Genomic DNA, 144,179 nt, shown 5'->3' with positions numbered 1-144,179 from the left:
TTTTAAATAAGTCTATTGCGGCGTGCAATCCGATCCTCCAATATTGACTTTTAAATAAGTCTATTGCGGCGTGCAATCCGATCCCCCAATAATAAAACTTACTCCAATAGATACCACGTCCAATGAGAAATTATTAAGCATCAAGGCACACAATAATTATAATTTATTTATGAACCAAACAATGACAAATAATAATTTATTATGAAAATCATAGAGAAATTAGGTAGTTTAATATTTAATATATTAAATGTTAAATAACAATTAAAACACATAATTCAAATAGCATGTAACAATTAATGCAGGAATTCAAGAATTAATATTTGACAAAGAATAGGAGAGAAATAATTATTATACTAATTAATTTATGATTTAAAATAATTTATGATTTTCTTCAAGTAAGCAGGCAAATAATTAATTTGACGACGTATAGACACTCGTCACCTCGCCTATACGCCGTTCACATGCAATTCACATAACAAGTAATTTAAGGGTTATATTCTCTCAAGTCAAGGTTAACCACGACACTTACCTCACTTTGCAAATTCCAATCAATTATTCAACCACAACTTTTCCTTTTAAATTTCTCTGAAAGCTTCAAATCTATTCACCAACAATTCGATATATTCAATACTAATCATATGAATTAATTCCATATGAATTTATAAATTTTTCGGATAAAAATCTGAAATTCATTTAAATATTCGAAATCCCAAATCCCAGAAAAACTCGCGAAATCCGAACACCCGTTCCGATACGAGTTCAACCATACAAGAATTGTCCAATTCCGATATCAAATGGACCTTCAAATCTTAACTTTTCTTTTTTGAAAGATTTTATAAAAATCTCAATTTCTTCCATCTAAATCCGAAATAAATGATTAATATAGACATGGATTTGTGAAATATAATCATTTTTGGTTAAAGAACACTTACCCAATTCAAAGTCGTGAAAACCCCCCTTGAAATCGCCCAAATCTGAGACTTGAAACTCAAAAATGAGTAAAAATGGCGACTTCTGAATTTATGGGCTCTGCCCAGTCATTTTCGAATCTGGGGATAAAAGTTCCGCATTTGCGGACTCGCATTTGTGAGACAAAGCTCGCATTTGCGATGCCAGGCTGCCAGGTGAAGTTCTGTATCTGCGGACACTCCTATTGCACCTGCGACATCCACTTCTGCGCAAAATGGCCCCATCTGCGATGACCCCATTACCGCATCTGCGCAATTCCGCCGAACATGCGGCATCGCACCTGCCGCCAAGACCCTCGCAGGTGCGATTACATCAGGGGCAGAAATTTCCAGAATTAGCTTAAGTCTAATTTTTGTTCCGATTTCGATTCGAATCACACTCGGGGTACTAGGGACCCCATCCGAAAATACCAACAAGTCCATAAACATAATATGGACTTACTCGAGGTTTCAATTCACGCCAAACAACATCAAAATTGCAATTCACACCTCGATTCGATCTTTTAAGTTTTAAACTTTTTAATTTGCAAAGTTTGTTCCAAAACATATTAAATGAATCCGGAATGACATCAAATTTGGCACACAAGTCATAAATGACATAACGGAGCTATTCAAATTTCCAGAATCGGATTCCGACTCCGATATCAAAAGGTCAACCCCGTGTTCAAACTTAGAAGTCTTTAGCCTTTAAATTGCTGTTCCGTTAAATGGTCATAACTTGAGTTAGGGACCTCCAAATTAAATTCCGGGCATACGCCCAAGTCCCAAATCACGATACGGAGCTACCAGAATTGTCAAAACACTGATCTGGGTCCGTTTAATGAAAATGTTGACCAAAGTCAACTCACTTGTGTTTTAAAGCTCTATTTCTCATTTTAATCCATTTTTCACATGAAATCTTTTCGGAAAATTTTACGGACTACGCACGCAAGTCGAGAAATGATAAATGGTACTTTTTGAGGTCTTAGAACACATAATTACTTATTAAATTTAAAGATGACATTTTGGGTCATCACATTCTCCACCTCTAAAACAAACGTTCGTCCTAGAACGGAGTTAAAAAAACAAAGTACCTGGGCTGGTGAATAAGTGTGGATATTTAATCCGCATGTCCTACTCGGACTCCCAGGTAGATGCCTCTACCGGCTGACCTCTCCATTGCACCCGAACTGAAGGATAACTCTTAGACCTCAACTGTCGGACCTGCCGGGCTAGAATAGCCACCGGCTCTTCCTCATAAGTCAAATCTTTGTCCAATTGGACTGAGCTGAAATCTAAACACATGGGACGGATCACCATGATATTTCCGGAGCATAGACACATGGAACACCGGATGAACCGCTGATAGACTAGGTGATAATGCAAGCCTGTAGGCTACTTCACCCACCCTTTCAAGAATTTCAAACCAACCAACTGAGCCACTCTCGGTTCAAACCAACCAACTGGCGATCGGCATCGGCTTCCGTATAATGCCTCATATGGAGCCATCTGAATGCTCGACTGGTAGCTATTATTATAAGCAAACTCCACAAGTGGCAAGAAATGATCCAAAGAACCTCCAAAGTCTATAACACAAGTGCGGAGCATATCTTCCAATATCTGAATAGTGCGCTATGATTGTCCGTCTGTCTGTGGATGAAAGGTCGTGCTCAACTCCACCCGTGTGCCTAACTCACGCTGTACAACCCTGCAGCAATGTGAGGTAAATTGCGTACCTCGATCTGAAATAATAGACACAGGCATACCATGAAGGCGGACAATCTCACGAATGTAAATTTTAGCTAACCTCTCTAAAGAATAGGTAACTGCCACTGGAATAAAATGTGCTGACTTGGTCAACCTGTCCATATTGACCCAAACTGCGTCAAATTTTCTCTGAGTCTATGTGAGCCCAACAACAAAATCCATAGTGATAAACTCCCATTTCCACTCAGGAATTTCTAACTTCTAAAGCAAACCACCAGGTCTCTGATGCTCGTACTTAACTTGCTGACAATTCAGACACCGAGCTACATATGCTACTATATCCTTTTTTACTCTCCTCCTCCAATAATGTTTCCGCAAATCTTGATACATTTTAGCGGTACCTGGATGAATAGAATACCTGGAACTGTGTGCCTCTTAAAGAATTAATTCACGAAGCCCATCCACATTAGGAACACAAATACAGCCCTGCATTCGCAAAACTCCATCTTTCCCTACAGTAACCTGTTTGGCATCATCGTGCCGCATCGTGTCCTTAAGGACAAGTAAATTAGGATCATCATACTGCCTCTCTCTGATGCGTTCATATAAATATGATAGAGCGGCTGTGCAAGCTAGAACCCGACTGGGTTCTGAAACATCTAACCTCACGAACTGATTAGCCAAAGTCTGAACATCTGCAGCTAATGGCCTCTCACCAACCGGAATATACGCAAGACTGCCCATACTCACAACCTTTCTATTCAAAGCATCAGCCACCACATTGGCCTTTCTAGGGTGATACAAAATGGTGATATCATAATCTTTCAACAACTCCAACCATCTTCTCTGCCTCAAATTAAGATCCTTTTTTTTTGAACAGATACTGAAGGCTACGATGATCAGTAAATACCTCACACGAGACACCATAGAGGTAATGCCTCTAAATCTTCAGCACATGAATAATGGCTGCCAATTCTAAGTCATGAACAGGATAATTCTTCTCGTGAACTTTCAACTGCCGCGACGCATATGCAATTACCCTGCCATCTTGCATTAATACTGCACCAAGCCCAATGTGAGATGCGTCACAATATACCATATACGATCCTGAACTTGTGGGTAATACCAACACTGGCGTCGTAGTCAAAGCGGTCTTGAGCTTCTGAAAGCTCATCTCACACTCATCTGACCATCTGAATGGGATACCTTTCTGGGTCAATCTGGTCAATGGGCTTGCTATAGATGAAAACCCTTCTACGAACCGACGATAATAATCTGCTAAACCCAGGAAACTCCGGATCTCTGTAACTGAAGTAGGTCTAGGCCAATTCTGAACAGCCTCAATCTTCTTAGGATCCACCTTTATGCCTTCTGCCGATAAAACATGCCCCAAAAAGGCAACTGAGTCTAACCAAAACTCATATTTTGAAAACTTGGCATATAACTAATTATTCTTCAAGGTGTGAAGCACGCTTCGAAGATGTTGCTTATGTTTCACTCACCTACTGGAGTAAATCAAGATATCATCAATGAATACAACCATAAATGAATCCAAATAAGGCTTGAACACCCGATTCATCAAATCCATAAATGTTGCTGGGGCATTTGTCAACCCAAATGACATCACTAGGAATTCGTAATGCCCATACCGAGTTCGAAAAGCTATTTTAGGGATATCAGAGGCCCTAATCTTCAACAGATAGTAACCAGACCTCAAATCGATCTTCGAAAATACCTTGGCACCCTAAAACTGATCAAATAAGTCATCAATTCTTGGCAGCGGATATTTGTTTTTGATAGTGGCCTTGTTCAACAGCCGGTAGTCTATACACATCCGCATAGAGCCATCTTTCTTCTTTACAAATAATACTGGTGCACCCCAGGGCGAGACACTGGGTCTAATGAATCCCTGGTCAAGGAAGTCTTGTTACTTCTCTTTCAATTCTTTCAACTCTGGCAGGGCCATACGGTATGGTGGAATAGAAATGGACTGAGTGCCCGGAGCCAAATCAATACAGAAATCAATATCTCTATTGGGTGGTATCCCCGGCAGATCTGCAGGAAATACTTCTGGAAATTCACGAACAACTGTTACTAAGTCCATAGAAGGAACATCCGCACTGGGATCGCGAATATAAGCCAAATAGGCTAGACACCCTTTCTACCATACACCGAGCTTTCATATAAGAAATAACCCTGCTAGCAGAATGTCCAGGGTCACTGTTTTGGCATGACAATCCAATATAGCATGATAAGGGGATAGCCAATCCATACCTAAGATGACATCAAATCTACCATATCAAGAAGTAGAAGATCCACACTAGTCTCAAGATTACCAATAGTAACCACACACGAATGATAGGCGTGATCTACTACAACATAGTCTCCCACCGGTGTAGATACACACACAGAAGCACTCAGAGAATCACAAGGCACAACCAAATATGAAGAAAAATAGGAGGACACATAGAAATAAGTAGATCCTGGATCAAATAGAACCGAAGCATCTCTATGGCAAACTGGAATAATACCTGTGATCACAGCATTAGATGACTCGGCCTCAGGCCTAGCTGGAAAAGCATAAAATTGGGCCTGGGCCCTACCACTCTGTACTGCATCCCTGGGACAGCCTCTGACTGGATGGCCTCCACCTCTAACGGTCTGACCTCCACCTCTAATGGCCTGACCTCCACCTCTAATAGCCTGACCTTCACCTCTAGCTGCCTGACCCTCACCTCTAGCTGGCTGAGCAGGCGATGAAGCAACCGGTGCCAGTATGATGGCATGAGAATCTTGCCGAGATCTATTACTCGCCATTCTAGGGAAATATCTCCTGATGTGACCAATGTTCCCACACTCATAACAACCATCCTAATGCCGTGGCTGCTGAAGCTGAAGATGACCCAGATGGGCCGGATAACCACTGTAGTAACTCTGGAGTGGTGGTGCACTTATAGGAGCTGAATATGCACTAAATGCTAGCTGTCGAGAGTAATGCATAATAGGACTGTGACACCCTATAGCAGTGGGAGATATATGAAGTGCTGAATGAAACAGTTTGGGAGGATGACCCATACAAAAATTACCTCTGCCTCCAGACGAGGCATCACTGAAACCACCGAACTGACGAGGCCTATTATCGAACCTCTGCCCTCTCTCCTGTGCAAGAACTATCTCGATCCTCCTTGCGACATTAGCAGTCGCTTGAAAATAAATCTAACTTCTGGTCTCCTTAGCCATCTGAAGTCTGATTGGGTGAGTGAGTCCCTCAATAAACCTCCTCACTCTCTCTCCGTCTGTAGGTAGTAAAAGGAGAGCATGAAGGGCCAAATCCACAAAACGGAACTCATACTGAGTAACAGTCATACCGCCCTGCTGTATACACTCAAATTGCTTGCGGAATTCCTCTCTCAGTGTGCTAGGGAGGAACTTCTCCATAAATAGCTGAGAGAACTGCTCCTAGGTAAGTGCAGGCGATCTGACTGGTCAGGTCAACGTATAATCTCTCCACCACCTCTTGGCGGAACCCGTCATCTGAAATACAGCAAAATCAACCCCATTGGTCTCAACTATACCCATGTTCCGCAGCATCTCATGGCAGTGTTCAAGATAATCATGTGGGTCCTCAGAAGATGTACCACTAAAGTGAACTGGAAAGAGCTTGGTAAACTTATCCAGTCTCAATAAGGCCTCAAAAGACATGGCGGGCCTATCACCGGTCTGTGCCGTAACAACTGGCTGAACTACACCAGCTGGCGGGGCTACTGGAGCTTGATTCTGAGGAGCCATCTACTCTGGAGCGGGAGTAGTGGGAGTTTGTGCTCCTCCCACAACCTGTGAGACGGCTGGTGCCACTAGAAATGTACCATTCTGAGCCACACCCTCCATAAGACTCACCAATCGGACTAGAGCGTCCTGAAGCACTGGAGTGGCTATGAATCCTTCCGGGATCTGAACTAGTCCAACTGGTTTGAAATATAGTGAATAATCCATAAAAATAATGGTGTCTAAATACCATCCCAGAATTGGTGTCACAAGTGCACGAGCTTCTAGAATAATACAAATAAAGGTCTGAATAAAATAAAGTTGTCTGGAAATAAACACACAGCTAAAGTAAAATAGACGGGGACTTCAAAACTGCGGACGCCATGCAGTTATACCTCAAGTCTCCTCCGAGTAGCTGAAATCCGAGAAAGTCTATGGCAAGCCACTAGGACCAACTCTGAAATCTGCACAAGAAGTGCAAAGTGTAGTATCAGTACAACCGACCCCATGTACTGGTAAGTGCTGAGCCTAACCTCAACAAAGTAGTGACGAGGCTAAGGCAGTTCACTTACATTAACCTGTACACAATATTAATTGTCACACCTCCTTTATGCCCCCCAAAACGATAATGTATATTATGGATAGTGGGTTAAAGAGTTTCTCCAATTGAAGTGACAAACTTGAATAGGGATTATTTTATTTACAGAGTCGCCACTTGGAATTTATTTTTTGGGTGTTCCAAGTCACCTTTTGTTTGAATACCTAGTCAAAGGAAGATTTGACTCTTTTATTATTGGTCTACAAAACAAAGTCCGGGTAAAGAATTCTGTTGACCGGGGAGAAGGTGTAAGGTATTCCCCGAGTTCTGTGATTTTAGCATAGTCGCTTTATTGACTACATTTAGCTTATATTATTTTTGGATAAACTGTGTTTTATTGGTTTTTATGTTTTATCTATCCGCTTTTAATTATTAAAATATGAAATTATCTTCGAAACAAATCATGTGTGTGAATCCGTTTTGTTTATTGTGCCAAAATTATGTCACGCGTACATATACAAAATTAATAGTATTTTATTAATATTAAGATGTTGCGCGAACGCATACTTCAGTTTTAATTTTGAAAATCACAATTATGTCACGCGAACGTATACATAATAGCGATAGATTAATTAAAAGCACTCTTACGGTATTCATTATTCTTCCTAAACTTTGAGATTATTGTAAGCCCATGATTTATGTAATTATTGTGGGGGAGATGGTATGAATTGATAAGTACGGAAGACATAAAAAATGGGCTAGCTACGTGTATATTACTAAGAGCCTTGGGTGGCGTTAAATTATTTGGCTCATTAATTATTAAAACCAACTTAACACCAAAAGCATCTCACAATTTCAAAATCGTGATTCAATTGTCGGGTATCTTAATAACGTAATTATGACCCATTTCAATACCTTTCTCAATACCAAACCTTATAGCCCTTTAACAATTTGAATCCTATAACTTGCCGAAAGTTTTTTTTTTTTTTAAAAAAAATGCATCTAAAGATCTTCTGTAGTACTGGGATTATCAGTACAACCAAACTTATCTTTTAACACTACTAGTTCATTATAATGGCTATAAACCCATGAAAAAAGAAATTACAACTAGCTATTCATGCTCATCAAAAAGAGAAGATTTACTAAACTTTCATATATGTAAACATAACTAAAACTTAAACAAACAAAGCAGTTTAAAGCTTTTAAAGGGTCAATCAAAGTACAATATTGACTAACAATAAAATGAAAAGAAAAATGACCTTTGTATTGATGAATTTGAGCTCAAACTACAACAACTGGACAATTTTTTAAATGGAATGTTCGCCGGCGACCTCAACCGAAACCGACCATCGGAGGCGAACTCGAGCTCGATCAAAATTTGTATGTTCGGGTGTTGTTTTGGACTGATTTCCAGAACTATTTTGCTGGTGATTGGGTGGTATTTTCAGCTTGTTTTCATGGTTGTTTTGGGTGTTTTGATGCTGGAGATTGGGGTTAAAAGGCTATGGAGGAAGGTGCTTTTTTGGGCGAAGAAATAGTGGGTTTCAAGGTGTTTCAAGGATGGTTTCGGCTGCTTCTTGTAACTGATTCTAGAGGGGTTAGTGGTTAGTTTTGTCATAAGAAGGAGCTGGTCTTACATGTCTATGGAAATTTTTTGTAAAAAGAGAATGAAGTCTCCTCCAGAAGAAAAAAGCAAAGAGTGGCGACTGCCCCTATTTCATGAAATTGTTCGCCCTTTTGGCTCTCTAGTTCTCTGTTCTTTTTTTTTCCTTCCCCGGTCCCCCTTTTTTTTGTTATGTGTGTGTACGTGAAGGGAATGTGACATAGGGGGTTGTGAGTGGGGGGTAGAAGCATGGGAGACAAGGGAAAGTGGAGATGGGACAAAGTGTGGGGGGACAAGCATGGGGGCAAGCATGGAGGACAAGAGAAAGTGGAGTGGGGACAAAGCGTGGGGGACAAAGAGTGGGGCCACGCGTGGGAAGATGAGAGCGGAAAATATTCAAGCACGGTAAAAATTTAGGTGCTCACAGCATGCCCCTCTTTGCTTGGAAACATTAAAAGTTTTCAGGAAAAGATAAAGTGAGCCGTGTGACTAAGTTTTGACCATATCGTTATTCAAAAGAGGAAGAAAATAAAAGAAAAAGGTGCAACCGAGTCCTGGTTTTGGACAGCCTACATATCCTGGGTTATAAGGGAATCAGGTCGCGTGTAGTTCAAGAAGAATGATAGAGTGATGAGTTTGAAAGTCGAGCTAGGTTCCGTCGAGGCACCGGTCCGTGGCCCTTTTATTACATCAAAATCTAAAGGAACTAAACAAGCCTATCAACTATAAGTTACAAGATTCCTATCTATAAGTCTTTTGAAGCTTGATCTTGAGTCTTGAATGGTTCTTCATGCAGACTTTTGATTGGAGCCTTGATGCTTGCTAGCTACAGGTGCTAGTTCATTCTTCTTCAGCTTTTCGAATCAGGAGGGGACATGCAGAGCTTGTGACTTCAGCCACGTCTTGAGCAGTTTACATCTTTCATCTGCATTTTGGATTCACTTCTTTTTTTAGCAGTTCACATCTTTCATCTGCATTTTGGATTCACTTCATTTTTCTTTTCTTTTCTTTATTCTGGATTGAGACTCCTTCTTTTAATCATCTCGAACCCTGTGCCTCGAGGTAAAACCTGCTCAGACACCAAAACAAAACAAACGAACGAAATTTATCTGCCCCAGTTTTCACTAGGAAAATTTCGTGAGTTATTGTTACAAAATTCTAAACTACTTTTTTTATTAAAAGCAATAAAAGATCGGGAATGGTGTACCCTGAAAAGGACATGATGAATAATTTTTTTTTGGATAGTGTTCCTTTATTGTTCAAAAGGATGTCTCAACTAAGGATTGGTGTACCTTATGTTAGGAGAATGTATCCAAGGAATGGATACCCTATATAGGCAATGATATCGGGCAGTGAGATATCCTGCATTTAATATCAAATCAACTAGGCAGTGGTGTACCCTATGTTGGAGAACACAACTAGGGATTGATGTACCCTAGACTGGTAAGGAAATATAATCAGGGGATTGGTGTACCCTGTATTACTGAGAAGAAAATGTAAACAGGGGTTGGCGCCCTCTATTACTGAAAAGGAAATGTAATCAGGGGTTGGCGTCCGGTATTACTGAAAAAGAAATGTAATCAGGGGTTGGCGCTCTGTATTACTGAAAAGGAAAATGTAACCAGGGGTTGGCGCCCTGTATTACTGAAAAGAAAACGTAACCAGGGGTTAGCTCCCTGTATTATTGAAAAGGAAATGTAACCAGGGGTTGGTACCCTGTATTACTGAAAAAGAAATGTAACCAGGGTTGGCGCTCTGTATTAATGAAAAGGAAAATATAACCAGGGGTTGGCGCCCTGTATTACTGAAAAAAAATGTAACCAGGGGTTGGCGCCCTGTATTACTGAAAAGGAAACGTAACAAGGGGTTGGCGCCCTGTATTACTAAAAAAGAAATGTAACCAGGGGTTGGCACCCTGTATTACTGAAAAGGAAACGTAACAAGGGGTTGGCGCCCTGTATTACTGAAAAGGAAATGTAACCAGGGGTTGTCGCCCTATATTACTGAAAAGGAAATGTAACTAGGGGCTGGCACCCTGTATTATAACCAGGGGTTGGTGCCCTGTATTACTGAAAAAATGTTGAATCCCCTGGGCAAAAAGGTTCTATCTAGGTTAAACTACAAAAAGCAAACCTGGGCGAAGAGTACTTCTACTTGGAATATGAGCTGGATCCCCTTAGGCGAAAAAGGTTCTACCTGGGTTAAGCTACGTAAAACAATCTCGGCGAAAAGTACTTCTATCCGGAAACTATGAGCTGGACCTCCCTAGGCAAAAAGGTTATACCTGGGTTAAGCTACGTAAAATAAACTAAGTGAAGAGTATTTCTACCCGGAACTATAAGCTGGATCCCCCTTGGCTAAAAGGTTCTACCTGGGTTAAGCTACGTAAAACAACCTGAGCGAAGAGTACTTCTACTCGGAACTATGAGATGGATCCCGCTAGGCGAAAATGTTCTACCTGTTAAGCTATAAAAACCAATCCTGGCCGAATAGTACTTCTACCCGGAAACTATGAGCTGGATCCCCCTAGGCGAAAAGGTTCTACCTGGGTTAAGCTATGAAAAACAAAACAGCTTGGGTGAAGAGCACTTCTACCTGGAACTATGAGCTGCATCCCCCTAGGCGAAAAAGGCTCTACCTGGGTTAAGCTATAAAAAACAGCATGGGCGAAGAGTACTTCTACCCGGGACTATGAGCTGGATCCCCCTAGGTGAAAAGGTTCTGCCTGGGTTAAGCTATGAAAATGAGAGGTATGGACAGTAGTGATGCACGCTGAAGATTTTAAGGAGCTTACATTTGGTGACATTCGTCCTTTGAGAACCGCCATTCTGCATTGCTTTGTTCCTGCTTCAAACAAAGAAAATTTGTGAGTTTTTAAAGTGGTGGTCACTTTGTGGCCTTGATGCACTGAGGAGTTTGAGTTCACGGACACCCCGTTGTCGAAGAACTGATTCTATCAGAGTGGTACCGAGATGCTCGAATACTTTGTATCATTTTCTGGAGACTTTGTCTTTCTGATGTGTCCCCTGGCTGTTTCATACCCGGATGTCCACGGTACCATTAACCCTTATATCTAAGGCAAAGCAAATTTTCTTTAAAATCAAACTTAGTTGTCTTGCACTCAGAACCAGTTTGTGTCTGTAGTGCTTATCAACTTTTTTCATGAAGCAAGTCTTGCTTAGGCGACCTTTTCAGTTTCTTTGAGACAATTTGTCCGCCTTATCAAAAGAGATCACATATGGATTCTTGCCTTTGTCAATGCCGTATATGCTCCAAATTGTGCTCGGTATTACGGGAAAACTGTAGACAGTTTTGCAGCCATTTTTGCTTTGCTTTTGATGCAAGATTAGACCGAAAGGGAATCTAAGAAAAATTATGGAAAAGAATAGAAGAGCAATTGGAAGTGAAAAAGGAATTGTGTCTAAATAAAAGGTGTCCCTTTCGGGGAGAGAAATAAGGAGACTTATCTGGAGATATGTGCCGACTTCAATGAATCATGACATGCATTTTGGACTGGACGCCTGATCTGTCTGAGCTGTCTAATTCTCAAAACACGTCGCAAATGTTCATCTTGAAACTGTCTTGGTTGTGCTCATGTCGGAGCATCAAAGACCCTCATTCGGCTAGTAGCGCCCTTTGCGGGTTTTCGCTAATTGACCTCTCTCATTTCTCTAATCAATGTTGCCTTATGGTGCCCATCTAGTTTTCACCAATAAGACTCTTGCATTTCTCTGCTCACTGTCGCCTTACAGTGCTCATACGGGTTTTCACCGATTAGACTCTCTCATTTCTTCTTTTCTTTTCTTTTCTTTTCTTTTTTTTCATTTTTTTTTCATGCGGAAGGTTGGCCAACGCCCCTGGCATGGAGACTTCAAGTATTCTCAAAGATCAATCAGAAATTCTTAACAGGAAAAGGCGAAAAGAACCTTGAACTGAATTACAACTTTTGAAACTATTTCTACGGGAAAACTGTAAGATAAAAACAAACTTCTGCCCCAGTTTTGGAGTATTGGGAACATGGATTTTTGTTGCGATGGGACCGAACCCAGGGTAAGGCTGCCTACTTATCCTTTCGGAATCAGGTCGGAGGTAGTTCAATGACTCAAAAAATTTATTATTTGACTCCTTTTTTTTTTTGAGTACACAGGTTCCAAAAAATGGAAAACAAGGAAGAAAAATATAGCTTAAAAGGGGTAACAAAAGGGTGACACTTTCTTGGAATAGCGAGCAATGGTAGCCTTCGTCATCTTGATCTAATAAAATCATGCGTGAAAGTTCCACAGTGAGTATATATCAGACATAATATCTTTTGACTATATCTGCATTAATAGTCATGTTTGGTACCCGTCCTTCTTCATCTACCAAGTGCAAGGCTCCTTTTGGTAACACTTTCTTGATGATGTAGGGTCCTTTCCAGTTTGGGGAGAACTTTCCTTTAGCTTCTACTTGGTGTGAAAGAACGCATTTCAGAACAAGTTGGCCTACCTCGAAATGCCTTGGACACACTTTCTTGTTGTAAGCGCGTGCCATTCTTTGCTGGTATAACTGGCCAAAGCACACTGCTGTTAGCCGTTTTTCATCAATCAGCATTAGTTGTCCTAATCGGGTCTTTACCCATTCTGTATCTTCAATCTCCGACTCCACAATGATCCGAAGAGAGGGAATTTCGACTTCAGCCGCTATTACAGCTTCCGTCCCATATACCAACAGATAAGGAGTTTCACCAACAGATGTGCGAGCAGTCATGCGGTATCCCAAAAGAGCAAAAGGCAAATTTTCATGCCATTGTCTCGAACCTTGGATCATTTTCCTAAGAATCTTCTTGATGTTCTTGTTCGCTGCTTCAACGGCTCCATTGGATTTTGGCCGGTAAGGGGTAGAATGGCGATGCATAATTTTAAATTGCTCGCATACCTCCTTCATCAAATGACTATTGAGATTAGCTGCATTGTTAGTGATAATGGTATTTGGGCTACCAAAGCGGCAGATGATGTTGGAATGAACAAAGTCTACCACTGCTTTCTTGGTGACTGCTTTGAAAGTGAAGGCCTCCACCCACTTGGTAAAGCAATCAATTGCAACCAAAATGAATCTATGCCCATTTGAAGCCTTTGGCTCAATTGGCCCAATAAAAATCCATTCCCCAAGCAACGAAAGGCCAAGGAGAGGACATGGGATGCAACTCCGAAGGTGGCGAGTGAATCAGGTCACCATGAATCTGGCATTGGTGACACTTGCTAACAAAACTGAAGCAATCTCGCTCCATTGTAAGCCAATAATACCCTTCCCGCAGAATCTTCTTCGCCAAAACATATCCATTCATATGAGGTCCGCATACTCTCGAATGCACTTCACTCTGATCCGCTCAGCTTCTGTGGTATCTATGCATCTCAACAAGTTCAAATCTGGGGTCCTTTTGTACAAAATTTCCCCATTCAGGAAGAAACTGCTGGCGAGCCTTCTTATAGTTCTTTTTTGATCTCCCTTGGCGTGCTCTAGGTATTCTCTCATTTTCAAGAATTGTTTTATGTCATGATACCATGGTTCACCATCTGGTTCTGTCTCAATTGTATTGCAGTAACTGTGTTGATTCCGAACTTGGATTTCTAGTGGATCGATATGGGTGTTTCCCGGATAAGGGAGCATCGAGGCTAAAGTAGCCAAAGCATCGGCTAGCTCGTTGTGAAACTTGGGAATGTACCTGAACTCGATGGATTTGAATCTTTTGCTCAAATTTTGTACACATTGTCTGTATGGAATAAGCTTGATGTCTCGAGTCTCCCATTCGCCTTGGGCTTGCCGGATAAGCAAGTCAGAATCTCCCATAACCAATAATTCATGCACATCCAGATCGAGGGCCATTTTCAAACCCATGATACAGGCTTCGTATTCTGCCGTATTATTAGTACAGAAGAACCGAAGTCGGGCTGTTGCAGGGTAATACTGTCCAATAGGTGAGATGAGGATTGCCCCGATCCCAACTCCTTTGATATTGACAGCTCCATCAAAATACATTTTCCATAAAGGTTTGTCGTCTTGAACTACTTCCTCTATTGAGTTGACCTCTTCGTCTGGGAAGTATGTGGTAAGTGGCTTGTACTCATCATCAACTGGATTCTCTGCCAAATGATCGGCCAAAGCTTGTGCTTTCATCGCGGTGCGAGTGACATAGACGATGTCGAACTCTGTAAGAAGGATTTGCCATTTTGCGAGCCTGTCGGTGGGCATTGGCTTTTGGAAGATAAAATTCATAGGATCCATTCTGGATATGAGGTAATTAGTATAGGCCAAAAGATAATGTCTCAACTTCTGAGCGACCCAAGTCAAAGCACAACATGTCCTTAATAAAAGGGTGTACTTAACCTCATAATTGGTGAACTTCTTGCTCAAATAATATATTATTTGTTCCTTTTTGCCTGTCGCATCATGTTGCCCTAGAATGCATCCAAAGGAATTATCCATCACCGATAGATATAAAAACAAAGGCCTACCAGGTTCAGGTGGGACCAGTATAAGGGGTTTTGATAGATAATCTTTGATCCTGTCAAAAGCATTTTGGCAATCGTCCGTCCACTTGATTGCAACATCCTTTTTAGCAACTTAAAGATGGGCTCGCACGTGGTTGTGAGCTGAGCAATGAACCTACTGATGTAGTTCAACCTTCCGAGCAAACTCACTCCTTTTTGTTCTTCGGGAGTGGCAGATCTCGAATGGACTTTATCTTAGATGGATCCAATTCGATGCCTCTCCGACTAACTATAAAACCGAGGAGTTTCCCAGATGGAACCCGAAACACACATTTGGCTGGATTGAGCTTAAGGTCATACCTTCGAAGCCGTTCGAAGAACTTTTTCAAATCATTCACGTGATCAGCCTGTGTCTTTGATTTTATGATGACATCATCGATATATACTTCAATCTCTTTGTGCATCATGTCGTGAAAAATAGTGGTCATGGCCCTCATGTAAGTTGTCCCTGCATTCTTTAAACCGAATAGCATGACCCTGTAATAATAGGTACCCTACGGAGTGGTAAAGTGGTCTTTTCTGCATCACCATCATCCATTAGAATCTGGTGGTACCCAGCATAGCAATCCACGAACGACTGTATCTCATGTTTTGGGCAATTATCTACAAGAATATGGATGTTCAGCAAAGGAAAATTATCCTTCAGACTTGCTTTGTTCAGGTCTCTGTAGTCAACACAGACTCTAGTTTTTCCATCTTTATTTGGCACGGGCATAACATTTGCCATCCAGGTGGTGTATCGTACGGCTCTGACAACATTGGCGCTCAATTGCTTCATTATTTCCTCTTTGATTTTATCACTCATGTCCGTTTTAAATTTTCGCTGCTTCTATTAGACTGGTGGAAAATCAGGATACGTGGGAAGCTTATGAACCACTAAATCGGCGCTTAAACCAGGCATATCATCATAAAACCAGGCAAACACATCTCTATACTCAAATAAAAGTTGAATCAAGGCATCTCTGGTTTTTTGTTCAGTGTGAATGCTTATCTTTGATTCTCTGACTTCTTCATGACCTCCGATATTAATTGGCTCAGTTTCATTGAGGTTTGGCCTAGGCTTGTTTTCAAATTATTCCAACTCTCTTTTTATTTCATCAAAAACTTTATCTTCATCATATTCGACCTCTTGATGTATTATTTCGAAATTAGAAAACTTTTTGAGATCTGGGCGTAAATTCCACATGCATATCATGTTATTAAAGCCGGCATTAACAAAACTGAAATGGAAATAAAATGGCAGGAATTAGGAAAAGGAAAAGATACAGAATACGAAACTGAACTGCATTTCATTGAATTTGAAAGGATAGAAGGGTTAACGTCAAAATAAAACAATCATACTAAGATATTTGGATCACAACCCTGAAAGTAACCCAAAGTACAAAAGAAAGAAGCTGCAAAAGTCAACTACTAAGACTCCTTCCTTGTGGGGAGAGGAGTTGCTTCCCAGTTATTGAGCATGATTTCTGGGCCAACCGGCACGACTAGTGCCTTCACCAGCCTGGATCATATTCACTTCAGAAAATATCTGGCTGAGGCCATGGCAAATTTCATCAATGTTTGCATGCACCGAGGAATTTTGACCATGTTTGAATCGTGGCTTGACAAAAGTGCAGAAAATGTAAGAGATAGGTTGCTGCAAGACCCACCCGTACTTTTTGAGGTGTTTGGCTTTGTCTTCATCCGCTGGTGTTGGCCGGAAGCCTAAACCAAAAGTACCCCTGTTAGTGAACGGAGAAACATGTTCTGAAATTCCTTGCAATGATGCCCCCAAGCCTTTTCCTGGCTCATAACCTTGTCTTATCATAAGTGCATCCACCATTCTAGTTGTGGCGGAGAGACGAAGATGTAGAATGGGCTTTCCTTCCTCAACATGGTCCACAGCAACCACTTCGAAAGCCTGATAGACAATAGACTCACATCCTTCCTTGGCCTCAATACATGGGATTAACGGGTCTTTATAAATGGATGACTCGTCTTCTCCGTGAACAATAATTTCTTGCATGTCGTGCTCGAATTTGAGCATCTGATGCAAGGTGGATGGCACAGCTCGGGCCGTATGGATCCATGGCCTTCCGAGAAGAAAGTTATAAGAAGTTTCCATGTCCACTACTTGGAAGACAATTTCAAAATCAACAGGCCCAATCATCATGGTGAGGTTGATCTCCCCAATGGTATCTCTCGCTGAGCCATCAAAAGCCCGGATGCGAACATTGCTGGGTCGGATCCTGTCTGTATTGATCTTCATACTTTGCAAGGTAGAGAGGGGGCATACATCTACACTCGAGCCTCCATCAATCATGACTCGCTTCATATAATGCCCCTCACATTTGACAATCAAGTGCAAAGCCCTATTGTGACCGGATCCCTCCTCATGATGTTCATCATGAGTAAAGGAAATTTTGTTCACCTCAAAAAATCTATTAGCCATCTTCTTTAACTGATTCACGGTGGTATTCTCTGAGATGTGTGCCTCGTTCAGGATTTTGATTAGTACACGGGCATGCTCTCCTGAGTGTATGAGCAGAGATAACAGAGAGAGTTGGGCAGGAGTCTTTCTCAGCTGGTCAATGATTGAGTAATCCTGAACTTTCATCTTTTTCAAAAACTCCTCCGCCTCTTCTTCAGTGACCGGTTTCTTTATTGGCATTTGGCCTTCTCTGATTTGCTTAGCCTTCCTCAACTCTTCTGGAGAGTAACACCTCCCTGATCGAGTCAAACCTCCAGTTTCCCCCACTTCTTCTATGATTTCCTTGCCTTTGTAGGTTACTACAGTTTTGTTGTAGTTCCAAGGGATGGTTTTCGTATTTGTTACACGGGGTTGTGTGGCAGGCTTGATTATGATCGGTTCTATTATACCCGTCGTATCGCCCTGATTCTGCTTTGTGATGGGGTGACCTCCAAGGACGTATAACTTTGGGTTTGGAACATTGGAGCGAACTTCCAACCTCGAGATTTTTGGAACAAATAAAGTTGCCCTCTCTGAGCTCTGGGCGCCTTTCACAATCAACGGTGCATCTAGGCTTGGACTTACTTCCAGTTTGGTTCCCTCTTGAATCGTTACCACTGCCATTTATGCTCGACCAACCGGCTTGTATTCATGATCTCGGCCAATCATTCCCACAAAATGAACATCATTGTGTACTGGCAACGGGTTATTGGTCACATTAGGAGGGTCCTCGCCATTCGTGACTACAATCAATTTTTCAACAATGAGTCTTTATATGGCTCTTTTCAGGGTCCAATAGTCATCAGTGCTATGCCCCGGAGCACCTGAATGATATTCACATCTAGAATTTGCTTGAAATCCGTGTGAATCGGGATGCATATGGTGGGGAGCGATGGGTCCAATCACGCCCATCTGCTTCAACTTCTGGAACAGACTAGAGTATGATTCAGCCAATGGAGTAAATTTTTACACCGGCCTCTGCTCTCGACCATAATCCTGCCTAGGACGAGCATTGTAGGGTGCCCAAAAATTTTGTTGCTGAGGTCGGGGGAATCTTGGAGCTAGTGCCCTTACCTATTGATTGGGAGGACGAGCATATGATTGAGCATTAAACACTGTATATTGTGGCAGTCCCACGGAGTACTGAGGAATTGGCGGGGGATAGTAATGTTGAGGGTAGCTGGATTGCCCCTACTGAACTTGCACATAAGGGTGCGATGCCTCTCTTTGAACTTCCCTAGATCCCGAAGTCATCATGGACCCTTCATCTCTCTTCTTTCTATTTGCCAAACTTCCCGACCCATTTTGGATAGCTTGGGTGGTGGCTTTGAGAGCAGCTTGACTTACAATTCCGCTAGTCTTGAGGCCATTTTCGACCATTTCTCCTATTTTGATCGCTTCCGCAAAAAGTCTACCCATTGCGGACATCATGTTCTGAAAGTAATCAGGCTCTTGGGCCTCCAGAAAAACAGTGATCAACTCGTGGTTATCCATGGGTGGCTTAACTCTAGCTGCTTGCTCCCTCCACTTGATTGCATACTCCCTAAAGCTTTCAGTCGGCTTTTCCTTCATATTGGAGAGGGAATTTCAATGTTGTATTGAAATTGTTTGACGAAGGCTTGGGCCATGTCGTCCCAGACATGCCAGTGAGAGATATCTTGGTCAATGAACCATTCGGAGGCTACCCCCATAAGACTTTCCCCAAAATAAGACATCAGTAATTCTTCTTTTCCACCCGCACCCCTCAGCTGGTTGCAGTACCTTTTCAAATGGGTGATAGGGTCGTCGTGTCCATCATACTTCTCGAATTTTGGGGTCTTGAACCCTGGTGGCAAATGGATGTGAGGGAACATGCATAGATCACTGAACGAAACACTTTTGTGACCCCCTAGTCCCTGTATGTTCTTTATGTTCTGTTCAAGACTTTTCATTTTCCTGGTGACTCATACTGAGGAGTCTGATTATATGGAGCCGAGACCCCGAAAGCCATATTTGGAGAGTAGTATTGGCCATCATAAGCATGAGATGGTGGCTCGTTGATTGGCCTCGTCACAGGAGGTGGAGGCGGGATTGTGTATGCCGGTGCGCCAGACATGACTAGAGGAGTGTTCCTGACCGGTGCGACTGGAGGTCACACATTAGAAGTACCAGGAGCAACGTGGAGGCTGTAGTTTGGCACATACCCTGGTGGTAGGATGTGGTCGCTCATTGCATGAAGTGGTGGTTGAGTAGCCAGGGGTACGGTGGAAGTTCCCTCTGAGGGACCACGGGGTGGAGGCTGACCAGACACCCAAGCTTGATATACATCAGACAATTGTTGTCTCAATTTTCTTATTTCCTCCGACTCTTGTTCAACTGATTGACCCTGGGGGTCGTCAGCTGATCAGCTCGATCTCATCATCGTTGGCCATTACTACTGCTCCCTTAGATCTAGTGAAGTAATGGTGTGTTGCCAGTTTCACCACAAACCAACCACCTTAAGCTTACTACGTAAGAGACAGCAAACGTGTTAGGGTTAAGCATTTTATAGATATGAATCACACATAATGTTCCATGCTCCTATCATTGTCACTATTTCTAACATGCTTTTGGAGGCTTCATGTTTCATTCCGGCTTATGAGGTTGCTTCTTACTGACGCTCTTATTTTCTTCTCATTTTTGTTTTACTCACCCCTCATTTTGATCCCTCATCTTAGAATCATTGAAAAATATTTTGATCGAACCTTTTGTGGGTTGCCTACGTATCATGTCGCCGCATGAATCAGATCATTACGTAGTTCAGGGCAAATCGGGAATAAAGTAAAATAAACTAACTCTTTTTTTTACTCATATACAAATAATCCCATTAAAGCGGCTAGCAAGGAAAAATATTTCGGACTTTTTTTTTTTTTGGAATTTTGTTTTTTTTTTGTTGAAAGAAAACTTCTAAAGACAGATTTTTTTTTTTTGAATCTTCGAAAGAAATATTTTTGTGGATTTTCATTTTTTTTTTTGAATTTTGGGAGAAAGACAAAAAAAAGAAGAAAATATTTTTTGGAATTTTGAGTTTGACGTCCCAAAGAAAGACTTCTAAAGAAGGAATTAAAGAAAAATATTTTTTTGGATTTTTGAAAATTGGGGGCCGGAACCGATGAGGTTTGCCTACTTATCTCACATCCGGTGAGAATCAGACCCGCGTAGTTTGGTCAAAATCGACTATGTTTTTTTTTTTTATTTTATGAAAATTAATCTTTAAAAACCATATGCACTAAACCACATCATTTTTTCTCTCTTCGTTCAACTGATATATGCTAAAGCCAGTCGACATGTAAGCCTCCCAAATAATGCAACAAGTAGCACATAACATGACATAATGGTCTCAACAAAGCCTGTCCTAAAACAGAACTCGACCTTTGTGTCGAGCGCTGCTAAATCAAATGCACATTATGCAAATAAAGCGTAGCCTACTAGGGATATTCATTGCTTGTGCCTTGTTCTTCTAAGTTTGTAAATTCTAAAGGAGATGGTATCTAGACCTGGCTTACCCGGACGGACAACCCGAGCCGAGGAGCGTCAAGCGTCACCAGTAGTAGAACAGCACTGGCTAGCTGACGGCTCTCCCGCCTAAACACGTGTGACTAAATCCTTCACCAGAAGCTGGTAGGCTAACTGGCTTTATCTCAAGACAGAAATTTTGTGATGCTGGTAGGCAAACACAACATAACTAATTATCAGAAGACTCAGAGGGATGCGAGAGAAGATACAATTTATATGTACAGTTCAACAATATCAAAACGGTAAAAACTCGACAAGTAACACATTAGGCCCAAATAAATCACAATATATACAAAAATTAATAAAGCCAAATAAAGTCAATGTACAAGCTCGAATTCTTGAAGTTCCCCACCAGAGTCGCCAGAGCTGTCACACCTCCTCTATTCCACCCAAAACGATAATGTATGTTATGGATGGTGGGTTAAAGAGTTTCTCCAATTGAAGTGACAAACTTGAATAGGGATTATTTTATTTACAGAGTCGTCACTTGGAATTGATTTTTTTGGGTGTTCCAAGTCACATTTTTTTATGAATCCCTAGTCGAAGGAAGATTTGACTCTTTTATTATTGGTCTGCAAAACAAAGTCCGGGTAAGGAATTCTGTTGACTGGGGAGAAGGTGTAAGGCATTCCCCGAGTCCCGTGATTTTAGCACAATCGCTTTATTGACTACATTTAGCTTATATTATTTTTGGATAAACTGTATTTTATTGGTTCTTATGTTTTATCTATCCGCTTTTAATTATTAAAATATAGAATTATCTTCGAAACAAATCATGTGTGTAAATTCGTTTTGTTTATTGTGCCAAAATCATGTCACGCGTACATGTACAAAATTAATAGCATTTTATTAATATTAAGATGTTGCGCGAACGCATACTTCAGTTTTAATTTTGAAAATCACAATTATGTCACACGAACATATACATAATCGCGATAGATTAATTAAAAGCACTCTAACTGTATTCATTATTCTTCCTAAACTTTGAGATTATTGTAAGCCCATGATTTATGTAATTATTGTGGGGGAGATGGTATGAATTGATAAGTACGGAAGATATAAAAAATGGGCTAGCTACGTGTATATTACTAAGAGCCTTGGGTGGCGTTAAATTATTTGGCTCATTAATTATTAAAACCAACTTAACACCAAAAGCATCTCACAATTCCAAAACCGTGATTCAATTGTCGGGTATCTTAATAACCCAATTATGACCCATTTCAATACCTTTCTCAATACCAAACCTTACAACCCTTTAACAATTTGAATCCTATAACCTGCTGAAAGTTTAAAAAAAACAAAAAAACGCATCTATAGATCTTCTGTAGTACTGGGATTATCAGTACAACCAAACTTATCTTTTAACACTACTAGTTCATTATAATGGCTAAAAACCCATAAAAAAGAAATTACAACTAGCTATTCATGCTCATCAAAAAGAGAAGATTTACTAAACTTTCATATACGTAAACATAACCAAAACTTAAACAAACAAAGCAGTTTAAAGCTTTTAAAGGGTCAATCAAAGTACAATATTGACTAACAATAAAATAAAAAGAAAAATGACCTTTGTATTGATGAATCTGAGCTCAAACTACAACAACTGGACAATTTCTTAAACGGAACGTTCGCCGGCAACCTCAACCGGAACCGACCATCGAAGGCGAACTCGAGCTCGATCGAAATTTGTTTGTTCGGGTGTTGTTTTGGACTGATTTTCATAACTGTTTTGCTGGTGATTGGGTGGTATTTTCAGCTTGTTTTCATGGTTGTTTTGGGTGTTTTGAAGCTGGAGATTGGAGTTAAAAGGCTATGGAGATTTTAAACAACTCATAAATGTAATAAAACTTACTCCAATAGATTCCACGTCCAATGAGAAATTATTAAGCATCAAGGCACACAATAATTATAATTTATTTATGAACCAAACAATGATAAATAATAATTTATTATGAAAATCATAGAGAAATTAGGTAGTTTAATATTTAATATGCTAAATATTAAATAACAAATAAAACACATAATTTAAATAGCATGTAACAATTAATGCAGGAATTCAAGAATTAGTATTTGACAAAGAATAGGAGAGAAACAATTATTATAATAGATAATTTATGATTTAAAATAATTTATGATTTTTTTCAAGTAAGTAGGCAAACAATTAATTTGACGACGTATAGACACTCGTCACCTCGCCTATACGTCGTTTACATGCAATTCACATAACAAATAATTTAAGGGTTCTATTCCATCAAGTCAAGGTTAACCACGACACTTACCTCGCTTTGCAAATTCCAATCAATTATTCAACCACAACTTTTTCTTTTAAATTTGTCTCCGAAAGCTTCAAATCTATTCACAAACAATTTTATTTATTCAATACTAATCATAGGACCTAATTCCATATGAATTTATAAATTTTTCGGATAAAAATCCGAAATTCATTTAAATATTCGACAGTGGGACCCACGTCTCAAATCTCAAAAAACTTGCGAAATCCGAACACCCATTCCGATACAAGTTCAACCATATAAGAATTGCCTAATTCCGATATCAAATGGACCTTCAAATCTTAACTTTTCGTTTTTGAAAGATTTTATAAAAATCCCAATTTCTTCCATCTAAATCCGAAATAAATAATGAATATAAATATGGATTTGTGAAATATAATCATTTTTGGTTAAAGAACATTTACCCAATTCAAAGTCGTAAAAATCCCCCTTTAAATCGCCCAAATCCAAGACTTGAAACTCAAAAATGAGTAAAAATGGCAACTTCCGAATTTATGGGCTCTACCCAGTCATTTTCGCATCTGCGGATAAATGTTCCGTATTTGCAAGACAAAGCTCGCATTTGCGATGCCAGGCTGCCAGGTGAAGTTCCGCATCCGCGGACACTCCTGTCGCACCTGCGACAACCGCTTCTACGCAAAATGGTCGTATCTGCGAAGACCCCAGGCCAGCCCAATCCCGCATCTGCATAATTCCGCCGCACATGCGGCATCGCACCTGTGGCCAAGACCCTTGCAGGTGCGATTACCTCTGGGGCAGAAATTTCCAGATTTAGCTTAAGTCCAATTCTTGTTCCGATTTCGATTCAAATCACACTCGGGGTACTTAGGGTACTCCGATTTCCAGAATTTGCTTAAGTCAGATTATAATAGACCGTGTTTTCCAGACTTGTAATGCATAGATGCTCATGTACTCAGTGACACCAGGTTTTGGGAGTGTTTGTATCGATATTTGTGAGATTTTTGGTATTATATTTAAACATTATGTTTTCAAACTTAAAGGAAATCGTGGGTTATTAGTGTTGTCGGCTTGCCTAGTATTGAGATAGGCGCCATCACGACAGGTTAGGATTTTCGGTCGTGACACATTTGATATAAATATGATACGTATGTGATACATAAGTGATACACAGTGTGATACATATATCATTTTTTAATATTCATATTCTACTTCGAATTTTTAATTCAAAGCTCAACTAAATCATCCCAAAATTGAGATTCAAGCTCCTTAAGATATACCGAATTTATTCTAATAACACCCACTCAAAAAACAAATTTTTTGACTTTTTTTGCTAAATAGTTAATTGGCTAATATTGATAAGATTTGGCTAATATTAGTAATATTTTATGAATTGACTAATTTTTGTAATAAATTACTTATAAATAGACATACATAAATAAAAACGGAAGAAATATTAAATTTTGACATTGTGGTAATGACCTACAGTCCACAGATTTTACAGTAAAAATTGCATGGGGCGCCCTATTTGGTCGCCCTGCATTCGCAGAACTCCATCTTCCCCTACAGTAACATGTTTGGCATCACCGTGCCGCATCGTGTCCTTAAGGACTAGTAAATGAGGATCATCATACTGCCTCTCTCTGATGCGCTCATATAAATAAGACGGAGTGGTTGTGCAAGCTAGAACCCGACTGGGTTCTGAAACATCTAACCTCACGAACTGATTAGCTAAAGTCTGAACATCTGCAGCTAATGGCCTCTCACCAACCGGAATATACGCAAGACTGCACATACTCACAACCTTTCTATTCAAAGCATCAGCCACCACATTGGCCTTTCCAGGGCGATACAAAATGGTGATATCATAGTCTTTCAACAACTCCAACCATCTTCTCTGCCTCAAATTAAGATCCTTTTGTTTGAACAGATACTGAAGGCTACGATGATCAATAAATACCTCACACGAGACACCGTAGAGGTAATGCCTCCAAATCTTCAGCGCATGAACAATGGCTGCCAATTCTAAGTCATGAACAGGATAATTCTTCTCATGAACTTTTAACTGCCGCGACGCATATGCAATTACCCTGCCATCTTGCATTAATACTGTCCAAGCCCAATGTGATATGCGTCACAATATACCGTGTACGATCCTAAACCTGTGGGTAATACCAACACTAGTGTCGTAGTCAAAGCGGTCTTGAGCTTCTGAAAGCTCATCTCACACTCATCTGACCATCTGAATGGGGCACCTTTCTGGGTCAATCTGGTCAATGGGCTTGCTATAGATGAAAACCCTTCCACGAACCGACGATAATAACCTGCTAAACCCAGGAAACTCCGGATCTCTGTAACTGAATTAGGTCTAGGCCAATTCTAAACAGCCTCAATCTTCTTAGGATCCACCTTTATGCCTTCTGCCGATACAACATGCCCCAAAAAGGCAACTGAGTCTAACCAAAACTCACATTTTGAAAACTTGGCATATAACTAATTATTCTTCAAGGTGTGAAGCACGCTTCGAAGATGTTGCTCATGTTTCTCTCACCTGCTGGAGTAAATCAAGATATCATCAATGAATACAACCACAAACGAATCCAAATAAGGCTTGAACACCCGATTCATCAAATAAATGTTGTTGGGGCATTTGTCAACCCAAATGACATCACTAGGAATTCGTAATGCCCATACCGAGTTCGAAAAGCTATTTTAGGGACATCAGAGGCCCTAATATTCAATTGATGGTAACCAGACCTCAAATCGATCTTCAAAAATACCTTGGCACCCTGAAGCTGATCAAATAAGTCATCAATTCTTGGCAGCGGATATTTATTTTTGATAGTGGCCTTGTTCAACTGCCGGTAGTCTATACACATCCGCATAGAGCCATCTTTCTTCTTTACAAATAATATACTGGTGCACCCCAGGGCGAGACACTGGGTCTAATGAATCCCTGGTCAAGCAAGTCTTGTAACTGCTCTTTCAATTCTTTCAACTCTGGCGGGGCCAAACGGTATAGTGGAATAGAAATGGACGAGTGCCCGGAGCCAAATCAATACAGAAATCAATATCTCTGTCGGGTGGCATCCGCGGCAGATCTGCAGGAAATACTTCTGAAAATTCACGAACAACTGGTACTAAGTCCATAGAAGGAACATCCGCACTGGGATCGCGAATATAAGCCAAATAGGCTAGACACCCTTTCTCTACCATACGCCGAGCTTTTATATAAGAAATAACCCTGCTAGCAGAATGACCAGGAGTTCCTTTCCACTCTAACCGAGGTAACCCCGGCATAGCTAGGGTCACTATTTTGGCATGACAATCCAATATAGCATGATAAGGGGATAATTAATCCATACCCAAGATGACATCAAAATCTACCATATCAAGAAGTAGAAGATCCACACTAGTCTCAAGATTACCAATAGTAACCACACACGAACGATAGACATGATCTACTACAATATAGTCTCCTATAGGTGTAGATACACACACAGAAGCACTCAGAGAATCACAAGGCACAACCAAATATGAAGAAAAATAGGAGGACACATAGGAATAAGTAGATCCTGGATCAAATAGAACTGAAGCATCTCTATGGAAAACTGGAATAATACATATGATCACAACATCAGATGACTCGGCCTCAGGCCTAGCTGGAAAAGCATAAAATCGGGCCTGGTCCCTACCACTCTGAACTGCGTCCCTGGGACGGCCTCTGACTGGCTGGCCTCCACCTCTAACGGTCTAACCTCCACCTCTAATGGCCTGACCTCCACCTCTAATAGTCTGACCTCCACCTCTAGCTGCCTGACCCCTGCCTCTAGCTGGCTGAGCAGGAGGTGAAGTAACCGGTGCCAGTATGATTGCACGAGAATCTTGCCGAGATCTATTACTCGCCATTCTAGGGCAATACCTCCTGATGTGACCAATGTTCCCACACTCATAACACCCATCCTAATGTCGTGGCTGTTGAAGCTGAAGATGACCCAGATAGGCCGGATAACCACTGTAGTAACTCTGGAGTGGTGGTGCACTTATGGGAGCTGAATGTGCACTAAATGATGGCTGCCCAGAGTAATGCATAATAGGACTGTGACTCCCTAAAGCACTGGGAGATACATGAAGTGTTGAATGAAACGGTCTGGGAGGATGACCCCTACAAAAATTACCTCTGCCTCCAGACGAGGCACCACTGAAACCACCGAACTGACGAGGCCTCTTATCGAACCTCTGCCCTCTCTCCTGTGCAATAACCATCTCTATCCTCCTTGCGACATTAGCAACAGCCTAAAAATAAATCTCACTTCCGGTCTCCTTGGCCATCTGAAGTCTGATAGGGTGAGTGAGTCCTTTAATAAACCTCATCACTCTCTCTCCCTCTGTAAGTAGTAAAAGGAGAGCATGACGGGCCAAATCCACAAAACGGAACTCATACTGAGTAACAGTCATACTGCCCTACTGTAGACACTCAAATTGCTTGCGGAATTCCTCTCTCAGTGTGCTAGGGAGGAACTTCTCCAGAAATAGCTGAGAGAACTGCTCCCAGGTAAGTGCAGGCGATCTGACTGGTCAGGTCAACGTATAATCTCTCCACCACCTCTTGGCGGAATCCGTCATCTGAAATACAGCAAAATCAACCCCATTGGTCTCAACTATACCCATGTTCCGTAGCACCTCATGGCAGTGTTCAAGATAATCCTGTGGGTCCTCAGAAGATGTACCACTAAAGTGAACTGGAAAGAGCTTGGTAAACTTATCCAGTCTCAATAAGGCCTCAAAAGACATGGCGGGCCTATCACTGGTCTGTGCCGTAACAACTGGCTGAACTACACCAACTGGCGGGGCTGCTGGAGCTTGATTCTGGGGAGCCATCTGCTCTAGAGCAGGAGTAGTGGGAGTTTGTGCTCCTCCCACAACCTGTAAGACGGCTGGTGCCACTGGAAATGTAACATTCTGGGCCACACCCTCCATAAGACTCACCAAGCGGACTAGAGCGTCCTGAAGCACTGGAGTGGCTATGAATCCTTTCGGCATCTGAACTGGTCCAACTGGTACATTCTGAACTGGGACCTCCTCCTGAAGGTCTACCTGAGGTTCTATAACAGGTGCAGCTTCTCGAGCTCTGGACTGAGCTCTACCTCGGCCTCTAGCACGACCTCGGCCTCGACCTCTACCCCTGGCCATAAGAGTAGAATGGTTCAATCATCGATGATAGAATAAAATAGCACGATAGAATAAGAAAGAAGTGATATTGTTCCTAAACTTCATAGCCTCAGAGAGATAAGTACAGACGTCTCTGTACCGATCCTTCAGACTCTATTAAGCTTGCTCGTGACTCGTGAGACCTATGTAACCTAGGGCTCTGATACCAACTGTCACGACCCGAAATTTCCACCTTCGGACTGTGATGGCGCCTAACATTTCACTTGCTAGGCAAGCCAACGTTAGAATAATATTATCTATTTTTAAAATAAATTTAAATTTATTAATAACAAAGAAACAAATGCGAAAACAAAGTTTGAAATATAGTGAATAATCTATAAAAATAATAGTATCTAAATACCATCCCATAATTGGTGTCACAAGTGCACGAGCTTCTAGAATAATACAAATAAAGGTCTGAATAAAATAAAGTTGTCTGAAAATAAACACACAGCTAAAGTAAAATAGACAAGGACTTCAGAACTGCGGACGCCATGCAGTTATACCCCAAGTCTCCTCCGAGTAGCTGAAATCCGAGCAAGTCTATGGCACGCCACTAGGACCAACTCCGAAATCTGCACAAGAAGTGCAGAGTGTAGTATCAGTACAACCGACCCCATGTACTGGTAAGTGCTGAGCCTAACCTCGACGAAGTAGTGACGAGGCTAAGGCGGTTCACTTACATTAACATGTACGCAATATTAATAACAACATCAAATAATAGAAATAAATCATGTAACTCATTTATAATAATTGAAACCAACTCAGCAGTCATAATCCATTATTATTTCACCCAAATCTATTGCAGCGTGCAAACCGCTCTCACAATATATTCACATTCAATTCTGTTGCAGCGTGCAACCCGCTCTCCCAATATATTCCTTTTAATCAAGTGTGTCATATATTTATTTCAATCAAGTATATACATAGACTTTTAAATAAATCTGTTGTTGCGTGCAATACGATCACCCAATATTAACTTTTAAATAAGTCTATTGCGGCGTGCAATCTGATCCCCCTATATATATAAATTCGATCCTCCAATATATATATATATATATGCTTTCATTTCCGTTGCAGCGTGCAACCCGTTCCCCCAATATAATTTTAAACAACTCATAAATGTAATAAAACTTACTCCAATAGATTCCACGTTCAATGAGAAATTATTAAGCATCAAGGCACACAATAATTATAATTTATTTATGAACCATACAATGACAAATAATAATTTATTATGAAAATCATAGAGAAATTAGGTAGTTTAATATTTAATATACTAAATGTTAAATAACAATTAAAACACATAATTCAAATAGCATGTAACAATTAATGCAGGAATTCAAGAATTAGTATTTGACAAAGAATAGGAGAGAAACAATTATTATAATAGATAATTTATGATTTAAAATAATTTATGATTTTTTTCAAGTAAGTAGGCAAACAATTAATTTGACGACGTATAGACACTCGTCACCTCGCCTATACGTCGTTTACATGCAATTCACATAACAAATAATTTAAGGGTTCTATTCCATCAAGTCAAGGTTAACCACGACACTTACCTCGCTTTGCAAATTCCAATCAATTATTCAACCACAACTTTTCCTTTTAAATTTGTCTCCGAAAGCTTCAAATCTATTCACAAATAATTTTATTTATTCAATACTAATCATAGGACCTAATTCCATATGAATTTATAAATTTTTCGGATAAAAATCCGAAATTCATTTAAATATTCGACAGTGGGACCCACGTCTCAAATCTCGAAAAACTCGCGAAATCCGAACACCCATTCCGATACAAGTTCAACCATACAAGAATTGCCTAATTCCGATATCAAATGGACCTTCAAATCTTAACTTTTCGTTTTTGAAAGATTTTATAAAAATCCCAATTTCTTCCATCTAAATCCGAAATAAATAATGAATATAAATATGGATTTGTGAAATATAATCATTTTTGGTTAAAGAACATTTACCCAATTCAAAGTCGTGAAAATCTCCCTTTAAATCGCACAAATCCAAGACTTGAAACTCAAAAATGAGTAAAAATGGCGACTTTCGAATTTATGGGCTCTACCCAGTCATTTTTGCATCTGCGGACAAATGTTCCACATTTGCGAGACAAAGCTCGCATTTGCGATGCCAGGCTGCCATGTGAAGTTCCACATCTGCGGACACTCCTGTCGCACCTGCGACATCCGCTTCTACGCAAAATGGTCGCATCTGCGAAGACTCCAGGCCAGCCCAGTCCCGCATCTGCGCAATTCCACCGCACATGCGACATCGCACATGTGGCCAAGACCCTCGCAGGTGCGATTACATCAGGGGCAGAAAATTCCAGAATTAGCTTAAGTCCAATTCTTGTTCCGATTTCGATTAGTGATTTCCAGAATTTGCTTAAGTCAGATTATAATAGACCGTGTTTTCCAGACTTGTAATGCATAGATGCTCATGTACTCAGTGACACCAGGTTTTGGGAGTGTTTGTATCGGTATTTGCGAGATTTTTGGTATTGTATTTAAACATTATGTTTTCAAACTTAAAGAAAATCGTGGGTTATTAGTGTTGTCGGCTTGCCTAGTATTGAGATAGACGCCATCACGACAGGTTAGAATTTTGGGTCGTGACACATTTGATATAAATATGATACGTATGTGATACACAAGTGATACACAGTGTGATACATATATCATTTTTTAATATTCATATTCTACTTCGAATTTTTAATTCAAAGCACCTCAAAACTCAACCAAATCATCCCAAAATTGAGATTCAAGCTCCTTAAGATATACCGAATTTATTCTAATAACACCCACTCAAAAAAATAAATTTTTTGACTTTTTTTTGCTAAATAGTTAATTGGCTAATATTGATAAGATTTGGCTAATATTAGTAATATTTTATGAGTTGACTAATTTTTGTAATAAATTACTTATAAATAGACATACATAAATAAAAACGAAAGAAATATTAAATTTTGACCTACAATCCACAGATTTTGCAGTAAAAATTGCATGGGGCGCCCTATTTGGTCGCCCCTTTTTAACTTATACCTATTTTGTTTTTCCTGTATCCGTACCATTTTTGTGTTAAAAGCTTTTTAAAATCTTAAGCATGTTTAGGCATGTTTTGCCCTTCTTTAATAAAACTTAAGCATGTTTTGCCCTTCTTTAAACTTAAGCATGTTTTGCCATTCTTTAAACTTAAGCATGTTTTGCCCTTTTTTAATAAAAGACTATTGACAAATTGCAGGATAAAAATTTAAGCATGTTTAGGCTGAAATTTTAGCAAATAAACTAAAAAAATTCAGCTTGTTTAGACTGAAGTGTTGGATAAAACTCAGGACAAAACTGTAGACTACGTTACAAAACTTCAGCATGTTTTGGTATGAAGTTTTAGCAAACGAACTAAATAACTTCAGCATGCATTAGCAAAAATTCTTTAGAAAATTACATACTGCAAGACAAAAACATAAGCATGTTTAGTCTGAAGTTTTAGCAAATGAATTAAAAAAAACTTCAGCATGTTTTGTCTGAAATTTTAGCAAATGAATTAAATAACTTCAGCATGCATTAGCAAAAACTCATTAAAAAATTACATACTACAAGACAAAAACTTAAGCATGTTTAGTCTGAAGTTTTAGCAAATGAACTAAAAACCTTAAGCATGTTTAGTCTGAAATTTTAGCAAATGAACTAAATAACTTAAGCATGTTTAGTCTGAAGTTTTAGCAAATGAATTAATAACTTAAGTATGTTTAGTATGAAGTTTTAGCAAATGAACTAAATAACTTAAACATGTTTAGTCTGAAGTTTTAGCAAATGAAATAAATAACTTCAGAATAACTTAAGCATGTTCAGTCTAAAGTTTTAGCAAATGAACTAAATAACTTCAGAATAACTTAAGCATGTTTAGTATGAAATTTTAGCAAATGAACTAAATAACTTCAGCATGTTTAGTCTGAAGTTTTAGCAAATGAACTAAATAATTTCAGCATGTTTAGACTGAAGTTACGGATAAAACTCATGTAATAATAATTTAATTTTTAAAGCGTAGAGGACAATTACCATATTCTCCATCAGATTTATTTTGACCTTGATTATTTTTCCTTAATATTATCTTTTCAATTGATTAAACTAATATCCAATTGCGATTAACATATCTTCATCATCCGATATATACTGCTTCTTTATTGTTCTCACGTTCTTAAGCACCATTAAGGGTGAGGCGTTTGGGCTTTATTAATTCTTACAAACTCCATCAGTTATTTCATGACAAACAACTTTAGCATGCATTAGTATCAAATAACTTCTTTAGTTTCAATATGAAATAACTTTATGCAAGTATGATTCTAAAAATAAATCTAGACAAGTTTATAATTTTTTAATAAAGCTGATAAGAGGAATATCATTTTATATCTTTTGTGAGGAGTATAATTATTATATTATTATGGATTTTTTATCAGTTAATTATTAAATTAATAATTTTTAAAAATAAGGTACAGATTAAAATGTGACACAAATATAAAGTACGATAGAAAATCCCCCGATTTTGCAAAAACTTGTTGGCATGCAGAACCATGATTTACACTTACAGGCCCACATCCACCTACCCTTTTTGGATAAAGAGATAGGTTTCTTTTTATAGAAAGAAAATATGCAACTGACCGCCCTTGCCCGTTAAGCTTCACAATTTAGAAGGTACCCAAATAATTGAAGGAAAATCAAAAGAACTAAACGGATAAAGACATTATATGGGAATACGAGAAACCTTATCCTGTCCTCATCATCCTCATTCCAACCCAAAAACTCTGACGTCTGTATCTGTTCTAACCACTACAAGATAAAAGTGACACCGTCAACTTAAATAATCTAATCTTAAAATTATAGATAAAAATGATAATATAGTTTGGCAGTAATTTAAAATTTTAAGCACACATATCAAAGGGCATGGTCGAATATAATTATATAAATAAAAAGCATCTTTAACGATTAAAACATTTTGATAAGATAATTAGAATTAAATTAAATGATATTTAAAAAACACATTTTGAATTAGTAGTCAATTGATTTGGTTTGGTAACTTAGGGATAAGTTATTTTTTTTCATCCTCAGCCTCGTTTATCAGTATCAAAACAGGAGTGCAACGTTCTATATATACCCAAACTAAGAACAATCAATTCCTATTCCACTCCTTCAACTAAATATCAAGAGAAGTTGTGTATTATTAGATTATAATTCTGATCATATTCAAGGCAAAAAGAAGAAGCAATGTTGGCGATATTTCACAAGGCATTTGCGCATCCACCAGATGAGCTACATAGCCCTTCATCTAAAAGATGTTTGCTACCTGAAGAAACTCTTGAAAAATTCGTATCAGCTCACCCCTCAAATACCTTTTCTGTAAGCTTTGGAAATGCTGCTGCTCTTGCCTTTGTTCCTCCTCACTGCACTTCCTTCCTTCATCAGACACAAAGGTAATTATTCCCCCCCCCACCCTTTCAATTTATTTGACACTAAGTTTTTATTAATCCGTTTTAAAATGATTGGGACAACTATTTCTTTGAAATTATTTAACTTTAAATTTCAAACCTCTACCTCTACTTTGGGTAGAGGAATCACTGTAAAATATATATATATATATATATATATATATATATATATATATATATATGTATATATATGTTAAATAACATGAATAACATGTATTGGGACCCTAAGACTTAAAACTTAGGGCTGCTGCAGTGGTTGAATTAGGGGAGGGGAAGGGTTCTCACCCCAGTATTTGCTTAAATTTTTATTTATTAGTGGTCCCGCTACTTTTAAATACTGATGTTATAACATATTTAAGACTATTTTTTTAAAGTTTATAATTTTTGCCTAGTCAAACTATATCACAAATAAGTATAAATTTAAGTGTTTTTTGCATTTATTTTGATTTTTTAAATCAAAATCGAAGAAATTTTGGGTTGATGGAGTATTTTTTTTTTTCCCTTCTTTTAATTGGAAGGTTGTTTTGTGGGTATGATGATATATACTGCTTGTTTTTGGGGAGCTTGAACAACTTATGTGCACAAATAAAACAATATGGGCTATCAAAAGCTACAAATGAAGCGTTGCTAGTGATAGAAGCATATAGAACATTGAGAGACAGAGGACCCTATCCAGCTGACCAAGTTATTAAGGATTTTGATGGGAGCTATGCCTTTGTAATCTATGACAGTAAGACTGGTACTGTATTTGTTGCCTTGGTAAGTTTTCACCTAACTAAGGAATTTGTGTAACATCTGCATTATATTTATTAGAGTAAAATAGAAAGATATTCTTTTCCAACTGCTATTGTAAAATAATTGTAGGGTTCAGATGGTGGAGTGAAGCTGTTTTGGGGTATTGCTGCTGATGGTTCTGTGGTAATTTCTGATGATTTAGAGGTCATTAAAGCTGGATGTGCAAAGTCATTTGCACCCTTTCCCACAGGTAACATCTACACGGAATTTGACACAACAGTAGTGTACACAGTATTTTGTGCAAGATTATTATAGTTTTAGGATTTTACTTCAACAACAACAATAAAAAACAAAGTGTAATCCCACAAGTTAGATCTGGGGAGGGTAGTGTGTACGCAGATCTTACCCCTGCCTATGAAGGTAGAGAGGTTGTTTCAAATAGACCTCAGCTCAAGGGACGAAAAGAAATAGTAGCACCAAGCATTTACAACAACAAGATAGTAGGAAAACAAGCGGAAAAACAAAATCAGCAAGTAATAATAAAAATTTGACAATAATAGAATACAGGGCTAACGCTAATACTCTTGACTAAGATTTTACTTCCTATCCCTAATTAATAATTACATTGTGGTGTTGTCTTAGTGTATATATTCACATTTTTGAGAAAAATATTTAGGCCGGGATGACACCCCTTACTAAATAGAATGATTTTTGTATTGTTGAATTCTGTTTGATTACAGGTTGTATGTTTCATAGTGAGAAAGGGCTGATGAATTTTGAGCATCCAATGAAGAAGATGAGGGCAATGCCAAGGGTAGATAGTGAAGGGGCAATGTGTGGAGCTAACTTCAAAGTGGATATGTATTCAAGGGTTAATAGCATCCCCAGAGTTGGAAGTGAAGCTAACTGGTCTGATTGGAATACCTCTTACTAAAAACCATTTTGCATTTCTCCAAATATGGACACCAACCATATTTTGTTCATCTTTTGAGCTGTCCTTTGTGTTTTTGGTTCCTTTTTAGTGTCTTTTAGCTTGCTGTCTTCCCTTTACTTTGTGTACCAGTGTATATATCTCTTTTCCTGTAAAATAAATGAAAACATCAACAAGGATTCAGCTTTGAGAATTTGCTATCGTCCTTTAGCTTGTCAAACAACAAGGCTGATATGATCAATGATGTCTATTTATCAGTATGAAATGATTTTAACACTTTTCAAAAACCATTTGGTTGCAACCTCTTGTTCTTCTTATTAGTTAAATTTAGAAAAGAAAGCAAGTAGCTGCAGTGAACTGACAAAAGAAGTTTTAACAAATGAGGATTGTCTAAAGTCGAAAATAACACAAACAAAGAATTTTTATCCTTTTATAAGCGAGGTCTAGAAGTAATCCCCAGTACCGTTATATTATAATGCACATAAAAGAGAAAACTTGACGTATACTTGGGAATCACAGAATTTATTTAACTGAATGAAATGTCTGACGGATTCTTGGTACATTAAATACTGTCCTATGAAGAAATAACTTAGGTAAAACATGTACTAGAATTAACCTGGTTTTGGAATCCTGGAGATACTACAACTACTCCTTAGAACAAGAAGAAACAATACCAACTTATTCTACGTCTAAATGACACAAGTTGAACGGAAGCAGGAAGAAACAGCGGTTCAGTACTTGTACACGAATATAAAGAAAATAAGCTTTGCAGCTGAGTATTATTATTCAGTTTAGTTTGTTTGTAGAAATATTTGCTCCTAGCTATGTTCTGCAGGAAATTCAACCCTTCAAACTCTGTTTTGGATTTGGAAAACTGTATCTCAGAAAAGCGTATGACATTGGATTAGCCTGAGGGTCAGCTATGTGAAATTGTGAATCCTCACAGACCACATTGCTTCAACTAAATTCATCTAAAATCCATATTAAAAGAAAAAAAAAAAAAAAAGAATTAGCCGGAATCATTAACTAAATTAGGAATTACCCGACTTGGTTGAAAAGGTGCCATGTATAATTATTTTTAGAGGGGAAAAGAGTACAATCGAACTGGAAGCTTCCACCTTGGCAGGACAGTGCTCTTATCCATTGCAATACAAAAGCAGGAAAATAAGAAACCAAAATGTACATGGCCATCACTTTCATATTGGAAGCAAATTGGAGTGATATTTTTATTCCTAAATCAGAACCTTACAACGTAACAACCTTTTTCTACAACAAAACAGAATTTCGATTCAAATCCTCACTCATGAATTCTCTTTTCTTCTTTGCCTTGGCAAAAGTTATGTTCAGTCCGGAAAATTTATGCCAAACCGACGAGTTTCTCACTGACTTCCCACACTTTACGCGCTTTCTCTGCATCACTGGCTTCTTGTGACAGCTGATTTTCAAAAGAAGAAGAATTCTTGTTCCAGCTCCAATAGACACCTGATTTTGTAAGGCTTGGATCACTTACAACCTGTATAAAAGCAATAAACAACATCTTAGGTTAATCTTTTTTCTTGTTAAGGTTAGGTCATTTTCTTTTCTTTCTAGTAGTACTAGGCTACCGGTAATTATTGCCACTCTGTTCCATTTTATATGACATTCTTTTATTTTAGTCTGATACCCTTCTACACTGGAAAATCTTTTATTATAATTTCCTATTTTACCCTTAGCGACATGATTTTAGTGAAATTCTTTCTATATTGGAAACTCTTTCTGTAAGGGAAGCTTCGAGTGCAGTATCATAGATGGTTCACTTTAAGTGGTATGTTCGAACTCCAAGTGTGGCATTCTTGCAATTCCTTGTATTCTCTTGTTAGAATTTCTGGCTTCGCTACTGCTGGTGATTATTACCTGTGCGAGTCTCTTTCCAGATTCTGTCTCAGAGACGAATCCCTTGGTAATGTACTTCTGGAATGGAGGGAAAAGGAGCCTAAACAAGGGAATATGCTCCCTGAAGAGTCCTGTTGTTGCTATGCAGCCCGGGTATAAAGAGGCAAATGTGATGCCAGTCTCCTCGTGGTATCGCCTGTGGAATTCCTGCATAGTGAGCATATTGCAAACTTTGCTGTCTTTATATGCTTTTGCACCATCAAAGTCTCCACCATCGATCATGGCCGAGCTGTTCAGCCCGTCCAGTCCCCTTGCCAATCCCCTCAAGTCCCCAAGATTTGCTTTTGGAGGCACATTTCCAGCCAAAGTATTTGTGTTTCCTGAAAATTGAGTTCAGTAACAAAGTTTAGTCTCCCACTGAAAGCAGTAGTAAATTCATAGTCTCAATCCAATAGACTTAGTGAATGGTTGCATTTAGTGGCGGATTCAGAATTTAGACACGATGGGTTCTGAAATGTATATTTAACTTTGAGCCCGTTTGGATTGACTTAAAAAAAAAAATGACTTTTCAACGGAAATAGCTTTTAAGCCAAAAGCAATAAGTTGGGGTTGCTTAGCTTATTGCTTTTGACTTGTTTTAAGCAGTTTTAATTTATTTTAAGCACTTCTTGACTTTGTCAAACACTAAAAAAAAGTTAAAAAGAGCTTAAAAGCTGATTTGAGCAGCTTAAAAGCCAATCGAAACACCTTCTTTATCTATACTTGTTTTTGGCATATATATCGGATTCGACCCAGAAACATTGGATCCTACTGAACCCGTGAATCCATTGTTGGATCCAGTCATTGGTTGCTTTAGTTACCTGTAATGGAACCAACAATGATGAGTCTCTTTGAAGGGTAATCAGACTGCTTCAAATCATCCAGCAACAATCTTGAAAGAAGGAAGTGACCGAGGTGGTTAGTCCCAACACTAAGCTCAAATCCATCAGCAGTGAAAGAAGGCTCTTTAGCAGTTGGTTGATAAACGGCTGCATTGCAAACCAATACATCAAGAGGGCGGCCTGATCTCCGGAAGTTATCGACAAACTGGTGAACACTGTCGAGGGACGCAAGGTCTAAGTGCATTATGGTGTAGTTCTCCTTAGGAATGCCTGCTGATTTTGCTGCTCTTTCAGTTTTTAGAAAGTCTCTACATGCCATAATCACATGCCATTTTCCTGTCTCAGCTAGTGCTTTTGCTGTGGCTAGGCCTAATCCTGAAGAGGCTCCAGTAACTACTACACACCCTTTTCTTAATGTTTTCTTTCCTGACACAGAGGCATTAGTAACACCTGGAGTTGCAACCATTGTCTCGGCTCTAATAGATCCATGGGACAACCTTCTTTGGCTCTGCATAAAATTCAATATCAGTTAACAATCTGGAATGAGTTAATTTCACGTATAATCACTGAACTTAGACTTATAGTAAGTAAACTTTAGTTACTTTAATGCGACACAAATAGTCTTGAGACTATACGTTATAATAAGTAAAGTTCAATTACTATAATTTGACAATATGTGACAAACGAATACTTGTAACTTTATTATCATAGTTGGTAAAGCTCCAGAACCTTCTAATTTAGACACATTGGAACCAATTTTATACTTGTTTGGTGCGTGGGATAATAATCTCGGGAATAAATTTGAGATGATTTTATAAAATTGCGGTACCCCAAGATTAGTTATTTCGAAATTGTAGTGTTATTTTATTCCTATAGGATAGCGAGATAACAATCTCGGGATAACTTGTTTCCCAAGCAAACGATCCCTAAATTATTTTTAGAAAATGTACTTCTAGGTACCTTGACTTTGAATAAAGAGCCAAAATCAGATTTAATGTGGTATGAGAGAGAAATTCCAAAGAGACTAGAATCCTTCAAAGTTGCACTAGCTTTTCCCTGCAAGATAAAATGAGTTGGAAAAAAGAATTAGTTGAAACTTCAGATTTCAAATGCAGACTAAAGAAGTATAGAAAGTAACACAAACCTCCTTGGGAATAGAGAAAGCAGAAGGAAGTAGGGCAGCAGCCTGAAGGGCCATGAATATAAGGAATTGAGTTTTATCTAAATTGTCAGCTGAAGAATTAAGTAATGATTCTTGGACTGGCACTACAAGTAGTGTGAATGCTAATAAGGATTTGGGCACTTATATATAGAGTGAGAATGATGGGGTGTTACTGTGATTTGAGACAAAACAATCGATTGTCAATTGGCGATAAGATAAATTTGTAGTATGTCCCACGTCAATTGTAAACCACTAATCAGGCTTCAAGAATTAGATTTCCTTTTGGTATTTATATGACATAAAATATCCTTTAACATAATGTTACCTAGTCAAAAGAATAGGATACTATTTGGCTCTTTACCCAATGCAATCCACTTCCATAAGGTATGGGCTTCAGCATGGAAAATCTACCGATGATAGTGGCACAGTGGATAAAGGGCAGTCGGATAAAACTATTGTCACATTGAGTAATTAAATATTGCTGTCGTATTTCTTTTTAAGTTTTATATGTTGGTGGTGTATAAATTTCTTATGTTATAACGTGTTAAAGTATACTTATAATTTTTGTCTAACATTTTAAGTTCTAAGTACCACGTTTTCATGTATGGTTGACTTTTAAGTATATACCTGTGTATATATTGATGGAAAGTTAATGCGATTGTAAAACTTGCTCTAAACATCCGATTTTGAAGACTTATGCTCCCCGTGGAACAATGGGTATTTCTTGAATTACAGCCTTTATATGACTGTACTTGCATCCCGGAGAGGCTAGATCCAGGACTACTTTACCTGTAAGAATTAGGTGGTAACTTAATGATACAACTAGTAATTGCATTCTAAAAGGACTCTAAGCAGATGTTTCAATTCCTTCTCTTACCTCGACCTCACCATTGAGTGGCGTGGCAGAGCTACATTGGCTCACGAATGGTCAATTTTCTTTTAATTAAAGTCATGCACCCGGGCTATATTGATCGGTGGTGTTGGGGGATTTAGCATTATCTTCTACCTTATTTATTAGGGATATTAGGCTAAAAGCATATGCCTTTTAGTATACTTACGCCTTATATCTTATGTGTTTTGATGTGGATTGCATTGTTATTAGGGTAATTTGTGCTCAATACATGTTTTATATGTGCAAGAACGTATTTAGATGAAAGCGGACTGAACGGAGATAATTTGGTGCAAAAAAGAATTTGAAAACTCAAGAAAACTAAAGCATATAATGAACGTCTTCGCCGGCTCGCGTCGCGTCCCATATAGACGAATCAGGGAAGTCAGCCCTTATACAAAACACTGAATCAAGGGGAAGGCGACAGCTCTCGCGAGCCATGCATAAAAAAGTGTTGATCGAAGGACACTCGCGAGCAACACAGACGAGCCCTTCAGTTATCCTGTCCGAATTTGAATTGTCTCGAGTATTCCCATGCAAAACCTAGGCTGTATATAAACGTCATGAAACGTCTTTTGTTAAAGGTTACGCATCTTTAGAGGCACACACGAGGAGCAGAAGATAACAGAAATTGGCTCAAATTCACTCAATACTAGAAAATGACTAATTTTCGACTACCAGAACCATAAAACTCAATCAGAAATTCGATTTTCTAATAAAATCGATCAGTCAAAAAATAATTGGTCGGAGTCCTCTTTCCAACTGAATAGATGGCAAAACCGGTCATCTGAAATATTTCAAAGTCGACTACATTGGACTTCACAATACCTATGTTGCGCAACACCTCGTGAAAATGGTCCAAATAATCTTATGGGTTCTCAGAATGTGTACCACCAAAATGAATAGGAAAGAGCTTGGTGAACTTATCCAACCTCTACAATCCCTCAGAAGACATCACGGGCCTCTCCCCGGTCTATGTAGCAATAATTGGCTTAACTACTCCAACTGTTGGAACCGTCGGAGTCTGATATAAGGGAGCCATCTGCTCCAGAGTGTGAGTGGGGGAGTCTGAGCTCCTCCCCCAACCTAAGAGACAGTTGGTGCCATAGGAAATACTCCGGCCTAGGACATACTCTCCATGAGGCCCACTAAGCGGACTAGGGTGTCCTGAAGTACGGGAATAACAATAAATCCATTCGGGACCTTAGTGGGTCAGACTGGTGCGGTCTGAATAGGGGTTTCCTCCTCATTCTCAATCTGAGGCTCTACGGTGGGTGCTGCTGCACGTGTTCCAGGCTGAGCTCTACCTCTGCCTCGACCCTTGCCTCGGCCCCTACCCCTAGTAGTGCCTGCAACATGGGGCTCTAGCTCCTGTCCGGCTATAGATGTTGTGCGTATTCTCACCATCTGCGAGAGAACAAGAATAGAATGGTTCAAACTTCAGTAATAGAATAAAGTTGCACGATACAGAAGGAAAGCAGTGAAATTTTCTTAAAGCCCTATAGCCTCTAGAAGATAAGTACAGTCATCTCTGTACCGATCATCTAGACTCTACTAAGCTTGTTCATGACTCGTGAGGGCTAGAAAACCTAGTGTTCTGATACAACTTGTCAAGACCCGGAATCCCAACCTTGGGGTCGTAATGGCACCTAACATTTAACTTGCTAGGCAAGCCAACGTTAGCTAATTACTTAACTAGTTTTAATAACTTACAACAGAGCATTAATAATACAAAGCTATAATATATTGAAATAGATGTGATAAATACAACGTAGCATCGTCTAAACATATCCCAGAAATCTGGAGTAACGAATACACGAGAATATTAGAATTCTACAGAAAAGTCTGAATGAATTACAGCTATTCGAAATAAGGACAACAGTAAAGATGGGATAGAAGGGGACTTCAGGGACTGCGAATGCCATCAGCTCTACCTCAAGTCTTCAAAAGCAGTTGAATCAGAGCAGTCTCTGTTACGCGTCGCTGGGACCAATACCGATATCTGCACAAGAAGTGCAAAAGTGTACATGAGTATAACTGACCCATATACTCTGTAAGTGCCGAGTCTAACCTCGACGAAGTAGTGACGATGTTATGGCAAGTCACTCAAAAATAACTTGTACGGAATAATGATAATAGATAGCAGAAATAGAAATGAAGCAGTAAACTCATAATAACATACCCAAAGATCAACTATCAGAGGGACCCAAAATAATATAATCTCAAATATCGTATCACAATATCAAGAATAAACTCTTCAGTCACAAATAACTACGACACATGAAATCTGTTGCTGTATGCAACCCGATCCCAAGTTTCAACACAATATCTTTCTTAGCGTGCAATTCATTTCCAATTTCATATCATATCATTTCCTGTTCCGTTGCGGTGTGCAATCTGAACCCCAATATTAATTCCTTTCAATATTATTGTAGCGCGCAACCCGATCGCCCAATATCAAATTATTAACATAAATAACTCAACACCACTATTTACGAAATATCAACACAAAAGAGAATGAAACGTACAAAACATTAAAGAACTACCAATACAAATAAAGAATATCCAACATCTCGTACCAAACCTTAACGATTCATCAATAATAAATGACTCACGTATAAAAACATGTGATAATGGGAATTTACAGCTGAAGCAAGTAGGAACATGTAGCAGGTAGACAGATATTGAGTGAGAAATGAATAAATCAAGCAAGTAACAATTAATTAATAATTAACCAGTAAAACATAGATATCAAGTAAGAACATATAACAATTAAAGTATATAACAAGAGATAACATGGAATAAATAAAGACATGGAAAAAAATAGCCCAATCCCGCATGTTAAATCCCAGAACGACGTATTGTGATGACTCGGTAGGTCGTTTTGGGTACTAGTCCTTATTTTTGTATTCCGAAACCTCATGTAGCCTTATTTGATGTTTCTTAGTTTGCGTTCGTGGTCAGTGTTGCTTTTCAAGAATCTTTTATATGAAATTTTGATAAAAATAAAAATTTTGACTAAAAATAAGACTAGAGTTGACTACAGTCAACATTTTCTGTAAATGATCCCGGATCGGTATTTTGATAATTACAGTAGGTCCGTATTGTGATTTTGAACTTGGTCATATGCCTGGAATTGAATTTAGAGGTCCCCAAATTGATTTGACTCGTTTTGCCGAAAGGTAGCAATTTGAAGTTTAGAAATTTCCTAGGTTTGACCGTAGATTGACCTTGTGGCTATCGGGTTTTGATATTTGATTTTGGGACTTGGTATATGTCCGTTTTGCTATCTGAAACTAGTCTGTAAAATTGGTGTAAATCAGAGTTGGTTTGATAGGATTCGGACGCTTGGTTGTGATTTTAGAGGTTCTTGAGTTTTCTTTGAAATTTCATGCATTTTGATGTCCGATTCGTAGTTCTAGATGTTATTTTGGTTCTTTGATCGTGCGAGCGAGTTTGTATCATGTTATTACACTTGTGTGCATATTCGAGTTGGAGCCCGTAGGGCTCAGAAGAGTTTTGGAGGTGCTACAATGAGTTTTGAATGAAATATAATAGCTGGTGTGCTTTTCAGTTCTGGTGTTGATCTGCAGATCTCGCATTTGCGATGTCTAGCTCGCAAATACGAGCATCGCTTTTCCGAACATGATTTTGCATTTGCAAGCAGCGGCATGGGCTGGGCATCTCGCAATTGCGAGGAAATGGTTCTCATTTGCGAACTAGCTAGGACCGCTTTTGTAAGTATTTTGGTCGCATTTGTGACTCCTGGAAATATAGGACATCTTCGCATTTGCGAAGGGTTAGTTGTTCGTATTTGCGATAAAATTGTTGCATTTACGATGTTCGCATGTGCAAACAAGAGTTCGCAATTGCGACATCCGCAGCTAGGTATAAGAGGAAAAATCGAGACTTAGCTCATTTTACACCATTTCACAACCCTAAACACACTAGAGGCAATTTTTGAAGAGCATTTTCTTCTCAAATTCATTGGTAAGCAACTTTAATCCATTTCTTTTCAATTATTCATTACTTTTCATGTGTTTTTAACATTAAATCTAGAATTTTCATGGTAGAAATTAGGGATTTGGATAGAATTTAGGGATTTTTGTAAAATTCAGATTTAGACCTCAAATTGAGGTCGGATTTAAAAATAAATAACCGGGTTCGCGGGTGAATGGATAAACGGATTTTGGTCTGAATCTGGGGTTTTGACTAAGCGGGCCAGGGGGTTGACTTTTGTTGACTTTTCCAAATTCACTAAAGATTAAATTTTTTCGCTCGTGAGTAGTTTCTAAAGCTTATTTTGAATTTTTTGATAGATAATTAGTTATATTTGGTTAGTTTGGAGGCTTGTACAAAAGGCAAAGTCGTGGTTTATTGATTGACTTGGTTGCGGAGTGAGGCAAATGCCATGGTTAATCTTGACTTAAGAGAATGAGGACTAGTTGGTCTAATTGCTACATGAATTATATGTGGGGACGGCATATATGTAAGGTGACGAATATATATAAGTTGTCGTTGGATTAAAGCATGAGGGTGAAAATTATTTTTTTGTATTTTGTTGATTCATTGACTATGCATTCTATGTCGTAGATAGATTATTACTTCTTTAATTATTCGCCTTCATATCTATTGTTTATTTTGAAGTTGTTAAGATGTTGAAAGTTGAGTTGAATTATCATTACACTGTGATTGAAGTGAAATTGCTTCCCACCTTGTTTTGCTATCTTGGATTAATGTTGTTGTTTAGTGAGGAAGAGAGAAAAGCACGAAGGGGATTACCGTGTCTTATTTTCATAAAATATCATTTATACGAGAGACTAGGAGGATTAAAGCATGAAGGGTGATGCTGTGTTATTGACTGATTATCATCATTTATCACATCATGTGAGGAAGAGAGTAAAAACACGAAAGGTGATGCCGTTCCATTTCATTTATGATATTACATGATGAGGACGAGAGTAAAAGCACGAAGGGTGATGCCTTGCCATTTTTATTTCATTGCTTATTTGGTTCCTGGATTAGTGATTTACTTGGTTGCATTGCTGTTTATTTTGAAAAGAAGTTATTTGGTGATTTCATACTTGTCGTTCTTATGATACTTCCCATTTCGCATGTCCCCTCCCAGTTAATGTTTTAATTGCCCTACTTGTTATTTTGGTGCTCTACGTATATATCTGTACAGGTTTTAAGTAGTTGTCTTGTCATAGCCTCGTCACTACCTCGTGAGGGTTAGGCTCAACACTTATGGACATTGAGTTAGTTGTCTCATGCTATACTTCTGCACTTCTTGTGCAGATACTGGTATTTATTCCAGCAGCGTCTAGTGGTGTTTCTGCTCGGATTCAGCTGTATTGGAGACTTGAGGTGTAGATGCACGGCGTCCGCAACCCTGAAGTCCCCTCTTTTATCCATTTTATTGTTTATCTAGTCTCAAGTAGTTGTACATTATTTTAGACTGTATATGTAATATTCTAGCTGCTCATGTGCTTGTGACTCCGAATTTTTGGGAGAAGTTAGCATCGCGTTATTTCTATTAACACTATGTTAAATTCTGAGTTTTTAATTGTTAAATATCATTACTCTGTTATAATTGTTAAAGACTGGTTAATTAATTCAATAACGTTGGCTTGCCTAGCAAGTAGATGTTAGGCGCCATCACGGTCCCGAGGTTGGGAATTATGGGTCGTGACACGCATATACACCTATCACTTCGCATATACGTCGTTTCCCTACATAATTCACATAACAAATAATGCAACAATTCTTAATTCCCTCAAGTCAAGGTTAGACACGATACTTACCTCTTTTCCGCAATAAAATCAACACTCAACCATGACCTTTCTTTTAGAATTAGCCTCCAAACTAGTCAAGTCTAGCCAAATATAGTTTAAATGATTTAATATAAGCTTTAGAAACTACTCCACGAGTGAAAAAGATTCGATCTTTAATGAAATTGGAAAAGGTCAACAAAAGTCAACCCCGGGTTTGCCCGATCAAAACCCGAGTCCAAGGGTAGATCCCGACTACTCATAACCCCACGAGTCTATATATATATTTTGTTTCAAAATCCGAGTACAATTCGATTCTTAAATCCCAATTCTTTATTTTTTCAAAACATAGACAAAAATCCCCAAAATTTCTCTTAGATTCTCATGAATTTGATATTCAATCTCATGTAGAATCATGTAACATAATTGAAATTAGATCAAAATTATTTACCCAATATTTGAATTGGAAAATCCCCTCTTCAAATCGCCTCTTACCGAGTCTAGGGGTTCAAAGATATGAAAATGAGACTAAAATCCCATCTTCCAGCCCTTTTGTTCAGCTGCAGATGTGGCAAATGCGACCTTGGGTTCGCATTTGCGAACCCTCACAATTGCGGAACATGGATCGTAAAAGCAAACCCTGACAGCCCATACAAATATCGCAATTGCGACAAAGGCTTCGCAAATGCGATGACAGCCTTCTTCGCAAAAGCGACACAATGGTCGCAAATGCGACCCAACCCAATCTTATACTGTATTCGCAAATGCGAAGAGGGAGTCGCATTTGCGATATCTGGATCTCCTTTGTCCTCTTCGCAATTGTGATGTTGGTGCTCGCAATTGCGACAACTGTAGCACCAACACACCAGTAACCTATAACCGGCTCAAAACCATTCTAAAACATGTCTGAAACTCACCCGAGCCCTCGAGGCTCCAAACCGAACATCTACACAAGTCTAAAAATATCATACGACCTCGCTCGTGTAATCAAAATACCGAAATAACATCTAGAACCACGATTCAGACATCAAAACGCATGAAATTCAAAAACAAACTCAAGAACCTCTAGAATCACAACCGAGTGTCTGAATCATCTCAAATCAACTCCAAGTTAAACAAAATTTTACAAACAAGATTCAATTAGCTGAAACGGACCTATTCCAAATCCCAAAATTAAAATCCAAATCCGATAACTATAAAGTTAACCTATGGTTAAACCTAAAGAATTTCTAAACATTCAAATTGCCAACTTTCGGTAAAACAAGTCAAATCAACTTAGGGACCTCCGAATTAAATTTCGGGCATACGCACAAGTCTAAAATTACAATACGAACCTACCAAAATTGTTAAAATACCGATCCGGGGTCGTTAACCCAAAATGTTGACCGTAGTCAACTCAAGTTATTTTTAAAGCCAAAAATTATATTTTCTTCAAATTTTACGTAAATAAATTCCGAAAAATGATACGAACCACGCACGCAAATCAAAAGGTATCAAATGAAGCTAATGGAGGTTTCGGAACATAGAAATAAAGGCTAGTGCTCAAAATGACCTATCGGGTCGTCACAACGATGGTGCTACTGGGCTGATGAACTCAAAAATTAAGAACCTCAACACTCATATTCCATTTAGAGTTACAATCACCTCTCAATATAAATCTGATTAATACTGCCTTTAAGTCTAAATCATTTGATCACTAGAGCCTATAATTTCTATTAGCCTTATTGTGTCTAGATACAAGAGAATTAGCTTTTCTACACTAAAGGCCTTGTAAAGCCTTTTAACATGGTAGGAATCTTACCGCCCAAATCTTCAGTGGGGATGGTAAAAGGTAGGGTTAAATGGGCATAGGAGATTGGAGATGGGTAGAGTGAAGTGGCGGAAGGGGAGGGGTAAATAGGATTGGAGTGGTGAGGTGGCATGCCATATGAAATCCACCTCATTCAAAGTGTTAGACCATATGGGTTTTAATTTTTCATGGTGGATCTCTGTTAGAAATAAGAGTATTTTTGATTACTTTGCTGACATTAAGGATAAATTCAGCCGAAAAATATAACAAAGAGTTTATTTCCAATAGTATATGGATAAATTTAGACCTTTTCCCTAAAAAAATAAATACCAATCATGGAAGAATTATAATAACTCCCTTATACCATGATCATTTCTTCCTATAGACCATACCAAATGACTACGGGGTCGTTTGGTACGACAGATAAGCAAAAATAATCATGGAATAAAAATTTAGTACCATATTATTCCTTGTTTGGTTACTAAATCTGGGATAAATTATCCTATGATTAAAAATAGCACCAGGATAACTTATATCTGCTAGACGGTGGAATAATAATCCCAGGTTAAAGCAATAAATTGACTCCCATGATTGATACAACATGCCAAACAGTCAATAAGAAATAATACAAGATAACTAATCCCAATGTAACTAATCCCAATGTAACTAATCGCAACATAATTTGTCTTCAACCAAACAACCCCTAAGGTTGAGTTGAACCTCGCCCTAAAGCCGTCCTTGGGAGTTATCACCTATTCCAGGGGTTTGGAAAAAAGAGTTGAACTCTCCTGTTGCAGTTGGTCACTAGTGGCGCTTAAAAGATCATCTGTGAAGCCTCGATCAATGGTGAAATCACAATGGTGCTGAACCAAATTATCATCAGTAGAAATGTTGATCCCAAATAGACTGCCAATAGAGGAACCAGATTGAAGTATATCTATCCACCTTGTATCTGATATACTATCAAATAGGGCTTCCTTTAATTGCATTGTGTCAGTAGAAGCCTGATAATTACTATTTACTTGTAATATATTAGTATCAACCGGGTTTAGTTCTTGAGAATTTCTCCCATCATACATCCTTATTCCCTCGTCTAAAGCAGAGGTACTCTGTCCCACGGCTGAAGGTATCCTGTCTTCTTTCTGACATTGTTTGGTACGCCGTTTATTGTGTTGGAATTGAAAAGAACTTTTAGAGAAGGAATTTATATTTGAGGCTGCTGAATTAGTTTCGTCTATGTTGTTAACAGACGGGTCACTAAGGAAGAGATGCGGGAAATTAAGCCGCGCATCTGATCCTCGGAGCCTAAAGGCCTCTACATCATAAGCAAAAGCAGCTTCTTCCGCGCTGTCAAATGTGCCTAGCCAGAGTCTACTTCTTTTTCGTGGAAGACGAATCTCCGCTACCCATTTTCCCCAGTGGCGTTGTCTCACTCCCCTGTACCGCTTAGGGGTTGTGGAAACAGTGCCATAATTGTAAGTGTTCCGACACTGAACTAGCGCAAGATGGCACGGGTCATTGTCTAGAAAGCAATTTTGAGGTGCAAAAGAAATCATAGTTTGGTTCTGAACAGGTGATTGCATAGGAAGTTGATCATCAAGGGCAAAAGGAAAACTAAATCTTGAATTATGGGCAGCGTAACTAGACTGTTTTGGATCACAAGTTGTAGCTCTAAGGTCTTTGTGTTCTGATGTTGGGATTTTGAGCTTCTTTAGCGGTCTATCCATCGATATAGTGGCTTGAATATTGCCAATTGATTCGACATATTCCATGTTTTGTGCTGCGTACGAGGTGGTTTTCCTACTGTATTTAATTTCTGAATGCAAATTTGAAGGAAATCTAACTTTACTTGAATGGCAAGGAGGAGGAAATAAAGGTTACAATACGATAGAGAGATGACGAGGGAGCTTAGGTTTATTTGATAAAAAGGACAAGAAACATGAATGCTGACATTTAATTGAAGCCTTGTATTTCAACAACACAAAAATAAAGAGTACACTTTTCTCACACTAAAGAGACAGCAAAAGTCAGTTGTGTGTGCATGCGAGCACGTTTTTGTTGACATAGAAAGGCATGACTCTTGCATTTCTGTAGAAGCCAACCCAATCTTACTTGCAGGTTAAGTGATGGGGATTCGCTAGCCACTTGCTTTTTTGAGTAGTAATGAATACTAATTTTTTACACAATAATGTTCAATTATTAGAAGTTTTAGTTCCATATACGTTGGACGATCTTTGGTTTTACAAAGGGTATTTCAGTTTTATAAGTCTTAGATTGGTTATTGGAATTGGCATTATACGGCGATTGGAAGAAGAGGTAACATAGGTCACATTTAGTTACTCCATCTGTTTCAGTATATAGTATATGACTTACTTTTTTGTGTTATATAAAATAAATGCCATATTTCTGTATCTAGTAGAGTAAGATTTTTGTTCCAACATTTTCATTTTAAGAGTTGGCTGTGATTGCATGTTTAAGAGTTGTAAGATTCAAAGGGTAATTTTGGTATCTTATATACAACTTTAGTTAAAAACCACAAGATTCATATATTTTCTTTTATTTTCTTAAACTTAGTATCTGTCAAATTAAGACATATAAAATGAGACAAAGAAGTATAAGTTTGGCAATATTTTAATTAAAAAAAGTGTTTCATTAGCACTAACAAGTTTGAGGCCGAGTTTTTCGTTAAACTCTAAAAGTAGACTAACTCTTTGCTTCATCATAAGTCATAATAATTACCAGGTTATCTTCAAAAGTTAAAACTCTTGGCCGTGTTATAATTAATATAGTGTAATTTGCAAGCTTGCTTCAGCAATTGGTTGGTTAATATATAGAGGTCTCTCTCAATAGCATCAGTTTCACAAGGAGATCAACTAAACGAAAAAATAAAAAATTGTTAGTAAGAAGTCAAAGTCAGATGCATTAAAATGATGTAGTGTAGAAGAGAGCAAACATGCTTTAGATTTGGTTGCTTTTGATTGGGTTACTAAATATAGATTTATCGAAGGTTGCTTGTTTCTTGCGTGTTGCATAGAAATTTTTGAAAGCGTGCGGAACAGTAACATGGATTTTCTTCTAATGACGCCACTATTTTGCTCATTCCTCTTTTACTATGTCAATGCCACTATAGAATTAATGTAAAAACTTACAAATTGACAGAATCCATTCAAACAACACCTAGATTATTGCTAGAAATACTATTGCTGAGGAACCAAGAACAAGAGTTGTTGAATTGTTTTCTTGCATCAAGATAGAAACAGATTTAAAAGTTAGACATTGGAGGTTTTAAGTTTAAAGAGTGATTTATGAAATATACATCTAATTCTACCTGAAATATTAGATTCGACTAAACCTATAAATTCGTGATTGGATTCGGCACCGCAATAAGAGTTTGAGATTTGAAGATGAGGGGAGAAAAACATAAGAAAAAATATGTCTTCTCAGTTCTCAACTATCAAGAGTTGTGGTGGGATGGATATGATCTTTTCACCCTTAACTAGAGGTTTCAGAGCTCTTACCTCTTTAATGGGCCGAGCCTTACGTGGTGAAAATCCAGATTAGTCGGGACCCCGTTGAGAATATTGGACACCGAATAAAAAAAATGTCTCCTTCAAGGCCAAAGTGCACCAATATCCAGTCACCGGTCCCCTAGAGCTGCCAAATTTGACCCATAAATGTGCAACTTACCCAATCCACCCGAACTTTAGTGGGTTGGGTCAATAACATTTTCTTATCGGGTTAAATTGGAATGTAATCCAAACTGACCCATCTCTTAAATGGGTCAATTTTGGTCACTTAACGGGTCAGTTTCTTATCCTGTGATCTTCCTGTTTTTTTAGGAAAAAAAATATAAATAGTCATCCTCTTACTATAGTTTACTTTAGTTGGCCCTAACAAAATTTAGCCATAAATGTTTCAAGTCTGAGGGTGAAAAACGGAAAGAGAAAGAATCTTTCAACTGGCAGTTGCGATAATCAAGGACTCTAGGATTTCCTCATGGATATACAAACGTTTCTTATGCATTATCTATGACGAATCAGAAACACAAAAATTTCCCCAGATGAACATAATGCGTAATACCGATATAATAAATCTATAAACTAGTATATAATCAGTGTGTAATGTATATGCATTGGTTTATACACATTTATAACACAACTAGTAAATTTGATCGTGCTTTGCGCGGTAATAAAAGACCTCAATAGATTTAATATTAATTTTTAAATAGTATTGGAGTAATACAAATATTTTATAATTTAAACATTTGAAATACTATTTTCAATTCAAATGAATTAGATTAACACTTAATTTGTGTTTTTCTCAAATTTTGATTTTTGTATAATAGTATAGGTGAAGCTATTTTTTTTTTTTCTTAAAAAGCATATACGTGAATAAATGAATTTCAATAAAAATTGATCTCTATGTGGGTAATGGGTAAATTTTATATGTATATAAGTATTTAACTTTTTCCTTTTCATTATAGAGTTAAATTTTATTATTTTCATAATTTTCTCCATGTTTAAAATCAAGAAGCAAAAAGAAGAAAGATGGATTAAAGGGAGGGAAAATATCACAAATCTACGAAAATTAAATGAATTTCTTTCCTCCTATTCTTTCTATTTTAACGTTTTTCCTTTTGTATTTTCCTCTTTTCCAACTTTCATACTCTTCTACCCATTTATTTTCAATAAAATAAAGTCCATACTCTACTTCATTTTTCTTATCATTTTCATAACATCCCATAACCAATCACTCATACGTTATAGTATTATGTCTTTTTACCCTCAATATCATCAAATAATTCCAAGTGCAAAATTAAAAAAAATATATGTTCTTTTCTATTGAAAGTTCTCCTACAAATCCAATATAGAACTTCATAAAAAATGGGATGGTCAGGAAAACAGAATCTAAAGAGCTTAAACCGAAAGTCCACTTACCGGTCTTTTTGAAAAACAAATAAAAGGATTATAAAGGAGAAAGTGAGGAGATGTAGATTCCGCAGGAGTTACATTTGTGAATTTTGTATCCTATGCATAAGTTATATTTGTGAATAATTTGTATTCTATGTCCATATAAAATTTTTGTGAATAATTAATATTCTATGTTCATATAAAATGTGTTTTTATCTCTATGGTTCCAGTTGCTAAGGAAAAAGGTTTTGTTTAGCTGTGCATCTTCATTAAAGGGAAAAAAATGTCCAAAAATGAGAAAGAAATACCCGAACACATTTGAAAAACCTTAAAAGAGCAAGCAAAATGGTAAAGAAACTATTGAAGCCTGCAGCAACACTTGCATAAATTTCTTATTGCAAGTCTGCTTTCAGCCGAGAACTTTCATACAACCATATAAACCTTTACTTCTAATTATAAATACATTCTGAAAAGAAAGAGTTGCAAGAGAAATAAAAGACATCATGCAGAATTTTACCTGGCCTTATAATCATTAACTCCGTGAGCCCTCGGAGGTCGGTCTCATACCGACTCAGCTCAGCTCGAGATCGAGAAAATGCTTCCCGATGAAGCGCTGAAACCTACGTAGAAAGAAGAAAAGAAGTTAGACAGGAAGAGAAAAATGAACATAAGGGTAATACCAACAAGGGGAGTTAAGGCTTACCCGATTCAGAGCTTGCTGCGCTTCGTTGAAAAGGATCGATGCCTCGCCCGAGTCCTTCCTCGAGACCTCCAAGTCTCTCAGACCAGCAGCATCTTCGACCCCAGTAAAGTAATCACGGAAGGGGTCTTCCCTTCTGTGGGCTCCTTCGATGGAGAGGGTCTTCAAGGCCTGAGCCTCTTGAATCATCTCCTCGGAAAACAAGGGGAGCAGCGGGGAGCGTCCAATTTCTATTGGCCCAAGTGGATCACTCGGGGCGTTCTCTCCATCTCGAGGGGCATCGAGATCAGCCCCTATACACTACTAGAAATTCCCTAAAAACCGACCAAAACGCGACCATTACGATATGGACGGTGTTTTGATGGTCGGAATGGCTTACCGACTAAAGTTGGTCGGTAGCTTAAAACGACCATCTGACAAGTTTAATTACTTACCGACCAACTTTGGTCGGAAATATATTTTATTAATTTAATTTTACCGACCAAAGTTGATCGGTTTAACTAAATTATGTTTTTTTTATTAATTATTAAAATAAAAAAAATGACCAACTTTGGTCGGTAATTGAAAATATATATTTTTTTAAAATAATTAAAATTAAACATTACCGACCAACTATGGTCGGTAATCTCAACAGTGCAGGCAAAATACCGACCAAAGTTGGTCGGTAATGTTGAATTCTGGGAATTCAATGTTCATTAACCGACCAACTTTGGTCGGTATTTTGGAATAATTTATTTTGTTTTATTAAAAACCGACCAACTTTGGTCGGTTTTTCTAGGTTTAATTTTGGCATAAAATGAATGTTTTGGCAGCTACACCACCTGCCAGCATACCAATACACCTAATAACAACAACAACAACACAACAACAACAACAACAACAACAACAACAACCAAAACATTCAATAAATACTTTAAAACTAACAAATTAAAGTTCAATTGAACATAAAAATCCAAAACCAAGTTAAAACTAATTACAACTAGTTCAAAACTGGTTCTATTTGTCTAGTTCAAAGTATATAAAAGTCAAGAGGTATTTTCTACAACATCATCATCACCGTCTGATGAACTTTCATTTACAAAATGATATAGAGAACGGTCTTGTGGAGGACGGGAAGCACGATCACGAGGAGGACGGGAGGAACGATCACGAGCAGGACGAGAGGAACGATCACGTGGAGGTCGACCCTCTGGAGATGACTTACGAGATCGGGGTAACGAAAAAGCTCCACTAGATAGGAGAGTTCTGATCTGAGCTTGCATGCCAAGGAATTGAGCACCTCTAAGCCTTTCTCTTTTCTTGGCCGCTTCTAGCTCTGATGTGAGCTTTGTCACTATCTCTCGCATAGCGGAGAGGCTCTCCCTATTAAGTTGCTCGCTTTGCGAGGAAGTCCCTATTCCTCGCATTCCACACTTATAGCGATGGAAGTTTTTAGTAGGAAGCCCGTATACCTTCCCCCATTTTGGACCGCCAACAGACTCCAAGCATATTCTTTCAGCATCCTCGTCCAAAGGTTGCGTTGGCTCACCCGATTTACCAGCTGGATGACTACGAATGAATTCCTCCACGTTACTTTGGTAGCGACCCTATATTATTTTAAATTAAATCAGTATTTCAAAATTTTTATAAAAGTAAATTATAATACTTAAAGAAAATTGAAAGCTTACATATGCAGTCGAGGCCCGGTCCTCGACCCACCTATCTTGATCCCCCTCTTTCTTCTTCTTCACAATATGTGTCTCCTTGAATAGCTCATCATGACTCATTGGACGCCCATACTTCTTTTCCTGAAAACAAATTAATTTAGTTAATAAACAGAATAGATATACTTAGAAAAGTAAAATAATTTAAGCAATTACGTACCAATCTTCTTTTTATTGTCCCTAGGCTGATCGCACCTCCAGTGTGTAAGGAGCCTCCCTTCTCGGATGCGCGAGCTTTCTTTCCTTTTTCGCTCCTCTCTAAGAACTCTGCGGTAAGCCATTGCCAGGCCTCTTGTTCTTCTTTCTAGCATCCGAGAAAGCATCTGGCAATCTCTTGCAAGCTTTATGATGAAAATTTGTAGCCACTTCCGCGCTATAGCGGTCTTCCCATACACACTTGCTTTGTATTTCAAAAGTTAAATATTAAATGAAAACATCATAAATATAAATTATTAAACTGTTTAAAAGGGCATTTATACCTTAAATTGATTGAAAATTTGCTCCTTAAGTGAGAATGGACAATCAGTCCAAGTCGCATAAGGGCCATCATAAAACTTTCTTATGGCATTGGTGATTATCTTCGTAATCTTATTACCCGGCCTGAACCTGCAATTTAACAATAAAAACACATTAATATCTTAGTAAAAATGTTACAAATCAATAGACGCAAAAATAATGAATAACACTAACCCATCACCCTCAGGGACTATGATGATCCTGCCATATCGATCATAATACACTACCTCGTCATCACCATCCGAAGCATGTGTATCAGAGGCATGTGAAGACGATGTAGGCGGGTCAGAGCTACTTCCTCGCAGGCGAAGGCCTGCAATAGATGGAGTCGATGATGAAGATGGTTGCGATCCCTGTGACTGCGACATAGCTGGATGCGACCTAAGTGGATATGATACCGATGGCTGTGACCAGAGTGGCTGTGACCCGAGTGGCTGTGACATGAATGGATGTGATCCATGTGGCTGTGATATATAGGGATGTGATCCATGTGGATGTGATGTAGATGGCTGCGATGCAGATGGCTGTGAGGCAGCTGGACTGTATGTCGGATGTATAGTCCTATGGCCCTGTGATGGAAGACTTGGTGTCTGAATGAAGGTGTATGGCTCATGATGCTGTGGCAGCTCAGTATAGCCGTATGGTGGAGGATAAGACATAAGCATCTCTGAAAAGGGTGGACAAGAGGGAGTATTATTTTCTACCCTCCTCTTTCCCTTCCTACCCTTTTCTCGACCCCGAGAATTAGTATGGTCATTGTTACCTTGACCCTTGCCGGCCATCTGCATAATATAATACACATTTAGATTGAAACATACAAGAAACTAGCTATAAAACGAGAGTGCTTTAAAAAACCAACTTTTTAATCCTCATCGACGTATTGTTCCTCGTCCGAGAATTTTTCATCCTCACTTGTTTGAGCTTCATCAGTTGATTCTTCGTCCTCATTTTCTATAATTGTTACTTCGTTTATATCAACTTCTTCCAATATGCGTTCAGGATGTTCCAAATCATTTTCTAACTGATCGTCCACTATTTAGTGAACATTAGAGATATCGTTTTGATATGCAACATCTAACACATTCTCGACTTCCACCCTACCTACAGGCTTAGTTTTTATTACAACCCACCAATCGGACTTATTCCGCCGTAATGGATAAGGAGCATAATACACTTGCCTAACGTTATGTGCAATTATGAAAGGATCATAGCGATCATACTCCCTCGTATGATTAACCTCAATTATATTGTATTGCTTGTGTACTCTTGTACCTCTTGTTGGATTTGGGTCAAACCACTTGCATCTAAAGAGTATCAATTTCTTATATGGCCAACCTGTATATTCTAGTTGTAATATTTCTTTGACCACACCATAATAATCAATATCTCCAACTTGGTTGCCATCACCACCTTGAACCCATACCCCGCTGTTGTTGCTATTTTTATTTTTAGAGCAATCCTCTGTATGAAACTTATAACCATTCACTACGTACTTAGACATTGTTGTGACCTGAAGCCCAGGTCCCCAAAATATATCTTTTAAAAATTGATTTACACCATTATTTGGATTATTTACCTATATAGAGTTAAAAAAATTCATAAGTTAGCACAACTTATGAATCAATTTTTATACAGTCACTATATATATATATATATATATATATATATATATATATATATATATCACTTACAAACTGTTTGAACCACATATCAAATCTCGTATATACAGCATCATGGCCAAATTGACCCACGAAGTGACTGTGACATATCAAATATTTTTAGTAGTTGCATCAATATGTAGTCACAGTAAATTTTATATTTTGATAACTAATAAATCAATACTTACTTGAGAAATGGTACAACTTCAGGACAATTTAGCAACACATGAAATGTAGCTGACTTGTACTCCATATCACTCAAACTTCTCTTTCTATCATCCTTAGAACATCGGCCTGGTTGATTGAATATGGACATTGGTGGATATAATGGATCATTCACACATTCGACCGTGTGCCTATTGGGCCTATTCCTAGAACATGGCACGTTACTCTCAAAATAATAAGAACAAAAATGTGCAGTTTCCTTTGCAAGATAGGCTTCGCATATAGATCCTTCAATCTTATTCCTCTGCTTAACAAATTGTTTGCATTTGCCAATTGTCCTACATAATCTCATGTTAGCCAAGAACATTCAAATAAAATAGAATATTACATCAAACTTATAATATTACCTCTCAAAGGGATACATCCATCTGCATTGAACAGGCCCTCCAAGTCGTGCCTCGTGTACAAGGTGTATTGGAATGTGTTCCATCACATCAAAGAAACCACATGGGAATATTTTTTCCATCTTACTAGAAATTACACGGATGTTCTGGTCTATCCGAAGTAGGTTTTCTTCCCTTAATGTGGTAGAACACAAGTCTTTGAAAAACAAACTAATCTCTGTGATGGGTTTCCAGATTCTTTCAGGCAAACCACAAAATGCAATAGGCACTAAGGTCTCCATGAAAACATGACAGTCATGACTTTTCAAATGGCTCAACTTCCCTACCTCCATATCTACTTTTTTTCCAAGATTCGACGCATAACCCTCAGGCATCTTCAATTTCGTAACCCAATCACAAATTTGTCGTCTTTCCTCCAAAGTGAATGTGTAACTTGCTTTGAGTTTGAACACCTTACCATTGTTTGCTGTCTGCAAGTATAATTCATGCCGCCTGCAATATTCTTGTAAATCCATTCTAGCCTTCGGGTTATCTTTTGTCTTACCTTTAACATCCATCACTGTGTTGAACAAATTATCAAAATAATTCTTCTCAATATGCATGACATCAAGGTTGTGTCGGAGAAGATTATCCTTCAATAAGGCAACTACCAAAATATACTCTGTTTCGTCCAATTATGATTAACACCATATCCAGGGAATCTATAAGGTGGAGCCTCAGTAACTTTACTGAAGTTCTGGTCCCTCTCCCAAATTTCCTCACCTGAAAGTATCGGAGGTGGAGAATCATATTCCACTTTATTCTTTTTGAATGCATTTTTCATCCTTCTAAACTCATGATCATCAGGCAAGAATTGACAGTGACAATCAAACCATGATTGTTTTCGGCCATGTTTCAAAGTGAACGCTTTACTATTTTCCATGCAGGAAGGACAAGCTAGCTTCCCGGTAGTCATCCACCCAGACAACATTCCATACGCAGGAAAATCATTAATAGTCTACATTAAATTAGCACACAAATTGAAATTCTGCTTAGTTGATATGTCATATGTTTCAACACCATCATACCACAATTATTTTAGCTCATCAATCAAAGGTTGCAAATATACATCAATCAAACTTTTCGGATTACTTGGACCGGGGATAATACAATTTAAGAATATATATGGACTAGTCATACACAACTCAGGTGGTAGATTATAAGGTGTAAGAAAGATAGGCCAACATGAATATGGTGTCGCAGATATAGAAAAAGGTGTGAAGCCATCTGCATACAGACCTAACCGAATGTTCCTTGGTTCACTAGTAAAATCTGGATATGTCCTATCAAAGTGCTTCCAAGCTTCTCCATCTGAAGGATGACACATAACACCAGGTGGTCTTCTATTTTCAAAGTGCCATCTCATATGAGGAGCAGAACCCATTGATGCATATAACCTCTTTAACCTAGGTATAAGAGGTAAATAATGCATCGCCTTGACAACGACCATATTCCCGCTGGAAAGCCTCTTGAAACGAGGCTTTTCGCAAAATTTATAACTGTCTAAAGTTGCATCTTCTTTATAATATAACATGCAATCATCTTCACAACAATCAATTCTCATTTACGAAAGTCCTAACTTAGAAACCAATCTCTTTGCCTTATAGAAATCACCAGATAAGTTGATATTAGGGTCAACTAGTTCACTCATAAGGTCAATGAAAGAGTCCATGTCTGCTTGAGAAATATTCCAATTAGATTTGATACTTAGTAATCTAACTGCAACAGACAGCTCAGAGTGCAGACTTCCTTCACGTAGTGGACGACTAGCTTCCTCTAACTGTTCATAAAAATATTTTGCGTCATCATTAGGAGTTTGTTCAACATTTTCATTGGGCTCACCCCCGAAGTGCATCCCAAAAGTATCCGCAACCATATCCTGAATTCTAGAATCAAGATTTGTATTCTCCACCGACCTACTACTTTCACCAACAACCATGTTATGAAATATCCCACGGCTACCATCGATCTCTCCATGATTAGTCCATACAAAGTAATTCTCTATAAACCCCTTCTTATAAAGATGAAGCTTAACTTTCTCCGATTTTTTAAACTTCACACAATCGCACCTAACACAAGGGAACCTAATTACTCATTTACTTTGGTATGGTGGAAGTGATATTGCATGTCTAATAAAGTCATCAACCCCTTCTACAAAATCCTCCCGCAATCCCCGTCGATTAGGATAATTTTTATTGTACATCCAAGTACGATTTTCCATCTATACAAATAAAACAAGAATAAATTAATTTATTCTACAATTATAAATTAATTATATCTTTTTTAGTTAATTCAAGATAATAATTGGCTCCTAATTACACCAATTTATATCCTAAAAGTTCTATTCATATCCAAAAGGTCCAATTCATATCTTAAAAGTTCAATTCATATCCTAAAAGTTCAATTCACAAGAACAATTCCTAAAAACTAAAATTTTAATTCATATCCTACGAGTTTAAACATAAACTAACTAAACTAAAGAAATTCAACCCATACCCTAAAAGTTCGATTCACAAGAACAAATCGTAAACCCTAGATTCTAACTAAACTATTCATGACAATACAAAGTTAATAATTCAATTCTAACTAAACTATTCAAGACAATACAAACTCAAAATTGAAACACTCATCAATTAAAACTAATTCATAACTAATTAACAAAACTAATTAGTTAATAAAACTAATTAACAAAACTAATTAAAACAAGACCTAAACCCTAATCCTCAATAAAAAGCAATGTTTAAATAATTGCAACACTAATCAATTAAAACTAATTCATAACTAATTAACAAAACCTAGAAATAATAAATAAATGGGTTGTAATTCAAACCTAGAATTTTTAGGAGATGGAGAAGAAGAGGGGCGGCAGTGGCAGTGGCAGCGGCGATGACGACGACGGCGGCGCGGCGACGACGAGTGTTGGGCGGTGGCGACGCGGGGTGGGGAATGAGATTTATGTGAGGAAAATAGAGAAGGAGAGGGAAAGGTTTTGAGTGAGGGAAACAGAGAAGGAGAGGGGAAAATAAGAGAGAAATGGGGGTTCCCCCGTTTTTCAATTCTGATTTCAGAATTACCGACCAAAGTTGGTCGGTAATTTTGGTCGGTACATTAAGTGTTTAAAAAAAAAAATTAAATTCTTTTTTTTTGTGTTTTTTTAAAATATTATAAACTATAAAAAAAATATTATAAACTACAAGCATTTATTTTATTTAACTATGCAATTATTATAAATAATTATAAACTATATGCATAATTTTTATAAATAATTATATTAACTATTTTCTATTTATAAATTATAATAGCATCTATCTAAGTAAATTTTCTAAGTTATAATTAAGTATGTGAGTAATTTCTCACACACACACACATACACTATATTGTAATTGATGCTAATAACTTCTTTTTTCATTCGTTCATCACTAATAATGCATGACATAGATTAATCGATATATAGGTCGAGACGTTTTGATGAATCATCGATTAATATTCATCGATACATCTAAGTAAGTTATAAGTCGATGAATCAATTTACAAATAGATATATTTGATGATAAAGTATATATACTAATTAGTATCTTCCCAAGTCTATCCCTAAAAGAACCCGATCCTGTGGTCCTAGCGCTTCGTGTTCTTATATATATATATACACACATATATATATATATATGCGCACACACAAACACACTTCACTGTAATACTTTAACTATATATATAGCTTGTTATAGTATATATTAGTGTGTATATATATAGCTTGTTAAAGTTTGACCATGTTTGACCTATTAATTTAACTCGTTTACTTAATACTAATAGCTTCTTTCATTTATTTAATTTGTGATCCATATATATATATATATATATATATATATATATATATATATATATATATATGTCAAAGATGTTTAGTATTAATTCTTTTATTTTTCATTCATTCATCACTAATAATGCATGGCATAGCTAGATTAATCGATATAGGTCGAGACGTTTTATTTTTACTATTAGTCGATATAGGTCAAACGTTTTGTTTTTAATATTCATCGATGCATCTAAGTAAGTTATAAGTTGATGAATCAATTTACGAATAGCATGTTATATATAGTATATGTTAGTGTATTCATTATTTGTATTACAAAAGTGTTAAAGAATTACATTTATATTATTTAGATAGTAAATATAAAAGTAATTCAAAAGTTTGACCAATGTTGACGTAATAACCGACCAACTTTGGTCGGTTATTTTGCAGAAAATAACAATTACCGACCAAAGTTGGTCGGTAAATGCTTCCCCTACATTAACCGACCAACGTTGGTCGGTAATTTTAAATATAAATTCTTAAATATTATAAAACATTTTAAATAATAAAATAATTATTAAAATTTAAAAAGTTGGATCCAGATTACTGACCAACATTAGTAGGTAATCCAAAACTTTCTTGTCTGACCAGCTGGGTCAATTCGTTGACCAATTTACCGACTAACGTTGGTCGGTATTTAGTTTTAAAAAAATATAAAAAATATTTCCCAGTTTCCGTCCAACCTGGACGGTTTTTGGTCGCTTTTTTTGACCGACCAACGTTGGTCGGAAATATTTGGTAGGTTTTTAGCAGATTTTTAGTAGTGATAGCCGTACCCACCGTTGGCTCATTATGGTGGGAGGCATCTTCAATCCTCGATGACTCGGGGACTTCACCCAAATCTCTTCCCGAGACCCCCTCATCTCGAGATGGAGTCTCTATAGCCTTCACCAATTCAGTGGCCTTTAGGGCCTCGATGCTCATTTTTACTCGGGCCACCAGCCCGAAGTCATCTTCTTTCTCTTCTTCATCTTCCTCCCTTAGACGCCGAACAGAGTCTTCGGTCAGAAGGATGATGTTCTTCTTCGGCTTACGAGCCTTCTTCTTCTTAAGTTCTGTATCCTCGGAGGTTGAGGTCTTTTTTGTCTTTTTGTCCTTCGCCGGTTTCGGTGCCAGGATCGATGTCTCCTCCTCACCAGATAGGGGCCTCATGACAGCATCTTTGCCAAGGCCTGTATGAAAGGAAATTAAGTAAGAAATGCTTTAACAAAATCATCAAAGACGTGGAAAAGAGGCTTACCATGAGTTTTGGCCTCCCATCGTCTCTTTGATAAATCGCGCCACGAGCACTCGGCATACGTAGAGGTCGAGGCTAGGTCCCGAACCCAGCTTTTGAGGTTAGGAATTGCACCGGGTATCCAAGCGACCGCTACATCACAGAAAATGATATCGATGAGAAGAAGCAAATGAGAAAAACAATAAATATGAGCTAATATTGGGATTGTACTTACGCTTCATATTCTATTTCTCGGAAAATAGCATCTTTTCGGCCGGGATTAGGTCGGAAGTCCTCACTCGAATGAACCGACCCATCCAGCCTCGGTCCTTGTCCTCATCTATGCTCGAGAACATTACTTTGGTAGCCCGGCGTTAGAGTTTTATTAACCTGCCTCGATAGAGGCGGGGAATGTACAATCTGATGAGGTGGTCGAGGGTGAAATGTATCTCCTTGACTTTGCCCAAGAAGAATCGGAGCAGAATAGCAATTCGCCAAAAGAAAGGATAGACTTGGCCTAGGGTTATTTGGTATTGACGGCAAAAATTAACGACGACGGGGTCGAGGGGGCCCAGCGTGAAAGGGTAAGTGTAAACACTTAGAAACCCTTCCACATGGGTGGCGATGTCCTCTTCGGGGGTCGGGATCACCACCTCTTTTCCCTCCCAGTTGCAGTCTTTCTTTACCTGCTTAAGGTATTCCTCAGTTATCGAGCATATGTACCTCGACACTGGCTAACATCGACCGGGAATCGACGAGGCTTTATTGGTCTTAAAGTCGGAGGTGAGGACGCATCCCCCGAGAACACACTCCTCAGGGCGCGGCTCTACCAGTGTTTTATCACCGGCCAATCGCAATGAAGAAGCGTTTTCCTTTTAAGGAACAATTTTTGACGTTTTCGCCATTTGGATTTGAAGTTAAAAATAGATGGAGATGATAAGATATGGTTTTCTAAGAAGAGGTTAGCAGTGAAGATCGTAGATATGTAGATGAACTTAGAAGATGTAAAAAGCTTTGGAGATTGGAAATTTGAAAGTAAAAGTTCGAAATGGTGAAGAGAGGATCTATTTATAGATTTCACAACGACGGTTCAAAATTGGCGGTGGCTGACCATCGACTGACGCGCATTTAATGCCTTGGTAACTGTGCAAATGAGACGTTTCAGTCACTTCCGTCACGAGGATGACGTCATGACAGGTTGAGGTAGAAAATCGAAGGCTCAATTCATTTCTTGTCATTACACTCCAAAAATACGAGGGGACTATCTGTATACGGATAAAATCGGACCCACCCGATTTTACTATTTGACCGAAATCGGGAGACGACATCGAAGGACGACCTCGTAACAGAACAGACTAAATCACGAGGACAAGGTACCGAGTTCAGAACCGAGGTACCTGTCGAGATCGAGGCTAGTAGCGATCGAAGCCAAATGAGACAGACATCGAGCAAGATCGAAGATAGGATAATAACAGAAAGGCGAGATATCCGTGACTGGTCGAGAATCACGGCGTAAATCTCGGTGACTGGTCGAGGATCATGGCGTAAATTTTGAAACGTATCAAATCAGAAATGGTTAATTAGCTAATCATGGGATTTTCTTCTGTAATTAGAACTATACCATAAGTGGAATTCCTCTACTATATCAAGGGGATTCTAATCATTTGTAGAAAAGGGTTCAGAGAGATCAAAGCAATATAATTCTCTTTCTCGTTTATACTATTGTTCATCAGCTTGTTATATTTTAATTGTTCTTGCATCAACTAACTCGAGGGTATCCAAACTCGAGAGCTGAGTTCAATTCTAACACTGGTTTGCTTTACTTTATAGTTAATTTCTGTTATTAATCCTCATATTTATCAATTGGTATTAAGTGAAATCACGTGTTCTTAGGGCTACATTATAAGTTTAATTGTTATTCAATTTTAAGGGTAAACAACTTTATAGTTAATTTCTGTTATTAATCCTCATATTTATCAATTGGTATTAAGTGAAATCACGTGTTCTTAGAGCCACATTATAAGTTTAATTATTATCCAATTTTAAGGATAAAAAGATATATTTGCCTACTCACTTGAATTTTGTTTTTAATATCTATAGTAAAGTTGAATAGCCAATTGGGGTGTAGAATCAGACAAACTTGAACTTTTCAAAGCCAAAAGATATATATTAATCTTGTTCTTCGGAAAACCGAGCCCAAGGGGAAAGATGCTAGGAAGTAGAAGAACAGCATGGCTATTAATGTAAATGGATATTTTAAAAATATAGATATATAACGCAACCAATATATTAAATAACACACAAAGAAGGAAATAATTAGTGGTGAGAATTCCACGTTCTGGCCGTGGAGACATGAGCTAGAATCCCAGCAGCCACATTAAATTTTAAATCTAGTTTAAACTTTTGAGTCGATCAACAAAGGAACCAAAAGAGCAAATATCAAAATGCACATAAACTTATTTCTTTCAATTTTAGTACTTCATCCTTTCACTTTTACTTGTCCCTATTCTAAAAATAGATTTTTACTTTTATTTGTCCTATCGCATATCAAGAGAAAAATAATTTATTTTTTCATGTTTTTTCCTTAGCATTAATTATTTATTTTAAATTATTTTTCAAATCCATTAAGATAATACATCAATTAATATGGGTATCATGGTAAATTATACATTATATTTATTATTTCTAAAGAGTGTGCAAAATCAATAGTGGACAAGTAAAAGTGAACGGAGTGAGTAATTATCTACCTGAAAGTAGACCAGTAAATAATACAATGGAGGAAGCTAAGGTAGAAGAATTTTGAAGATATTAGACACGTAATTAAAACAAGATAAATTTTAATCTTCAGATTGTAAGTTCCAGTCCAGCGTATGACCTTGTATTGTGTCAAAATATTACCTTTTACTATTTTGATTTTTCGGAGTCAAATAAAATTTTCTTTGATCATATTTTTTGTAAATATTTTTTAAACATATTGAATTATTAACTATTGTGGCTTATAGGTTTTTTTATGTAGTTTCTAAATATGATAATTTTATTTCCAAAAACTTGAAGAATTTATGTCCGAATTCACAGAAAAAATTAATTAATTTGACCCTCGTACTTTAAAAAAATTCAAACAAATAAAAAAACGGAGGAAGTATATTACTCCTCTTCTTTTGTCTTTTTTTTTCCTTTTTCTTTTTGGCCTCCTTTTTTGGATTTCTTACAGTCGACCCATAAAAAGTGACAAAACATACTATTGCTGTGATGTTTAGCTGGTCAATAAAGCAACTCTATAGTCTTTAGTAATTTGTTTTTTCTTCACCTTATTTTGTTAGTTCTTATATCATATATTTATTTCCGAATACGACTTATAGACGGAAAAGCCTTGGATGATAAGTAAAGTGACTTTTTACCTTCCCAAGCATTATTAGGATAACTATTGATAAGAAATAATATTTCACACTATTTGTTTAATTTTCCCTTATCTATAGCTTAGACTGTTAGCTGATAACTATTATTGAGTCCTTATTTTAGGTCTCTTGTATTGTAGTTATATTTAAACAACACTGTAGCATACAATACAACAAGATTTTCTTTCTCAAATCCTTTCAAGCATATCATGAAGAAAATATATTTCTCGACACTCATTTGTATAGATTTTGAAAAACCTTTTAAAATGTTTTCAGGAGAAAAAAACCATATGATAATTTTATAATAATTGTTTGAAGTTTCGTGACTGGTTTATGAATGAAAGAAGATTTTTATTTTATTTTTTATGATAATTTTATAATAATTGTTTTAGGAATTCTCACTAACTTCCCACTCTAAGTTTTCTATGTACTTCTTTAACTTCATTTTAAAAATCAATATTGATAAAACAAAACAAAACAAAAAAAGGAACTACAACTCATGGACTTTGGAAAAGGACCAAATAAACATATATACCTCTTTACCAAAGAAGGCTTTATCTTTTTGTAGTCACTTTGTCAAAGAACAACTACATGGTCCCAACATAATAATGAAATGACAAAAATTTGGACATTTTACGATTTTTGTTTAATTTCTTTCAGTTAAATATTGCTTAGTTTAATAAAATATTTCTGATGCAAATGTAACTATATATGGCTTATATAGCAATATTCTCCACTCCACTTTTTCTTGCTCATTGAATTCTCCTTTTCTTATATTCTTTGTTCTCTTGCGTCCTTCCTTTACTTTGTACAAAGATAAAGGAAGTTGATGATAGAAGTAGATTCTGGTCATTGTTTCTCAATGACTTGAACTAAACCTAATGTAAATCGAGAAAGATAGTTTATTGTATCCTCATCGACCGAACTTATTTCTATTTAAAGGAAAAGGAGAGACATACAGAACAGTAAAAGAGAAGATTTTGTAGTTTGATATTAAAATCTGAAAGAAAAAAAAGTAATAACTACTTATAATTAACTGTTCATCGAGTAACCATCATCTGTTCTTTTCTTCTGCTTTCCTGTTAAGCCCAATTTCATTTTATACTGCTATAAGTTCTCCTTTATACGTTTTAGTAAAATTATGAAAATTCTCGGAGAGAAAAAATAAGAAGATTTAACCCAAATAGCCGACCATCCAAACACTTAAACTAAAAATAGCCGGTGAAGGTATAATATATGTATAATTTATGTATTATATGTGTATAATTATGTATAATCAATGTATAATCTATGTATATGACTAGAAAAAGTAAACAATTATTATGGCCGGCCATTTGTGTAAAGATAAAAAAATAATGGAAAATAAAAGATTTGAGTATATATTGACGTGGCAGCCTCATGTGCTAATCACAATAATTAGAAGTTAATTGAAACAAACTAATCCTTTGTTAGTGAATTAAGGCGTAAATAAACTTTCTTGCCGACGATATATAGGAGCTCATTTGATCCCAACTAGATGGTAAAATTAGATCAATTCATATTCGCAGGCAAGTTCTAACTTTGTTCCCCTAAAAAAATGCACACTTCCAGTTAATTGTTCACAACATGAAAAATTGGAAATCAGCCAAAACGTCTGTTTCCACTGTCTATTCTATGAATATGAATCTTATTCTATTCTTTTCTCGTCATTATCGTCATCATAATGACCTCCAAATAACAACACCAACCGTAGATTAAAAATTACGTGTCAGATTTAGCTTATAGTATAAAGAATTTTTGTCAGTGTTAATAAATTTTAATAATTGATTCTTTAGTTTTTTAATTTATTTTTTAAATTAACGAATTACGCTTAATCTATTGTTATGTGTTACTTTTACATAGTATTTGATAGCATTAAAAATAATATAATATTAATTTTAAACTCGTTAGTTTTTTTTATTTGTAATGCAATTTTCCTTTGGGATTTTAATTATCATTGACCCGTTCTTTTATTAAGACTTTTTACCATGTGGAAGGAAAAATTGAGGCAATAAGTGGGTAAACACCCCTAATGATGTGTGATTAAGGTTTTACATAAAAAAGATTATAATGTAATTTTTATATTACTATTCAAATTATCACCACTTAACCGAGTTGTTCCCTCTTGGGTCAAATTTTGTGACGATGCTAGTTAGAACACTAAATTCTTTTTAGATACATTAAAAACAAAAATAAAACTAAGTTATAATATAGACAAACGACTTACCCTTTTCTTTTTTTACAACAAATACGTATAAATACTAGTCTAGCTAGCAGTAGTAGGACAACGGAAATACGGTTGATAAATGTACTCAATTCGTATTTAATCAAGTCACTGAACCTTTTCGGATAAAAGACTTGAGAAGAAAAAAGGTGGTAAGAAACTGTGAAAAATGGTGTGGTAGTAGTTACAGAATACTAAACGTTTAGTATAGTACTCGCATTCAGCTTTAGGTATTCTGGTGAACAGCTGAAAGTTGAAACGTCGTTACATTTGTTGGTGTCCCCTCACTTTTTTTTTGCTTTATTACTTACTCTTCTTCTTCATTACGCAAAAGGCCTTTATTACATGGAGTATGTATGTAGACAAGTGAAACTGAAACAACATATATAGAGTGAGAGAGACAGAGAATTCCGTGTGTGTTTTTTAATCTGTGTATGTAAAGAGAGAGAGAGAGAGAAGTCTTTTAATTTGATCAGTTATGGCTTCGAAGTTGTTAATGATCACTGTCTTTGTTTTGGATCTCATTGCTTTTTCTTTAGCTGTTGCTGCTGAGCAGAGAAGGAGCACTGTAAGTACCTACTTTACTATTCTTGTTTTCATTTATAGAATCTTTATCTGTACGTTTAGATCCATTAGAGAATGTAACTTTCGAAAAAAAGACTTTAGCATATATTACTTGCTTTTTGATATTTGATTTCTGTAATTCTTGAGAATTTAATTATCTTCCTGGTAATTTCTGGTTTTCTAGTATATTATTATTTTCTAGCGGCATTGGTTATCTGCAAATATTTGATGATTTTCATGAGTAGGCAGAATTCCTCTACTTGGCATTTACTTGAATGGCAGCATCTATGATATTTAGAGGCGGGAGTCACGATTTGAAGCTTATAGATTCGGGATTGTAGTTCGTTTACGTAATTAATGAGTTCTAAATTAATAATTTTTACATAGTCAATGGATTTTTTTATGACAAACACATTATTTTGACCAAAGCTACTGGTTCAACCGAACCGTAAGGCATATGCTAACTCCACCTATGATGATATTACTCTTTTGATAGTTATAGCATTTTTTCTTCAATTAAGATTCTTATAGACATGTTTTTAATTGTTTTGACTTTATATGCAACTCCTAAGTTTGAAAAGTTTTCTTAATATGTTAAGAATTTAGTGTCCAAACGCAAAAATATTTTGACTATGCTAAGCTTATTGAGAGAGTAATATTTTGTTTTTGCTTCTTTGAGAAAATGAGGCAATATATTAAGACTTCAAAGGTGAAAAAATCCACTGGACTGTTGGAGAATGAAATAAGAGACAACGGTAACACGAGAGAAGGATTTTGTTAATGTCCACTGTCTAGTGCAGTCTTGCTCGCATTTTTGTTTGCTCTTCGTTGGTATGAATGTTATTGTCTACTAAGTATTTCAGACTCTAGAGATTTTATTCGATCAAGTTTTAGAAGCAACTGTGCTTCACCTAATTGATCTAAAAAGTCTATGTTTCATTGATAGGCCACGATACAAACAGACACTGAGCAGGTATATACCTATTGTGTCTATGACTCAGACATTTCAACTGGATTTGGCGTTGGTGCTTTCTTATTCCTCATGGTTAGTCAAGTCCTTATAATGGTTGCAAGCAGTTGCTTCTGTTGTGGAAAAGCTTTGAGCCCTGGTAGTTCAAGGGGTTGTGCTGTTCTTTTATTCATCATATGCTGGTAAATATGATAACATGTTATCATATATCTTGATTCTAGAATCTCTATGTGAAAATTCTGGCTCCGCCACTGATCTGACTTATATTTCAGGGTTACGTTTTTCATTGCCGAGGTGTGCTTGTTGGCTGGTTCGGTTAGGAATGCTTACCACACAAAGTATAGATCATCACTACTGTTTAATGATAAGCCTGTGTCTTGTGAGAGGGTGAGAAAGGGAGTTTTTGCAGCTGGAGCAGCTTTCATTTTCTTCAGCAGCATAATCTCAGAGTTTTACTACGTGTCTTACTCCAAGGCCAGGGGTAGCCCCGGACCATATGGTGGAGAAGCCGGTGTGGGGATGACAACCTACAAATGAGAGCTATCGCGAGTTTCTGTACTAATGCAACTTTTCAGTTTTTTAGTTGCACACTTGACTTCATGCATAGGAGTCTGGTTTTTTGTTGGAGAAAGTTTGTAATACCATAGTGTTCAGAAGGTCTTTGATTTTTCCCTGCTGCTGCAAAATAGTTTAATTTGCAATGTTTTTTAATATGAATGTACATCATACAAACTTCTCCTTTGTGAGATATGAAACTGATAGAGGGCATGTTGTTACTTAGGCAGAACAACATTTGGCTTTGGTGCTTAATTACCGTTAGTTTATTGGATTCCAAAACGTGTAAAGGGATGATTAGGTTCATGATCTTTGTTTGTTAAGCCACAAAAATGGTTACTCCATTTCTTTTTTCTAAGTCTCCAACTACATAAAGAGACTGGGAAAGGAAGGGTGTTAGTGGGAATAAAAAATATATGAGAGTCGGAGGACACTCTTTCTCCTTTGTCTGCTGCAAGCTCATATATAGTAGGAGTAGCTTTATTTGACTGTAGGGGCATGTAGGGGGGCAAATGGACGGGTCAAAACGAATTGGGTGTGTGTGTCATCTCACTATTCTTCTTCTCTCTCTGCTCTCTCATGCGACCGGTGCACGTATCGTCCATGGCAAGAGGGTGAGTACGGGGACAACGACAAGGAAGACCTAAGAAAGTTCCGCTAGTTGCTTTTGGAAGCTCAGTGGGAGCTTGAGTGCAAACAGAAGAAGCTCGACCTAAGATAACAGAAACTACTCCAATTCAGATAATAGAGGATAAGAGAACCAATACACTGGGATCTGCAACAATTCCAAAAAGAGTGGCACAACGACTGCAATTAAGTGGTGAAATAACTCCTAGCTCTAAAGGAGAAAACCCCCAAATTACAAACTCTAGGTCAATTGAGGGACTATCAAGTGCTAATCCTAAGCCAATTAAAGGGATGATATTGACCAAGGAAGTAGAGAATACATAAATGGCAATGGAAACGGAGATGAGTGCAGCAAAGACTACTCAACAACCATTGGGAGGAAATGCTACAGTAACCAATGGAACAGTGACGGAAGCAAAACAAGACAATCACAAATGAGTAGAGGATCCAAAGCAGATGGGAACATGGACTAATTTATTTAAAGGTAATAGGTCAGCTGCTAATAGCATGACCCTTTCATACATCCCTCCCCAACTGGTAGATGGTCAACCAGTAGTGCAATTGGAAGAAGAGGAAGTAGCACCAGAGGAAGAGAAGTGGAGATGTGCATTAATAGCTTTATATCATTGGTGAGATGCCACGATATGATGCAATGTGTTGTTACATTGAACAAAATTGGTCTAAAGTTGCTAATCCTGATGTTTATTATCATTAAGAGGGCTATTATTTGCTCAAGTTTCATTCTATCACTGATATGCATTGCAATCTTCTATGTTGGACCATATACAATAAACAATAGATCAATAATCTTGAAACCTTGGACGCCCGAATTTGATTTTAGTAAGGAGTTTCCAACTAACATTCCTCTATGGGTAAAATTTCCTAATCTAACAATGAGTTGTTGGAGTAGTAAATCATTGAGCAGAATTTCCAGTGTCCTAGGCACACCTTTGTATGCTGATGAATGCACTACTAAACAAACAAGGATATCCTATGCTCGTATGCTAATTGAAGTGAATGTGAGTCGAACATTGCCTGAGGAAATCACTGTGATAGACCCAAAAGGAAGGAAGTTTCAGCATCATGTAACTTATGATTGGAAGCCTATGTTTTGTGACAAATGCCAGATTGTTGGTCACAGTTGCCAGATCAGAGCAAAACCTCCAGTGCCACAATAACAGAGGAAAAGAGATAATAAATTTGTCACTTATGAGTGGAGAACCAAGGGCCCGACAGCACCAGCTGTAGATCAAAATACAGCACTAGCACAACCTCTCCAGCAGAAGAGACAACAAGAGGGTCCTAAACAGAAGAGGATAATAACTGAAAATGAACTAAGAACACAAATCTCAGAACAACCAGAAAGTTCAAGAACAAGGGGAACACAGGTACACCAATCAGCAGAGGCAGGAGGGCATGCTATTACCCAACACACAGAGGGCTAAACTAATGCAAGTCCAGCTTTTAACCTCCACAACTTTCCTGAGCTTAGAGCAACACCTTCAAGACATGGATCCGAACCAAGTAGAAAGGGGCATAGTGATAACAAATTCATACTCCTGGATAGGGGTAGGGATCCAAATCTTACTCTATGAAGTGGTTATTCTGGAATGTTAGAGGTGTAAATAAGAGATATAAACAAAAGGAATTGAGGAACTATATGAAGAATAATAACATCAAACTGGCTGGGCTGGTAGAGACAAGAGTCAAAGAGCATAATGCCTAAAATATCTGCCAATACACAATGCCAAGATGGGAGAGCATAATAAAATATCAGGATGCAAGAAATGGGAGGATTTGGGTAGGCTGGGACCCAAACTACTATACAGTGCAAATGATCAGAACTGAAGCACAACTAATATACTGACATGTTAAAAGTAATACAGGTACTATGAATTGCTTGCTAACTGTTGTATATGGTTACAATACAATAGAGAAAAGGACAACCTTATGGGAGAACTTGAAAGAGGTGGCACAAGGTATAAACATGTCATGGTTAGTTACTGGTGATTTCAATGCAGTAATGGCTCCACAAGATAAAATGTTTGGGAATCCAGTGACCTATGCAGAGACTAAAGATTATGTTGATTGTATACAAGGCTTAATGCTCAATGAACTTCAATAAAAAGATGATTACTATACATGGACTAATAAGCAAAATGGTTACTGATAGAATCTACAGTAGAATAGATAGAACATTTGGAAATCATGAGTGGATGATGTAATAAGGGCACTTACTTGTAGAATATGATGTTCCACTCATATCAGACTACTTTCCAATGGTATTAGCTATGGCTCATCTAAAACTGAACATTAAGATACCATTCAGATTTTTGAACGTATGGGCTAAGAATGACAACTTCTTACCACTGGTAGAACAAATATGGAGGAATAATATGGCTGACAACAAGATAAAAGATATATGACTAAAGCTAAAAGCTTTGAGGCCTCTATTAAAGCAGCTGAACAATGAGGATTTCAAATACATATCACAAAAGATTGAGAAGACTAGAGCTGAATTGATCAATACTCAGAAACAAATCAGTAACAAATGCTCTGATGAATTAGTAGAAATGGAGAGACAACAGCTACACAACTTGGAGAAATGGTCTATGATTGAGGAGCAAGCAATGAAGCATAAATCCAAGGCACATTGGATAAGGCTAGGAGATTCTAATACAAAATATTTCATAGCTATTGTCAAAGAAAGGCATAAAGAAAGAAAATTAATGAGTTAACTTCAATGTTTGGCACTAAACTCACAAACTTTCAAAGCATCAAAAAAGAGATTGTAGATTTCTACAAAGGTCCTATGGGATCTGCAGCAAAAATACTACCAGCAATCAACAAGCACACCATGAGAAAAGGCCCTACCTTATCACATCAACAAAAACTGGACTTGTGTACAAAGGTCACTTAACAAGAGGTATTCAAAGCATTGAACTCAATAGGAGATGAGAAGTCCCCAGGTGTAGATGGTTTTAACTCTTATTTCTTCAAAAAAGCCTGGCAAGTAGTGAAGGGAGATGTAGTGGTGGCAGTCAAGGAATTCTTCAGTACTGGGAAAATGTATAAGGCACTCAATTGTACTGCTATTACATTAGTGCCAAAGACTGCTCACCCTGCCACAGTAAAGGAATATAGGCCAATAGCAGGTTGTTCTGTCCTATACAAGATTATAGCAAAGATACTGGCATCTAGAATGCAACAAATGATTGCTGATATCATCTGTCAAGCACATGCAGGCTTCATACCAGGACGGAAGATTGCTGATAATATCATACTCGTAAATGAACTAGTAAAGTCCTACACTAGAAAACAAGTATCACATAGATGCACGATCAAAATTGACCTCCAAAAGGCATATGATTCTGTTGAATGGCCTTTTCTGGAACAGGTCATGTTTGAACTAGGTTTCCCATCTCAATTTATTACTTGGATAATGGAATGTGTGCATACAGTGAACTATACCATTGTGATAAATGGGGAACCAACAGAGCTTTTTAATGCTGCAAGGGGTCTTAGACAAGGGGATCTAATCTCACCTTTTCTCTTTGCTATGGCTATGGAGTACCTTAGTAGATGCCTTAATGAACTCAAAGAAGTAAAAACTTTTAAATATGATCCTAGATGTGCTAAGCTGGGAATCACTGATCTCAGTTTTGCAGATGATCTTCTTATGTTCACTAGAGGAGACATAGCATCAGTAGCAACAATGCAGCAATGCCTTCTTCATTTCTCTGCAGCCTCTAGTCTTAAGGCTAATATGGGGAAGAGTTGTGTATATTTTGGAGGGGTTCAACATCAGGATAAAGAAACAATATTAGCAAGCTGGGATTCAACCAAGGAGACCTCCCTTTCAAGTACCTTGGTGTACCATTATCAACAAAGAAACTGAACCTTAGCCAGTGGAAGCCAACTTTTGACAAGATTACAGCTAGAATCACTTTCTGGACTGCCAAAAAACTCTCTTATGCAGGCAGGGTTCAGTTGATACAATCAGTTATTTTTGGGGTACAATCATATTGGGCTCAATTATTCATAATACCTGCAAAATTTCTATCACTTATAGAGGCTTACTGTAGGAGCTTTGTATGGTCTGGAACTAATACAATCACAAGGAAAGCACTGGTAGCATGGGAAAGAGTATGCTCTCCAACATCTATGGGAGGATTAAACCTAATCAACATCAAATTGTGGAACAAAGTTGTTGTGACAAAATTATGTTGGGACCTTGCTCCCAAACAGGACAAGCTATGGATTAGATAGGTGCATACATACTGTATAAAAGGATAGCAAATTCAGGAAGCAGGCATCCCTCAACAAGCCTGTTGGATCATAAGGAAGATAATGGAAGCCAGAGAGGATATGAAGCTAATTCAAAATGATAAAGCAATAAAGAAAAGCATCACTAGCTTGATATATAAACAACTACTACCCAACAATGCTAGAGTGCCTTGAAAATGTCTCATGTATAGGAATGATGCTCGACCTAAAGCAAAGATAATTATGTGGCTGGGATTACAAGGTAAATTACTGACCACTGACAGACTTATAAGATGGGGGATGAATGTAAAAGTAAAATGCAGTCTTTGTCAAGCACAAGATGAATCTAGAGATCATCTGCTAGCAGGATGTGAATATTCCAAGAGACTCTGGGAAAAGACTATGCAGTAGCTTCAACATCAAAGCTGCAAGCATTCTCAGTGGAAACACCATCTGGAATGGGCTATCAAAAGTGCAAAAGGGAGATCACCGCAAGCTCAAATATGCAGGATGGCGTATGCAGAATGCCTCTATGCCATATGGATGGAGAGAAATTATAGAATTTTTGAGAAGAAGAGTAGAAATTGGGAAGAAGTTGCGAGGGAGATAGCAGTGATGTGCCATGTTAGAACAGTACCACGAGTCCAAACCATCATGCATAGTTTTCAGTTTTAGTAGATAGCTCGTAGTTATGATGTATAGATTTTGTTCTTGGTTGTTTATGTAGATAGCTGACTGAGTTAGTCGAGCTATGATTTTGTAAAGATTTACTTTTGTGATTAATAAAAAAGTTAGTTACCAAAAAAAAAAAACGAATTGTGTCACTACGGGGGTCATGATCCAACCCGTCCAAAGTTAACTTGGGTCAAGATATGTCAAATAACGGGTTATAACTCAATCCGCTCAATTATTACTCAAATCAAAGCAATTAATCTATGCACAGCAAGTTACACTTACTCAAACATCTGTTTTCCTCAGATTTTAGTAGCAGCATATTTTTTGTCAAAATGTTAGTTTTAGTGATTGCAGAAGCTTTATGTTTTTTCACATTTTCCAATCCTTAATCTATAAAAAGTTCCAAAGCAATGATTTATCAAACTCTTATTTTCTGAATGAAAAGTCAACTAAATTATACTAGAATATAAGAGATTTTAAATTTTGATACTAAAATCTGTTGTGATCGAAAATAACAAGGCGTCATGCGAAAGTTAATAATTTGCAAACCTTGAACACGATAATGAGACGACAAAGAAAACTATATTAAAAGAAGCATATTATTCTAATATGGTTTGGCCAATTGACCTACATATGAAAAAACTAATATAAAGACATAAAATTATTGAGAGAATAATCTCTCCCTAAACAAGACTCTTTATTGACTACATTATGGATGCTATTGTTGTTCTAGTTGTGAGAAGGACGTCTTAAATTTATAGATGTCCAAAATTTTTCTTCCAAGACAAGGAATAATCAAATATGGAAGAGAATTGTATTTTCATTTCAGGAAAAATAAAAACAATTATGGTAATACTTTAACTTTCCTTTAAGAGAAAAGTAAAACTCAAATATGATAAGAAAATCAGGGCAAAAGACCTAACAAAATCTGCCTACTAGTACCAATTTCACAAAATTTAAAGAAGCCTCTGAAGTTACAGTTTTTACGATTTTAATTTATACTCCCAATTAATGTTGAACCAAGATAGTGTAGTTCATTTACCTATAAGAAAGTATACACAGTCATGGCATTCACTGTAGTATTGAAGGCATTTCGAAGGAATTTTGTTTTGGCTTTAGAAGTCATCAGGCGGATTAAAAAACTAATAATTAACTGGATTAACAGCCCATTTTACTTATAAACTTAAAATAAACCTATTTTCTTTTTATAACCCATTTCAACAATTTTCACACATTTTTTATCGTTTGTAGCCAGTTAAGCCAGCTAACAAATTAGGCGTAATTGTAGGAATTTCAGATACCCAAATTAAAAATATCTCTTTTCATTCTTTTTCTTCTGTTTTTCAGTTACCCAATTTTTTTTTTTTTTTTTAAAAAAAACTTTCATTCTCTCTCTTCTTTAAACATCCTAATAGGAAATACCTCAATACCACCACGTTTTGACGAGCTTTGCAATGTCATATCTACTGCAGTTATTTTGTTTGAGATTCTCGTTAATTTCAACTTATCCTTCTAGTTTCTCACACTTTTCTATCAAAATTAAAATTATGGTCAAAATTTTCATCCCAGTTGCCGTAAAATCCAAGTGGAAATGAAGGAATTGTTGGTTTATGGGGTCTTCCTTGACTACCGTTCAATGTATAATTAATGTATACTCACTGTATAATATGTATATTTTGAAAATAAGTAAATATAGAGAAAAAAAGTTATTTATACATCCATTTATCTATCTATCTATCTATCTATATATATATATATATATATAAAGTAGGAAAAATAAAAGATGCGTTGGCACTTCTATTTGGCCAAGGATCCTATTTATCTATTTTCTCATTTTTTTGGATTTTTCTCATTCTTTCCCAATTTCATACTCTTTGTATGCTTTCAATGTGGTATTAGAGGAGACTAAAGCCGTTTCTATTCTCTAATTAAATTTTCCTAATTATACCTCCCACTCTTTCTCTTCTTCTACAGAGGTTACGTTTTGTATGGAAAGGGCATTGAAATATTTAAAGACCCTACTTGTCATTGTTACATTTCAAGGTGTACATGTTGTTTTGACTTTCTTTTTCTTTGTTTATCTTTTTCCTTTTCAATCTTTGTTTGGGTTTAGTATTTTACGTCTCAGTGCATCATTCTTGCCTATGCCCACATTTCACTTGGTTCATTAGCATAAGAGATGTTAATAAATTACGAGAGATTTTTTTAGGTGGTAGTTCTATCGAACTTAGAGCTATATTGTTGGACAAGAAATTATATTTACATAATATTCTCATGTTGAGTTTAAATTGTCCCATTTTCTGTTGTAGTGAATAGAAAAGTTTGCAGCAAAAGAGAATCAACGTGATTATCATTTTTCATATTCTGTACTAACTATTTTAATATTTCTTTAATTGCAGATACACCATAAAAATTCATATTAAAAACATGAGGACAAGAAGGAAGCCTAGATCAGGATATTAAGCAAATTTCATTACTCTTAATATGGTATTGTGAAAGGTTTAGAGAAATGCCCTTAGACTTCTCTGTGGGCAAAAAGAAGAGGAGACCAAGGACCTCCGAGCTGAGTTGGCCAAGGCTCACCAAGATCAGACCGACCTGATCGAGCAGGTAATGAAAATCTTAAAAGCTCATGGGCTCGATTCGGAAACGGTGGCTAACATTTCAATCTCACAGCTGCAGAAGATGGTCGAGAGGATCGAGCAGCTCTGCGATGAGGTCAACATGATGAAGGCGAAGACCTTGGGGGTGGAAAGAAGGTATGGACTGCTTTGCTGCGGAAAAAGAGACTGCTTTATCCCAATTGTCATCGGCCGAAAGTCAGTTTCGAGGCATGAAGGAGAAGAACTCAATTCAGGCAAAGAAAATAGAGGAGCTCGAGGCTCGGTTGGCTTCCGAACTTGCAAAGGCCAAGTCTGAAGCTAAAACAGCAAAAGCCGAGACAGAGGCGATCGTGGTCGTCTACCGAGCCAATGCTGAAGCCGCTCAAGTTCAAGTGAGAGAGGCAGCCGAGACCGCTCAAACCCGAGCACATTGGATTGCTGAACTCGCCAAATGCCAATCTAGGAGGGAAACCCTCGAGGAGATCCACGCTCGAGGTTTCGATCTTACCGACGGGATAATAAAGACTAGAGAGCGTGAAGCTGATGCTGGAGCACTGTCCTCCTCCTCCGATGATGATGACGCCGAGAGCAAGAGCAGGTCTGAGAGCGGGGGGAACCTCGATTGAGAAGACACAAGACACAAGAAGTGTAAAGGCGTATTAGTTAAAAATATTCTATACTCAAATCGTTTTAATATGCAACATATCAATTTAATTTCAAATCGTTTCAATAGGAACATAACTATATAATTCGTTTTCAAAGTATTTTAATTAAAATATTTGTTAGAAAAATTCATATAACAGACAACTGGAAAGATTTATTAAAATTTTGTCATTTTTAATATTTTATTTTATAATATACTAATTAATTAATTAAATTTGGGCGCATCATATATCATATAACCATATATTGTATGTATTTATTGTATGCACTATTGCTATTATATATATTTATGATACATATATTCTTATCATACAACATATACCATATGGTATGATTTTATCGTATATGATATATCAAAAAAATAGTTCGTATATTTGTGATATAATTTAAGAGACCATAATTACTTAAATAATCGTGGTAATTAATCAATAAAATGAAAGATTCGCGTAGATTGAGTTAAGAAACAAGCTGATAGTTAAAATTTTACAAAATCAATATGATCTAATGTGCTTAAATAAACTAAATCACATTTTGATAATTATTTTTTAGAATTGTACGTGCATCGCGCAAGTCTAATACTAGTATAAGAGTAATAAGTGGGGATCGAATCCCAGACCTTGGAGGCAAATTTGCACCCTATTACCACTGAACCAAAGTGCTCACTTGAATTTGGAGTCATCCATATTTATTTATGATTAGTATGTTGGCCTTTTAATTTTGTTGAGTCAAAGGGTCTATAGTTTTTTCTGAGTCAAAGAGTGTATAGTTAATTGTTACTAATGTCTTTCATGATAATCCAAAAATGGGGAATAGGATATAAAAAGAAAAAAATTACTTGGAAGGGGCATTGAAGGAAAAACTATTTTTTATTATAAATATCTGAAAGCTCTCTACAGCATCTCCCCACATAAAATAAACTATCAATATCCCTATTTATAATAGCATGAAACTTATTTCAACTAGAAATAAGAAAGTCTATTCCTATATTTATTCTAACTGCAAATCCTATTTAGACATATATTAAATAAACCAAATCTTAAATAACTAAGGTTTACTGCTACAACTTTGAATTAGTTTTTCAATAGATACTAAAAGGCAAACTACTCCACTTTTAGGGGTGTGAGCTTATCAATTTATATAAAAAAAATATTTGAAAGAAGAACAACAATTGAAGTGAATTTTCGTGAAATCAATATAACAGAATTTATTGATAGATGATTTTCAAGAAACATCTGACAAAGCAACAATAAATCAAGGGCAACTCATAGAAGAAGAAATAAAAGTTTTCCTTTTTGCCTTTCATAAATCAAAGGCATCTCATAAATGGAGCTAGACAAGATCAGTGAATAGAGTTAAAAAAAAAAAAACAGCTGCAGAAAGAAAACCATCTACTCTGCTTTTAGTTGTAAGTATTCTATAAATAAATTTTTATTTTTACTTGTCATTTTTCGTATATCAAGAAAAAAATAATTTATTTTTTTTATTTTTGCCTTAGAATTAATTACTCATTCCAAATTATTTTTCAAATACATTAAGACTGTACACCAATTAATATGTGTATCATGATAAATTATGCACTTTATTTATTATTTCTTAAGGGCAGTGCAAAATCCAAAGTTACAAGTAAAAGTAAACGAAGGGAGTATGACTTTATTTTAAATTTCGAGGAATAATTATGGAATTCCAAGCAGATCAAATACATCTCTTAATTGGCTTCCGCACCGTAATCCTTTCTTCACTAATGAAAATGCTCCTCCATTTTGGAGATTGTTACGCCTCTGTTCTTCACTACTGAGCATGCTCTTCAGCAGAAAATAAAATTGCATACGTGATGTACTCTTGACCGGACACAGAATTTAAGGAAAACAAATACTCCTATTTTGAAATTAATAGTCTAAAACAAGTCATAAATAATGATATAGCTATTAAGGGTAAAATGAGAAATTTAAAATTTAATTATTTTTAATATAGATAGTTACCATTATTTGATAAAAAGAATAGATGAGCCTAACTCAACCCCAAAAATAGCCCATGAAGTAAGAATTGCTCAAGATTTACCCACGGAGTTGGAAAACTCAACATTACTTTACAAACTAAAAATAAAAGTGCATCATATAAATTGAGCCAAAAATAATACTCATTCTGTTCACTTTTATTTGTCTACTATTGACTTTGGATATCCGTTAAGAAATAATAAATAAAGTGCATAATTTACCTTGATACCCATAATTTTTGGTGTAGTCTTAATGGATTTGAAAAATGATTTGAAATAAGTAATAAAAAAAAAAAAAAATTCTCTTGACATGCGAAAAAGTGAACAAGTAAAATTAAAAATTTATTTTTAGAATAGTAAAGATAAGACATGATCTCTTACCGTATATGGATATGGACGATATGCAGAAATGTGAGAAGAAGGATCAAGTATGATTCCCCTTACATAATCTGCCATCTCTACTGCAAATCTAAGTAGCCATGGACGCAAGAAAGCAGCCCACAGTCCCACCACCCTTATCATTATCTCTGCACCCAAACTCATGACTAATGTCTTTAACGTTTATAATTATGCCTTCCTCCAATTTCTTCTTATAGTATTCGTGCTCTAGCATTGGCACTCACATGTGCGCTCATTAAATGCTAAATTTATAGTATGACACTTTTTTTTTAGTCGATCGCAAAAAATAATATGTTTTTATATTCAGTATTTCCTTTATCTCAATTCATGTGTTTTGTACGTTTTTGTGAAGGTTTTGAGATTTGTGACCAGATGCTTCCTCCAGATTTAACGTCTCTATCAGTTAAATTGAGAGTTAAACTTTTAAATTTTGATCGTGAATTTGAATATATAAACTCTTTAAATTTTAAAATAAGATTTACATATTTAAAAACTACGTAAAAAATACTATAAGTCATAATAATTAATAATAATTTAAAATGCATATTAAAGAACCACGATAACAAAAAAATTAAATTATTTGACTCTCGTACTTTAAACACCGCCACAAAAATTAAAAAAGAGGGAATAACAATTTAACTATGCTGATTGTACCTTTATAATAAAATAATTTATAGTCATACAAATATCTATTAGTTTATTATAGGTCATAAGTTTCAATTTTTTTTTTTATTTTTTTAACTTTATGTCCAATCAAATACCGTCACATAAATTGAAATGGTAGGAGTATTACTTAAAGGCAAATGTAGAGTGAGTTCTATATTCAATAGATCTCATTACTTAAAGGTTTATATAAGATTGTGCTAACTCTGAATGTACTAACTCTAAATTTTAAATGTAGGCAGTTTTCATTTGTCAAACAAAACGGGATGTAATGTCAAAGTTTAACTCTTACGTACCTGTCAGAGTTGGCTATAGAATGCACATGGTTTTCTTTTACTAATATGCAACAACCAGTCTCCGTTTGCAGCCAACTTTCTCCTTCTACTCCTTCTAAGATGGCAGAATCCTCACACTTAATCGAATCTAGTAAGCTCAGAAGACTAATACTTAGTAAGTACTGTTGTCTTTGTCCAGTAGTATTAGTCCAACTTCACATTTCCAATTGCATATCCAATAGAGGAAAGCGCACAAATTCGTTCTCTTTGATTTTTTTTTTTTTTTTCATTACGAGTATCTCTTTTCCAATATTCTAAGGACAGAAATTAACGTAGTTGTGTTACGATCCCAAATTACCTCCGTAGTATGTCGTGATGGCACCTAGTCTCTAAAACTAGGTAAGCCTATCAATGCTGAATAACATAATAGAAATCTAAAATAAATAAAACTGCAATTTAAATGATTACAACTCCCAAATCCCGGTAGAAATAAATCACAAGTTTCTAAGGATTTATTCTAAGTGTCTCTAGTCATCAGAGTCTAAAGGGAATAAGGAAAACAACATAATAAGGATAGAAGGGGACTCCGAGGTCTGCGGACGCTGCGTACGACTAGTTCACTGATGCCTGGTCTGAAAGGAAGTACCTGGATCTGCACAAAAAGATATGCAGAAGCGTAGTATGAGTACACCACAGCGGTACCCAGTAAGTACCAATCCTAACCTTGGTAGAGTGGTGACGAGGTTAGGTTAGACCCTACTGAAAATAATAAAAGACAGGGTAAAAAGTTTAACAATATAATAATAAAAATGACAATGAGAATGAATCAAGTAAGTAGTATGTCACAATTTAACTACACAAAATAAGGGCAAATAATACCTCGCGGAAGAAAAACAAAAATTTACGGAAAACACAAAAAACATAATCAAAGGCAATGCAGCCATAAAGAAATATCAACAAGGGCACTCCCGAGGTACCGCCTCGTAGTCCTAAATCATAAATAAATTCACAATATCTCTTTTCTTTATATCATCGCGGAAGCCTTCACATTTAATTTTAAAGAAAATATTTTTTTCGAAATAGCATCCCGCGTTTTAGCCACCCTTATCACACCACATGACTTCTAGTAGATCCCCTACTAGCCACGTGTATCAAGCCACCCTTATCTCACCGCATGCGTTTTAACACCCAGACCTTATACCACTGCATGCGTATCAATATCACAATATATCATGATTTGCACCTCAAGTGCCAAAGTATTTCAACTTGCCAAAATAAATCAACAACAACATTATTTTCACAATAAGGAGCTCACGGCTCAATCACAATGAATACAAAATCTCATAAAATATTTGGAAGTGAATAACTCAACAAAATAATATTTTACAAATTTAACACCTTGTTTACCAAATTTTTAATGTCAAATACTTCATATTAATAATAATTCAATTAAGAAATTCTACTTTCAAATGATGAGCATAGAACAAAAGAAACAAAGTTTCAACTAAACAGGTAAAGCAATTAGTAGGAAAAATGTCAGGAAAAATTTAAAATATAAAAATAGATCAATGATGATGAATATAACCGGATAAAATAATTTAATTAATGTGTAACAGAGATCTACACAAATTAAAAATCAGAGTTTTTCACATTTAGCCTGTGTACACACTCGTCACCTCGCGTACATGACTTTCAACACATCACAATTATCATATCAATATCAACCCTAAGGGAAATTTCCCCCACACAAGGTTAGACAAGCCACTTACCTCGAACCGGGTAATTCTTTACTCCGCTATATCTTTGCCTCGTGAATTGGCCTCCAAAAGCCTCGTATCTAGTCACAATTAATTCGATTCAATCAATACAAATTATTGGAATTAATTCCATATGAAAATACTAATTTTCCAACAAAAATCTGAAATTTAACTCAAAAATCTCTCGTGGGACCCACATCTCGAAACCCGACAAAAGTTACATAATATGAACGCCCATTCAAGCACGAGTCCAACCATACCAAAATTACTAAATTCCGATAATAATTCGACCCTCAAATCTTCAAATTTAACTAAGAGGGTTTCCAAAATTTTCCAACTTAATTCACCAATTAAATGTTAAAAACTACCATAGATTCGGGTACTTTAACCAAAATTGAGTTAAGAATACTTATCCTGATGTTTTCCTTAAAATTCTCCCCGAGCTCTAAATCGGTAAAAATGGAGTCCCATTTTCAGAACTTAAACTCTCTGTCGAGGCATTTCTTCTACGCGATCGCAAAGCACAAAATGTTTTTCACTGCCAAAATGACCCTACGCGATCTCGAAAAATCCCACGCGATCACGAAGCACAATCTCCGCAAACCTACGCGATCGCGAAGAACAAAACGCGTGGCCCAGCTTCTTCCTCCTTTCCTCTTTGCAAACGCGACACGCTTCACGCGTTGCGATACACTGGCGTCCAAAGCTACGCGATCGCGCCCCCTGCACACGAACGCGTAGAGCAAAGTCCTCCACTGTCCAATCAAGCCTACACAATTGCGGACCTATCCACGCGAGCACGTATAAGGAAACCAGATCAGAGACACCAGAAAAATTCAGCAAATACACTAAGTTCAAAATTGATCCGTTAACCATCCGGAACTCACCCGAGGCCCGACCTCCCGGGACCTCGATTAAATATACCAACAAATTTAAAAATATCATACGAACTTAGTCAAAACCTTAAATCACATCAAACAATGCTAAAATTACGAATCATATCCCAATTCAAGCTTAATGAAACTTGAGAATTTTCAACTTCTACATTCGATTCCGAAAACTATCAAGTTATGTCCGATTGACCTCAAATTTTGCACACAAGTCATAAATGACATAACGGATCTATTCAAATTTTCAGAATCGGATTTCGATCCCGATATCAAAAAGTTAATTTTCCAGTCAAACTTCCAAACTTAAACCTCTATTTTAGCCATTTCAAGCCTAATTTAACTACGGATTTCCAAATAAAATTTCGGACACGCTCCTAAGTCCAAAATTACCATACGGAGCTATTGAAATCATCAAAACTCCATTCCGGGGTTGTTTACATATAAGTCAACATCCGGTCAACCATTTCAACTTAAGCTTTCAACATTGAGACTAAGTATCTCAATTCATTCCAAAATCTCTCCGGACCTGAACCGATTACCCCTGCAAGTCACATAACAGCTATAAAGTATAAAATGAGCAGTAAATGAGAAAACGGGTTTACATCTCTCAAAATGACTGTCCGAGTCGTTACAAGTTGCCTAACTAATGTTTGGATTGATAAGTTTAATATACATAGTTATTGAATGGAGAAAGAAATATTATACGTAAAAGGTTACCAAGTTTTAATTGAAAATATCGAAAATAAATAAAAAAGAAAAGAAAAAGACATTGAAAATTAGAGATTAACATTATTGTTAATTACCTCGACGAAGGAACACAAATAATTTCCAAAATGAGAAAAAAAACAATCTGAAGATAGGTTTTTCACAAAGACAAACACTATACGTAAAACGGAGGGAGTAAGTGTTCAGTCCTCTTATTTTTTCAGGCTAAATCACGACGTTGATTATACTTTTCCCGAAAATATTATGTATAGTCATAATAAAGACGTTTGCTGTCTTTTTTTATTTACAATTAAATACACTTTCTTTGCAAAGTGATACAAGCGAATAAGAATTAGAAAATGCTAGCATAACTATATGCTTCAGACAAGTAGCTGATTGAATGAAAACAAAGAACTTTTTTCTTTGCTTGGAATAGCTATGATATCTGAAAAGACCATAATTAGCTCAAACTATTTATGCAATAGCTTCAATATTAGAGTGAATCCCAAAAATGGCATAATTAAATAAAAAATATAGACATATATGCTCAGTTAATGGCATTGCTTCCCTAGGTGCCTGCACGCATATTACAGGGCAGTGTAATAGACCTTGAAATTTTTATTACCCTTTTTCCCCCTCAAATCTTGAAAATTGCCAACATTTACGGGTGTGTTTGGTACGAACACTACTAGAAATTCGGCAAAAACCGACCAAGGTCGACCGACCAACTTTGGTCGGTCAAAAAACCGACCAAAGTTGGTCGGTTTTTCGAAATATTTTTTTTTTACAAAACCGACCAACTTTGGTCGGTTTTCTTTGGCGCAAAAATGCGGGAAACTATTTTTGAGTCTCGCGAAATTTTTGTTTCAAGAAACCGACCAACTTTGGTTGGTTTTTCAATTAAAATAAATAAAAATTAATATTAAAAAAACCGACCAAAACTGGTCGGTTAATTCGGCGGGTCATTTAAAAAACCGACCAACTTTGGTCGGTAATTTTATTTTTTAATAAAACCGACCAACTTTGGTCGGTTATTTTCGTACGAAAATACAATTAAAGAGTATAAATCAAATAAAAGAGAGTCTTAAAACAAAATGTACCAATAGTCTAGTGGTAGAATAGTATCCTGCCACAATACAGACCCCGGTTCGATTCCCAGATGGTGAATCTTTTTATTACATAATTAAAATACCGACCAACTTTAGTCGGTTTTTTTTTGCAATATTTTTTTTTTGAATTTAATTGACCGACTAAAGTTGGTCGGTAATTTCCGACCAACTTTGGTCGGTATTCCTTTCCGACCACAAAAATACCGTCCACACGTAAATAGTAGCGTTTTGGTCGATTTTTTGTCATTACCGACTAACGTTGGTCGGTTTTTTTGGTCGATTTTTCCCGGAATTCTAGTAGTGGAAGGAAAATATTTTCCTGAAAAATGAGTGATTTTATCACTTATTTTTCCTTGTTTGGTTAGTGAGCGAAAAAAATAATTTTCGAAAAATATTTTTTGGTGTTTGGTTAGAGAGTAAAAAATACTTTTTAGGAAAATAATTTTTTATGTTACTCTCATCACTCTCCCTCCCCCTCCTTTCCCCCAAATCCCCATAATTTTTTATGTTACTCTCATCACCCTCCCTCCCCCTCCTCCTCATTAAAATTTGTGCTTCATAACTAAGTAGGGGTGGGCGAGACAAGGGGTTGGTGGGGATGGGTAATAGGGTGGGGAATGTTACGTTGAAAAAGAGTATTGAAAAATATTTTCCCTTCACTTGATAGGGAAATTATTTTCCTCCAATTGGAGGAAAATGAGTTCATGAGAAAAATATTTTCTAAAACATTTAAGTCAACCAAACATGAAAAAATTAAAAAATATTTTTCTTCGTACCAAACACACCCTAGGTGCAAATCACAATCGTAAACTGAATTAGGGACCAACTTAAATTGATGATGTTTTTTATAAATCTGTAAGTGCAATATGGTGTGATGCGTTAGACTTTTGTGCAAATCTCTCTTCAAAGATTCACTATATAATAAATATTTTAAATAGTTAATTAATTGTTTAAAATTTAATATGAAAGACTTAGATTTCGTTTGTTTTTATTAAAATTGAGACGTCTGAATCTGAATATATATTAAATATAAAGATGTATATTAAGAATTTAAGATTAGGACGTCTGAATTTGAATATATATCTTAATATTAAAATACTATAAGATCTGAATACTAAATAATTAAGATGAGAGATTTATTTTCTCACATCTAAATGCATATAATTCATCTTTATCAAAATTAATAATTATAGAATTCAAAATTAATATAATACATATCAATAAAATATTAAATAAATTAATTTTATTTGGTGGTCGGTGGTAGTGATGGCTAAAGATAGTGATTGTAGGTTATAGCTAGTGGTGATAGCAACGCTGATAGTGATAGTTAACTCTAATAGTTGATGGTGGTGATAGCGACTGATAATTGTGATAGATGATGGTGGTAATAGATATGGTAGCGACAACTGATAGTGGAGGTTGACGATAACTGATAATGGTGATTGTTAGTGACGAATAGTAATGGTTAGTGGTAATGATTGTAAATGATGGCTAGTTGTGATAAATATATACATCTTGTATTTATGGCTAAAATGGGTTATATTAAGAAGGGAGGATTAGTAAATATAATTTTTTTATAAGGATATTTTGTCCTAAGAAAATTAATTTTTTTACTTCTACATCAACTTCCGAAGAGAAGTTATAAATTTATGTTTATGCTACTACTTTTAATTACTCATTTTTCTATAAAAGTTTTGCCAAACACCACAACTCTCCGGAATAAATAGTTTTGTTTTTTTTTGAATAATCACTTTTAGTTTCCACATTTTCGCCAAACAAGCAAAATACAGAGTTCAAAACCAAAAGTAGCAAAATCTGAAACCATTAGCTTTTTATTCTTTCTAAAATGTGTTAAGAAATCTTTTTCAAAAGGAACAACTGGAATAAAGGAGGCGTATCTTCTATTTTTATTGTTTTAAAAAAATAAGTTTTTGTGTTATTTTGTGCTTTACAATTATTTTCTTTGTGCAATCTTTTTCGCACGAGAGATAATCAGAAGAAATCTAGAATGAGTTGTGACCTATACATTCATACGACCTTTTTAATTGTAACTAATATCTTATTACGAGTAATTTCATCAATATAAGAAGAAAAAGAGGTATTTACTTAGTACAAAAATGATAGATTTGATTTTTTTTTTGTTTCTTATTTGTTCATTCCTCTCAGATTTACTAGGAAAAAAATACGTGATTCGAGAACTTTTTTTAAAAAAAAAACATCTACACTTTTGGATGTAAAGTTTAAAAATAGAATAATTTCTTCCATCGTATATCCTAGATTAATGCAACCTCAGATGCTATGTTTTAATTTTCCATTCTCGTATTAAGCTAAAGGTTACGCCTAGAAGTTCTATATTACTGGTTAAATCATACTCTAGCACTAATAGGCAGCATAGGGGAAGAAACACTATACCTAGGTATCAACAACACTAAAACATTGTTCAAAGTTAACCCATTTTTTAGCGGGCTTGGGACTAAGAGCATATTTGAAAAGCCATATAGGAATTTAGTTTCTATGTTATTGGGTATGATTATATAGTTTAGCGTATTTCTGGTCAAATAATTACTTGATCAGCATAGAATTGAGTGTAATTTAAGGGGTGTAACTGTACTCTCTAATTCATAGGGGAAGGAGGTGAGAATTAGTAGTAATTACAATGTGTAATTACAAGCTAATGTAACTTTTTTAGTTTTATATTATTCTTCTTTTTCAAATATATTAAGTACTATTCTTTTTATATTATTTCTCTTTGTTGGCCCGAGTAAGTTTGTTTTGATGATTGACAAAGAAACATACGCATGAACCAGGTCAATACACAGTGTACACAAAAACGGGCAGATTCAAGCACAAGGCATGCACGTGAAGGAGATAAGCTTAAGTGGTTATATCTGATATCTCCTGAACGAAAATATTGCATAAATGATAAGGAGCAGGACTCCTTACTCGAAGAGAACTCTATTCTAGATAAGGGAGGAGTTAGATGTTTAAGATAACTAGAACTCTTCCACCAAGGAAGAGTATAGCATTAGAACTTTAGTTATTTTCTATTCTACTAACTCTATATATTTCAGGATGTTCTCATTTTATAGGTACGCACAAACGTTGAAGTTAAACGAGAGTTGAGAGCAAAATAATAAGGCATTTTTGCAAGCAATTCCTGTGTGATTCAAATGTGCGAACCTGAAACTACATGAACTAGATAGAAGAACCAGTTCCAAGTGTCTGTCTTTTATTCTAGTTCAATTGTAGTAGGGCTTTTGAGTTGTACCTTTCATATTTATCTAAAAGTATTTATACTAGATACTTTGAGTTGTAGTATTTAAGTTAGAGTTAATTTAAAGATTATCGCAATAGCTTGAGGCTGGTTGCCACAAAAGGTTAGAGGTAATCCTTAGGTTTACAAGAGTTTTATAAATGCTGTTTTGGCTCAGTGATTTAGTGAAGTATTGGAAAAATTCCTACTGGGTAGCAGGTCATGGTTTTTTCACCTTTTGAGCTAGGTATTTTTCAAGTAAAAATACTTGTGTTCTTTACTTTCTGCATTTATTATTCCGCAATCGTAGTGTAAGGAACACATATAAGAACTAGGTCCTTCTATAATTTGTGCACACGAAAAATTGGACACCACAAATCAACCCACTTGTGTGGTATTGAAGTATAAAATATCAATTGGTATCAGAGCGGGTTATCCTTGAAGAGGCTAATACCTTAGGAGAAGATCAAGATGAATGCACCATCTGAAAATTGGAAAGGGCAATCCACTGCTAGGCCATCACTCTTTAATATCCAGTACTACTCTTGGTAGAAGAACAAAATGAGAGATCACATTCAAGGAGAGGACTATGAGCTATGGGGCGTTGTCACTGATGGTCCACTGGCTACCTTGAAGAAAAATGCTAAAGGGGTAGATACTCCAAAGACAAGAGCGGATTGCAATGCTGAGAACTTGAAGAAGTGGGAGAAGAATGCTAAAGCCAAGAAATGACTTGTTTGTGGGCTATGTCTAGATAAGTACAGCAGAATCCAAGGCTGTTCCACTGCTAAGTAAATTTGGGACACACTGGAAGTGGCCTATGAAGGAACAACTCAAGTGAAGAGATCTAGAGGAACTCTATTGTACTCTCAGTATGAGAACTTTGTTATGAAACATGGAGAAATCATTCAGCAGATGTACACAAGGTTCACTACATTGGCAAATAAACTAAAATCTCTTGGAAGGATTATTCTTGAAGAAGAAAGAGTCCAAAAAATACTCACTAGGGTCTTGCCAATCACTTGGGAGAGAAAGATTACTGTCATCCGGGAATCAAAGAATATTGCCACTCTCCCACTAGATGAATTGATTGGGAATCTCACTGCCTATGAACTTAGGAGACAAACCATAAAAATGGATGTACCTAAGAAGAAAAGGAGCTTGGAACTCATAATCACTGAAGGTTCTGATCTGGAAGATGATGAAATGGCAATGATCACCAAAGATTTCAAGAAGTACCTAAGGAGAGGAAAGAGTTCTTCAAGAAGTAAAAGCTACAGCAAGGCAAAAGCTCTGGAGAAGCAAACCAATGATGACTGCTACAAGTGTGAAAAGACTGATCACATGATCAAAAGCTGTCCTTTGTCAAAAATTGAATGGAAGAAAGAAAGAGCTAAACAAAGGAACATGAAGAAGGAACAAGTTTAACCCAAGAAAAGCAACAACAAAGGATCAACCAAAACTATGATCGCGGCTTGGGGAGAAAGCTTAGATGAAAGCTCATATGATGATGATGACGATAATGATGATGATGAACGAGCACTTATGGCCATTGGAGAATCTGATGAAAAAACTAAGGTAAGTGTCTTTCATCTCAAAGACAAGATTGAATTTTTGTCTAAAGAAAGATTATCTGAGTTATTACTGGAATTAATTGATGAATCTGAGGATGCGAATAATGAAAAGGAACGACTGTCAAAAGAATGTCTAATTTTGAAAGCCAAGTACAAAAACCTGGAACTTAGGGCTTGTGAAACTAAAAGTGAAAATACTATATTGAAGAACCAAGTTCATGTACTTGATTTAACTATCCTAGAACTTAGATCTAAAAATTTAAAATTGAAATTAGGAACAGACAAAAATACAGTTGATCATACACAACTCACTTTAGAAGAAAATATAGGAAAAATGAAAGATTAGTTGTATAAGAGGGATGGACTGGTAAGATTCTTAAAGGAGGATATGAACAAGGTCAAGCATGAGCTTGATGAGAGGCTATACTCTCATATTTTGGTCACTTATTGCACTCTAATTCACTGCACTTTATTCGTGTTTGAGCTTTAAGTTATAGTGTTTTGCACTTATTGTGTGTTTTATGCCTTGTAGAAGTGGTTCTGAGCTATGTAGATGTTGTGGAATGAACTCGAGTAATTTTGAGCTTTGAAGTCTAAGTAAAAGCCTAAGGGATTAAGCCGGGATCGTGTTCGGGGGTCAAGGACCAAGTCTGGATGTCAAAAATCAAAGTTTGGTCCGTACTCTGAGAAATCTCCACTGCCGCGGTGCGTGGGGCGGCGCGTGGGATGCCACACTTGTGTAATTCTCTGATGCCTGTCAGAACTAGCTCTCTGGATTTCTCCACCAATGTCCCTCATAGCGCGTATATAGAGTGAAAATCCTATTTCGGCTAGGAGAAGGTAGTTTCATCTAGGCCCGACCCTACTTGGTATAAATACATGAGAAAACGTTATTTGCTGAACTTTTGACTCATATTCGACCTAAGGAGGCTAAGGAGTAGTTAGAAGAACACGAGCACAAGTATTTCACCATTCCTTCCTCACTCAAGACCCGAGTTTGGATCAAATTTATATTTTCCATTACTTTAACTATATTTGTGATGAATTGCTCCATATCTATGGAGTAGTTCTCTTAAGAGTTTGATGGATCTGCTGTATTGATGATTTTTTGTGGATTATAACTCTAGTTTTTATGTATTGAAGCATTTTTAGATTATATAATTATTACATCTATATTCACTTGTTCATGTAATCGAGAGAGGCATAACTTGTGATATCTTTGTATTACATTGTTGGTTGAGTTCATTAATTCTTCTTAGTAATAAAAAGAGGCTAGTTGAATTACTGATTAAACCTAGTAGGAGGATAATCGATAGAGGTTCTCCTAAAGACCAATCCACTACGCATTCTTGCATATCTTCACGGGCTTAAATTGGTTCTTCTTGTGAGGTTAAGACTTAATCGAGAGAGGAGTTTTGCTGAACGTTTGAACTAATAATTGAGTGAATTCGAGAGACTCACTTGAACATTAGAAGTGAATTATTTAGAGTTAGATCCCGAAGAATTATCTTGCACCTATTCTATCAATCCTTACTTTCTCTCACTGATAACTTACTTGCTTACCTTTATCTCGATTGTCATTAGTGAATAGCTTTAGCTTCTTAGTTAATTTTAGTTAGACATCTTATAATATTAATTGTTGATCTTCTTGGATAGCAACCAAGCTATAAACTACAAGAACACTGTTTAAATCCAATCCTTGTGGATACGATATTATACTATACTATATTTGATTAGAAAGCATAATTTAGGTGTGTATTTCGAACTCGTCAAATTTTGGCGCCGTTGCCGAGGATTGGAAATCAACAATGTTTGAAATAGTTTGTAGTCCTAATTCAGGAATTTGTTTTCTTTTTTATTTAGTTTTATTTTTCTCTTTTTTACGATTAGTGTTCTTTGATTATGCCCAAGTTACAGGTTAAGATTGGTGCATGACTCGAACTTCTGCGAAGGAAGTGCTACCATCCGAGCCAGAAATTGAAAAACAACTGCGATAGCTGAGGAAGGAAAGAAATCTCACCGAGACATTACAAAAGGTTGGGCAATCCTCAACCAAAGAATGTATGGTTGGAAACGGTAAGGATAATGTAGATTTGGCTGCGAGAGAAGCAGCCCAACGAAGAGAACAAGCTGCACGGGTTGCTGAAGAAGTAGCTATTAGAGATGCACAGATTATCTACGAAGAAGAGAGGGATCGGAGAATTGCTCAAAATCAACCCTTGGCTGCAGATCAGTTCGAAAATATAGCTCCCGGGACTGGGAGACCACTTGACGATTATGCTAGACCGGTCTACAATCAAGGTTTATCAAGTGTTAGACCACCTCCAATTGCAACAAACAATTTTGAGTTGAAGCAAGAGTTGTTTCAAACCCTTCCGAATTGTTGTGTCTTCAGAGGAAAGCCAAACGAAGATCCAAACCCACATCTAATGGACTTCGAGGAGATTATGAACACCTTTTAATAAAATGGTGTCATAAGATGCAGTGTATTTAAGGGCATTCCCCTTTTCTCTTAAACATGGGAGGATATGACCAAAACATTCCTTGATAAATATTTATCCTCAGCGAAGATGGGCAAGGTTAGATAAGAAATTCATAACTTCTACCAGAAAGATACTGAAACTATTTTTGAAGCGTGGGAGTGGTTTAAGGAGATTGTTCGAAAGTGTCAACATAGCGGAATTGAACTCTAGTAGCAACTCCAGGACTTTTGGGATGGATTGACACCAGACTCGCGTAGAACATTGAGCAATGGAGGCCCGTTGATGAAGAATATTTTGGAGGAGATAGTTACAATTTTTGATGAGTTATCTGAAGATGCAAATTAGTGGCCCTCTGAGAGTGCTAAAAGAAAAAGATCAAGTGGTGTTCACCAAGTTGATGCTAATACATCAGTGCAGGTACAACTGGATGCTATGGCTAAAGAGATACGAAAGCTGACCTTAGCCTCGATACAAAATGAGCCTCATGCAACTTGTGATATATGTGGAAGAGGACACCCTACTCATGAGTGTCAAGCCTCAATTGAGGAAGTAAATATTGTGGGAAACTACAATTTCAATGCAATGGGTCAGAAGCACCCCGATTTTTCATGGAGTTCACATGGAGGTACTGAGAATGCTTGGCAACAAAATAACTCTAGACCCTAGGGACAAGGAGCTCCAGTATACCAAAATCAGCAGAGGCAGCAATTTCAGCCCCAACAGCCCATTCATTCTGGTCTAGATGATCTAATGAAGGCCTTTATTATCAAGACAGATGAGAGGTTGGATGCCCATGGAGCAACTATTAAAGAGTTGGGCACATCTTTTCGAAACCTGGAGAGACAAGTGGGACATATTGCAACAATATTATCTGAGAGGGTTCCAGGAATTCTCCATGCTGATACCGAGAGAAATCCCAAAGAAATAGTGAATGCTGTAACTCTGAGAAGTGGGCAAGTGTTGAAAGATCCCACCTCGATCCAACATGATGTGAAACTTGAAAAAGAAAGCGGGGAGCAGCTGAAGAATGATGTTGTAAAAAGAAGAAGGGCCTGATAAAAGTTGAGAAAAAGAAGAAGACGGGAGAAACCTCGAGAAGGGAGGAACATGATGAGAGCGAGCAGATGCCTGATTTATCTTTCCCTCAAAATCTATATAGAGAAAAGCTGGACAAGCAGTTTGGGAGATTTCTGGATGTGCTGAAACAGGTTCATGTAAACTTACCATTCACAGAAGTTCTCTCACAAATGCCTGCTAATGCCAAGTTCTTGAAGGAGATCCTTACAAAAAAGAGGAATATAGAAGAGACCTCAGTGGTCAAGCTCACAGAGCATTGCAGTGCGATATTGCAAAATAAACTCCCACAAAAGTGTGGAGATCCAGGGAGTTTTATTATACCTTGCTCTGTAGGCTCTATTACTTTTGATAAGTCTTTATATGATTCTGGTGCCTCAACTAACTTAGTGCCTCTATCTATTTACAGGAACCGGAGAAGGAGATTGATGAGATACGGGCGGTGCTAATATCTTTGCAGCTGGCAGACCAAACGACTATAACACCTGATGGGATAGTGGAAGATGTGTTAGTTCAGGTGGATAAGTTCGTATTTCCTATGGATTTTATAGTGGTGAATATGGAGGAAAACAAGGAGGTCCCCCTCATCCTAGGAAGACCATTCTTAGCAACGGGTAGAGCGATACTAGATATACACGAGAGAAAACTCATGCTTAGAGTGGGTGAGGAGACTCTGACTTTTGAGATGAATGTAGAAAAGGGGGCACAAAAGGACAAACAAGATGCGAGTGTTGAGTGGAACATGAAGGGCTCGAAAGAGAAGGTTGCGGTGAGCTAGAAAGAAAAGTGTGGGTTGTACCCAAAGAAGTTTGAGAAGAAGTTTTTCGCATGGATGTGTGCATTAGTTCAGGCGCGAGAAATGGAGACTGACTTCGACTCAGGCCTCGTTACCTTATGCTTTTTAATTGTGTTATGGGGTCATGCCACAACTTAAAGTGTGGGGTGGGGGATATTTGTATGTATGTATATTAGTTTTAGTCTTATTTTTGTTAGTTGTAGTAGTTTAGTTCTTTTTGTTAGCTGTAGTAGTTTAGTTCTTTTTGTTAGTTGTAGTATATTAGTTTTAGTTTTTGTTAGTTGTAGTAGTTAGAGATAGAAATTCTTCTTGAAAAAAGCAATGAAAATAATAAAATTTTTATTTTTTCCCGACGATGGATATCATTCGACAGGTTTCTTGAGGGGGTAAAGTCGAAAGAAAAAGACAAAAATATTTTCTTTTGTTAAGTAGTGTAATAATTCCCCCTTGATTTTTCTTTGTGCCACGGTTCTATTTTACGGTTTTTGTTTGAATCGGGTGTAGTTAATTTTTATTTTTATTAGGAGTAGGAAACCTTGTGCTATGATTTGAATTGAAGACAATGTCTCTTAACTTTATTATACCTTGAGAATAGTAAGTACTTTAGTTGTGACGCTTAGGCTTAGATTTTGACTCTTGTATAAGTACCGTAAATTTTTTGATCTTAACTTTGCTTAACTGCTTTGACTAGAGTATCGTGATAGTCCAATCCTGAGTGAGTTATGTACCATGTGTGGGTGAGGTTTTGTGTTATTCTGTGCATTGCATTTGATATCTAGAACTTGCCCCGTGTGTTTGCAAAGCGAAATGGTAGTTTTATTCAGTCTTGGAAGGCAATAGGCGTTTCTTTGTTGAGCCAGTTCTATGCTTTTACCCACCTAATTGTTATGTATCATAGTTAACCCCTTTGAGCCTGTAATCCTGTTTCTTTGGCAACCACATTACAAGCCCTAACAATTTATTTGAATTGACCATCTATTTGAACCTTGTACCTCTCGTGAGCACTTGAATTTATTATGAACTTTGTAAAAGTGAAGTATGGGGTGGTTGGTTTGGATTTAGAGTGGAACTATTGAACTAAGGAGAAAGGTGTACTGTTTTGAAAAAGAAAGAGCCACTTGAATTGAAAAAGAAAGAAAAAATAAGTGTATGATTGTGAAAAATGTTCCTTGATAGTGGTAACTTGATGTAATTGTGCTTAAAGAAGTAGGGAGTTAATGTATATTGATGTGAAGGTGGAGTTTTGTTTTGACATAAGTGTGGGGTTTTGAATGGCTAATTGTATGTATTAAAAGTGCGTAGGAAGGTGTAGTCACTCTTATATCTAAATATATCCTACCCATCTCGCAACCTACATTATAACCAAATGAAGTCCTACTTGATCCTTGACTGAATAAGCTCAATTAGTAGAGTAGTACACTACGGGCAAGCCTATGGCACATCTTTTGTGGCATATGAATGTTGTTTCTGAGAGTGAGTGAATTCTTTCTATCTTGAGTTCTTAAATTTTATTGTGTGTGGAACTACTCTCTATTGTTGTGTGAGGGCACTTGATTCATGAAGGAAAGGCAATGTCATTGACCTCTGTGCTAGAGTAAGTGAGCGGGTTGTGAAAAGTATGTGGTGCTTTTGAGTCAAATTTTGAGGCAAGGATGTTACGTTAGAGTGCTTAATCTATTTTAATTATTCTTGGTGAGATGAGTTATGAAAGCTGTTGAAAAAGGTCATGTTTATCTGAAGTGTAGTTTAATTGCTCGAGGACGTGCAATGGGTTAAGTGTGGGGTGTTGATGAGAGGCTATAATCTCATATTTTAGTCACTTATTGCACTCTAATTCACTGTACTTTTTTCGTGTTTGAGCTTTAATTGGTAGTGGTTTGCACTTATTGCGTGTTTTATGCCTTGTAGGAGTGATTCCGAGCTCTGTAGATATTGTGGAATGAATTCAAGTGATTTGGAGCTTTGATGTTTGAGTAAAGGCCCAAGGGATTAAACTGGGATCGTGTTTGGGGATCGAGGACCAAGTCTGGATGTCAAAAATCGAAGTTTGGTCTGTACTCTGAGAAATCTCCACTGTCGCGGCGCGTGGGGCGCTGCGCCTGTGCAATTCTCTATTGCCTATCAGAACTAGCTCTCTGGATTTCCCCACCAATGCCCCGCATGGCGCGTCGCCCCATGTGGCGCGCCTGTGCAATTTTTACAGAGTGAAAATCCTATTTCGGCTGGGAGAAGACGGTTTCATCTAGGCCCGACCCTACTTGGTAAAAATACATGGTAAAATATTATTTTATGAACTTTTGACACATATTCGACCTAAGAAGGCTAAGGAGGAGTTGGAAGAACACGAGCACAAGGATTTCATCATTCCTTCCTCACTCAAGACCCGAGTTTGGATCAAATTTATGTTATCCATTACTTTAACTATATTTGTGATGAATTTCTCAATATCTATGGAGTAGTTCTATTTCGGGTATGATGGATCTGGTGTATTGATGATTGTTTGTGGATTATAACTCTAGTTTTTATATATTAAAGCTTTTTTTGATGATTTAATTATTGCATCTATATTCACTTGTTCATATAATCGAGAGAGGCATAACTTGATATATCTTTGCATTACATTGTTGGTTGAGTTCATTAATTCTTCTTAGTAATCGAAAGAGGCTAGTTGAATCATTGATTAAACCTAGTAGGAGGATAATCGAGAGAGGTTCTCCTAAAGACCAATCCATTACGCATTCTTTCATATCTTCACGAGCTTAAATTGGTTCATCTTGTGAGGTTTAAACTTAATCGAGAGAGGAGTTTTGCTGAACGTTTGAACTAATAATTGAGTGAATTCGAGAGACTCACTTGAACATTAGAAGTGAATTATCTAGAGTAAGATCCCGAACAATTATCTTGCACCTATCCTATCAACCCCTACTTTCTCCCACTGATAACTTCCTTGCTTACCTTTGTTTCGATTATCATTAGTCAATAGCTTTAGCTTCTTAGTTAATTTTATTTAGACATTTTATAATCTTAATTGTTGATCATCTTGGATAGAAACCAAGCTAGAAACTACAAGAACACAGTTTAAATCCAATCCTTGGATACGATATTATACAATACTATATTTGATTAGCGAGCATAATTTAGGTGTGTGTTTCGAGCTCGTCAGAGCTAGACAGAATTTGTAAATGAAACAGATCCTCTAATGCACTTTCATGGCTACAAGAACATCATAGTAGCAACAGAATATGACTTGGCTTTGGGAATTCTGCACCTAAGTGGGATCCCAAAAGCAAGTACCTCACACTCCCTGAGAACAAGATTTGAACACACTGTGGTAACACTGGTCACTATAAGAGTGAATGCACTGCAAAAGAGAAGGCAAGTCAAAAGAACAAAAATTTTGTTCTAGGGAAACATAGGTTGCCAAGTTGCGCTAAAAAAGAATTTGATTCATTCTTTTGCCTATAGAAAGGGACCCTTATAGTTTGGGTTCCTAAGACTAACCCCTGATTCCATTTTGCAGGTCCAAGTGAAGGGGATCAGCCAAATATGGTACATGTATAGTGGCTGCTTAAAGCATATGATAGGAAGGAAGAACCAGTTCCTTTAACTTGAGGACTTAAAGGAAGTAATGTCTCCTTTAGAAATGGAAAGAAAGGAGAGATCATTGGGGATGGAAAGGTAAGTAAGACTGATTATCACTCTATTGAGAATGTTTACTTGATAGATGGACTGAAGTATAATCTAATAAGTGTATCACAATTGTGTGATAGAGGTAACATGGTAACTTTCACCTCTACAAAATGCTTTGTGATTAATCTTACCACTAACAAGATAGTTTTGTAGGTAAAAAGAGTGAATAACATATATGTGGTGGATCTGTCCACACTTTCAGATAATGGACTCACTTGCTTAAGTGTGTTGGATAATGATCCCCCCTTTGGCACAAGAGACTTGGACATGCTAGTCTAAGCCAACTCAACAAACTAGTCTCCAAGGACTTGGTGATAGGGCTGCCTAACATTAAGTCCAAGGAAGATAAAGTATGTGAGGCTTGTGCAAGGGGAAAGCAGGTAAGATCCTCTTTTAAAAGCAAGAAAATGGTAAGCACTACTAGGACGATGGAACTAGTCCATATGGATCTTTGTGGACCAATGAGAACATTGAGTAGAGGTGATAAGAGATATATTATGGTGCTTGTTGATGATTACTCCAGATTTACTTGGACACTGTTTTTAACATCGAAAGATGAAGGATTTGATATGTTAACTTCATTTGTTAGAAAAACTCATAAATAACTAGGTAATCAACTTATATTAAATAGGTCTGATCATGGTACTAAATTTGAAAATACTAAATTTGCTGAATTTTGTGATGAGAATGGCATAGATCATAATTTTTCTGCTCCTAGGACTCCACAACAAAATGGAGTAGTTGAAAGAAAGAATAGGACATTGGAATAAATGGATAAGACTATGCTATTTGCTAGTAAATTGCCCCATAGTTCTTGGGGAGAAGCTGTGAACACTACATGCTACATCATAAATAGGTGCATGACTAGACCTCTTGTTGAGAAGAGTCCCTATGAGTTACTTAAAGGGAGAAAACCAAATATATCCCATCTTAGGGCATTTGGATGCAAGTGCTTTGTGCACAATAATGGAAAAGACTCCCTAGGAACATTTGATCCGAGAAGTGATGAGGGAGTACTCTTGGGATATTCTTCACATAACAAAGCTTATAAGATTTATAACAAAAGAACTATGCGTGTAGAAGAAAGTGTACATGGGATTTTTGATGAAACTAACATTCTTTCTGAGAGGTAGGAATAGGAATCCCAGACCGACGCTGCACCATAGAAAGGAACGGGTGATAGAACAAGTCCTTCCACCCAGGGCAACCTAATAGGGGGGACTGAACAAAGAGGAATTGATCCTCAAACCTCGAGGGAACTTGTCCATGAACCTGTTCCTCATAAGAAAATCATTGAAGGAACATCTAAGGGAAACCAGATGGTTGTGAAACCTTACAAGTATCAAAGTTATCATCCCATTGAGAACATAATCACTGATCTAACCTCTGGAATCAAAACAAGATCTTCTTTGAAGAATCTTTGTACTTTTGATGCTTTTTTATCTCTTATTGAACCTAAAAATATTGCTGAGGCTTTAAAGAATGCATACTGGGTGAATGTAATGAAAGATGAACTCAACCAATTTGAGAGAAGTCAAGTTTGGCATCTGGTACCAAGACCCAAGGACAGATAAGTAATTGGCACAAAATGGGTCTTTAGGAACAAAGTTGATGAAGATGGAACAGTTACAAGGAACAAGGCAAGATTAGTAGTTAAAGGATATAGTGACGGCATAGACTATGATGAGACTTTTTCTCCAGTTGCAAGATTGGAAGCAATTAGACTCCTTATAGCCTTTGCTGCTTACATAAAATTCACTCTCCATCAGATGGATGTCAAGAGTGCCTTCCTCAATGGCTATCTAAAGGAAGAAGTATTTGTCAAGCAACCTCCGGGCTTTGAAATCAAGGAAAGTCCTGATCATGTGTACAAGCTTGACAAGGAACTTTATGGGCTTAAGTAGGCTCCAAGAGCATGGTATGAAAGATTGTCAAGATTCCTACTTGAGCATGGCTACAAGAGAGGTAAAATTGATAATACTTTGTTCTTGAAAGAAAAAGGTAAAGATCTCTTGGTAGTTCAGATATTTGTTGATGATATAATCAAAGGAGCAACTGCTAAAATGTTAAGTAAAGAATTTGCTAAACTAATGAGGAGTGAATTTGAAATGAGTATGATGGGTGTGCTTAATTTTTTTAGGCTTACAAATTAAACAAAATTCAAATGGAACTATGATCCATCAGCAGAAGTATGTGAACGAGTTGCTTAAAAGGTTTAAAATGGAAGATTCTGAAGAAATCAACACTCCTATAACAACAACCACAAAATTGGATATAAATGAACCTGGTTCATCTTTTGATCAGAAGATGTATAGGGGAATGATTGTCTCTTTATTATATCTCACTGCTAGTAGACCTGACATTATTTTCAGTTTAGGCCTTTATGCTAGATTTCAAGCAAATCCAAAGGAGTCTCACTTGATTGTTGTCAAGAGGATCTTGAGATACTTAAAAGGCACCACTGGATAGAAAGAGCACTTCAGGTATGGCACACTTTCTTGGCTCATGTCTTGTGTCTTGGGCCACCAAAAAGCAAAATTATATGGCCTTGTCTACTATTGAAGCTGAGTATGTGGTTGTTGCCTCATGTTGTGCTCAATTGTTGTGGATCAAACAACAATTAATAGACTTTGGAATTGTGTAACTTGTATCCCCATCTTTTGTGATAACACTAGTGCAATTAGTATGACCAAGAACCCGGTTCATCACAAAAGAACTAAGCACATAGATGTTAGCCATCACTTTTTGAGGGATAACTATGAAAAAGGTTTGATCACTGTGGAATTTTGTGCTACTGACAATCAAATCGCTGACATCTTCACAAAAGCTCTAAGTAGAGATTACTTTGAAAGGAATAGGTTAGAACTAGGGATGATTAAGATCACCTAAAAAGAACCAGTTCTAACTCAATAATTGGTTAGATAATTTTTGAATTTTGTACATAATTAGATTAGATTTTGCTCAGTCTCATATTTTCACTAATATACTCTTGTGCTATGTACTAAAATATCTCATTAATCTCTAATGATATTATTTTTATTTTCTTGGAAAATTCAGACTTACACAAGAGAATTCTCAGTGAAGAACATGGTTCATCAATGTCACGACCCGGAATTCCCACCCTCGGGATCGTGATGGCGCCTAGCATTTCACTTGATAGGCAAGCCAACGTTAGATATAGTTATTAACCATTTTTAATAATTCAAATCAAATAAAAACCAATAAGCTAAATAAACTAAAATAAAGTAGATAAATCTGATAACGATGATATCCAAATACAAATCCTAGAACCGGTGTCAGGAATACACGAGCGTCTAGAGTACTACAAATAATAGTCTGAAGGAAAGCATAACTGTCTGAATCGAAACAAACAGCTAGAGTAATGTAGAAGGGAACTCCAGGGCTGCAAACATTGTGTAGCTATACCTCAAGTCTCTGTCAAGCTCCGGATCTAAGCAATCTACTGACTGCCGCTAGGACCGACTCCAAACTCTGCACAAGGAGTGTAGAGTGTAGTATGAGTACAACTAACCCCATATACTCTGTAACTACCGAGCCTAATCTTGACGAAGTAGTGACAAGGCTAAGGCGGGTCACTTATAATAACATGTAGGCAGTATACTAATAATAATAATAGGAAAGGAAAACAGGAAAGGTAAGGCAGTTAACTTATGAAAAAGAACTCAATTCTTGTAATCATAGAACCTGGAATAACCGATCTCATAATTTCATGTAACAACACTGGAAATCAACACAATAACAACAATGAAAACAACACACACAATCCGCTGCGGTGCGCAACCCGATCCCACCATATCAGTATCAAAATTTCCCCCCTTATTCCACCATATCACAACCGTGGCGGCGTGCATCCCTATCCATAAACAAATTCAATAAATGAAATCAACCCAACAGCCCAATTCATAGGAATCTCTACGATTAAAGAATATTAAAGAAAAATAATAAAGGAACCATGTACTAATCAAAGGAAGGCTACAAATAATACAAGAGCAACAAACAGGCCAAGTATGTGAATGTTAAGGTGTACAAATAAGACAATTAAGGCAAGTAGCAATTAATCATAGAGTCATGGAAAGAATGAACATTTCAATACAAGAATAATTAATGACAAGTAACAAGTTACGACATAGAAAGCAATTAAAACATGTAACAACTGAGACATGGAATGAGATAATTCATGAAATATGAAAAGGCAGGGAAACAATTATTTTGACGGCGTATATACACTCGTCACCTCGCATATATGCCGTTACACACGTAATTCACAGAACATATAGTTCAAGGTTTTCTAATTCTCTCAAATCAAGGTTAGACCCAACACTAACCTCGCTCCGCAACCAACTCAAAGCTCAACCGGGGCCTTTCCTCAAACTTTCGCCTCCAAACCAATCGAATCTAACCAAAATCGACTTAATATCATCATACAATGCTAGGAAAAACAATTATAATAAATAAAGCAAGGATCTTTACACTTTTCTCAAAAAGACAACAAAAGTCAACTGCGGACCCACTTGGTCAAAACCTCAGATTCGGACCAAAACCTAATTACCCATTCACCCCGAGCCCGATTTTTGATTAGTTTCAAAACCCGACCTCAATTTGTTGTCTAAATCTTAATTTTATAAAAACCCCCCAATCCTACCCAAATCCCTAATTGTCTACCATGAAAGAGCATAAATTAAGGTTAGAAATCAATGGGTGTTGATGGAAATGGAAGAAAACGAGTTAAAATATACTAACCTATGAAGTGGGGATGAAATTCTTCTTCCAAATCGCCTATAGGCCGAGCTCTAATGTGAAGATGGTGAAAAATGAAGAAAATCCCGTCTTTGGAATATTTAAGTCACTAGGCGTCAGGCCTTTTTCGCGTTCGTGAAGGGCCTGACGCAATCGCGAAGTGCAGTAGCCTAAGTGGCCTTCGCGAGATGCCTTACGCGGCCGCGATGGCTCTGCCCCCTGGCCTTCGCGTTAGCGACCCTTCGATCGCGTTCACGTAAAACACACAACTGATCCTTTTCTAGGCCCATATCCATCGCGTTCGAATAGTTTTGGTCGCGGTCGCAAAGGGTGATCCCACCACTGCTTCGCGTTCGCGACCTCAACCTTGCATTCGCATAGAGGAATCTCACCCCAGACCAGGTTACTCTTCACAATCGCGGGAGTGGCTTCGCGATCGCGAAGAACAAAGCAATAGACACCAGAATCCTAGAAACCAACAATTGCCTAAGTCCAAAAATCACTCCGTAGCTTATCCGAAATTCACCCGAGCCCCTGGGGCTCCAAACCAAACATGCACACAAGTGTAATAACATCATACAAACTTTTGCACGCAATCAAAAAACCAAAATAATACCTAGAACCTACAAATTAGACATCAAATGAATGATATTTTCAAAGAAATTCAAGAACATGCAAATTTACAACCGGACGACCGAATCACGTCAAATCAACTCCGTTTTGTACCAAATTTTTGCAGACAAGTCATAAATAGTGAAATGAGCCTATACCAAGTTCTAGAATTAAAATTTGAACCCGGTATCAATAAAGTCAACCTACGGTCAAACGTTGGAATTCTTTAAACCTTTAAATTATTAGTTTTCAACAATTCACGTTAAATAGTGTTAGGGACTTCCGAATTCGATTTCGTACATACGCCCAAGTCCAAATCACGGTACGGACCCACCAGGACCATCAAAACACTAATCCGGGTCCGTTTACATAAAATATTGACCGTAGTCAACTCAAATAATTTTTATGGCTAAAGTTTTCTCATTTTCTTCAATTATTCACATAAAACTATTTCCGCAAAAAGATACGGACTGCACACGTAAATCGAGGAAGGCTAAACTGAGCTATTCGAGGTCTCAAAACATAGAAATGAAGGCTAAATCTCAAAATGACCTATCGGGTCATCCTATTCTCCACCTCTAAAACAAACTTCCGTCCTCTAACGGACATAGAAAGGTACCTAGACTGGTGAAAAGGTATGGATATCTACTCCGCATATCCGACTCGAACTCCCACGTGGCTGCCTCGACTGACTGACCTCTCCACTACACTCGAACTAAAGGATAACTCTTAGATCTCAATTTCCAAAATTGCCGAGCTAGAATGGCCATCGGCTCCTCTTCATAAGTCAAATCCTTGTCCAATTAGATTGAGCTAAAATCTAACACATGGGACGGATTACCATGATACTTCCGGAGCATGAAGACATGGAATACTGGATGGGCTGCTGATAAACTAGGTGGCTATGCAAGCCTGTCGGCCACCTCACCCACTCTCTTAAGAATCTAAAAGGGTCTGATATACCTAGGGCTTAACTTGCCCTTCTTTCCGAACCTCATCACACCCGTCATGGGTAAAACCCAGAGCAATACCCTATCTCCGAACAATAAATACAACATCGCGAACTCTACGATCGGGATAACTCTTATGTCTAGAAGTCAATCCTGAATCATCTTGACCTTTTCCAAGGCATCCTAAACCAAATCGGTACTCAACAACCGAGACTCTCCTGACTCGAACCAACCAACGGGCGAACGATATCACCTCTCGTATGATACCTCATAGGGAGCCATATGAATACTTGACTAGTAGCTGTTGTTGTAGGCAAACTCCGCAAGCGGCAAGAACTGATCCCAAGAACCCCCGTAATCCATAACGCAAGCACGAAACATATCCTTCAATATCTGAATGGTGCGCTCAGACTGTCTGTTTAATTGAGGGTGAAATGTTGTACTCAACTCAACTTGTGTGCCTAACTCATGCTATACGGCCATCCAGAAGTGAGAGGTAAACTGCGTACCTCGATCAGAAATGATGGACACGGGCACACAGTGAAGACGAATGATCTCGCGGATATAGAACTCAGCCAACCGCTTTGAAGAATAGGTAACTGCCACTAGAATGAAATGCGCCGACTTGGTCAACCTATCCATAATGACCCATACTACGTCGAACGTCTTCTGAGTTTGTGAGAGCCCAATAACAAAATCCATGGTAATACGCTCCCACTTCCACTCAGGAGTCTCTAGCCTCTGAAGCAAACCACCAGGCCTCTGATGCTCATACTTTACCTGTTGACAATTCAAAATACCGAGCTACATATGCAACTATATCCTTCTTTGTTCTCCTCCACCAATAATGCTGCCGCAAGTCCTGATACATTTTGGCGGCACCCGGATGAATGGAATACCGGGAACTATGGGCCTCCTCAAGAATTAACTCATGAAGCCTATCCACTTTGGGCACGCAAATCCGACCCTATATTCGCAACACCCCATCATCTCCAATAGTAACTTTCTTGGCACCACCTTGCCGCATCGTATCCTTAAGGACAAGCAAATTAGGGTCATCATACTAACGCTCTCTGATGAGCTCAAACAAAGAAGGTCGAGAGACAGTGCAAGCTAGAATATGACTAGGCTCTGAAATATCTAACCTCATGAACTCATTGGACAAAGCCTGAACATCTGATGCCATTGGCCTCTCCCTAACTAGAATATACGCAAGGCTACCCATACTCACAACCTTTCTACTTAAGGCATCGGCCACCACATTGGCCTTCCCGGGATGATATAAAATGGTGATATCATAGTCTTTCAACAGCTCTGACCACCTCCTATGCCTCAAGTAGAGATCCTTCTGCTTGAACAAATATTGTAGACTCCGATGATCCGTGAATACATCACATGACACACCATAAAGATAGTGTCTCCAAATCTTCCGTGCATGAACAATGGTTGCTAACTCTAGGTCATGAACATGTTAATTCTTCTCAAGAACCTTCAACTGTCATGACACAAAGGCAATCACCCTGCCATCCTACATCAATACTGCACCAAGCCCAATACGAGATACATCACAATACATCGTGTAGGATCCTAAACCTGTGGGCAACACCAATACTGGCGCCGCAGTCAATGCTGTCATGAGCTTCTGCAAGCTAAACTCACACTCATCGGACTACCTGAACGGAGCACCTTTCTGGGTTAATCTAGTAATTGGGGCTGCTATAGATGAAATCATTTTCATGAACCGGCGATAATAACCTGCCAAACCCAGGAAACTTCGAATCTCTGTAGCTGAAGTAAGTCTAGGCCAGTTCTGAACTGCCTTAATCTTCTTAGGATCCACTTTTATTCCTTCGGCCGATACAACATGTCCCAAAAAGGCGACTGAGTCTAACCAAAACTCGCACTTTGAAAACTTGGCATATAACTGACTATCTCTCAAAGTCTGAAGTACAATCCAAAGATACTGCTCATGCTCCTCTCGACTGCAGGAGTAGATCAAGATATCATCAATAAATACGATCACAAAAGAATCCAAATAGGGCTTGAATACCCGGTTCATCAAATCTATAAATGCTGCTAGGGAATTTGTCAACCTACTAGGAACTCACAATGCCCATACCGAGTCCGGAAAGCTGTCTTAGGGACATCCGATGCCCTAATCTTCAACTGATGATAGCCAGACCTCAAATCAATCTTCGAAAATACCTTGGCACCCTGAAGCTGATTAAATCAATCATCAATCCTTGGCAACAGATACTTGTTCTTGATATTGACTTTTTTCAATTGAACACATCCTCATCGAGCCATCCTTCTTCTTCACGAACAACACAGGCGCACCCCAAGGCGAGACACTGGGCCTAATAAATCCCTTATCAAGCAAATCTTGCAACTGCTCCTTCAGTTCATTCAACTCAGGCGGCGCCATATGGTATGGTGGAATAGAAATGGGCCGAGTACCCAGAGCCAAATCAATACAGAAGTCAATATCTCTGTTGAGTGGTATCCCCGGTAGATCTACAAGAAACACCTCTAGAAACTCACGCATAACATGTACCGAATCCATGGAAGGAACCTCTGAACTAGAATTGCGAATATAGGCCAAATAAGCTAGGCATCCCTTCTCGACCATACGCCGAGCCTTGACATTAGAAATAACCCTGGTGGTAGAATGGCTAGGAGTCCTTCTCCACTCTAGTCGAGGCAACCCCGGCATAGCTATGGTCACCATCTTGGCATGACAGTCCAATATAGCATGATAAGGTGATAGCCAATCCATACCCAAGATAACATCAAAGTCTACCATGTCAAGAAGTACGAGATCTACGCTAGTCTCAAGACTCCCAATAGTAATCACACACGAGCAATAAACACGATCTACAACAATAGAATCTCCCATAAGCGTAGACACGTACACATAAACACTCAAAGAATCATGAGGCACAACTAAATATGAAGCAAAATAGGATGACACGTAGGAGTAAGTATAGCCTGGATCAAATAGAATCGAAACATCTCTATGGAAAATTGGAACATTACATGTGATGACGACGTCAGATGACTCGGCCTCATGTTTAGCTGGGAATGCATAAAATTGGGGCTGAGCCCCACCACCCTGACCTCTGTCTCTCGAACGGCCTCTAGCTGGCTGACCTCCACCTATGGCTGTCTGACCCCTGCCTCTAGCTGGCTGAGCGGGCTGTGAAGCAACCAGTGCTGGGACCATGGCACGAGAACTCTGTTGTGGTATTCCACTCAACAATTTTTGATAGAACCTCATTATGTGACCACTACCCCCACACTCAAAACACCCATCCTATTGCTGTGGTTGCTAAAGCTGATACTGGCCCGAACGGGCAGGATAACCATGGTGGTAGCTCTGGATCGGAGGCGCACTAATAGGAGTTGATGCTGCACTAAAGACTGGCTGCCCAAAATGAGATACATACAGACCATGACTCCCCAAAGCACTATGAGATGCCTGAAGCGCTGACTGAAATGGCCTAGGAAGATAGCCTCTACCAAAAGTACCTCGGCCTCCAGATGAGGCACCACTGAAACTACCGGAATGACGAGGCCTCTTATCAGGCACCGGCCTCCTCTCCTAACCATGAACCATCTCCATCTGTCTAGAAATATCTACGGGCCTCTGAAAAGAAATATTATCTCTGGTCTCCTTGGCTATATGTAGCTTGATAGTGAAAGTGAGCCCATCAATGAATCTCCCCACTCTCTCCCTCTCAGTAGGAAGCAAGATAGTGGCATGGCGAGCTAGGTCCACAAATCGAGTCTCATACTGGGTAACAATCATACTACCTTGTTGAAGACGCTCAAACTGCCTACGGTAATCCTCTCTCAGAGTGACAGGAATGAACTTCTCAAGGTAAGTGCAGGCGAACCAGCTGGTCTAGTCAACATATAATCTCTCCACCATCTCTTGGCAGAACCAGTCATCTGAAACACTGTAAAGTCAACTCCATTGGTCTCAACAATACCCATGTTGCGCAACACCTCGTGGCAACAGTCTAGTTTATCCTGTGGGTCCTCAGAAGATCCACCGCTAAAATGAACAGGAAAGAGCTTGGTAAACTTATCCAACCTCAACAAGGCCTCAGAAGACATAGCGGGCATATCACTGGCCTGTGCCGCAACAACCGGCCGAACCACCCTAACTGGCGTAGCTGATGGAGTCTAATATAAGGGAGCTACCTGCTCCAGGGTGTGAGTAGCAGGAGTCTGTGCTCCTTCCCCCAGCCCGAGAGACGGTTGGTGCCACTAAAAATGCACTAGTCTGGGTCACACTTTCCATAAGGCCCACCATGAAGACTAGAGTGTCCTGAAGCACTTGAGTGACTGTGAACCCCTATGGGACCTGAGCTGGTTCGACGGGTGCGGTCTGAGCTAGGACTTTCTCCTCATGATCCACCTGAGGCTCCACTGCGGGTGCTGCTGCCCGAGCTCTAGGCTGAGATCTACCTCTACCTCCACCTCGGCCTCTGCCCCTGGTGGTAGCTTACATAAGGAGCTCCGGCTCCTGTCCGGCTGTAGATGTTGGGTGTGTTCTTGCCATCTGCGAGAGAAGAAGAATAGAACGGTTCAATCATCAATGATAGAATAAAAATGCATGATAGAGAAGGATAGAAGTGAATTTTTTCCTAAACTCCATAGCCTCTGGAAGATAAGCTTGCTCGTGACTCATGAGACCTACGCAACCTAGTGCTCTGATACCAACTTGTCACGATCCAAAATTCCCACCCTCGGGACCGTGATGGTGCCTAACATTTCACTTGCAAGGCAAGCCAATGTTAGATGTAGTTATTAACCAATTTTAATAATTCAAATCAAATGAAAACCAATAAGCTAAATAAACTGAATTAAAGTAGATAAATCGGATAACGATGATATCCAAATACAAATTCCAGAACTGGTGTCACGAATATACGAGCGTCTAGAGTACTACAAATAATAGTCTGAATAAAAGCATAACTGTCTGGATTGAAATAAACAGCTAGAGCAATGTAGAAGGGGACTTCGGGGCTGCGAATGTTGTGCAACTATACCTCAAGTCTCCATCAAGCACCGGATCTGAGCAATCTACTGACCGCCGCTAGGACCGACTCCAAAATCTGTACAAGGAGTGCATAGTATAGTATGAGTACAATCGATTCTCTGTACTCTGTAGGTGCAGAGCCTAACCTCGACGAAGTAGTGACGAGGCTAAGGAGGGTCACTTACAATAACCTGTAGGCATAATAATAATAATAATAATAATAATAATAATAATAATAATAATAATAATAATAATAATAATAATAATAATAATAATAATAATAATAATAATAATAATAATAATAATAATAATAATAATAATAATAATAATAATAATAATAATAATAATAATAATAATAATAATAATAATAATAATAATAATAATAATAATAATAATAATAATAATAATAATAATAATAATAATAATAATAATAATAATAATAATAATAATAATAATAATAATAATAATAATAATAATAATAATAATAATAATAATAATAATAATAATAATAATAATAATAATAATAATAATAATAATAATAATAATAATAATAATAATAATAATAATAATAATAATAATAATAATAATAATAATAATAATAATAATAATAATAATAATAATAATAATAATAATAATAATAATAATAATAATAATAATAATAATAATAATAATAATAATAATAATAATAATAATAATAATAATAATAATAATAATAATAATAATAATAATAATAATAATAATAATAATAATAATAATAATAATAATAATAATAATAATAATAATAATAATAATAATAATAATAATAATAATAATAATAATAATAATAATAATAATAATAATAATAATAATAATAATAATAATAATAATAATAATAATAATAATAATAATAATAATAATAATAATAATAATAATAATAATAATAATAATAATAATAATAATAATAATAATAATAATAATAATAATAATAATAATAATAATAATAATAATAATAATAATAATAATAATAATAATAATAATAATAATAATAATAATAATAATAGGAAAGGAAAACAGAAAAAGGTAAGGTTGTTAACTTATGAAAAAGAACTCAATTCTTGTAATCAGAGAACCCAGAATAACCGATCTCATAATTTCATGTAACAACACTGGAAATCAACACAATAACAACAATGAATACAACACATATAATCCGTTGCGGCACGTAAGCCGATCCCGCTGTACACATACAATTCGTTGCGGTATGCAAGCTGATCCCACCGTACACACACAATACTCCCTTATTTCACCAAATCAATATCAAGAATTACATATAAAATCGATTGCGGACCAAAAATTGTTTCACAAAATAATTTACCATATCATCAAATCAATAGCATAATCCTCTCTTATTTCACCATGTCACAGTTTATCAATATCAAGTATACATACACAACCGTTGCGGCGCGCAACCCAATCCCACCATATTAATATCAAAATTTCCTCTCTTATTCCACCATATCACAACCGTTGCAGCGTGCAACACGCTTTATAAACAAATTCAAAAATGAAATTAACCCAACAACTCAATTCACAAGAATCTATACGATTAAAGAATATGAAATCAAAACAATAAAGGAATCATGTACTAATTTAAGGAAGGCTACAAATAATACAAGAGCAACAAACAAGCCAAGTATGTGACTGTTAAAGTGTACAAGTAAGACAATTAAGGCAAGTAGCAATTAATCATGGAGTCATGGAAGGAATGAACATTTCAATACAAGAATAATTAATGACAAGTAACAAGTTATGACATAGAAAGCAATTAAAACATGTAACAATTGAGACATGGAATGAGATAATTCATGAAATATGAAAAAGCAGGGAAACAATTATTTTGACGGCATATATACACTCGTCATCTCGCATATATGCCGTTACACACGTAATTCACATAACATATAGTTCAAGGGTTCCTAATTCCCCCAAATCAAGATTAGAACATATACTTATCTCGCTCTGCAATCAACTCAAAGCTCAACCAACACTTTTCCTCTAAAATTTGCCTCCAAACCAATCAAATCTAACCAAAATCGACTTAATATCATCATACAATGCTAGGAAAAACAATTACAATAAATAAAGCAAGGATCTTTACACTTTTCTCGAAAAGACAACAAAAGTCAATTCTGGGCCCGCTTGGTCAAAACCTGAGATTCGGACCAAAACCCAATTACCCATTCACCCCCGAGCCCGTTTGAGGTCTAAATCTCAATTTGACAAAAATCATCAATTCTACCCAAATCCTAAATTTTTACCATGAAAGAGCATAAATTAAGGTTAGAAATCAATGGGTGTTGATGAAAATGGAAGAAAATGAGTTAAAATATACTTACCTATGAAGTAGGGATGAAATTCTTCTTCAAAATCGCCTCTAGGCCGAGCTCTAATGTGAAGATGGTGAAAAATGAAGAAAATCCCGTCTTTGGAACATTTAAGTCACTAGCGTTATGCCTTCTTCGCGTTCGCGAAGGGCCTGATGCGATCACGAAGTGCATCAGCCCAGTTGGCCTTCGCGAGATGCCTTACGCGTTTGCGATGGCTCTGTCCCCTGGCCTTCGCATTCGTGACCCTTTGATCGCGTTCACATTGAACACACCTGATCCCTTTCCAGGCCCCTGCCCATCATGTTTGCGTAGTTTTGGTCGCGTTCACGAAGGGTAATCCCACCACTGCTTCGCGTTCGCTACCTCAACCTTGTGTTTGCATAGAGGAATCCCACCCAAGCCCAGGTTACTCTTCGCGATCGCGGGAGTGACTTCGCGATCGCGAAGAACAAAGCACTAGACACCAGAATCCTTGAAACCAACAATTGCCTAAGTCCAAAAATCACTCCGTAGCCTATCCGAAACTCACCCGAGCCCCTCGGGCTTCAAATCAAACATGCACACACGTGTAATAACATCATACGAACTTGTTCGCATGATCAAAATACCAAAATAACACCTAGAACTACGAATCAGACATCAAAATGAATGATATTTTCAAAAAAATCCAAGAACATGCAAAATTGCAATCATACGTCTGAATCACGTCAAATCAACTCCGTTTTGCACCAAATTTTGTAGCCAAGTCATAAATAGTGAAATGAGCTTATACCAAGTTCTGAAACCAAAATCTGAACCCAATAGCAACAAAGTAAACCAAAATCTGAACCCAATAGCAACAAAGTAAACCTGCAGTCAAACTTAGGAATTCTTTAAACCTTCAAATTACTAATTTTCAACAAATCATGTGAAATCAAGTTAGGAACTTTCAAATTTGATTCTGGGCATACGACCAAGTCCTGAATTATGGTACGGACCCACCGGGATCGTCAAAATATTGATCTGGGTTCGTTTACACAAAATGTTAATCGTAATCAACTCAAATCATTTTTAAGGCAAAGGTTTTCATATTTTCTTCAATTTTTCACATAAAACTTTTTCCGGAAAAAGACACAGAATGCACACACAAATCGAGGAAGGCTAAATGAAACTATTCGAGGTCTTGAAATACAGAAATGAAGGCTAAAGTTCAAAATGACCTATTAGGTCATCACAATCAAAAATACATGGTATGTACTCTCTACTTCGCATATTTTGAAATAATATTATTTGGATCATGATAAAAAAAAGAGTCCCATTTAATCCCAACCTCCCTCAAGTTTATCCGTTACAAATGAATCAGTTTCACCTAAAGAGAGTCCCATGCACCATAATTGCCTAGATTCTAGGGAAGACTCCAACATCTTTTCAAATTGACTTTCCCAGTTTGATTAGACTCTTGAGCTTCTAAAAAGTTGTTATTACCCACTTAAACTCTCCCTCCTTAAATTGATTTGACCTTACCCATTTCTCCACTTCTAATTCTCCAGCCGCCAAAAATTCCCTCTATCTTCTCTCATCTCTTCTACACACACATCCCCTCTACACACATCAATGACAAATCCTTCTTCACCACCCAAAGAATCAACACCTGCACCTTCAACCACACCCTCCATCACACCTATCTCTAAGAAAGGAAGGATCAAAAGGCTTGCTCATAAGACAGTCGCTAGTAGTGAACAAATCAAAAAATTAAATGAGCAATTGAAAGCAAGCCAAGAAGAGGAACCCCAAAAATTAGAAGAATCCTTTAAGTCTATAACTGAGGGGGAAGAAATTGTTTCATCTGAAACAGAGCAGGTAACATCTGATCCTAATATTGCGTCTGAGATAATTTTTGAAGTGACTGAAAATTTGGAGAACAAGTTTATTCTGGTTGGAATGATTGTTGGGGTAGAGATTGCCAAGTCTAGGAAAGTTAGTAGTAAAAATAAAAAGGAAAAAGGAAAAGAGAGTGAGGGTGCTCAAGGTGTTGTGAGGGCAAAGGGAAACGAATGAGTGGTTGAATCTTCGCCTACTCCTGTTGAGTTGACTGATGAGACAGGGGCTATGGTGTTATGGAATGAGGAAGAAGTTGAGAAGGAAGAAGGTGGTAGTGGATCTGGTGATGCAAGTGCAGCTGAAGGGCTGGTTAGGTTGAGAAAGAGGTTCCAAGAACCTATTTCATCTGTGCAGGAACCCCTCGAAAACTTATTGAAACGAGTGTCTGACAGCAAAGTGAGAGACTTGGTGCAGGAGAGTGGGCTAAGGATGCTGAGATTGAGAGGCTGAAGACGAGGCTGGTTGAAGAAGAAAGTGAGAAGGATGCTCTCAGAATTGAGCTTGCAAAAAAAAAGGAGAAGAATGATGGCATTCTTCATGACATGTTGAAGCTGCTTCAGGCCAGAAACCAAGAACATGGTCCTTCCTAGCCTTGAAAACTTTCTAGCCTAGTTAGAAAACCAGTGACCCGGATGGAATTTTTTTTGTTTTTTTTGCTCATGATGCAGTGCCTTTATTTCCTTCTATGCTTTGTGGATGACTCGTATCAATGCTAATCAACTGTTTTTATACTCTAATTATTTGTTGATGCTTCTTAGATGGCTAATATCATTAGATTGATAAGTGATGCTTGACTCCATGATTGCATTTGAAGTAGCCTAAATGACTATGAGTAAGATCTGCTAAAATCTAGTTATATAACATAATTATGTAACTTTTCGATGATGCCAAAAGGGGGAATATAGTTTGTGCTTTTTACTTTGGACTGTGAGTTTTATAACCTAATGAACCTGGTACTTGATGATTTATGACTTTAAAATGAAAAGTGTTCTAACATTGTGTTGATGTTGAAGTTGAGTTGAAACAGGTGTCATGCTCATGAAAAGCACTAAGTTTGTCATCATAAAAAATGGGGAATTTGTTGGCCTGAGTAAGTTTGTTTTGATGATTGATAAAGAAACACACACATGAACCAGGTTTATACACAGTGTACACAGACACAGTCAGATTCAAGCACAATATATGCATGTGAAGGAGATAAACTTAAGTGGTTATATCTGATATCTCATGAACTAAAAGGTTGCATAAATGATAAGGAGCAAGACTCCTTACTCGAAGAGTATCGCATTAGAGCTCTAGTTATTTTCTATTCTACTCAGAGGCGGATCCAGGATTTCAGGAGGATGGGGGCACCACTACCTGACCACCGTTTGATTTGGTCCTCTAAAATTTTACCATGCGCTGACAACAACTTGACAAGTACAGAACAATCAATATTGTTATTACAAAAACTTATCATTCCATAGACAAATATCAATAAATAGTTTCCTTACCTTGTAGAACTATCATTGATAACATCGTTATTTATAGTTACAAATACTAAGCTCGATATATTAAAATTAAATAACTAATCAAAAAGAGAGTGATAAATGAAAAAAGAGGGAACTTGAAATTGAAAAGATTCAAATTAATTTAAATTTCATTTTTAGAATTTTTGAAACTCAATGATTGAACCAAAAAAGAGAATGAAGAAAACATAAAAAAGAATTCAATAAAAATGAAATTTTAATTTAAGGATATATCAAAGGGTGAACCCAAAAATAGAAGAATGCATGGAAAAAGAAAGATAGGGCATGGGATTTGAACAGAAAAGAAAGAAAAAGAGAAATAGAAAAACGATTGAGAGGGGATTCAAATACTAGACCTAGGGACTAATGGTGCACAAATCTACCACTACACCAAATGCTCTTTTGACCATGGGTTCCCACATGGCATATTAAGTAGGTTATCCGAAAAATACCACTGTGATACACAGTCTAAGGAGGGGGGCATGGGTTCACGTGCCCCATGACCCTCCACGTGGATCCGCCTCTGATTCTACTAACTCTGTATATTTCAGGATGTTCTCATTTTACAAGTACACACAAACGCTGAAGTTAAACGAGAGTTGAGAGCACAATAGCAAGGCATTGCAATTCCTGTGTGATTCAAGTGTGCGAACCAAAAGCTACATGAACCAGATAGAAGAACTAGTTCCAAGTTTCTGTTTTTTATTCTAGTTCAATTGTGGTAGGGCTTTTGAGTTGTACCTTTCAGTTTTATCTAGAAGCATTTGTACTAGGTACTATGAGTTGTAGGATTCAAGTTAGAGTTTAGAGTTTTGTATACGCTGTTTTGGCTCAGTGATTTAGTGAAGTATTGAAAAATATTCTACTGGGTGTAGGTCGTGAATTTTTCACCTTTTGAGCCTGGTATTTTTTACGTAAATATACTTGTGTTCTTTAGTTTCTGCATTTATTATTCCGCAACCGTAGTGTAAGGAATGCATAGAAGAACCAAGTCCTTCTATAATTTGTGCATACAAAAAAATTACCACACAAATCATCTCTACTTGTGTGGTATTGAAGCGTGAAACATCACTCTTCCATTTCTCTTATTCGTGTTTTTCAACGTGTCGCTTATGGTGTGCTTCCATACATTTTTACTTCTCATATTTTGCTTCTTTCGTTTTTAGTTCTCTTTATTTTTCTTAATTGTTAAACATAATTTCGTATTTTACTAGCTTTATTGCTATCTATAGCAAAATAATTATTAAAAAAATACCTTCTAAAATCATATCCTTTTGTTGTTTAAAAAGTGTGATAAATCATAAAATTTCATATTATAACATTGTGAGTTGGTACATCATCAAATTCATAATTGAAGCTTTTATTAATTATCTTAAATTAAGATATTAGTTTCTTGAAAGATAGAAGATACCGATTATACTTATTAGTTACCAATTTATAATTATTTAGTACTTTTATTTATTGTTTAAAAAAATATATAGTTTAAATACCTAGTTATAAAATAATATCTAATATATCTTATATACATATATTTTTTATACATTAAAATTTTGCTTACCCTATATTTTACTAGTTTTATTTTCTACATTAGTATAAATATTTGTTATAAAAAATACTTTCTAAGCTCATATCTAACCTTTTTATAATTACATGAGTTGGTAAAAAATAAATTCATCATTGATATTCTTATTAATTAATTTAAGTAATAGTATTATTTATCTGTACGATATGGATTATTTTTAATGATATTATTTACTAATTTATAATTATTTATTACATTTGTCCAAAAGTTATTTATTTAAAATACCTCATAATAAATTAGTTTTTATATTTATCATTTCCATATATGTTCTCATGCTGTAAAACTTTTCTATATGTTTCTTTAACTATATAATTATACTTGTCTAGTAAAATATGGCAGTGAGAATTCCATTATAATTATGTTATGTCAAACAAACAGGTCATAATTATTATATTGCATAATTATCAGAGTGTGATTTGCATAATTATCAGACATTACTACCCTAGTAATTACATCGCCAAGTAATTACACATAATTTTTCAAACAGAAGATTGGTTGAGACAACAAACATTCATCTCGTTCGTCCTTTTAGAAATTAGGAGATTGTAAAAACAAAGAAAATTGTTAGAATTATCTTATAATTTCTATCTAGTTGCAATAGGCTTGATCTTAAGAAAGAATTTCGTTTAATATTTTTTTTTAAATCAACCAAATAGCAATAGAAAAGATTTTCCATTTTAGAGCGTGTTTGGCCAAGCTTCTAGCATGTCAACAGTAATTTTTTTATCAGAAAAGTACTTTTTTAAAAATTTAAAGTGTTTGGCCAAAAAGAAAAGTGCTTTTGAGCTGCAGCAGAAGCAATTTTTCTGCTTTTGGGAAGAAGCTACAGATTATAGCTTCTTCCTAGAAGCATAAGCAAAAAATTACTTTGTTGAAGATAAAGTATCCTCACCATAAATTTATATTTCTCAAATTATTCCCCATTAATTTAACTTTTTTTTTTGTTTCTACCACGCCTTTTTCTCTTTTTTTTATTTTTATCGTACTTTTTTCTCCTTCTCTTATTCCTCTTTGGAATAGTCTCTGTATTATAAATAGACCTCTTCTTTTTTATTTAGATAGTGATTTATGGAGTAAATTATTAATTTATATTGAATTAATGACATATTTTGATATATTCAATTCATTATTTAAACAATAGGTAATAATACTAGATACCTAATATTATGTTTTGGATAACTATATTGATTAAAAAAGGTTTAATATATATTTTTATTTAAATCTTTTAATTAAATAATATAAAAACTAATTAAATTATTATTTAATAAATAATTAAATTTATTTCTTTGTTTTAAATAATATTGGTTGTAAAGAAAAAATTTTATTGTCCTTTTTCGTAATTTGACACTTAAAAGTACTTTTTGAAAAGATTGGTCAAAAATAATTTGCTTATCAAAATAAATTAGTCAAACACAATTTGTTTTTCTTCAAAAGTATTTTTTCGAAAAGTACTTTTAAACAAAAGTACTATTTAAAATAAACAGTTTTGACAGCTTGATCAAACGGGCTCTTAATCCGTTCCCCCCAAAAAAAGATTTTCGCCTGTTTTTTAAAGAAAAAAAGGGAGGCCGAAGAACATATGTACACTAGCCCTTGTTACTGCCAAGTGCAGCCCGCCGCCTTTTTCAATTCTCTTATATATGTCGCACGAATAATTAAGAAATACAAATAAAATTGTGATTTACCTTCAAAATCCTACTAAAACTTAGTCAACTATTCATATTTAATTAGTCTTCATTCCCTAATAACATGCGTATCTAAAGTCCTGCTACGCTTCTACTAACATTTATTATTTCTCCATTCCCTCTAGATATCACTCCATTCGTATTCCCAAGAATTTCGAATACAACAAAATCATCAGATTCATCTATATATATTTGATTTTTGGGTTTACCAGTTTTCAGTCTATTAATCTTTTCAAGAAAGTAATAGAAGAAGGCCAAGAACTCTAAACATGGAACAAGAGATGGCGAATATACCGTTCCATCAACAAAATCTGCGCGCTGATCAATCTAAAAGTGCAGCCATTTTCAAGAAATCTAATCGTCCTGTTACTCTTAAGGTAATTCTTGAATATTTCATATGATAAAAACTGATACTAGTATAGTTGCTTTCTGGAGAAAACTTGCATGCATGTATTTATCAATTCTTTAATCCGATAAGATTATATAAAGGTGATGATAGATTTAAAAACATCAATTCTACATTGATAGTAATAAGATTTTCATATTCTTTTTCATCGGAATTTTGTGGATGTCTTGATGCGACCTATAGGTCACGGGTGTAAACCCTGAAATTAATGCTTGTATTATGATAGATTGTTCTACATTACATTCCTTGGGGTACGGCACTTCCCCGACCATCCATGAATGCGGGATGCCTCGTGCACCGTGGTACCCTTTTCATCGGAATTCCAGGAATGTTGGATGCTGGCTGACTCGGCACTAATAGTTTACCTTGCTTTAATTCTATTTCCTTTTGTATCAGTATAGCTGTTCCTCTCTTTTTTTTGTCTCCTTTAAATTTTCAACTTTTTTGGCCCAAAAATGCAGTAGGTGTTAATTTCACTTTTGTTAAATTGGAGACATCTGATAGATAATTGGGGACAGAAAAGAGATGCACAAAGAATTCAGAAGTAGAAATAAATAAGTGCCATTTTAATCTGTCACTATGAATGCACTGAATAATTATTTTTCTTAATCAAGTTCTGTTTCTTTTTAGGATTTAACTTATATTCCATATAATGGTGTAAAGAGTTTATACATTGTTTTTTGAAACATAAACGACTCTCGGCAATGGATATCTCGGCTCTCGCATCGATAAAGAACGTGTTGGGAAAAATACTAATCTCGCCCAGGAATAATATTCACGATAAATAATAATAACACAAGAGAGTAACAATGACACCAACTCTTTCAATGGGTAAAATATAATACCCGAGCGGAGCAATATAACCACTATAATATTACAACTTAGTAGTGTCAAGAGACTACTACAATTTTTAAAGAAATAACACTCTTTATTTAAAACACTTCACTACAATATTACTCACACTCACTATTTATCTCACATACTACAATCTATGGATTACTCTCTCTAACTTCTATTGCTTCTCTCTTGTTTTGGTGTAATTGAAATGAAGAATGGAGGTATTTATTTATAGTAAGAGATGTCATCCAACTACTACAAAGAAGATGTTGTTGTTGATTTAGTCCTAAAAGTTTTCAACAAAGTTAGGCAGCTCCCATTTTCTTTAACAAAGTTGTCAACAAAGTTAGGCACCTCCCATTTTCTTCAACAAAGTTATCAACAAAGTTAGGCACATCTAATCCCATTTTTCTTCATTTATGTTTTGTTTTTATTTAATATGAGCCCCACAAATATCTCCCTTAATTTTGATTTTTCTTTTTCATTCCAATACTTGATCTCAATCTCTGAAAATCCTCAAACTTAAGAGGCTTTGTAAAGATATCTGCAGCCTGATCATGAGACTTCACATATTTGAGATTGACTTCATTCTTGGCAATGCACTTTCTGATGAAGTGATATCTTGTATCTATATGCTTGCTTCGATCATGATACACCGGATTCTTGGCGAGTGCCTGTGCAGATTTGTTATCAGTACAAATCTCTGTAGCTTCAGTTTGTGGCAAATTGAGCTCCTTCAATAATCTTCTTAGCCAAATAGCATGACATGTACATGATGTTGCTGCTATATATTCGGCTTCACAAGTCGAAAGAGTAACTATGGACTGTTTCTTTAAACTCCAAGAAATAACAGAATCACCCAAGAAAAATGCAAAGCCAGTTGTGCTTTTTCTATCATCAATATCTCCCGCATAATCACTATCACAAAATCCCATAAGGTTGAAATCATTAGAAGTAGAATAAAATAACCCAAAGTTGATCGTACCTTTTAAGTAACGAAGAATTCTTCTAGTGACCTTCAAGTGAGTGGAGGTAGGAGCTTCCATGAAGCGACTTACTACTCCAACTGCAAAGAGTATTTCTGGCCTGGTACAAGTCAAGTATCTCAAACTTCCTACAAGACTTTTGATTCATCAAACTTGGACAATTTTGTCCCACTCTCCATCGATGTGTTCACGGGGTTACAATCGATTATGTTGAACTTCTTCAAGATCTCTTTCGCATAGCTTTCTTGAGAGATGAAAATTCCATCCTCTTTCTGCTTCACTTCTAGGCCCAAGTAGTATGACATGAGCCCTACATTTGTCGTCTCGAACTCACGAGACATATCTTTCTTAAAAGCTTAAAACAAACTTGGATTATTACCCGTGAAAATAAGATTATCAACATAAAGACAAACAAGTAAGATATCTCCATTAGTATGAACTTTAAGGTAAAGAGCATATTCATGGAGACAACGAGTAAACCCATTGTCTTGAAAATACTTGTCGATGCAACTATTCCATGCTCGTGGGGCTTGCTTTAATCCATATAAAGCTTTCTTCAACCGCAACACTTTATCTTCATGGTTTTTTACCACAAAGCCCAATGGTTGTTCAACATAGACTTCTTCTTCAAGATAGCCATTCAAAAAAGCTGACTTGACATCTAGTTGATGGATCTTCCAATTCATTTGTGCCGCCAAAGAGATAAGCAAACGAATCTTCTCCATGCGGTCAACAGGTGCATAGACTTTTTCATAATCAATACCTTGCCTTTGCTTGTAGCCTTTAGCCACAAGTGATGTCTTGTATCTCTCCACATCTCCATCAGCATTCTTCTTTGCCTTATATACCCATTTAACTCCAATTGCTCGATGACCCTTGGGAAGTGTTATTAACTCCCAAGTGTTGTTCTTCTCTATTAACTCGATCTCCTCCTGCATGGCTTGTTTCCACCTTTTGTCTTCAACAACTTCATCAAAATTCATTGGTTCACTATCAGCAAAGAGACAATATAAAAAATTAAAATTAGTAGCTTCTTTTGTGTCGTCATAGAGCTCTTGAATACTCCTTATCCTTTGCGGTTGTTCATTTGAACTTTCTTAAGAAGAGGGAGATGCAACATTTATTGGAGAAGGATGTGGAGTTGTATCCTGCACAGATTTCACGGTCTCTGGTTCTTTTTCATCACCAAAGTATGGAAGAAAATCATATGAAGTTTCTTCCTGAGCTTCCCAATTCTATGCCAATTCTTCATCAAATTCAACATCGCGACTTACCACCATCTTGCCGCTACTTGGGTTGTATAGCTTGTAGCCTTTTGAACTCGTATCATAGCCAACAAACACATGCTTGACACTTCGATCGTCAAGCTTCGCTCTCCCTTGATATGGCACATGAGCATAGGCTATGCTCCCAAAGATTCTCAAGTGCTTGACACTTGGCTTTCTTCCACTCCATGCTTCTTGAGGGGTTTGATCTCTAAGATTCTTTGTTGGAGACTTGTTGTTCAAATAAACTACACAAGATACAGCTTCTGCCCAAAATTCCTTGGGCATATTTTTAGCTTTTAACATACATCTAGCCATATTAAGAATCGTTCGATTCTTTCTCTCTGCAACTCCATTTTGTTGGGGTGAATAAGGTACCGTTAGAGGGCGACAAATTCCATGAGATTGACAAAGGTCATTAAATTTTTTTGAAGTAAATTCGCCTCCTCTATCGGACCTTAAAGCTTTTATTTCATAGTCACTTTCTTTTTCTACAAGTACTTTGAAATTTTTAAAAGCAGCAAAAGCTTTAGATTTTTGATTCAAGAAATAAACCCAAGTCTTTCTACTAAACTCATCAATGAAGAGTAGAAAGTATTTACTTTTACCAAAGGAAGGTAGATTGATTGGTCCACACACATCAGTGTGAACAAGCTGAAGCGGTTTGGTTGATCTTGACATGGAATACTTTGGAAAACTCCTCCTTGCATGTTTTCCAAGAAGACAAGCTTCACACAATTGATTGAGATGGTTGATTGATGGTATCCCATGTACCATGTTCTTTTCTCACATTGATTTTAGAGCTTTAAAATTCAAGTGCCCAAATCGCATGTGCCAACACCATGATTCATCTTGCACATTAGCCTTCAAGCACTTTGTATCAATTGTTTTAAGATTCAGAGAAAATAATCTATTCTTTGACATATGCACTTTAGCAATTGGAATTCCACCTGAATCTGTAAGCCAAAGATGCATATTTTTCATGTGGATGTCATATTCCTTTTCAAGAAGTTGGCCCAAACTCAAAATATTACTTTTTAATTTTGGCACATAATAAACATCTTGAATTAACTTGTGACTACCATCTTTACAGGAGATCAGAATCGTACATATCCCTTCAATTTGAATCTTTGAGGTATCTCCAAAGGACATATTAGCTCTCACTGTTTTATTGATCTCCACAAACTTCTCTTTGCATCCACACATATGATTGCTTGCTCCATTGTCCAAATACCACGAGCTGCAATCGTCCTTGTCTTCTTCCTTGAGTGTCATCAACAGTGTTGACTCAACTTCTTCTTTCTTGTCGTCAACAAGGTTAGCTTTTTCTTCAACATTTCTACGACATTCCCAAGAGTAATGGCCAAATTTATGACAATTATAACACTTAATTTTGGATTAGTCATACCTTTGTCCATTATTTTCTTGGTAGTAGCCACATCCTCTTCCTCCTCTATGTCCACGACCACGACCTCTGAATGTCTGGTGGATTTTAACTTCATTGTTGAAGTTGTTACCGTTACTTCTTCCTCTTCCATTACCACCACGGCCTCGGCCTCGCCCGTTTCCTCGATAACTCTTTTCACCTTCATAATCCTTAAATGATGCCTGAGTTCTAAGAAATTGCTCCAATGACACTTCTTGTCTCCTCTTGATCTTTTCTTTATGGGCCTGTAAAGAACCATCCAATTGCTCTACCATCATAAAGTCTAAATCTTTAGACTCTTCAATAGCACACACCACAAAATCTAATTTAGGTGTTAAAGTGCGAAGGATCTTTTCTACCATACTGACATCTTCTATGTCCTCCCCGTATCTTCTTAATTGATTTACAACAACCTTCACTTTTAAACAATAATCCGAAATGCAGTCAAATTCTTTCATTTTTAAAACTTCAAAATCAGCCCTTAGAGTTTGAAGTTTTACCTTCCTCACCTTGTTTACTCCTTGAAGAGAATTATGTAAAATCCCTAAGCTTCCTTTGAGGTGGTAGCATCTGCCACCTTCTCAAACATGGCATCATCCAAACATTGGTGGGTGAGCGTGAGGGCTTGTTGATCCTTCTTCTTCGTCTTTGCCAAGACATCTTTTTCATTTTGAGGCAGAGCTTCCTCATTATCGGGTTTTGCATACCCTCTATCTACGATTTTTCACACATCCTGAGAGCCAAGAATGGCTTTCATACGTAGACACCATTTCTCATAATTATCTTTTGTGAGACTGGGGTACTGAAAAGACAGCGTACCATTATATGCCATGGCTCTGATACCACGTTGTTGGAAAAAATAATAATCCCGCCCAGGAATAATATCCACGATAAATAATAATAACACAAGAGAGTAACAATGACACCAACTCTTTCAATGGGTAAAATACAATACGCGAGCGGAGCAAGATAACCACTATAATATTACAATTTAGTAGTGTCAAGAGACTACTACAATTTTGAAAGAAATAACACTCTTTATTTAAAACGCCTCACTACAATATTACTTACACTCACTATTTATCTCACATACTACAATCTGTGGATTACTCCTCTAACTTCTATTGCTTCTCTCTTATTTTGGTGTAATTGAAATGAAGAATGGAGGTCTCTATTTATAGTAAGAGATGTCATCCAACTACTACAAAGAAGATGGTTTGTTGTTGATTTAGTCCTAAAAATTTTCAATAAAGTTAGGCACCTCCCATTTTTATTCAACAACGGTAGGCACCTCCCATTTTCTTCAACAAAGTTGTCACCAACGTTAGGCACCTCTAATCCCATTTTTCTTCATTTATTTTTTGTTTTTATTTAATATGAGCCACATAGAACGTAGCCAAAATATTCCTATCTGTTTAGATGATCTTAAAGTGTAATAGGAACCTTTTTCTCAGCTCAAACTGCTGATCATATTAGATGCTAGTTCTCACAAAAAAGAAATAGAAGCTATCAAGTTAATAAATAGTTGCTTCTTTAATTTGATCCATTCAATTTATTGTTTTCTGTTATTTTCTAAATAATTCTTTGGGTGATCAAATCTTGCAGTTTGAGAATGTTGTTTACAAGATTAAGCTTGTGAAAGAAGGGTGTATCAAATCCTCTAAATCAGAAGAAGAGAAAATAATATTGAAAGGTGTCTCAGGTATAGTTTCTCCAGGTGAAATGCTGGCCATATTAGGCCCTTCAGGCAGTGGCAAAACAACTCTACTAACAGGATTAGGAGGCAGGCTCGTTCATGGCAATCTTGATGGTGCCATAACATACAACAACAAGCCATTTTCCAATGCCATGAAGCGTAACACGGGCTTCGTGACACAAGATGATGTTCTTTACCCTCACCTTACTGTGACAGAAACACTCGTATTCACTGCTCTCCTTCGTTTGCCTGGAACTCTTACAGTTCAGGAAAAAACTGCGCATGCTGAAGCAATTATAACTCAGCTCGGATTAACAAGGTGCAAGGATAGTATTATTGGAAGTCCACTATTGAGAGGAATTTCAGGAGGGGAGAGGAAAAGAGTTAGTATTGGGCAAGAAATGCTTATTAATCCGAGTTTGTTGTTCTTGGATGAACCAACATCAGGGCTTGATTCTACTACAGCTCAAAGGATTGTGTCGACGTTAAGGGATTTGGTGAAGGGCGGTAGGACTATTGTCATGACAATACATCAGCCTTCGAGTAGGCTATTTTACATGTTCAACAAAGTGTTGCTGTTATCTGAAGGAAATCCCCTATATTTTGGGAGAGGTGAGGATGCGATGGGATATTTTTCTGGCGTTGGATTTTCCCCGTTAGTCGCTATGAATCCCTCGGACTTCTTATTGGATCTTTCAAATGGTATGTTCATGTAACTTCTTTTTGTGCTTCACTTAGAGTCTTGTGTTATCTTATATTGGAATACTGTCACATATCTGACCCTTTTAAAGGCATGTCACAGAATTTTTGAAGTACTTTGGCTCTTATGGCTCGAGCCACCTTTTACTAAAGTACCTTGAAATTCTGTTTTCATTCGACTAATTATTCTGTTATATATGATCTATAGATGCAGAATTGATGCATAAAAATGGTAAATGCACAAGCCTATAATGAAGGCTGTTTATGCTTATGTAAGAGTTCACTGTTATAGTCATCTGTTAGTGAGAATAGTTGTTTAAGAATTTTGTAGGAGCAAATTCCTTATAAATAGACAGTTATTTCATGTATTGGGACTTTCCTTAACTTTCCTATGACTTGTATGATCAATTCTCTATTGATGCAGACTCGTTCATAGCTTGGCGATTATTTTCAAAATCATCACTCATGTAATATATGCTCTTTTAGCAATTGGTATCTTGATTAATGAATTTGTGCGATATAATTTGTTAGGTATATTATCGGATGATCCTCGCATAACATCAGATGATCCTGGAGAAGATCCAGCATCAATCAAGCAAACTTTAGTAGCTGCTTTCAGAACCAATCTAGCAGAGAACTTGAAGGAACAATTGCAACAATTTGATGAACATCAGGTTGCTGATAAATTACATGAGAAGAAATTCAATCAATGGTCAAATACCTGGTGGCAGCAATTCTCAGTATTATTTAGAAGAGGGATGAAAGAACGAAAACACGAGTCCTTCTCTGGCCTCAAGGTTGGACAAGTCTTGGTGGTGTCTTTCCTGTGTGGATTGTTATGGTGGAAATCTAGTAACTTGCAAGATCAGGTAATTAATTGGTACTTAACCTTGTTAATATTAGTCAAAGCAGGGTATTATTATGTGTATTTGAACTGGTAAAATAGTACTTGTAATAATGAAAGAATAGTCCAATTGTAAAAGGGCAGTGTGGGTCACTAAGATCCCGCTATGCGCGGGATCCGGGAAGAGCCGGACCACAAGGATCTATCGTACGCAGTCTTACCTTGCATTTCTGCAAGATGCTGTTTTCACAGCTCGAACCCGTGACCTCCTAGTCACATGGCAACAACTTTTTCAGTTACGCCAAGACTCCCCTTCAATAGTCCAACTGTACTGACCTGAAAAATGATGTAATGGGATTATTTGAATCCATTATCCGGGAAAAAACTAAAAAAAATAGTAATTTGTTAAGGATTTAACTTATGTATACTGATGGTGTAAAGAGTTTTTATATTTTAACCTGTTTTAGCAAGTACCCCTCCAGTGTAAGGGTAAGGCTGCGTACATCCTACCCTCCCTAGACCTCACTTGTGAAATTATACTGGGTGGTTGTTGTTGTTAGCAAGTAACGTACATTATTTCCAGGTTTACTAATCCTACTTATTTTGAACTGTTGTAGATTGGGCTACTGTTCTTCTACTCGAATTTCTGGGAGTTTTATCCTATGTTCCAAGCTATTTTTACCTTCCCACAAGAGAGGATGATGCTAGAAAAAGAAAGATCATCAGGAATGTACAGACTCTCGGCATATTTCATCGCTAGGACTGTAGGTGACCTTCCAATGGAGCTAGTCCTTCCAACAATTTTCGTCGTTATAACATACTTTATGGCTGGCCTAAAACTGTCCGCCGGGCACTTTTTCTCTACCTTATTCGCCCTCCTCTATAATGTATTAGTCTCCCAAGGACTTGGACTTGCTATTGGTGCAATGGTTATGGACCAAAAATCGGCCACAATACTCGGCTCAGTCATCATGTTATCGTTCACCTTAGCTGGAGGATACTTCGTTCAACATGTCCCGAGTTTCATTGCCTGGATCAAGTACGTATCAATTAGCCAGTATGCGTACAAGCTCTTGTTAGGATCCCAGTACAGTCCAGGTGAGACATATACATGTGCAATAAACGCGACATGTCTTGTTGAGGATTTTCCTTCGATAAAGACTATAGGGCTCGGAGGTAAGGGCATTTCAGTGGTTGCATTGGCTATTATGCTTTTGGGTTACAGGTTCTTGGCTTATGTTGCTCTTATGAGGATTGGTGTGACAAAGAAATAGATTTGCTTTTACTTAAAGATAGGAGAAATCATTGTAGGATGAGAACTGAGGATGAGCATTAATCAAAAGCAAACATTAGTTTGGTATCAGTAAGTGTTCCATTTGTAATTTCGATTTTTTCTCTGCTGAGATATGTACTATCCGACTAGCAGCGATATGCCAAAGAACCAGCGATAGAATATCTAACTCTTCGATTTCTAGATCGTCTATCGAAAGTTTGAGCAAAATTTACCATTACATTATTTCTCTTTTGTTTTATCACTTCCAAGTGTAGTATTGATCTGAAATTTTGACATTGAATCAAAATCACGACATCCCACGATTATAATCCTGGCATTACAACCAGGACAACTAGGATTATAACTTTGGATAATCAATCCACTTTCTGTGCACGATATGTTACACCAATTTTTTGGTATAAAAGTAATACTTGTTTTAGTTAATACTTTCAACCAAACAAGAAATAAATTTAATCAAAATATTTATATTGCGAGATTTACTTTTGGCATGCTTAGATAATATCCTATGTCCGTATAAAAGCTACTCCAAGTTGTCTTGTTTTTCAATATTCTTTCACTTTGGCTTAACAATCATAATTTTCTTCTAAGCTGATTAAGAAATAAAAGTAAAAGTAAAATTCCGCGTTTTGGTTAATTCTTATGCTTTTAATTTGAACGTCATTTAACAAACAAATTCTCTAGAATCAGTTAAATATGTAAACATAGCACGGGATAGCCAGTTTTCGGACTGGTAATTCAAAAATAGTCAGCGTTTGTAAAGTCATTGAAAAATAGCCACTATTTTGCTACAACACAGATCGGTCCAGTATAATATACTGGAGATTGGTGCACCTGTGTATGAACTTCCGGCATATTATACCGGAACTCCAACATGCGAAAAGTTTCACCATAATATACTAGAGATTGAAGCACCTGTGTATGAACTTCCAATATAATATGCTGGAGTTCCAGTCTATTATGCTGGAATATTTTTCGGATTAAGTCGCAAACGTCAGGCCAATAATATATGTATGTAAAGAAATGCCGAGAAGGATGAAAAAATATTGCAAGTTAAAAAAGGTGCAAGTAAATATGGCATTATAAGATATGAAAAAAACTCAAAAGATTAAAAAGACACGATTAAAAAATAATAATTTGGAGGTGGTAACAAGTGCTTCAACAATTAAAAGGAAGGTTGAATGATATTTTTCCAACACCAGTTATCAAGTTTGGCAAACTGGAAGTACTTTTTACGGTATTCTCAAAGTAGTCTATAATTTCAAACAAAAATAATTTTAGCTCCAACTAACCACCTCCATTTGCAGTGACTTTCCGTAAAAGTCAGTATTAAAGAAGACATTCCATTTAAAGGCTCTGGTCAATCAAAATCCTAAAACTTCCACACATGTAATTAACTCTGGAAAAACTGCATGTTTAATTAACCTTCATGCTAAGAAAAGTAATTAGGTAGCTGATGATTCAAGCCTGAACAACCTCCACTCCCCCACCTCAACCTTTCAATAATCAGAGGTGGATAACTCAGGATTTTAACGCGAGTGAGACATCAGTATTCTGTTCAACCATTGCCCCCAAAGGCTTTTAGTGTTCAGGGTGCCAAGTGATTTAAATTCACAATTTTCAAGGTATACATATACATATATAAGATCTCTAGTGAAGTTTACGGGATCCAATAACTCCTCAAGGTTATACATACGTCTGCCTTTGCTTTCATCCAATGCTTCTTAAGATAAATCAGAGATTTGCACAAATTAACTCTCTTAAGACTCAAGCCTAAGCTCACCAACATAAAGTAAGATATCTTTATAGCCGAACACAGAGGTGGAAGTAGTAGAGTACTTTTGTTCCATTTTATGTGGCGCTAGCTTCGTCTTTTTTACTTTATTCCAAAAAAATATTTATATTTTTATATTTACAAATAATTTAGTTTTCAATTTTCATAATTTTATCCAGTGTTTTAAAAGGCGTGTGCGTAAGGCAATGCGTTTTATATATGCCTCAGCGAGACATAAGCCCCGAGAGGATTTAACTTTTAATATTTCATAAAATAATATAATTATATTAAATATTTTTAAGGTAAAATTGCATAAAAAGAAGAAAACTATAATAAATAAGTGAAAAATATATATAGATGTGCCCCATCCCCATAAAAAACTAGTCAAAATAATCTATTATATACTGCTTACAAGCACAAGTAACTTGAGTTGAAAAGAATAAAGTTTTCTACGTGGAAGAACAAAAAGGATGACTAACCTGCAATTTGAATTTTGAACTTGCTGCTATGGAGGAGAATGAGTTCTCTTTGTATTTGCAAAAAAAAAAATTGGTTATTCGTTACTTTTGGGAGATAGTAGCAGGCTAGTGGACAAGATAAATAATTGGAAAAGACTATAAATTAGAGCTTCTAGCAATAAAAAAAAGTCTTGACTTTTAAATTTAATGTTGCAGTTCCTTTTTAAAACTTTTGAGTAATTACAAATTAAAAATTTATTTTAATTTGAAAATGTCTCTGGGACTTACACCTCACTACAAAATTCCCTTCATTGCCCAGGCATATGCCCTAGGGTAGTACATTACTCCTTCTGTTCCATTTTATGTTGCGCTAGCTCCGTTCTTTTACTTTATTCCAAAAAAAATGTTACACTTTTATATTTACAAATATTATTTTTAAACTTTCATTGTTTTACCATTAATAACATACTTTATTGTCACAGCAATGGAATACATGACATGTTTAAAACTATAGAATTTATTTTATTTTCTTAATCTCTCTACGTAATTTCCCAATCAAACAACTCCACATAAAATAAAAAAGTGTGAGTATTTATTTAGAAAAGTATCCCTTAGATTTGCACCAAGGCGTAGAGAGTGTTGGCGAATTTGATGGTAAGAGAGTGTAGGGTTAATTGTTGTTAAATATGTGTTTCTTCAAGAACACACAAAATGTGTTGACAGATTGGGATCATGACAATAGAGGGTATTAAATTTTAGTTTAAAGAGAGTTTTTAATCTACTCCGTATGTTGTATGTTAACGTGTGTGGTCAATATAATATGTAAGAGTTTAATTTCTGTGAAATGATATCGAATTTTTATGTAACCTTTGCTACCCGAATCTGAATTGTCGGGCTATATGAGTTTCTGATACCTAATAGTTGTTATTAAAATAAATAAAATGTACGTAGTGGATTTTCGTGTGACATGAATTATCAAGGAACATAATCCTAAAGCAACAAAGGCTAGCAACTCATAAGAGTAAACAGAGAACATATAAAAAAGAACCAAAAATAAATATCGTTTGGCCTTGTCTATGACGTTCTTCATCATAAAATAGAAATGTAAAGAAGGGTTGACTGGTCATTGACTTTATTAGGATAATTAGAAGGAAATAATATACTCCCTCCTTTTCAATTTATTACCTGAACATATTTCATTGGGCACAGAGTTTAAGAAATAAGAGAAGACTTTTGAATTTGTGGTGTAAAATGAGGCACATATATTTTGTGCGGCTATAAATCATTGTATAAAAGTAAATTATTTCCAAATATGAAAATTGATCATTTTTTTTGACACAGACTAAAAAGAAAATATGTTAACGTAAATTCAAGGGGAGTACTAGCTAATATACACGCATAAGGACAGTATATTGATGAGCACCATAAACAGAGAAGAGAGAAGAAAAATTGAGTCTGGAAATCTGGGACATGGCTCCCCTTGCGTAATCTGCCATCTTTACGGCAAATCTGAATAACCACGGACGTAATAAAACAGCCCATAGCCCCACCATTGCCATTATCACCTCTGCACCCAAACTCATGATTGCAGAAATGACTGCAAACGATAGCGTGGTGGAATGAATGGATCCCTTTACCGTTAATTAGAGGGCTTGATTCGAGTTCTAGCCTTGAGAATGGAAAACTCGTGGCAGGAGGGTTGCCTCCCCTTTAGTAGGCCTTGTATGGTGTGAATCCAGATTAGTCAAGGCCACTATGCTTCGAATAACGGATAGTTAAAAGAAAAAAAAGGAGTCGCACGCAAACAGCTGGTTCAGATAATCACCACCAATACTGGTCTCCAAATCTCCAATTATATGTAATCTTCCACCAAACTTCCTAATATAATATATGTGTATGCCTGTTTTGGCATATGATATGTGCATACATTATCTGATGGTTGGAGCATGTAGCTTTCATTTGTCAAACCAATCTGAATATGTTTTAATGCCAATAATGTTTATAGCTCACCTATCAGAAGCACATAGTTTTGTTTGAGTTATGCAACTACCAGTCTCTTGTTTGCAGCCAACTTTCTCCTTCCACAATTTTCATCTGAATTCTCACACTTGAATCTAGCCAGTTCAAAAGACATTGGCATGATTGGATTGTCTTTCGACGTACGGTTGTATTATTTTAGGAGGAGTAACATATATGGCTTGGCTGAAATGATCTTTTAAAGCATAGTCTTAGTTTGGACAGGTTAATGACCTGTTATTTATTAACTCAATCTAAGTATGTGTTGAAAGTGTATTATGTCTTAGAAGCTCCATGATAATCCAGTGGGAGTCGAATATGTACTATGGAACGAGCAAAAGTCACTTTTAGCCCACGACGAAAACTATTTATATTCGATAGCCGTAAAAATGTACGAAATTTATATATTTTTTTATATATAACATACATAAATGTAAATCTATATATTATACATTTTTTCGGTTATTATTTTTAGAGCTATTATATAGTGTTATTTTTCCCTATGGAATAGCTAAGTTAAATAATCCTCTATTAAATACATATTGTACATATGATTGGGTTAAAAGCCCTCATTGGAAAATTATCTTCATATTGTTATTTGTGTAGGAAGGGTATAAAGGTGGGATATCCCATAAGGTGGGATATCCCATAAGGTGAGATATTTCATGAGATTAGTTATTCAACCTTCTATATGAGATAACTAATCCTACCATTTTAGGGGTTGTTTGGCACAATGGTGGATATCTCATAAGGTGAGATATCATATGGCATTAATTATCCCACCTTCTATATGGGATAACTAATCTCACCATTTTAGTGTAAAAGTTATCCCGATATTAGCTAATACTCCAAACTAAATATGAGATAAAATTAATCCCAAACTTTATCCCAGGATTATTATCGTTATCCCATGTATCAAACGAGCCGAACAGATTTCGGCGAGTGTGGACCCTTATTTAGAGAAAAACTATCAATATTAACCCTATTTATAAAATGCTATCAATAATATCCCTAAACTCTTTTTATTACAAAGTGGCTAATCTTCTGCTTTGTTAGTTCTCGGTTCTTTCTTTGTGTCAGATGGGGACGAATCACTTGCGTTTTGAAAAGGACAACTTTTTGGACTTGAAAAAGGAACACAGCAAACAGACAAACTCTGTATCGAGGCTTCTTTTTTATTCGAACCATATGTATAGTGTTTACACATTGGTTAAAAGAATCACTTTTACCCGAAAAAAGAAAAGCCATTAAGCAAGAGTTAAAGATTTCCCTGCTACTCTGCGAGCTCCTTTTTTTTCTTTTTCATGTGTTATGATGTGTAATCCTAGTTATTGCTCCTTTTTCATGTTGACCCAATAAAGTTCGCACTCTTCTTTCTTATATTCCCTTTATATCTCCGAGCAAAAATCAGAGAAGTGTATTACAAATAGCAAGAAAGCAAGAGTATACTATAAGGAGCTAAAACACCTATTAGAAATCATCAAAAGCTGGCTTAAGCTTGAGTTTTCGAAATTGAAATGACCAAGTGACAGTAAACTCTTTATTTTTTGGGTTATTTCTGTAGTTCTCGCCTTATGTATGGATAGAGGATAGATAGGCGTAGGTATTCACGACCCTCTGAATTTAGATCGTGATGTAAACTAAGAGTCCACCAAACTGTATAGAGAATCTGTTTCTCTATTAGTTTCCACTACACACACACAACAGTAAGTAAATGACACAACAATATTTTACATGGAAAACTTCCATCTCATGGGATTAAAAATCACGACCTACACTCGTAAGATTTCAACTTCACTAACCGAGCAAACTTTAGATTACAACCTATTGTAACCTAAGAATTAAACTCTTAATCCCTCACCTACTTGCAATAACTCTATTGCAAGTCTCTTTATAATAACTCTATTACAAAGCTCACCACTTTGACTTACTCTAGCCAAACACAAACACATGGTTTATGGTTTACAGAAGATATCCTACAAGATGCTTCTAACTAAGCTGAATAGGAATTACAAGTGAATAACATTAACAAAGATACAACAATACTAAGGACACACGATAGACTCAGTGCTGGGATCTGGTCCTTTGTTTTGTTGCTACTTTGTTCTTCAAGCCTTGGAGTCAATGAAGGCGGCAACACACTTGAGAGAGACTTAATGATTTAGGATTTTCAAGTGTGTGTTTTCCCTTACCTCATGTTGGTAATATATAAGTGAGGTCATTTAGATGATGTAAGCAAGTATTTGGTACATAGTATGCTCCATAAAGTGACTGCTGCACTGTTGCGTGTGTAGTGTAGTGACTTTAACACATGTAAGGAGTTGACTTGTGCTGTGACTGGAGGAACTGATAGCCATATATTCCCTCTATTGTTTCTTTGACTGATAATATTGGAACTTGTGCCAGACAAGTGATTTGTTGTTCTGAGCACTTTGAGGTTGTGTAACAGGTTCTCTATCTGGTTCTCATATGAAGTTTGTTAAATCATCAAAATATAAAGTCACATAACTTATCAATTTTCCCCTTTTTGATGATGACAAACTTAGAATTGAAGTTCCCCCGGAGAACCAGATCTCCATACAGTTCACCCTGCAGATTAGTTTTATTTCCCGAGAGAACCTGTTTCTTTTTCTGTTCCCCCTTTAATTTTCTTCCCCGTTTTGGCATCATAAAAAGAATACATGCAAGTAAACGCAAAATGAAGTCCAGCAAAGTTAACTCATGTCACTTGTGTACACACAGTATAGCTAAAAATAGAGCACAAAAGTATAACATGTATAGCAAAAGACTGAGATGCTCATTAATTAATTTGAGAAGAAAATAGAGGCAGTGGCACAATTGTTACAAAACATCCGTATAAAAAACAAACTTAAAGTACCATAGTCATAAAAATAACAAACCAAAAAGGGACACTGAGGCTAAGACAAACACAGTTAAACTGGACACTGAGAAGGGAACTTTTAATAGGCACTGGAAGAAGGGGGAAGGATGAAGAGGCAAGGGCTTTGAGAAGAATATCCACTCAAGCATTTGCAGACCGCTGCTCGTTTATCAGTTGTTCTTTCAGGTCCTCAACCTGTTTCCTCAGGTCTACATTTATAGCAGTCAAGCGGGCAACCTCTGCACTATGTGTTCTGCTAGAACTAGGTTCCTCCTTGGATTGACTGAGTTGTCCCTCGAGAATGACATTCCTAGACTTCAGCCTCCTTATTTCCTCGTTAGCAGTAGTCTGAGCATCGATTAGATGAGAGATAGTAGAATTGTTGCAAACACCCCCCCCCCCCTTCTTGTCTATATTCTCGTACTCCTCCAAGGTTGTCATTGAGAACGTTTGCTTTCGAGTTCCCATAAGGCAAACCATGGTTCCTGTCCTTGAAGTCTGCCATATTTTTCATATGTTCACTCATGATACCAGGCAGGTTGATGGTAGTGTATGCATCCAGTGCTTCCATGAGGAACAGGTTCACTTTTGAAGTAATGGAACATCTCTCTACGCATGGAAGCAGGACCTTGTTGACCATCTCAAACATAAGTTAATGTTCTAGAAGTAGGGCCTTCTTGTGCACTCGTTCCCCTTATCTGAATAGCCTGAGATTTTAGAATGATCTTCCTAAAGTCAAGGGAACAGGTCCCTTCAAAAAATGAGAGCCCCTCAATGGGCACACCCAAGATACTTCCCAGTACAGCTTCATCCATCACAAAATCCACTCCATTAACCTTCAGGCAGATATTGTCGTCTTCCACAGTGAACAGATCTGCGTAAAAACTATGAACCTCCTCTTCATAAACTTTGGGACTCTAAATGGTAAACATATGAGTCTACTTCTGAAACTCACAGATTACAAACAGCTGTCGCATGCCTAACATTTCAAGAATGTCAGCGTCAAACACTCTGCCCCACAACACCCTTTGCTTCTTCTAGTTTTCTCTTCTCTCAATTTCAAACACTTTTACTTTGGCTTTCTTGGAGGAACCAAGTTCCTTTCTATCACTTTCCTTCCTCTTCTGAGACTTCTTCACACTTTTCTCCTTCTTTTCAGACTTACTTTTCTCACCAGACTCCTTTTCTTCAACACTCTTCTCTTTATCAATCTCTACCCCTTTCATAGACGATCCTCTTTTGGGCTTTGCAAGAACAGACTTCTTAGAGGATTTACAAACCAGGGAAGCAGGTTCCTCATTCACCTCTTTATCTACAACATCCAAAATATTTTCTGAAGGCACATCCTCCTCATTCACTAACTTTTCCCCTTTCACCAACCTTGTTCTTTTCTTTTTCTCCTTGTTTCTCTTCAAAGCACTCTCAAGAGCTTATTTCTTCTACTGCCTAGTAATGGGTATTTTAAGAACGGGCTCTTTGGGAATTACCCTACCACTTCTAGCAGCAATAAACTTTGCCACAGTTACATCATCATAGTCCTCCTCACTGTTATCATTCTCTTCTTCAGATAAAGGTCTCATCTCAGGAATTACAAAACCTAATGGCACTGCATCAAAGTGAGGAGAAGGAGCAGGGTCAGTACTGCCTAGGGACTCTTTTGTAGAGCTTGGGGTTTCACCCCAAGTAGAAGCAGAGTGCTCTTCTCGGGCAGAGGGAGCAGGTCCCTCTGTTGGCTCCCCTGTAGTACTAACTGGCACCAAGTCACCATGAGGCACCAGTTCCCCACTTCTAAATCCATTTCCTTCTCCATTCCCCTGAGACCCAGTGATCACATCACCATACACATACTCCCCAACCAAACCTCCTTCGGTAGCTATAAGCAACATATTCTTTATAGCTTCTTTCTCACTTACACCCAACATTGTAGAATCAGTAGATTCAAGAGAGACATTACCTAATGAAAAATCAACATTCAGATCAAACATTAGATCACGGGGAGTGATAGGCACTTTAGATGTTTCACCACAACCAGAAATAGGCTCTTGGGCCACAGAGACCTCCCCAACTTGCTGACTCGTAACCTCTGGTCCCTCTTCTCCGTCCATTGTTTCATTTTCTACCATTTTTTTCGGTGAAGCAGAGGGAGAGGTTGTAGCGAAATCTTTTTTTGTGTGTTTGATTTTTCCAGCTACGGTGAGAACCAGAACTCCATGGGGTTGGAGAGGAGACAATGGATAGTTGTTGGTCTGAGTTGGGGTTTTCATTGGGTGAAAGTTGAGACCCAGTCTCGTGCTGCAGTGCTTTGTGAGACGACGGCGCATTGGGAGTGACAATGGTAGCCCTTGGAGACTATGGATTCTTGGAAGATATGGTGATTTATGAGAGTAAAGACACGAGAGAGAGAGAGAGAGAGAGAGAGAGAGAGAGAGGGGGGGTTTCTGATAGAGGAAAAAAGTTTGATGTCTTTGATGTAGACAGTTGTGAGAAAGACGTCTTTTGGGGTTATTAGAGGGGATGAGGGATCCATTACAATTGGATGCAACGGACTGGGTATATGGGTTGGTTTGTAACGGACGTGATGCGTGGGCTTAAAAAGGATGAGAGAAAAGGTGGACACATTTTAATGATGTGGCACTTTTATAGCCGTTTAAAATACTTACGAGTGTAAGAGGAACTACTAACCTGAGTCAAGGGAACCAGGTTCTCTGACTGAATTTTGTAAATATGAGCCTCATCCTTCTACATAAATGCAATATCATTAGTTCCTTGTCTTCGCTGTAATTGCCGTGCGTGTTTACCTGTGACGGTATAGAATTGGGTTAGAAATTACCAGAAAATACTTTTTAGCAGTTTACCTTTTCATTCCTTCATAGCCAATCATTGAGGGACCTGGTGCTCAATTCAATTTTATTAGTCCCAACTCCAGTCGATTCCTTTCAAAATGCTCTTTGCTCAATGCTTTGGTGAAGATATCAGCTACCTGGTCCTCTGTTTTGTAAAACTTCATGAAGATAAGACCCTTTTCAACATTGTCCCTGAGAAAATAATATCGCACATCAATGTGCTTTGTCTTATTATGCTGAACTGGGTCCTTTGCTATGTTGAGAGCACTTGTGTTGTCACACAGTAATGTCACACAATCAAAAAACACAATAAAATCTTCCAGTTGTTGCTTGATCCACAACAGTTGAGCATAAAAGGAAGCAACTGCCACATATTCAGCTTCTGTAGTAGAATGAGCCACATAGTTTTATTTCTTTGTACCCCATAAAATCAAGCATGATCCTAGAAAATGTGCCATTCTATATGTGGTCTGTCTATCCACCAAATAACTAGCATAATCAGCATCAGCATACCCAATTAAGTCGAAATTTTCTCCTGAGGGATAGTAGAGGACCAGGTCTGTGTTCCTTTGAAATACCTCAAAATTCTCTTTGCAGCTTTCAGATGAGATTCTTTTGGACTTGATTGAAATCTAGCACATAATCTCACAATGAACACAATGTCTGGTCTGCTGGTTATGAGATACAAAAGTGAACCAATGATACCCCGATACATAGTTTCATTAACAGGGGAACCAGGTTCGTCCATGTCCAGACGAGTTGTAGCAGCAATATGAGTAGCAATGGTCTTTGAGCTTTCCATCTCGAAACTCTTCAGAAGCTTTTTAATGTATTTCTGCTGACTTATCATTGTTCCCTTAGAGGTTTTCTTAACTTGCAGACGTAGGAAGAAGTTCAGTTCCCCTATTATGCTCCTCTAAAACTCTCTTCCATAAGCTTGGCAAACTCCTCACATAAGGAATCATTTGTTGCACCAAAGATGATGTCATCTACATAAACTTGCATAATCAACAGGTTCTTCCCTCTTTTCTTCAAAAAGAGAGTGTTGTTAGTTTTCCCTCTTGTAAAGCCATTTTACAAAGGAACCCGGACAACCTTTCATACCATGCACGAGGCGCTTGCTTTAAGCCATATAGTGACTTAAAGATCTTGAATACATGTTCAGGATTCTCGTGACATTCAAAACCAGGTGGTTGTTTGACAAAGATTTCTTCCTTTCAATATCCATTCAGAAATGCACTTTTGACATCCATTTGGAATAATTTGAATTCCATATGAGATGCAAAGGCAATGAGAATTCGGATGGCTTCCATTCGTGCAACTGGAGCAAAGGTTTATCATAGTCAATACCTTCTTCTTAATTATCACCTTGAACTACCAACCTGGCCTTGTTTCTTGTTGTATTCCCAAACTCATCAAGCTTGTTTCTGAACACCCGCCTGGTTCCAATAACAGTTCTATCTGAAGGTCTGAGGAACAAGGTCCGTGTGAATCTGGAGAAGTCATCCACAATGACAAAAATGTATTTCTTTCCTCCTTTACTGGGCACCCTCATAGGTCTACACAAATCCATATGAAGAAGATCCAGTGGCCTTGAGGTGCTTATTTCCTTTTTTTGGCTTGAAGGAAGACCTGACTTGCTTTCCTTTCACACATGCATCACACAATTTGTGATCCTTGAACCTTGACTTTGGCAGCCCACGAACCAGGTCCTTCTTAACGAACTTGTTCAGCAAGGAGAAGCTTTCATGTCCCAATCTTCTGTGCCACAGTTCAGCATCATCATCAACAACACTCAAACATGTAATATCCCCACTGTTTAAGGACTCAAAGTAAGCGATGTAGATGTTTTTGAATCTTTTTTCCATCCAAACTACTTCACCAGTCGCAATATTGGTGACTGTGCAAGTCTTTGATAAGAACTCTACTTTGTTTTCTTTGTCACTGATTTGAAAAACACTCAATAAGCTGTATTTCAGGCCATTCACATAATACACATTCTCAATTGAGTGAGTGAGTGTCTTCCCGACTCGTCCAACTCCTAGAATATGCTCCGTGCGTATGTGATAGATTTTGGAGGTTCTTCGGATCAGGTCTTGCCATTTGCGGAGTTTGCCTACAATAACAGTTATCAGTCGAGCATCCAGATGGCACCGTTTGAGGCTCTGTATAGTAGGCGGTGTCGATCTCTAGTGGATTGGTTCGAGCCGGGCGAGACTAGATTATTGGGTACAGACTTGGTTCAGGATGCCATGGATAAGGTAAAGGTTATTCAGGATCGACTTCGTATAGCCCAGTCCAGACAGAAGAGTTATGCGGATCGGAAGGTTCGCGATGTTGCATTCATGGTTGGAGAATGGGTCTTGCCTCGGGTTTCGCCTATGAAGAGTGTTATGAGGTTTGGGAAGAAGGGCAAGCTGAGCCCAAGGTTTATTGGTCCCTTTCAGGTGTTGCGGCGAGTTGGGGAGGTTGCTTATGAGCTTGCCTTACCTCCCAGTCTAGAAGGAGTTCATCCACTAATCTATGTTTATATACTCCGGAAGTATCACGGTGATCCGTCTCATGTGTTGGATTTCAGCTCAGTCCAGTTGGATAAGGATCTATCTTATGTTGAGGAGCCAGTGGCTATTTTGGACAGGCAGGTCAGAAAGCTAAGGTCAAAGAATATTGCCTCCGTGAAGGTGCAGTGGAGGGGTTATCCGGTCGAGAGGCCACTTGGGAGATCGAGCATGATATGCATAGCCGTTATCCTCATCTTTTCACCACTTCAGGTATGTATCTATACTTGTTCGAGGACGAATGATTGTTTTAAGAGGAGGAGGATGTAACGACCCGGCCGGTCATTTTGAGAGTTATAGCCTCGATCCCATGTTTACTTCTTTTCCCGTATTTTTTCTGCTTATGTGACTTGCTGGGAGGTTGTTGTTGTGGTTTCGGAGTGAATTGGGATATTTAGTCCCTAAACGGAAGCTTAAGTCTTAGAATTTTTTACTATAGTTGGAACTATATGAAGACGAATCCGGAATAGAGTTTCGTCGGTTTCGTTAGCTCCGTTGGGTAATTTTGGGCTTAGGGGGGTGTCCGAATTGTGTTTAGGAGGTCTGTAGCTGATTTAGGCTTGAATTGGCGAAAATCAAATTTTTGGAGATTTTGACCGGCAGTGGTCTTTTTGATATCGGGGTCGCATTCAGATTACGGAAGTTGGAGTAGGTCCGTAATGTCAATTATGACTTGTGTGCAAAATTTGAGGTCAATCAGACGTGATTTGATAGGTTTCGACATTGGTTGTAGAAATTTAAAGTTTCAAGTTTATTAAGTTTAAATCGGGGGGTGATTCATGTTTTTAGCATTGTTTGATGTGATTTGAGGGCTCGACTAAGTTCGTATGGTGTTTTAGGACTTGTTGGTATATTTGGTTGAGGTCCCGGGGCCTCGGGTGTATTTCGGATGCTTTACGGATTGAATTTGGACTTATGCAAATTGCTGAATTTTTCTGGTTTCTGGTGTTATGCAAATTGCTGAATTTTTCTGGTTTCTGGTGTTTTTGCACCTGCGGTGGGGAGACCGCAGGTGCGTACTCGCACGCGCGGAAGGAGGAGCGCAGGTGCGATTTGGTCAAGCTTGGTCTGTGGGCACAAGTGTGAGATTGCCCCGCAGAAGCGGACGGGGCCTGGAGCGTGTGGATCGCAGAAGCGGAAGATATCCGTAGGAGCGGGCGCGCAGGTGCGGGTCCTTGCTCGCAGATGTGAACCCAACCCCCCTTAAGTCATTTCTGCACCTGCGGAGGAATTTTCGCAGGTGCGGCGTTGCAGATACGACTGGAAGCCCGCAGGTGCGAGATCCCTGGGCAGAAAAAGAAAAATTTTGAGGGTTTGATCTCATTTTCATTTTAGGTCTTTGAGAGCTCGGATTGAGGCGATAATTCAAGGATGTTTCAGAGAGAACTTTGGA

The 144,179-nt window shown here is 37.1% G+C and overlaps 6 protein-coding genes, 1 long non-coding RNA gene and 1 other non-coding gene across 8 annotated transcripts; 4 read left to right on the top strand and 4 right to left on the bottom strand.

Moving 5' to 3' along the window:
* The first annotated feature begins 33,689 nt into the window (after positions 1-33,689).
* On the top strand, positions 33,690-35,885 carry LOC104089303 (stem-specific protein TSJT1). Its single transcript, XM_070177190.1, has 4 exons — positions 33,690-34,011; positions 34,545-34,785; positions 34,891-35,011; positions 35,502-35,885. Exons 1-4 carry the CDS (start codon positions 33,806-33,808, stop codon positions 35,693-35,695), a joined length of 762 nt encoding a protein of 253 aa, XP_070033291.1. The 5' UTR covers positions 33,690-33,805; the 3' UTR covers positions 35,696-35,885.
* An 854-nt stretch (positions 35,886-36,739) lies between these two features.
* LOC104089301 (protochlorophyllide reductase-like) lies at positions 36,740-39,736 on the bottom strand. Its single transcript, XM_009594157.4, has 5 exons — positions 39,590-39,736; positions 39,406-39,501; positions 38,425-38,953; positions 37,586-37,944; positions 36,740-37,205 (listed from the first exon to the last, which is right to left on the bottom strand). Exons 1-5 carry the CDS (start codon positions 39,641-39,643, stop codon positions 37,050-37,052), a joined length of 1,194 nt encoding a protein of 397 aa, XP_009592452.1. The 5' UTR covers positions 39,644-39,736; the 3' UTR covers positions 36,740-37,049.
* Positions 39,737-48,496: 8,760 nt separating this feature from the next.
* LOC108943937 (ethylene-responsive transcription factor ERF042-like) lies at positions 48,497-50,155 on the bottom strand. The gene has a single exon (XM_070179126.1). It carries the CDS (start codon positions 49,826-49,828, stop codon positions 48,809-48,811), a length of 1,020 nt encoding a protein of 339 aa, XP_070035227.1. The 5' UTR covers positions 49,829-50,155; the 3' UTR covers positions 48,497-48,808.
* Positions 50,156-69,086: 18,931 nt separating this feature from the next.
* LOC104101790 (uncharacterized) lies at positions 69,087-71,120 on the top strand. Its single transcript, XM_009609308.4, has 3 exons — positions 69,087-69,422; positions 70,365-70,570; positions 70,661-71,120. The coding sequence occupies exons 1-3, from the start codon at positions 69,333-69,335 to the stop codon at positions 70,923-70,925; spliced, it is 561 nt and encodes a 186-aa protein (XP_009607603.1). The 5' UTR covers positions 69,087-69,332; the 3' UTR covers positions 70,926-71,120.
* A 906-nt stretch (positions 71,121-72,026) lies between these two features.
* On the top strand, positions 72,027-72,748 carry LOC138893697 (uncharacterized). The gene is made up of 2 exons (XM_070178350.1): positions 72,027-72,199; positions 72,307-72,748. The coding sequence occupies exons 1-2, from the start codon at positions 72,027-72,029 to the stop codon at positions 72,746-72,748; spliced, it is 615 nt and encodes a 204-aa protein (XP_070034451.1).
* A 6,125-nt stretch (positions 72,749-78,873) lies between these two features.
* On the bottom strand, positions 78,874-82,426 carry LOC117278110 (uncharacterized). Its single transcript, XR_004508428.2, has 2 exons — positions 82,152-82,426; positions 78,874-81,579 (listed from the first exon to the last, which is right to left on the bottom strand). It is a non-coding gene; the product is annotated as an uncharacterized lncRNA (long non-coding RNA).
* A 12,545-nt stretch (positions 82,427-94,971) lies between these two features.
* Positions 94,972-95,078, bottom strand: LOC117278111 (small nucleolar RNA R71). Its single transcript, XR_004508430.1, has one exon. It is a non-coding gene; the product is annotated as a small nucleolar RNA R71 (small nucleolar RNA).
* Positions 95,079-120,940: 25,862 nt separating this feature from the next.
* On the top strand, positions 120,941-130,473 carry LOC104101789 (ABC transporter G family member 9-like). Its single transcript, XM_009609306.4, has 4 exons — positions 120,941-121,183; positions 127,332-128,124; positions 128,653-128,990; positions 129,583-130,473. Exons 1-4 carry the CDS (start codon positions 121,076-121,078, stop codon positions 130,237-130,239), a joined length of 1,896 nt encoding a protein of 631 aa, XP_009607601.1. The 5' UTR covers positions 120,941-121,075; the 3' UTR covers positions 130,240-130,473.
* Positions 130,474-144,179: the final 13,706 nt, after the last annotated feature.

Source organism: Nicotiana tomentosiformis, chromosome 6 (genome assembly GCF_000390325.3).
Source record: "Nicotiana tomentosiformis chromosome 6, ASM39032v3, whole genome shotgun sequence".
NCBI classification, from domain to species: Eukaryota; Viridiplantae; Streptophyta; class Magnoliopsida; order Solanales; family Solanaceae; genus Nicotiana; species Nicotiana tomentosiformis.
This window is presented reverse-complemented; position numbering and strand designations above follow the sequence as displayed.

Excerpts from the sequence above, each read along its gene's own strand:
- LOC104089303 (XM_070177190.1), top strand. The coding sequence starts at position 33,806 with ATGTTGGCGATATTTCACAAGGCATTTGCGCATCCACCAGATGAGCTA. Across the intron at positions 34,012-34,544 it reads TTCCTTCATCAGACACAAAG|GTTGTTTTGTGGGTATGATG; the intron begins GTAATTATTCCC and ends TTTAATTGGAAG. Across the intron at positions 35,012-35,501 it reads ATTTGCACCCTTTCCCACAG|GTTGTATGTTTCATAGTGAG; the intron begins GTAACATCTACA and ends GTTTGATTACAG.
- LOC104089301 (XM_009594157.4), bottom strand. The coding sequence starts at position 39,643 with ATGGCCCTTCAGGCTGCTGCCCTACTTCCTTCTGCTTTCTCTATTCCC. Across the intron at positions 39,502-39,589 it reads CTTTCTCTATTCCCAAGGAG|GGAAAAGCTAGTGCAACTTT; the intron begins GTTTGTGTTACT and ends TTTATCTTGCAG. Across the intron at positions 37,206-37,585 it reads CTGGAAAGAGACTCGCACAG|GTTGTAAGTGATCCAAGCCT; the intron begins GTAATAATCACC and ends GCTTTTATACAG.
- LOC108943937 (XM_070179126.1), bottom strand. The coding sequence starts at position 49,828 with ATGGAATATGTCGAATCAATTGGCAATATTCAAGCCACTATATCGATG.
- LOC104101790 (XM_009609308.4), top strand. The coding sequence starts at position 69,333 with ATGGCTTCGAAGTTGTTAATGATCACTGTCTTTGTTTTGGATCTCATT. Across the intron at positions 69,423-70,364 it reads CTGAGCAGAGAAGGAGCACT|GCCACGATACAAACAGACAC; the intron begins GTAAGTACCTAC and ends TTTCATTGATAG. Across the intron at positions 70,571-70,660 it reads CTTTTATTCATCATATGCTG|GGTTACGTTTTTCATTGCCG; the intron begins GTAAATATGATA and ends CTTATATTTCAG.
- LOC138893697 (XM_070178350.1), top strand. The coding sequence starts at position 72,027 with ATGGGAACATGGACTAATTTATTTAAAGGTAATAGGTCAGCTGCTAAT. Across the intron at positions 72,200-72,306 it reads TTAATAGCTTTATATCATTG|TTTCATTCTATCACTGATAT; the intron begins GTGAGATGCCAC and ends TATTTGCTCAAG.
- LOC104101789 (XM_009609306.4), top strand. The coding sequence starts at position 121,076 with ATGGAACAAGAGATGGCGAATATACCGTTCCATCAACAAAATCTGCGC. Across the intron at positions 128,125-128,652 it reads CTTATTGGATCTTTCAAATG|GTATATTATCGGATGATCCT; the intron begins GTATGTTCATGT and ends ATAATTTGTTAG. Across the intron at positions 128,991-129,582 it reads CTAGTAACTTGCAAGATCAG|ATTGGGCTACTGTTCTTCTA; the intron begins GTAATTAATTGG and ends GAACTGTTGTAG.